Source organism: Camelina sativa, chromosome 4, assembly GCF_030686135.1.
Source record: "Camelina sativa cultivar CO46 ecotype springtype chromosome 4, ASM3068613v1".
Lineage (NCBI taxonomy): Eukaryota > Viridiplantae > Streptophyta > Magnoliopsida > Brassicales > Brassicaceae > Camelina > Camelina sativa.
Genome location: NC_141883.1, coordinates 3720223 through 3828325, shown reverse-complemented (window position 1 = coordinate 3828325; position 108103 = coordinate 3720223). Strand labels below are relative to the sequence as shown.

Below are 108103 nucleotides of genomic sequence, written 5' to 3'. Positions count from 1 at the left end.
CACAAGCTGATTGGCCTCATATCCCTCATTTGGTTGGCATTATCCTTCTTGGGAGTGAGACAGATTTGAGTATGATTCCAGTCCTGTGGAAAAACACCATCCTCAAAGAAATATTGAATCTCCTTAACGATATCATCACCCACTATTGACCAATACCGACGAAAGAAGGCACCAATCCACCCATCAGCACCCGGAGCACTATCTCCCTTGATATTAAACGCCGCTTGCTTAATCTCCTGCGCAGTCACCGGAGCCGCCAGTTGTTGGTTCATCCCATCTGATACCCTCAGTGCCATACCCTTTAAAAGTTCCTCAAAGTTACCAGGGCTAAAGGTTTTGAACAACTCAGTGAAGTACTCCACAGCAATGTTACCTTTAGAGCCCTCCTCAAAACATTCAAAACCGTGTTTGTCAACTAAGGAGTTGAGTCGATTCTTCAGTCTCTTATATTGTACGCTCCTATGAAAGAAGGTTGTATCTTTATCACCTGCCTTAAGCCAGGATTCTCGACTCTTAGACCTCCAATACGTTTCCTCCTCTCTAAAAGCAACTGTGAGTGCCCATTTAAGTTGACGCAGTCATTAGAAATTAGGGAACTGCTTAGTAGCCTCCTCTTCCAAGTCCCTGCGCAGCAACTGAATTTGCGTGGCAGAGTTAGTAGGATGAGTCCTCTTCCATCTGGACAGAGCCTTCCTACACCGAGCTAGTCCCCTTAACACAGATTTACTCTGATTCGCCCCTTCCAAAGCCCACTGCTCACGTATTATCTCAGTTGTTTCCGGCTTACTGATCCATCGCTTATCAAAGATGAACCTTCTTCTGAACTTTGTATCATCGCCAACTAGTCTTGTGATTATCGGACAGTGGTCAGATCCCATTAGTTCTAAATATTCTGTATTAGCCCTTGGGAATAGAGTGAACCAACCACTGTTTCCAAAGCTTCCATCCAGCCGACATTGAACCCACACATTATCTCTCTGTGCACCCCACGAGAGACTATTACCACAACTCGGGATTTCTATGATCCGACTACTTCTTGCCATGGTTCTGAAAGGATAGAAGGAGCTCTCTGGACGCCGTGGGCCTCCCAATTTCTCAGAATTATCCATTATCTCGTTGAAGTCGCCGGTAAGTAACCATGGATCATCTCTCTGTATACCAATTCGTGTAATGCGTTCCCATACAACCTCTCTCATTCGAACAGGATCCCCATAGACAAATGTTATATAAAAAACCGTGGAACCCTGAAAAATCCTTGTATCAATCACCTTTGAGTCAGATTGTAAGACTTCAACCAGTACATGTCTTTCCTGAAAAGAGCTAAGCCACCACTCAGCCCAACAGGGTCGACAATATGTACGTTATCATAGCCCAACCACTCTTTCACCCCCATAACATGATCACTGGAGTTTTTAGTCTCCAAGAGGAACAGAAAGTCCGGATAATGCTCACGACACATCTCCTTCAGACGTCAAACTGCCGAGGTGCTCCCCATGCCTTGGCAGTTCCAACTGATTACACTCTTTGAGAACTGGGTGGTTTCTGGAAAACACCCGAACCCGACTTATCAGCAACAAACATCACATTACCACGCATACGTGCACCCTCCACACTCGGCCTAAGTACAACATCCCTCTGCTCAGGGCTTTGTTGAAATGCCACCGGAACAGTCTTTAAAACCTTAGATGAGACTTCATCATCCTCTACGGCTTTCCTTTTGGTAGTAGGACCAAACAACTGCTCCTTAAACACCTCCTGCGAGGAACTAATGGAATTAGTGCTCGACATAGCCCCCTTTTTCTTTGATTTAAGTTTCCAAGAAGAGGTCTTTTTCTGAGTCTATTTTTTACCACCACTGAGCGTCTCTTTGATACCAGCTAAAAGCCCCATGTGGAACCCTGTAGAACCAGCCTGTTCCATCGTCATGATCTTACTACTCGCTATCACAGTTGCATCATTGTTGTTATGACCTCCCTCCATTCCAGTATCACCAGCCGTAGGAGACATATGTTGCGTAGGATCCTCCACCAGGGCCTGCGGGTATCCAAAAACCAGACCTTTCCCTTTACTAAGATCCGGAGTTAGCGTAGGAGGGGCTTCTAGACGAAGCATTGCATTCTAATCACGAGCATTTGAGGAGATAGAGTCTAAAGTTGCTCGGAGTTCTTGTTCTCTCTGATCCGCCAATGCAGGGTTCCCTGATTGCAGAAACTTCTTCATCTCAGCAAGGACTTCAAGCACCACCACATTAGACTGAAGAGGTTCAGCTGTAGCCATTGGTTGTTTCAGTAAAGGCAATATTGTATCAGCAAGTTCCTTGGGAAATCGGTTATCCCTAGTCGAACCCCTCCACGATCTCTCTATATCAGACGCCTGCCCTCTACTGTCGCGTTGCAGGAAGGGACAACGCTGCTTATCATGTGTAAGCCTGAGGCCATGAAAGCAGGACTTACGGACTCTCTCATACTCTATGTTTACCAATGAGAAACCACCTTTAGGTAACTAGACCGACTTTGTTTTGACCAAAGGATTCGCAACATCAAAAATCACCTTAACTCGGACAAAATCATTGTACTGAGATCTATCCAGATCAAAGGCTATCTCTTTCACATAGCCAATTCGCCCCGCAACCGTCTCAATAGTCTTGAGGGTAAGGTAATTGACCGGGATGTTGCTTATTCTAATCCAGATCGGGAATGTCCCTAGAAAGTTTGCCAGTGGAGATTCAACCCATCTCTCCAAGATTAGCCCCCACTCATCAAACGTCCAGAAACCGGTTCTCAAAACCCTTTCCAAATCACTCTCTAGTTGAAAGATGGACCGGAAAGTGTCGTGGGATAGAGAAATACCTCGAACTCTCTCATAGACTCCCCAAACTCGTGGCATCTTCATAATCATCTTTGCCATCTTCTGACAGTCCGGGTTGAGCAGTCTCCCCAACAGGCTCAGTTTGCACTCAACCGCCACACTGAAGTCGCCGTCCTCTGTCAGGATAATCGGAGTGTTATCTGCTATCGACATCGAACTCATCGCTAGGTTTAGATTCGCTTCCATGACCAGTAGAAATAATCCAATCTTTGTTTGTGAGAGGCCCAGAGAACACAAAGCTCTTAATATCCGCGACGGCCTGAAAGAAAACCCTAATTTTCTAAAGTGAAATCTGAGAATATTGTGAAAATATTCGTTCAATATTCATCGAAACTGAAAGATTTTGTAAATTTTTTGGTATTCCAAGAAGATCGCACCCCATAGTTGCCTTTTTCCGGCTAAGAAATAATTCCTCCGGCTGTATAACCCATCTTCTAGGGTTAGGGTTAGATGAAAGATTCTCACAGAGACCGAGGGTCGTGAGCTCAAAACCATCTTTAAAATGATTGACTTTAGAGTCTTGTAACAAATATAACCGATCCTAAAATCAGCGAAATTCCATCAGAGATGAATAAATAATTATTTCACTAGAGTATGTTAGGATTTCACATACTATGTAAAAAACGAACACAAATTTATATAACAGATTATTCTACTTGCTAACAATTAATTTTTACAGTTAAAAATTCTTAAAATTTAACAGTACGGCCATAACCATCGTTTTTTATTGTGATTTTAACAAACGAATTATATGATAGAATACACGACTCTTCAAAATTTCGATTGTTATTCTAGAGTTCAAAAAATCTCAGCTATATTATACTAGATATATGTATATAATCTTCTTTTTTTATATATGGGCAGACACATTTACAGTTACTTTGATAATTTTATGTCGAAACTTGTTTCCTTTGGCCGATAGTCTTAAATGATTTTTTTTAGAGCACTGATATATAATATTCAATGATATATTTTACAACGTTAGAGATAGCATCGTACCATATCTTATGCAATTAATAGCTACGAAGAATATTTCGTATTAAGAAATTTGGTCTAATGGTGGATTCGGTCAAGATGATAGTAGTGCTTTTAGATTAAGAGTTAAAATTTAGTGACATACCAGAGTTTTATAGATTATAGTTTATAGATTAGAAAGTTGTAAACATGTATAATGTATCCTGTTTGAGTTAACTTGTCTATAAAAACTATTTTTCTTAGTGAACAAGACAATTAATTGCAACATGTTAAGTTGTATAATGAATTATGAATATGATATGTAATTCGAAGACGTAAAATCAGTGGAGTAAGCAAGAGGTGGTGAGCTAGTTATTCCTTTTTTGGTGGAAGAGTCGCTTTGTTGGTCTACACCAGATATCGATTCTCTCCAAACGCAGAATTACTCAGCTTTATCACTTTAGCTATATGAGTATGAATCCATTGCTTATAGCCCATTTGTATATTTGGGAGGACCCTACCCGTGAGATAACCTCTACTTAAAGAGATTAGTCTCGGACCCCTCTATAGATCTGGGGATTTACTCTCTCAATTAAAAAAAAAATGAGTGGAGTAAGCATGGCGTCATGATTATCAAAGCCCTAAAAGAGCACCCACTGCCCGCGATAATGTTCACAAATCGTAACCAAACTTTTTTTCTATTTAAGAATTTATCACTTTAAAAACCTTAAAATATTAAGAAAGTGCAAACACACTCATACATGTGTGTATATAATATATATGTAAAGGGGTGACATAAGAAGGCTACAAATGGCCACAAATGTGAAAAAAGGAAACGCAAAGGGACCAGAGACAACCCATGCGTGTGACCACAAAGTGATGCTTACTTATTTCTTCTATGCTTACACATTTTTATTTATAATCCAAAAATTGCACAATAATATCACAAACACACATGGGCAAGCACTTCCATATACAAGAAGACTAATATATTATATATTTCATATTTGCTTCCATAAGACCTACCTCATCACACGTCACCGTTTCATATTTGCAATATTGCATCTTTATATTCATTTTGGAAAACAACCTTTCCAACATTTCGTGCACTAATAATGTTTGAATTGTCTACATTTCTTCGGATCATAGACCAAACACAATTATGTTCATGCCTTATTATTATGGATCATGAATGAAATATTAATATGGTGTTTAAACGCGGATACTGGTAAACATCTAATGATTAAGTTTTGGTTAAATTAACTTAGTTACGTATTACTAATTAATATTATCTTTATTTATGTCACCATGACTTATTTTCCAAAAAATCTTCAGTCATATGGTAATTATATTACTAAAGTTATTTGTAACCGTTTGGTTTTGTTTCATTTAAACATAATAATAATGATGGATGTCAGCTACCTAGCGAATGTGTAGTTAACTAGTCATACTCGTATTAATTAAACATATAAAACCAGCATAGTGGGGCATGTTATACATTAATTCATACATTTCATGATGTTCTATGCCACCACTTCACTTAGATTAGGTTTTCATACCCCAAAATGATATGAAAGTTGAGGCCTATATTCGTAAAATTTGGTCAAAAAGAAACTTTGATATAATACTACAAAACCTGCGTGTCATTGATTTTTAATGAGTAATTAACCAAGTAATGATATTCTACTAGTTACCTGATCGATATAAGAGAATTTTATAATTCTTTTTATTGTTGTAAACTAGTACTATATATAGATGCATGCATGTCGAATGTCCCAGAAATCAGTTTGTACTCCAATTTTGTTTATTAATTAAAAATTACCGCAAAAAATAATGTCACTTTGTTTTTCTCTAGTTGTGTCACTTAGCTTGTGCTCTGCTTATATTACATTAATCTTGCAAAAATTAAAAACTCTTAGCTAGAGAGATTTGTTAGGGTAGTCTTGTGGCTTCCTCTGGTACAAGAGTTCGACCTTACTTCCAATCATGGGATATAAATATTGGCCAGTAATCACACACGCACAAAATTACATGAAACCTAAAACCGGAAGAACACTTTAATTTTGTAATGAATCATGAAATATTTCACACATGCTTGAAGGTCCTTGAACCTATATAAGTATGTATGTATGTTTTTACACATACATATGTAATATTGTCAACAACAACAAAAAAAAAACATACATACATACGTAATGATGTGGTCGTGAAGACCTTTGCACAAATCTGTTGTGTGTAGTCACATATTCACGTGTAAAAGGACAACCTCTGGTTATGTACATATATATATATATATAATCGTCACACATAAATATAAATGCATATATATACATGACAACTGATAGTAACTCAACTGGTTGTTGAAAGTGTAAAGCGTCAGTAGATATTTGAATTTAGGTTCAATTGGTATGGTGCATGGTTGGCATATTGTTGACATGTAGATTAAGGTCTGATCATGGTTACAAGCTTGTAACTTAATTTCCTACTTATCAAACAAAAAAAAGTGTAGATATGTTTATGTTTTAATTTCCATGCTAACAGGTCAATATTACAAGACTAACCCCTGCTTTAGAAATCGCTAGGCGCTATTCGGACGGTCGGGATGGGCCTAGCGCATAGCAAGAAATTCAGAGATTAAACGGAGATTAATCGGGAACTAGTTTTAGGGTTATTTTATTAAATTAATAATAAAATAAATTATATAGTATTAACTAGATGTATAATTCTGTTTATGTTAAAAGAAAAAAATATTAAATAAAATATAAAACTATAATATTGTCTTTAAAATTACGATAAACACATAAAGCGTAATTAAAAAAAAAAATTATGATTTTCATTAAAAGTTTGTACATTAGTTATTCTAAAATATCATAATTTCTTAATTTAAATGTCTAAATAACAAAAAGAAAATATGTATGATTTATATTTTGCTCCAAAAATAATTGATATATACAAAATTAATCGAAAAATAATCGGATTAAACCGGTTATAATCAAATTAGACAAGTATAATTGCATAATCGATACTAGGTGGGAATTAGTCATTAATCAAGGCGGAGAGGGTGAGCCTAACTATTTTATGGGGTGTAATCGGTTCTAGACGGAAATTTTAAAAAACGGAAACTAACTAATATATATGAACCATATTTTTTTTTCAGCGGATTATATACTCTTATGGAATTGAAAATAGCAACACAACCCCAATTTTAAATTTCCATTGGTTATGACTCATTGCAATTTGTAAGTGAAGGATCATAACTCTCAAGTTTTATAATTTTTCATTTCATTTCATGATTTTTTAAAAAAGTTGTTAAAAAAAATTGCGGTAAAATTACAATATTTTCTAATATGAGTTTATATCACTTCATAATTTTTTAATACCAATTTTACTATACACTTAAGTTTCATTCAGTTTCGCTGATTTTATTTGCTAGACAATTGTTTTTAATCACACTATATAGTTATCCCTATAGTTAAAGCGTAAGTAACTAACTGGTTTTGTTTCAAATGAGCCATGCTTGTCAAGATGAAAATGATTTTAGCTTTTTCAAAGGCCTTTTGAACATGAAATACTGACTTTATTTTAAAGGTAATGATTATAGGTTTCTTCCAACAATGGTTTCCTATCATATGATTCTTCACCATAAAATTATTAACATTTTATGGACCAACAGTTACGCACATACTCGCTCAAGGGCATGGTCTCGTGACATTATAATAGTATAATAGTTGCAAAAAAATGTATTTTTGTTATATAGTATTGGGTACCGTGAAACGTTATCAGGTTATGTCCATAGTCATTAGAAACTAGTATAGTAGTATTATTACTGCTGCTTTTGATATGATGTTTATCACTTTTTTCAGTGTATAAAATATGACTTCATGATATATTTTACCTTTCGTATACTTGATTTTGATGCATTGTGTTCATTACTTCATTCTTTTCGTGTATACTAATTTAGTTAAGTCTTCTAGGTAAGTTAGTTAAATCTAGTACACTGTATAGGTAAATTGTTTATTTCGAACAGTTTGTTTGTTGTTATTTAAATGGCGCTGAACATGTTTTGGTAGCAATCCGTCTTGTATTTTAATTAATTCTCTTTGAAAAAAAATTAATCAAACCATAAATAATCAGGAAAAGAATCTTGGATAATAAAGTCCTTTCTTAGTCGAGTGAATTTCTCAAATTTAGGGTTAAATTTATTATAATACTTTAAAATATAGGTTTTGGACTGAAAATAGATGAAACTATCCAATCAATTACCAAGCTAACCTTTAGTATAATTTAAAGTAACATAATTGCACAAATTTAATCAAAATGTATATATGAGATTGTAAAATCGATTGTTAAAATGTCTTTTCATTAGGACCTATGTAAAAGTTTTCGAGAAAAGAATAATAGCGAGGTTTGTTTCAAGTTTCAACAAGAAAAAACAGAAAAGAATCATGTATAAAAATCAATCAAGTACTGATAAAATAGAAGTATTATTGGAAACAAACAAGAAGAGGAGTAAATTCAAAGACAAAATGATTTAGAATTCTTGGAGAAGGAAAAAGAAGAAGACAGCGTGGAGAAAGAGCCCAGAATGTTGAACGTCGTGTGGGCTTCACTCTGCACCACCACCCCAAAACCCTAGTTCATACCCTATCCTATTTTCTTACTAGTATAATTTATACAAAAAAAAAATTCTCATTTTCCTCTATTAATAATATTACTATCTGTTTTGGTCCGGGATTAGTTTTTGATAATACGTGTGACAGCCAAAGACTTGAACTCGAATCATAAAGAATTTTAGTATCCTATTATATACTAGTTTTTTCCACTCCTTTTCCATTTATACTATGAAATAAGTCTTTCTATTTAGTATTTGATAAACTGGCTGATGGTAAACTTGTAATAGGTTCCCACTTCCCACCCAAAAATAAAAAGAAAACTTGTAGTAGGTTGAACTATTTTTATTAACTCATTTTAGGATTTGAATAATATTTAGTATGATTATAGCAAATAATATACAACCAAAGATATATTCAGATCATAATCGGAGATATTCTTTGGATATGTATGGTAGACTAAAAAAAAGAGAGAATCTCTTCAGTGCACTTGAGACAAATCTAAAACATAGAAAATCTTTTGATTAGATTAAAAACAAGATTAAAGAAGGAACGAAAAAACAAGAAAGTGGGTTTGGCTATATAAGAAACGAGTGCGATTATTAATGATTAAAAGTAAAAGTCTTTTTGGTCTCTGGTCGGTAGACAATCCGTGTGTCCTGTGGTCAGTGTTTGTTTTTTTAAATATTCTTTTAGTTTAATTTTTCGAGTTTTTTTGTATAATTATTTTACTTTCCACTGAATAAACAAAAAACACTAAGCAGCCAAATGAAATTCTTTTAACGCGTTGTTTCAGAACCTGATGAAAAAACAATACTCATGACCTCTTTCTTCTTCCCCTTTAAATGCATGCATGTCAAATTATTTTGTTTTTACAAAACTCCTTTAATCACTGCCTTATATAGTCGTGACATAACTTGTAAATTTCCATATATTTTTTAGAGTGGAAAAGCTTTTGGTTACCATGTTTAGATGAGGTTTAACCCGAGAGAAAAAAAGATAATTAAACCCTTTATGTTGAAGAAAAAAACACCTTTTGATTTAGTAAATGTTTAATATATTTCTTGCTTATGTAATTTTTGTTTACAATTTTTAGACACCAACTCCTATTTTCACAAGTTGGCACTTGAGACAAAACAAAAAATTAAAAGATTTCTTAGACAATATTTTTGGGTCCTGATCATGCTCAAATGCCAAAAAAAAAATATAAGTAAACATGAGTGTGTCTATTTGACCATTCTAACTTCTAGAAAAATTTCAAATGAAATAATTTTGTCAACTATATGTTTGTCTATGAAGCTGACCACAATCATCTTGCTAAAATCATGATTTTCTTTCTACCAGTTTTTAGTCAATGCCTCATGACAGAATTTTCTACTATTGCATAATATTCTTGATCGCATTTCGTTAATCATACTAATTTAATTCGGAAATAACTCTATAACGCTCTTCAACTGTTAAATCGTAATTTTTATTATATACTGTAGTAGTTTGTAGTTAGCACTTAGCACTAATCAGAAAGGTTGTGTGACGTGGTATTCCTCGTTTTCAAACTGCAAAAACTTTTCTCGTAAACACGATTAAATTATATGTGGGAAAAGGAACCAAAATTCTTCAAATAACAATTAGAAAAGTGCACACATTCATTAACATTAAATCTATATAACTAAGAACACAAATAAATAATAATTGTTCATAGGAAGCGAAATCCATCAAAAAAAATCTACACGATGATGACAGCTCCCCATTTAGAAGTCGTAAAAGAAAAGCAAAGAAGATGCGCTGCCCTTACAGTTTCATTTTTTTTGGTTATATATTCATGATAGATACCCACAAAAAAAAAAAAAAATCGTGGTCCCAAAGAAACATATACTGTAATTGATAACATTTAAATAAAAAGATCCCGTAAATGAAAGAATTTGAAAATTTTCTATAACTAATACTATAAAGAGGAAGAAACTAATTTAATTACAAATCTTTGATTAGCAAAAAAAAAAACCATTAAGAGTACGTTCTGTAATAGATTGAGGTTACATAAAATGTTGCTATTAAATTTTGATTAGTTGATGTAAACGCGTATTTCTCCAATATGCATTTTTATCGAAGATAATGGCGGTCTGATTGTACAAACCGGTGAAAAGGTTTTTTTTTTAAACTGAATTAATTTATTTGGAAAGAAATAAAAAATATTAAAATAAAAAAATCATTTTTCTTTGTTTAAAATTTACGGAGGACAAATTATATAGCACTATATATAAACATGTGTATCCATTATCAAATGGGATGTTTGTGACCTTTTGTCTCTTCTTCTATAATTCTCTTTCTCTTTTCCAAAAACAAAAAAACAAAAAAGATGTATGCAATGAAAGAAGAAGATTGTCTTCAAACATTTCACAACTTACAAGACTACCAAGACCAGTTTCTTCTTCATCACCATCCTCAGATCCTCCCTTGGTCGTCATCATCTTTACCTTCTTTTGACCCGAACCATTTCCCATCTAACCCGACCCGTTATTCTGACCCGGTTCACTGCTTTAGCAGAAGAGCTTCTGCGTCTTCTTCTTCCTTTGACTATAACGACAGTTTCGTCTCTCCTCCTCCTTCCATGGAGCATCATCAGAACCATCTGAGGATTCTGTCCGAAGCTCTTGGACCCATCATGCGTCGGGGCTCGTCCTTTGGGTTCGATGGTGAGATCATGGGAAAATTGAGTGCACAAGAAGTCATGGATGCCAAGGCTTTAGCTGCTTCAAAGAGTCATAGTGAAGCTGAGAGAAGAAGACGAGAGCGAATCAACACTCATCTTGCTAAGTTGCGTAGTATTTTACCAAACACAACCAAAGTAAGTTGTAATAAATTTATACTCTTCCCCTTTCACGTCTCTTATCTTTTGAGATTTAAGTATGTTTTTCGAAAAATTTATACTAAATAATTAAATTATTTAATGGTACTTCCGAAACTTATCTCTAATCAGTTATAATTAGTTAATAGTGATTGTACAATTTTCAAAACTGATAAGTGCCTCAACACGATATATTTATATGTTTTTTTTGTGTGGTTATCGATCATATATATATACATATATGTATGTGGTAGTGTGGTACTATTGTCATTTGTTTTTTTTTCATTTTTATTTATCTTTTTCTAAAACTATGAAAAACCTTAATTAAATTGGTATGATACTTCCAAATTTATCTTTCTTCCACTATTATCGTTTACTAATTGTACTTTTCTATTTTGAAAATAACAAATGCTTCAAATCGATATTTCTGGTATGTAAGTATAGCTCATAGATGTGGTATTTTAATTTGTAGTTATTATCATTATGAAGAAGCACAAACAAATTTACTCCTACATGTTTATGATTCGTTTCTCTTTTATACAGACGGACAAAGCTTCGTTGCTAGCGGAAGTGATCCAACACATGAAGGAGCTAAAACGACAGACATCACTTATCACGGACACGTGTCAAGTCCCCACAGAGTCCGACGATCTGACCGTGGATTCGGCTTACAACGACGAAGATGGAAACTTGGTGATAAGAGCTTCCTTTTGCTGCCAAGACAGGACTGACCTCATGCATGACGTCATTAATGCCTTGAAGTCTCTTCGCCTTCGAACTCTCAAAGCTGAGATCGCAACCGTAGGTGGTCGTGTCAAGAACGTCTTGTTCTTGAGCCGAGAAGACGATGAAGAGGATCATGATTCATATCGTAGAAACTTTGATGGTGACGATATGGAAGGTTATGATGCAGAGAGGATGATGAATGATCGTGTGAGTTCGATAGAAGAAGCGTTAAAGGCGGTTATAGAGAAGTGTGTCCATAATAATGATGAAAGCAATGATAACAATAACTTGGAGAAGTCATCTTCAGGGAGTATTAAGAGACAAAGGACTAGTAAGATGGTAAATCGATGTTACAATTAGTTAATCCCTCTCCATAAAATTATTATTAATTAGATTGTCAAGTCATTATTAATTAATTAGGGTTTAGTTAATTAGACTTGCAAAATGGAATTATGGGTTGGTGGTTTTAATATTTTAGTAGTATCTTTTTGGGTGTCTTTTTTAATATTTGGTCTGGGTTTCTTCTTCTATGTTTTTTTTTAATCTATGAAGAACCCTTTGTTTAGGGTTTTATAGTAATGGGTTTGGTTTATATATTGTACTATCATTAAGACATCAATTTTCTCGTCTTGATTAATATAGGAAATGTAAAAAGTTTGGGTTTGTATTAATTAATGAAGGAGTGGAATCAAGAAGTTATTTTATGATCATATAGTATGTAGAGTTTTCACTCTCGCATATCATCCATTGTTAAAAACGAAAAACAATTATTTATGTCGAAGTCAGTTTTAAATGTGCATGGGTAAAAATCGTCTATATCGTAGTCGTATCTTTGCTAGTTCTGATACGTATAAAAAACGCTCGTAATAACTTTTTTTTTTCTCTCCATCTATATACCGTACAAATATATAGTTAATTAATGCGATATTTCCTAGAATAGATTGAGGTAGAGAATTTATTTTTTTTGCAAAACGAGGTAGAGGTAGAGAGTAGAGAATTTATGTGATGGAGGATTTGTAAGTTATGACAAGTGAAATCGATTGAGAGGAGTAGATCGAATCTTTTTCGTGGGAAGTGAGAACTTAGATCTTTGTTCTATTTATAGAAACTTAGTTTTGGGATCTCTTGCAATATTGTCTCTTTCGCCGTTACTGACCTACGTTATTTATTATTATTACAGAGACAATTGATGATAATACCACAAGCAGATTACGTCAGATATGATATCGTCGTCACTTTTGTATCTATAGTTTTTTTTTCTTCTAATTTAGTCACTATCCGAAATTCGACGTACAAGTACTACAACAAAAGAAAAACTATTTTGTAACCATGGATCTTACATGTTATTTTAACTTGGTTCAAACACTTCAAACCGAACTGAAATAACCGAGAACCGATTTTAATTTTATAAAGCTGTCGATCGGTTTATCCCTAAGAACCGAACCTAAACCGAACACCTAAAATTTCGGTTCGGCTCGGTTCGGTTTTTTGTCCCAGGGGAAAAAATGACACAAAATACAGTTACGAATTTGTTAAAGCAACCCGTTAATGAGTATTTTATAGGCCAGAGTGAACCAACTCGTAGACCCAAATTTGGCCCAACAAATGCAGTATTCAATATTTGTGTTTCGTGGTGACGTGCTTTTTATTTTGACACATGGGCTGATGTTGAAGCCCAATGTTAGAAAAAAATTTAAACAACTAAAAAGTGGCCTATACAGGGATCGAACCTGTGACCTTCGCGTTATTAGCACGACGCTCTAACCAACTGAGCTAATAGGCCAATTTGCTACATACCTTTCTTTAAACTATAAGTACTTATTAGTTTAGAAAGAAGGATTTAAAATTGTTCGACTTAGAAATAGAAGATAATAAAACTGAGGATTAAGTTTTTATAAAGAACTTCACAGAAAGTAATAAAATTGTCCGTGTGATGTCTATATATATAAGATGAGAAAACCACGTGGGATGTACAGATTAGAAGAACAAAATATGAAATGTACTTGGAGAGAAGTCCATAAGTGTGTTGAAGTACATAGAAGTGAATATATATAAGTATGTGGACCAATAATGTCGAATCTTTTTCAAACATATATAAAAAATAATATCACAAACAATGCACGAGGCCGAAGACCAAAAACACTTTAGCTAGTTGGAATTTCTGATTATTAGTTGGAGCCACCATATATAAGACGATTTGTTCATTATTCGGAAAAACTTGGTTTAAAAATACATCATGCGACAAAGATACACTGGTATGATAAAATGAATTAGCAGAATCATTAATGGAACAAAAAACTTCACTTAATCTTCTTTCAGTTATAAGTTTTTCATTAGCCTTAATTATGGCATAAAACAATTATTTATCCAAAAAATTATGGAATCAATGAATCATGAACTTTTACGATTAGTGAAATCCTACCGAATTAAGAATGAAGAATCGTTTTGGAATACTTGTGAAGCTTTTTTCATAGATAGTGCAACATGGAATAAAATGTTTCAGAATGAAGATACTGAGAGTTCTTGTAACAATTCTAAAATTGGAAAATAAAAACAATTGACAAATGTTACATAGGAATGTTTAGTTTTATTGGGTAATGTAAAATAAGCCATTAAATAGAAACTCAATGATGTGAACATCAATAAATAAAATTTGGATCCAGATGTGAGAAAGTGACATTAGAAGAGGACGACGGTTGTGGCCACGACGGCGACGGTGGTAGGACCGCCGCACGTGGTCGAGCCTATCTACTTGTCTTTTTGACCGTTCAACTTCTTTTGTATCGACCCTCTATAACTTTGTGCATCAAGATTTTCTTACTGCACATAGATATTTTTCTTACTGCACATAGATTTTTTTCTTACTGGTCATAGATTCTACAAAATTCTCCAACGACGAATAATAATAGATAGATGTACAGACTCAATATCAGATTCTAGTGACCATGGCAACTAACATGATGAAAAAAGGTAGGATTAACAAAAATAATGTATTGAGCCAGGTTTCGTAGTTATGTGATAACTGTTTCTTTTTTTTTTGTTAACTTTATTACCAAAATGTTTTATTTGCATGAGTGAGTGAAAAAAACTGGTGGTTAAACAATCAAGCATCTCAGTCCAGTACTCCAATTAATCTGGTATAAAGCTCTAGCCCATGTGGCTTCCACTCATTATTGACAATACTTTTAAAGATCTTTATAGGAGTTTTCTACCATGCAATTTCTTGATATTTAGTTGAGAAGATCTCTTAGTTTATAAATATCTGAAAACGTGTGTGGTTTAAGCTTTATGAAACTCTATCATTCATCAAAGAAGAAAAACACACACATATATATATACATGACAAAATAAGTTATAAGGTGGTAGTGTAGATGAGTACCGTAAACATATGGGCTGCATAGTTAAAGTAGGCCGACAACAGAATCGACAATGATGCAGATTCAGTTTCTTCTCATTTGACATTTTGACCCCATTTTTTCTCCTTTCTTCATCACCAATCTATAGCTAATTTTCGTGAATAATTCAATGTTTTTGGCAGCAATTCATTTAGTATTTTAATGATAATATTTTGTGGTTGAAGCTGTTGAGACGGTCCATGATTATTTACTATCTCTCATTCAAAAACCTTTGTTACTTCAAAATTCAAATCTTCACTTAACATTCTTGCTAATTTTTAGTTCGAGCGTTCGAGTCATCACAAATTTATTTGATCAATAATTAGGGGTGGGCATTTCGGTTTAAGTTCTGGTTCGGCCATAATATGCTCACAAGCTTAGTAATTTGTTGTTGTCTTTACCATATTGACGCCATTAAAAAGAATAATTCATTTTTATTTGGTTTTATTAATAGAATAATTTTGACGTGACAGCATACAATACTTGTCTTTCCAATATCATAAATAATTTTGCACCTAATGGTCACGTCAGATTTAAATCAAGAGGGACCGATCAATAATTTTGATATTGTGTCCCTTGATTTATATCTCTAGTCATTGAAACATTGATTAGTTTAATTTTATAATTCATTAGAAACTAAACACATACATACATCACCATAATACTAAAAAGTCTTGATATGAGTCCAACGAACTAAACTAATCAAATAACCAAAGAATATTTAATTAGAGTCATAATTAGAAAGTAGAGATTATCCCATACGTGGAGCACCAACATGACATATGATAACACAAGTAACCAAAGAATATTTAATTTTCAATTTTTAAGTTATCATCAAATCAATTTAGCTAATCATTTGAACTAGGAAGAGGTTAGTTGAATTGACTAAAAAAATTGGGAGTTCTGTTCATGCATTAAAAATAGTGTTATTCAAACTTATACCTCTCTCATAATAATCTTTGTATACTTAACATTTGTAATTAGGTTTTATGAACCGAGACTTATTAGTAACGGAGAAGTAAATTTTATGCATTCATGTACTTGTTTTTTTTTGACAAACAAATCTTGCTTTCATTCAATCAACAAGGCAAAGGGTTACAGAGGTTAAGAGTTTTCCGAAGCAAAGCTTGGTACAACAATAAGAAGCACAATGAAAAGATAGATAAATAACAACATATCCAAGAAATATTGGAGGCTTGGGTAATAACGCACCAAACCACAAGCTAACTCAAGGGAAGTTGATGCCATATTCAAGCACAAAGCAGGAACAAGGGAGATAGTCCTTATCAGCTGACAGTGGGACGTTGAGAGGATTTCCAAAACCGAGAGGCAAGATGGGTTGGTCTGCTCATTGGCAAGGAGGAGGGTGATTGGAGGTTGAAAGTCGGGTATAGCTTGTGTGAAGAGGTTCCGGTAACCACCACTCCATGGAGATGGGGTCATAATGCCGCTTATCTTCAGACTTTTGCAGGGGAGAACAAATTTCCTGGTTGTTTTGATGTGCGCTTGACAATGCTCGAGACACAAGGAAGATGTAGGGAGAAGGTTAGGAAGGCTTCGGTAACCTCCTCTCTTTGGAGAGGATGTCATAATGCCGAACTTCCTAGGTCTTCCGGTTTCAGGACAAAATATTAACGCTTGAGAGGGTTCAGGAAACATGGAAAACAAAGAGGATAGATCAAAGAGATTCCGGTAACCTTCGCTCCGTAGAGACGAGGCCATAATGTCGGTCCTCTTTAACCTTTCACAATCAAAGATAATGACCCTAGATAGTTCTAATGGCAGGGTTCGCAAGCATACTTTGTAACCACAGAGCAACCATGATTGATTAGGTTCAAATTGCAGTCCATGGATCATGGATCGACACAAAGGTATACTATGGGTAGACAAAGAAAGATTTGGAACAGACCTAGGTTTTTGAGGCTCAAGATTTGGGTCACGGTTCATCGTCAATCTCTTACACGATTCTGGCGTCAAAATAGAGCTTCTATCCAAACTCGGCCAAGTAAAACACTTGGTGAGGGGATCTAAATCCGAAGAGCAGAGAGGTGTTGGGGTTGACTTCGATGGGAGTCCGTGAGAGAGACGAGATACAAAAGTATCAATGAGTTCTGGGGTCTCAGATTCGGCGACGGATGGCTGGAAACTCGAGAGAAACGACTCACCGAGTAAGCCCACTGGATGAGACGGAGGGGGAAGGAGAGGATGAAGTTGAAGCGTGGCCGAAGTAGCTGAAAGGAGCTTCGATGAACCTCTGGTGGATTCATCGTAGAAACAGGTCGAGAACAATCTTAGATAGCAACAGAGAACACGAGAACGGAGAAGCAGTTTCCCAGCACCGCCGATCGGAGTCGACGCCGTCGGAAGAAGATGTCTCGAAGATTGTGCTAAAGAGAAACGAGCGGCTAGGGCGAACTAATTATAATATTTCTCTTTTTTTTCTTCTTTTCTTCTCATTGCATTCATGTAATTGTTAATGAGATAGATTACTTGCTTACTCAAGAGTCAAGACCAAAGCTGAAGCTGGTTTCTTGATTAATATATATATATATATATATATATATATATATATATATATAACTGGTTGAATAGTTGTCATTGATGTATGTGTTGCTACACCCTTCTTAAAACACAATTTGAAATTGGAAATTCTAGTGGATGTTACGAATCGTTAGCCATGCTTACCATTTTCTTATAGTTTATTATTTTTCCAGTAAATAACCTTTTATTTGGATTCATGCAGTTTCACATATTAGAAGACGAAAATATTAAATAAACCATATACAAGCTCGTAAACTAGGAAACCAATTAGTAAATTAAGCAATAAGTTAAGAAGAACTAATCTTGGTTAGATTATGTGTGAGATATATATATATATATAGTCGAATTTACACAGGGAACTATGGAACTAAGGCAAAAGCCATTACAAAATTTATCCCAAATTTTTATTCGTATATTTACAAATATACCCTCCAAAAACTAAAAACCCACCCATGTTCGTATATCGAAAGTGTTAACATTTCATCCCCTAAGATTGACTATCGGCAAGCAAAACCCAAACCGGTTTCTTCCTCTTTCATATCTTCTTGCAATCATCAGTTTGATCCGGTTAAGCTTCAAAGTATCACCACTTGAATCAACCAAGATCAATCTTGCCAACATAGGAGCATCACAACACATCTTTTGATGATGTAAAGCTTAGCTCTTTGCTCTCTAAGAACACCTCCAAGACCTCTGCTACTCGAAACTCTTCTCTTCAAAACTCCCATCTTCGGTGTAAATAGAGATTTTCTTTAAGGGTTCTTCTTTGATGGTTTTAGAGTTTTAGTTGTGAAGATAAGAGAAAGTGATTAATTGAGATGAGCAAAGAATGGTTCTTTTATAGAAGAAGAAGAGAGTTGTGTAGGGACAAACAAGTCGAAGTCGCGCGTGGAAGTGCACCCCAAGTCACCCGACACTGTCTCTCACCATCCACTTGTGTTAAATGTCACACATCACTTTCAATGTTTTAAGATAGACAGATTACAATTAAGCGTGTTTATATTGGTATTGCCGTCATTTGTGCTAGGATTTGAATTGTAAAATTGATTTACAAGAAAAAAGATTAAACCATAAATAAAAGGGTCTAAATAAAAAGACATATGTAATTTATAGTGATACATTTCTAAATGTGAGGGTTACTGGTTACATAACTTTTTGGAAGTTTACAATTTATTCCTTTATTTTCACCATACAACGACAAACGAATTAGACGCTCAATAACAAATAAATGAGAACAATTACGAATTTAGGATAAACAAATACATGTTGATCAACATGAATTGATTTTATTGAAATCTATCATCACTTCTTCACCTCATCACCAAAACCTAATGCTCCACAACTCATAAATATTTATTAGTAGAATTTAAATCTGGTAAAAATGCACGTGTGACTTGTGAATTTAAAAAAAAAAATCAATTTCAAGATATCACCTTTCTTATTGGTTGTCCACAAAATGACAATATAATAAAACATTTAACGATTATATAATTGTTTTTAAATGTTTTTATTCCTATATATATATATATATTTTTATATTTTCGATGATTCTACGGTTTTTACTACAAAAAGGTATTGTTTATTGACTTTTCAAAAAAGTTATATTTCTTACAAGTTAATTTTTATGCAATATTGTGAATCTCGAATACGTATCTACATTAGGTTTGAACATGAATCGGATAAGCCAGTTATAGTGTTCATATTTTATGCGGTCACAAGCCGCGAACATGTATGCCCCTCTTTGTTCCCTCTTTTATTTTCAACCAAATATTTTGAGACCTTTAATTATAATAGATTTGCAAGAATACAAAATATTAAAGCTCATAAATTAATTATTCATATATATATATATTAAATTTAAAATATGTGTCAAACCTTGGTTAATTATAAATTGAATTGAAATATGGAATCAAATTTGAAGTTTTAATTTAATTTGGACAAACCGGATCAAATTATTAGTAGTCAGCTAAAAATTTGATTTGTACATATTCGATTATACAAGCTTATGAAATGTAATAATATATAGTTGATTGGTTTATTTGAAAATATTATATTCAATAATTTTATCATTTTGGTACTTTGTTTGGACTTTGGACCGTATGAATTTAAAGAATATAACTTTTGAATAATAATTTGTTTTTGTGTTGGATCCACGTCAGAACAGTTAGACCTTCCATTCGAGTTGAACATATGGTGCCTTGTCGATGTGGCAATGATGATTTTGGAAGATGATGACAACATGGTTTGTAGATACTACTAGCTTAAAGCCAAAAAGTAGGTGCTATTAAATATAATGTGATGATATTTTTGGGTATATATTATCAAATTCTTCTTATTCAAAAAGAGGAGTTTCTTGAAAAAGCATTTAGGATTTGGAAACACTAATTAGAAAGCCTATGAAAGAAAAAAGTAGCAAAGCCTAACTAAACAAAAGAGAAACATCAAACGAAAGAGAAACAAAAGAGAGAGAGAAACATCGAATCTAAATGTGGCTAATGCATTGGCTTTGACTACATAAGAATTATTTAGCTTTGAAGGCCTTGAAGATGCCTTGACTTAGCTTAACACATCTGGGTCTTTCAGCCCATGAGTTGTTTATTGGGCCGCATATGGGCTGCGGTTTGTGTTATATATGTTTTACCTTGCTCGGCAAGTATTGTGTAGGGTTTCCTAGCTATTGAGTGGTGTATATAAACATTGTAACGCTGTTGATCAATAAACACATATATTCTCTTAATTCTACATGGTATCAGAGTAAAATTCTGAAACCTAAATCTTTCGTTTCTCAAATTTTTTTTTCGGATTAGTTGATCATTGTATTTTTTCTTCTTTCAAGTCTCGTGTGGAGATCTTTTTGTTTTATTATTGTTGTTTGGTGTCTCTGTTTTTTTTTAACTTCAACGTTATGGCTGCACAAGGGACACAATCTATTACGCAAACCGGAGCTCTCGCCGCCATCGATTCAACCGGCAGAGAAATCACGGTGATGGCTTCGTACTCTACGTCTTCAACGGACAACCCTGGCGCTATGATTTCAGCTGTTACGTTAACCAGTGACAACTACAATGAATGGGCTTCGTGCAAAGAAGAAGACTGGTTTTATTGACGGTTCCTTGAAGAGACCCGGAGCAGATAACTCTGATTTATAATCATGCACTTCGGTAAACTCCATGGTCGTTGGTTAGTTACGTACGTCGATCAAACCTCGTGTACGCTCCACCGTTTCGTATCTCACTAGTGCTCGTGATCTTTGGGAGAATTTGCGCAAACGCTTCTCGGTTGGGTATAAAGTTCGTGTTAATCATCTCCGTTCTCAAATAGCTCTTTGTCGCCAAGAGGGACAGTCCGTGATTGATTATTACGGTTGCAGCTTTGTGGGATGAGTTATACACATACAAACCTCTCCCGATGTGTTCTTGTGATGGTTGTACTTGTGGCGTTTACACAAGCATTGCCACCGAGAGAGAAGAGAAGAAAGTGAATCAGTTTGTCATGGGTCTTGACAAAACTCGGTTTGCGAATGTGATTCATTCGATTATTGAGGCTGATCCTTATCCAGCTTTGGATCAAGCTTATTCGCGAGTCATCTGTGAAGAACAAAGAATCTTGGCGGCTCGATCTCGTGAACAACAGCAAGATGCTGTTGGTTTTGTTGCTCGACGCGATTCTCTTTCCTCTGCCCCGATCAGTGGAGATCAACATGTGGAATCTTCAGGTCGGGAGCGTAGTTTGCTCTGTTCTCATTGTGGTCGCACTGGCCATGAAAAGGCGTTTTGTTGGCAATTGGTTGGATATCCGTAGTGGTATACTGAACGTAACGTTTGGAACAGCGGTAACATTTGGAACAACGGTCGCGGTTCTCCTGCAGGTCGAGGTCGTGGCAGAGGAGCTGGGCGTGGACGTGGTCAAGCCGTTGCTGTCTATACTACTAGTCCTAATGTCACACTCTCTGATTTTTCTCCTGAAAATTGGAAAGCTCTTTCCTTGGTTGCTCTTGAAAAGATAAAAAGCAACCCCGTTAAGCTCTCTAGTAAGATTCCTGGTGATGTGATCATTGATACAAGAGCCTCTCATCACATGACTGGAAATATTTCTCTTCTTACTGATTTGGTTGACACACCATCTTGCTCGGTTGGGTTTACTGATGGTAGTGTTACGTTTTCAAATCGTAAATGCATTATTCATCTCACGGATCTTGTGTCCTTCTTGGATGTTCTTATGTCCCCAACTTAAACTGTTCCTTAATATCGGTTTCAAAGATTCTCAAGCAAATGAATAATTGTTTTGCGTTATTTACCGATACTCTTTGTGTTTTATAGGACCGTTTAACGAGGACTCTAATTGGAACCGGTGAAGAACGTAATGGGGTCTACTATTTAACGGATGTGGCAACTACTAATGTGACTCGTGTGGCGGCTTCGGTTGATCATACTTTGTGGCATCAGCGATTAGGTCATCTGGCGTTTTTTGTTTTTTCTTCATTATCCGTTTTTCTGGTGTTTCAAATTGTACTAGTCCTAGTCCTTGTGACGTTTGTTATCGGGCTAAGCAAACTCGTGATGTTTTTTATGATAGTATCAATAAGAAAACGGAGTGTTTTGAATTAATCCGTGTTGATGTTTGGGAGTCATTTGATGGTTTATTTATAGTTATCAATTCATTATTATGTAATTTTTGTTTTTGATATAAACTATGTATGTTGTGGTATTTTTATGTTAAACTGTTATCGTATCTGTTTGTAATCAACTATCCGTTTCCGCAAACACATTTGTGCGTTGAAAACTTGAAACCAATTAAGTTATAGGGAGATTCCATATGACAAAACAAGAACGAAAACATATAAGAAAATAAAGAGTTAACATTAAAAACTTCAAATGCACTTAGTATTGGACTTTTTAAATATAAAGTTAAAACCTAGCCCATTAACACCGCCATAGCTTAGCCCATTTAGTCAGCCTTAATTTAGTTGTAGCTTTCAAATTCTTGTATGATGATGATGCTTACGCATGTCAATTAGGACTAAAGCCCGCGGGCTGGCCCGACTCGGCCCTAAAAAACAGTAGGTTTGGGCTTAAATATATATGTCCAGAAAAATTGGCCTTTCGGGCCCAGCTCGTTTGGGCAATAGGGTTTTTCGGGCTTAGCCCGACCGGGCTCGGACCAGCCCGAAAAACCCTTAAACAAAAATATTTGTACCTTTTTGTTAACATTTTTGTTTGATTATAATATTTGATTAATAATTTATTGTAAATAAAGTTGTAAACTCTAATCCTAGTTTTCATATTTACTTAATTACCATACTTAATACTTTTAAAATTTTTATCTATGATGTTTTATATGAATTATATATTGGTTTATTTGGTTAAAGTATCAAAATTTTATTTTATTTTTAAAGTTTTCTATTAAATTAAGTTGGTTGTAGTGAATATAGATGAGTTATTATTTTTTTGATTGATTTGTTTTATAGTACACCTTCAAACACTATTTTTTAAGGCTTATAAGTTTGAATTTTTGATCGGTAAGATAATCCCAAAAAAGCCCGAAAAGTCCTGTAGCCCTATTAGGACCGGGGTCGGGCTTTTAAATATAGGCTCGGAAATATTTCGGACCGGGCCGATACATATACAAACTTTACGGGTTTTGGACCGGACCGGGCCGGACCAGCCCGATTGACACCCCTAATGATGCTGGCTCGAAAGTTCCAACGCTTTACAAAAAGAGATGCATTGCTATGAATTATGATCGATGGGCACATCTAAAAATTGTAATCTCCCTAATACTCACTAAAATAACTATATAAATTGTAAACCATTTATACATTTGTTCTTTATGTAAAAATGTAAAAGAGTACTATATATGAACAAAACGGGGCTTGCAAACATGCATGTGAACCGAGGATAAGAGGCAAGAGGCTTTTATAGATATATAACATGCAATCATAGTAAAGAATCGTTGTGGTATATATGCTCGAATCGATATGTTACTTTAATGTGTTAGTCTGGACTTCAGTTTGAATAAAAGGATATGTTTTTTTATTAAAGGCTACTTCGGATATACATAGTTGATCGATGTGTGTTATTCTACAAAAGTTTAACGATTCAAGTAGAATAAAGGCTGAAAGATTCTCCACGCATTAAGACTGACGACATATACGTAATTTGGTTATAAGTATATACAGTATGTTGAGGCAGGCAGGTAAACGTTGAGAAGAGTTTACTATAGTTGTTGTTTATTTTTTTGCATGATGATCATCATAATAACTAAACCAACTTATTCTAGTTAAATGGTTAAAGAGGTTTTCCTAAAATTTGAATGATTTAGAGGTTGGGTTTCTTTAGATTCCAAGATTTAGTTTGGTTAGGTCTGTAATTTGTTCAGTTATTAAAAAGAATTGATGTGAAGATTAGTTTCCAAAGCCTAATGTAATCTTGAGTCTGAATCCTCTAAATGTATCACCATTTCTTTGATTTAGAGAAAACCCTTATAATCTGAAGTTTCATTAAACTGTCAGTTGATACCTCATGTTAGTTAATTAACCGCGATTTGTAGTAATGAAATAATGCAAACAATACGTTTAAGCTTAAAGCAAGTCAATGGCGTAACACATTTTGATGTCTTCAGAAGTTCTAAAACATGTCGGTCCATTTGTATAGTGAGCTCGTTGACTTGGTTGACCTTGAACTAGCACTTTATCATGTGGTGACGCAACTGCGTTCGTCATTACAACACAAAAAATTCCCTAAAGATATATCTACAATAAGGAAAAAGTAATTATATGCATATGCAAGTTGCTAAGTTAAATCAAATTCGTTCATGGGGTGTCATGTCGACAACGTGAATGTACTTACTACAAATACTCAAATACAGTATTAATTAATAATATTTAATACATTATTCTTATACATTATTTATTGTAGAAAACTCAGGTCCACTAACCATGGAAACACATTTATTAACAAATATACACATATTGAAAAGAATGATAAATTTTTGGCAACAATATACATCAATCTGCACAAATGAACAAACAAATTGTTAGAAAATTAAGTAAACTTTATTACTTTCTGATAACAATGTAGCTCTTTAGAGCATGATTACTGGACGTTTCTTTCTGGGTTTCTTTTGTATTTGGCCCTAAATAAATAATAAAAAAACCTATAAATGGGTTTATGAAGCCGAAAATCGTTGTTGTCGGAAGCATTTCGACCAACCTCTTAAGAAAGATACGTGGCATCTCATAAGTGGTTGGTACGTAAATATAAAACCAGGTTTTTTTTTCTCATTTCTTTTTCTCTTTCTTCCCGACTGTCTCTCTCTCTTCTCTCTCGTTTCTGAAGGCGAGAGAAGATGCGATTCTTGATGAAATCGAAGAAATTAATGGATTCACGTCGAGTCCATTGAATTTTCCGGCGTAAACTGGTTGTTTGTTGGTTACCCGGAGGCGATGGCTTCCAGATCGGCAAAACCGTTAGATCTGACAACGACGGCGGCTGTTTCTGGTGGGACAACGACGGCGGCTGTTTCTGATGGTGCCCTGAAGCTAACGGCGAGGTCCAAACCCTAACGAATCGGAGGGAGAAGGTTCGTTTCTCATGTCTGATTGATTGCATGTTTTTCTTTTAGCTTCGTGTGGTCTTTAATTTTTAGGGTTTCGGATTAATCCGATTAGAGTATCGATTAGGACGTAGCTAGAGTGTTATTGTTACTTTCTCTTCCTCTTCTAATTGTGTTGATTCGTTGTCACTGCAGGGAAACGATGATTGCTAAAAACGTAGCTACAATGTTTGATGTATGTCCAAGTCTCATTCAGCAAAAAACATAGCCATCGCAAAGTCACGAGAGAGATCCAAAACAAGTCAGAGGTATAAAACGGTAAAAATCAACCCAAACTATTTGTAAAACGTTTTTTCATACCTGATCTATGATAACCTGCATTTATCTACCTAAACTGACTAAAAATTAAAATTTTCTACCTCAACTTTATAAAATTTAGTAAATTTCAACATTTCCGTAAACAACGTTATTACGCATTTAACGGTGCTGAATCACATGCCAACGAGGCGACCACATGGCATATAAAGGATAAATAAAATAAAAACAAAATGTGGCCCGCAAGATTCGAACCTGCATAAGCCGAGTCAATCAAATTAGTTCTTAATCACTAGGACACATCGAAATAACGAAATTATACGAACAACGATGTTATATATAGTGCTTGCTTCCGTCTCTCTTTTTCTTATTCCCAAAAAAATACAGACATTAAAGGCTTCACCACAATCTCCTCATATGAATTATCAATGTTCCCAAATCAAAAGATTAAATCCTACAGATTAAATTGAATCAAAGGAAACTAAGACTAATCCCCAGAAATTAATTTTGATTCCAATATTCGTAGAGCTAATACCCTATAAAAACGCCAATTTTCAAGAAACTGATAAATATATGAATTTGAGAAACTTCTGTTGTTAATTAAGGGAATAGAGAATCACTGATAACGAAGGGCTGATTAAGAGCAGAAAAAAATGAATTACTCAAACGGAAGTGAGAAAGAGAAGAGACAGATGACTTAGACGGAGAAGAGAGAAGACCGTCGAGGCTCAGACCAGATGTGCCTATATACGAATGACAATATATTATATTGTTTTCCTTATTAACATAAAAAATCAATGTATCCGAGTGGTTAAGGTTCGAATCCCAATAGCAGCTTTATTTATTTGTTTTGATTTGAACCACTAAAACGACATCGTGTTGCTATCCCCATATGCCACGTGGTCACCTCGTTGGCGTGTGACTCATCACTGTTAAATGGCCAAATGACGTCGTTTACAGAAATGTTAAAATTTATTAAATTTTATGAAGTTGAGGTAGAAATTTTAAATTTTTAGTCGGTTCAGGTAGATAAATGGAAGGTATCATAAATCATGTATGAAAAAGTGTTCTGCAAATAGTCTGGGTTGATTTTTGCCATTTTCCCAATCGATTTTGATTTACAAGACGTTTGTTATTCTTACTTAAGGGTAGAATATTTTAGTTTTATCTTTTGTATAAGTAATTGTGTGATTAATATTGACTCTTTTGTCATGTTTTGTGCGAGATTAAATGGTAAAGAGTGGTATTCATGAAGTAGACACAATGGTTGGATTCTCTTATTTGAAAGGTATGGAATCCGATTCTTTCAAATGTTGTTGTTAGATTTTGTTTGAGTTTCTGTGTTGGGATGAGTTTGTCTGTTAGATTTTGTTTGAGTTTATATGCTTGAAGTGTTATGTTTGTCTTTGTGTTATAGTTTGTGAGCTACATATTTAGTAGTAGAGTGATGAACCATTGTTGTTGTATTTGATTGTTTGAATGTTTGATGTTTTGTATAAATAATTGTGTGAAAAGGTTTGGTCTTATTGCTTTCATAACTGATGAACCGTGTGTTGTTGTTTTATTTCCTCAAGTGTTTAAGTCTTTTTCGAGACCTGTTTGTCTTTTAAATTTCTAAAGTGTTTAAGTGTTGATTAATTGTTTGACTTTGTGTATGTGATTAAAATTTTATCTAGTGTTGATGTTTTATTTGATCTTGCGGTTGTGTTAAAAATGTTTCAAAACCTATATGCATTGTCTTTGTCTTTGTGTTAAACCCGTTTGTCTTTTATATTTCCTAAAGTGTTAAGTCTTCATCAATTGTTTGAGTCGATTCAGTCATTGATGATTGCTTTTTGTTTGTTGGTTGTATTAAATACGGTTAGTACTTGGTTAGGGAGATACTTGTCAAGTCAGTCATTGATGAATGCTTCAACATCAAACTTATTGTTTGATGTTGTAGGGTTTGTAGGTTGTTTTAATGTGATAAATGTGTGGTTGTTGTAGTGTAGGTAAAAACTTAAATTTGAAAACCTAAATCTACTTGGTTTTAAAGTAAACTTCACCTTACCAACTAACCTAAACCATTAACAATTCTCTCCAAACCCTTTCCTTTTACATCAGCTTTCACTAACACAAGCAATGGATCCTAGAAACCTTAATCGTTTTCCACAAACATGTTTTGTTGATCTTATGAATTCTCAAAAAAACAACAACGGTTCAGATAATCCGATTCTACCAAATACATCCTCTTCTCAGCCTGTCCACTTTAACTCTACCTTCTCTTCTCAGCCTGTCCACTTTAACTCTACCTTCTCTTCATTTCCTATAGACTCTTCTCATTTTTATTACCTTATCAACCGATTCTTCTTATCATCATATCTTCTTATCATCATTTCATCTTGTTAAATATTAAAACCCATTTCCATTAACACATACCTATTTCTATTACAAAAACAAATTTCCATAAACCTTGCAACAAAAAACCATCTCCAATACTATAAGCCTTCCAACAAACTCAAATTGTCAAAAATGTCTAATTGGAGTTCCGATCAAGAAGTTGATGAAATTGTAGAGGAGGTAGTTGATAGTATAGTGGAGGAGATCCAATACAACTACACTCACCCGGAAATACCACCAACTCCAATAATCCGAAGAGTGCACATTAATAGAGACCGCAAAGAAGGCCACACTCGGTTGTGGAATGATTATTTTAGTGAGAATCCGACTTACACTAACGCGATGTTCCGTCGTCGCTTTAGAATGAACAAACCATTGTTCATTCGTATTGTTAGTAGAGAATGGAGTCCCATACTTTAGACAAAGGCGAGATGCTACTGGAAGGCTCGGTCTTTCTGCACTTCAAAAATGTACATCAGCTATTCGTATGATGGCGTACGGATGTTTGGTAGATGCGGTGGATGAATATTTACGACTCGCTGAAACAACCGCCCACAAATGTCTTCTACATTTTGTTGAGGGAGTTATAAATCTGTTTGGCGACGAGTATCTCAAAAGACCTACAGCGGAAGACCTCCAACGATTACTGAATATTGGAGAACATCGCGGTTTTCCTGAAATGGTAGGGAGCATAGATTGTATGCATTGGGAGTGGAAGAATTGTCCCACTGCATGGAAAGGACAATATTCACGTGGATCTGGTAAACCGAGTATCGTACTAGAGGTTATGGCATCACAATATTTTATGGATTTGGCACGCATTTTTTGGACCACCAGGTTCGTTAAATGATATCAATGTCTTGGACCGTTCCCCGGTGTTTGATGATATCCTAGAGGGCCGAGCTCCGAGAGTTACATACGTTGTCAATGGACGGCAATACAATATGGTGTACTACCTCACTGACGGTATCTATCCCAAATGGGCAACTTTCATCCAATCCATTACACTTCCACGTGGTCGAAAAGCAAAACTCTTTGCTGAATGGCAAGAAGGATGTCGTAAAGATGTAGAGCGTGTATTTGGAGTCTTGCAAGCTCGATTTGCAATCGTGAAGAATCCCACACTTTTTTGGGATAAAAGAAAAATAGGGAAAATAATGAGAGCATCTATCATCCTGCATAACATGATAGTGGAAGACGAACGACATGACTATAATTTCTACAATCCAACGGAATTCCATCACAGAGAAGGAAGCGGAACTTCTCATGTCAATTTATCATATTCTACAGATATACCAATAAATCTACATAATATGATGGGCATTCGAAATGAGGTTCATAATATACAAATGCATGATCTTTTGGAAAAAGACTTGATTGAGCATATCTGGCAAAAATTTGGTGCAACCGCACAATAAATCTTATTCCAAATTCTGTTTATTATGTTTAATGTTTCAAATTTTATAAAATTTGTTTACTATTCCGAATTTTGTAAAATATGTTTAATATTATAAAATTTGTAAAATTTTATTATTTTCTATTTTATATAATATAATAATTTAAATAATTGTTTTGTTATTTTAGATAATTAAAATTTGATAACTAATAAACACAAATTAAAAAATTATTATTTAAATGCTTGATCAACTATTTTTAGGATTCTTTAGTAATGGGGTAATTTTGCTTAAATTCTTTTAAAGTTGTTTTACTTAATTTATTATTAATTAATTAAAATTGTTTTACATAATTTATTATTAATTATATAATTAATTAATATGAAAGTAATTATGGAGGGTTGCTCCATTAATGATGGTTTTAGAAATCAGCTTCTCAACCAATCGCAACAGATTTGTATGGGGAAATTTGGTCCCATGAGTTCGACCAATTATTATTATTATTATTTTTTTCTTTCTTTGTATTGAAACTAAGTCAACAAAAGCAACTTGGAGTGATAACACGAGGAACTAGTCACTAACTAATTGTTTAATTTATAAAGTGTAACGAGCTCTTGTAATGAATTAGTCATCAAATAATAGATTAGGTTATTCTATAATCATTTTTTTTTGATGACGTGATGACTACATCTGGTCCACAAGTGGCCCATGCTCAGATGATACTAGTTTCTATCCGCTGATATAGAATCTTGCAATATCCGTGACTTGATTGACAAGTTTAGTTATTAAATTCTAAACGTTAAGTATCACCTAATTAGCCGATGTTGTATTTAGGCTATTAGCGAAGTTGGGCTATTTTCAGGTTCAATGTTCAAGACCGTTCCTTCGCTTATTCTTTTACTGTTTGAATTTTTTCTATTTTTTTATACCCAAGATCAATGTAAATTATGCTGCGTTGCAGATGACCTTATATGCACAATTAACGCTGCCACACCTTTTATAGATAAATGTAATAATGTATGATGTCATTGGCACCGCAACATTGTAAACCATTTTCATTCCACTATTCTTTGAACCTTTTTCTATTAAATCAAAACAAAAATAAACTTCCGAAAACTCATCGTAGTTTATTAATACATCTAGTAAAGACTCAAGAGTAACATTTTTTTTCCTTTATACTGGATCGTAAAAACAAGTAAAAAAGCTAATCCGGCTTAGTTTCCAAAAAAAAAAAGAAAATGCTCATTAAATTAGACTGGACTATCTTGATAAACATGCACAACCAAGTAAGATCCATGAATAGAATCGGAGGAGCTAAATTTTCAAGAAACAAAAAAAAAACTAAATATTAAAAATAAACAAATACAAAATATATTTCCAATAATTAAGTTGCATATTTCTCGTTTTTGATTTTTATATATTGATGTCTTAATAGTTTCTTACGAAGGTTAATTATTCAATAGGAATGTAAGAAAGTAAGTTGAAGATATATTATACACGCTACATCTGTAAATAGTATTCAATCTATTTCGAAAACGTGTAGCTTATCTTCTTAGTAATCACCGTTATCTGCTTGACAAAAAAAAAAGAAAGTAATCACCGTTATCTAAACTAGCTCCAAGAAAAAAAAAGGTGTTACAGGTATATTATTTTCTTTTTAGTAGGTCTTATCCAAAATACTTCAAAGACACGACATACAAAGAACAACAATGCACGTATATACACTACGTTGATGTAACTTTGTAAGTATGTAATGAGAAATGAGATCAACCTTTGATATTCGTATTTGATCTGAGAAAAATGAGACGAATTAAGAATACGATCGATCGCCAACAACATAGATGTGTGATTTGGGAGTATATAGTACAATATTAGTATTTTTTATAATACTTAAAAATCAGATACACAATACTTCAAAAAAAAATCAGATACACAATAACACAATAAGTATTAGATTTTAGGATATTATGCGGCTGCCGACAGCAGAAACGTTGGAGGGGGGGGGGGGGGGGGGGGGGGGTATGACTTCGCGCAGTCATACAAGTGTCATTATAGTATACTTCATTGATCGTTAAGTGAGCAAGTTTTATGTCGCACCAAATAGTATAAGTACTATAAACTCGTGTTTTAGAAATCGTTAAGTACTAATCGGGCCGTTGGGATGAACCCAGCGTCTAGCGAAAAAATCAAAGATTAAACATGAATTAATCGGGAACTAATTTTAAAGTTATTTTATTAAATTAATAGTAAATTAAAAATATATAGTACTAAATATATGTATAATTCTGTTTATGTGAAAAGAAAAATATCAAATAAAATATAAAACTATAGTATTATCTTTAAAACTATGGTAATTACATAAAAACGTAATTTTAAGAAAAAAATTATGATTTTAATTTAAAGTTTGTATATTAGTTATTGTAAAACATCATAAATTCTTAATTTAAATGTTCAAATAATAAAAATATATATATTTGATCCAAAAATAATCGGTATATACAAAATTAAGCGTGAATTAATCGGATTAGACGGTATAATCGGATAATTGATGCTAGGCAGAGATTAATCATTAATCAAGGTGGAGAGGATGGGTCTAGCGATTTTACGGAGCGTAATTGATTCTAGGTGGGGATTTTTAGAACAGGGTTATAAACATATTAAGTGTTAAGTTTATGATGCCTAACACTGAAGAAGTTAAAATAATAATCTCCGGCGATATTAAACTAATTAATCCAAACAATATAAATGTGGATAACCATTTTGGTTTGTATATATATATATATATTTTGGCATCAAGCCTTTGCTTTGCTTTTTTCATCACATTCCATCGATAAATATCAGTATTCTCTTTACTTTTCTTAAACTAGTTTTTCTCTTTGTTAATTCTAACTAACAGGTTGCTTTGACGTGTATGTTGTTTGTCCTTACTCTTCAATTATACTCATTTTTCTTAGAAGATAATATAATTTTTTCTTAGTTGATGTAATGAGATTAGAGTGCATAGTTGTAGACTTGTAGAGAAAGTCACAAGTGTACGTAGGATATTATACTTAATCTTGAGAATGATTTGAATTGATTAGTCCTCTACTCCTCTCGATACATTTTTATACCAATGTTCCTGCTTACTTCTAACTGGAAGTTAAAAGGTGGTCTACAAAATTTGTTACGTTTTATTATTTACCAAAATTTAAACACTAGTAATAATATTGTGACCATTTCTGAACTTATAATTTTAGTAAATAATTAATTAATTTATAAAACAAATTCATTTAATGGAAATGATTTTTCAGTATTTTTATTGGTATACGATTCAACATATCGAATGATGCAGTATAACGCAAATCTATTATTTTCATTCTATTTTCCTGAGGTTTTAACTTGAAAGGTTCACGATATGTAAATACAAAAGTGAAGGAGATAATATAAATTAGCGTAAGGATGGCCAAATGTGTAACTTGTGATTTTAATTCTTTATACTACACTCAGAGGACATTTATAAAACGAATAGCAATTTTTTTTGAATATAACAACGGTGAGGTACTGAGGTGGTTAATGTTATTTTTCTGGTAGGAGACGGTTAATGTTATTCTTGTTTTAAAATTTTATAAATTTATGAAAATATTTTTTTTTTTATTTTCATAGTTTTGAAATTTGTTTATTAAAAGATAAGATACTTTTGTTATAATTTATATTTTTATATATTTTTCTAAATTGATAATTTTTGTTATATTAATAGGATGAATGCCAATAGTTTACTAGATTATTCAGGTGAAAATTATGAATGTTCAAATCTTCATAATTTTAGAGTTGAGAAGAAATTGTTGTTTTCGACAAAAAAAAAAAAAAAAAAAGAAATTTCTGCTAATATCTTTCATGATGATGATTAAATCGAAGAAGAAATTGCAGTACTTTTAAAATCAGATACAAGTAAAAAAGCAATTATCGCGTGTAATGAGAAATGAGAAAGATTAGAGATCAACTCCAACAAAAATGCAAATTTAAAAATAAACAAATAACAATAAAGTCATTTTGACTATTTTTTTAGGTATATATATATATATAGTTTATATTATTATTAATTTATGATATTGTTGGGATCATATTTTAACGTAGGATTTAAAAAAAAATATTATCTTACTATTTTATCATATTTTGTCTTTTTTTATACTGGTTCAACTTCAAATTAGAAAATTTAAATATTAATTTTCAAATATTAATTTATAGAGGTTTTACTGTATATGGATGTATAAATTCGGAGTCACGGGTTGGTTAAAAACATAATTAACATAAACTTACATCATTAACAGATGTGTGTGATTTGGCCATTTGGGCGTACGACTGACTAGCAATGACCGATCTAAATGGGGAAAGGCGCATGACGTAAGCATATCCTAAAAGATTTTCAAATCGATTCAAACTATTTCCCACGTATTAATGGTAAGTAAGTATTAGTTAATACTAAACCAGATATTTTGTCTTCTCCCATGCGCATAAGGATAAACATTTTATTTCTTTTTTTTTTTGTTAAAGGGTATTCTATTAAAAATATATGTCCAATAGGCTATTTCTGGATATAAGCCCATACAAAATTCTTTAAGGGCCCGACCCGTTACATTAAACCGAACTAAACTAATGAAATACAAAACCGATTGGGTTTACAAATCGAACCAAACCGAATGCTGAAAACCCTAATCTACAAACGTAGAACACGTTGTAGCCGCCGTCCAACAGAGCTGCGGATGCTTACCGGATCAGGACCTCCGGTAAGCCTGGACGTCGTTAGCCGAACGGAGATGGTGATCCAAGATCCATTTCCATCCCGCCACCGTAGAGCCGCGTTGAGGAGGAGGAAGAGAATCGAGCTCGTCGTCGTCGAGGAGAGTTCTTGCTCAGTCGTGAGGAAGAAAGACAGTAGGGAGTAGATAAAGAGACCTTCGACGGTGGCTTAGCCTCGCCGGATCGGAGTCTACCTCCCCTATCGAGACCGATCCGGCAAAACCTCCAGAATCTCCGATCCCAGATCTAACTGTCTTCCTCACCCGTTCCTCGCCGTGAATCTCCTTCTCCCACTCTGCGTCGCTATTCCGCTGATAGAGCTCTTACCAGTGGAATCTTGCAGATGCTTCTCCCTTCCACTGCCCCCTTGATCTTGTTTCCATGGTGTCGCCGAGAAGATGCGGAGTCGCGGATGAAGCGCCATGAGCCGTAGGGTCCTCATCATCACCGGAATTGATAGAGGACCCGCCGTCGGTGCAAGTGGTTGTGATCAGAAGAGAGAAGTTTTTGGGAGAGAAAAATCGTCGCGAGTGAGTATCACGCGCTCGACTTCTCTCTCGGATTTATGAATTAACTAGAGTATAATGTGCAACATTTTGTGTCTTTGTTTTGATATTTTGACATCATGGACAAAGAGTTAGTTTTCTCAAAAAAAAAAAAGACAAATTATATCAAATAATTATGATAGAGATCAAAATTCAATACTGAAATTTACAATTAATTCTAATCTTTATTAGTTATTTATTTTAAGATTTTATTTACCACCTAGTTTTTTTTGTTACCTACCCAAAATATTGCCATGGTGTCTAATGTCTCCTTTTTTTTTTCTTTTTCTTTCTCGTTCCCAGCATATCGGTATTTATTTTTTGGGGCGGATTGCAACTTTTCTTAATTACAAGTTTACAACATATGTGAAACAACACAAATTGCAGTGATAGACTGACTGATAGTAATAGTATATCATATATTTTTGCTTTTCCCCCAAAAAAAAAGCAAAAGTCATTCATATCGTTTTTTTCTTCTTTGTCAAAAGTCTATCATGTGTAGCTTAGGTTTTAAAAGCTGCCAATCGTCTTGTGCAGTCAGTTTCATCAAGTTGAGGAATTGTGGGTCTGTTGTCTCTGTTTAAGTTTTTTGAACTAATCAGGTGAAATAATTAAATAATGAATCAGCCAAAAACAATCTATATTGGAGTTGTGAGATGTGAGAGCCAATCTCGTTTTCTGCGTCCAAATTTTTGCAGTGTTCCAATTGGTCGCATTCAAAATAAAATACTGTTAGCAATGGCACAGTTAGACTTTGATAAAGTTAGATAGCAAATACAAATGATAATAATAATTGGCAATCAACTTCACTTGTTATTTCCACAAGACCACATCATATACACAACTTTTTGAAACCAACTCTTTAAAAATAAAACTACAGCAGCAAATCAAATCCTGAGATTTTCCTTATTAACTGAGAGAATCCTACACCGACTCTCGCACTAATCTCTCAAAATCCGTTAAAAAATTGTTTATTTTTATCACTTAATTAAAATGTCAATAAGTGATTAAATTGATAGAAATCACAATATACGAACTAAGACTCTGCAAAAGAAGAAAAACAAATATAGACTGAAACTTTCAAACACTTGAGCACCACCATTTAGTTGTTTGTAAGTATAAATTATGTGAAATACTAACGGTTATTACAAAAATATGTGGTAGATAAATCGAGAAACTCGAATATTTTTTTGAAAAATAAATAGTGATTTTTTTTCAGAAAGATAAAGATATAGTAGTAATTTTGCAAACTATGCACAAATTAGCTGGTTTAGAAGAAAAATCACCAAATACATGTCCTTTATTTTTAGTGAAATGTAATCAAATTTTAGGAAAATAAATTAGTATCTATATATACATTTTAGGAAACATTTATAAAATAAATCCTGAAATTGGCACTTACATATTTATAGGCATGCCATTGACATTAAATAATTAATTTAATAAACACAATTAACTTTACTTATATTTGATTTTTTTTATAGAAATAAGTGTTTTAAAAGGTAACAAACATAATTGTAAATGTATACATATTTTATGTCCTTATTTTATAGGGAGATGAGTGAATAGGTATTGTTCTTTAAAAATTTGAAAAACCGATTTGATAAAACGTTATTTTTCGCCTCACATACTATATTTTACTTTCACGGATTTCGTATGATGAGTTTTTGCGGACTAAATTTTTTTGAACATGTTGCGTGATCCGCCTAGAATGGCGGGTTTGGACTATAGAACCAACACTAAAACTATTATTTTATTTCATGTACTATAGATTTGTAGTCATAGTTTGGAAAATTAACTTATAAATTATTTAGTATATGAACTACAAAATATTACACATACTACAACACATTCTTAATATTCTAAAAAAAAAAAATTGTATACACATAAAAATATACACTAACATACCATTAGGCATATACATCTGTTTAAGTATAGCAAACAAAACTAAGTGTTTTAAAATTTTATATTCTCTCTAATAACAAATTTAATGTAATTAGGTTATAAACTGTATAAAACGTAAGAAGAAGAAAAACATTCTAAACAAAATTATAAATTAATTAGATAAAATTTAATTAATTGGAAATTTGAAAACTAAATAAACTAAATTTTTTTATTTAAAATACATTAATTTATAATTTAGTCTCGCGGGGTACCGCGGGTGAAAACCTAATATGTTTACATAAAGTAGTGGTATTTTAGGAAATAAATTGCGGAACATATTTTTGTAAAATATGCGTGTAAAATATGCGCGTATTGCTGATATTTATACAAATTTCTAAAAAAAAAAAATTATTAGTAATGGATCATCTAAATGGAGACCCAAATTCGATTATCCCCTATATATTACAAGAGAAGCATTTTGGAGAAAAAACTGATGTGTTGTCGCCAGAGACCTCCATAGCCAATATATTATTCATTCTTATTCCTTAGTATTCCATAAAATTACATAAAACTGTCACTACTATATATATATATATTTTTTTATCAACTGCCACTGGTATTCAATTTATTTATATAGAAAATATTTTGCTCCTAAAAATTCTAAAATTGGTAAATATTCTTCAAAAATTGATAAATAACCCCTACATATTTTCAAAATTAAATTAATTTTACTATGTATTGTAATATAATAATATAACTATATTATGAGATGTAATATATATATATATATATATATATATATATATATATATATATTTAAAGTCATATCTTCAGAAATATAAATAATGTTTCCTTCTAATAATTTTTAATTTTAAATTTATTCACCAGTTGAAAAACAAAAATATGTCTCCTATTGAAAACTTCCAATGACTATTCAAATAAATTTAAAATTTTATCAAAAAAACTACTACAATAATCATAATAATAAGATATTGGTTTTTAAATAATTTAACAATAATGGTGATTCAACGATCTTAACATGGTATTGAATTTTTTGAAAACTCCAGACATTTATTTTTCCCTATATTTTCACCACAACTACACTTTTTTATTATTATCTACTATTTTTAAACATTTTTCTAATGGTATTTTTAAACTTAGGATTAGTTTTTAATTGATTAGTCTTAAAACATTGTCTTATCTATTTAATGACATATAAATATAGATAATAACGTGAGATATAAAATATATGAATTTGATTTTTAATAGCACAAAAAGACAGATTACCGTAACTGATAGCATTTTATGAAAACTTTTTCCACCACATTTAAATTAGACAGATTAATGTAAGACCTTAGATCCCAAATAATAATTTTAATTATAATTTTTTGGTTTTATTCAAATTTACATTTAATTATCTTATGTAAAAATATATTTCACCCGTAAAATATGTAAAACAATTTAAATGTGGTGGAAAAAGTTTTCATAAAATGTTATCAGTTATGATAATCTGTCTTTTGGCGGGCATTATCCCAGACGGATGTCCCGGATATATGTCTACGTTTACCGTGGCTCTTATGGTCAATTTGGAAGGATAGAAATAAAAAAGTTTTTCAAGGAATTGAAGCGGAACCAATTGAGGTTATTAATCAGGCGACCAATGACAAAGTGTTATGGGAAGAGGCCAAGTCTTTCTACTCAGCTGCACTAGATCCTTTGCCTGTGGAGGTTCGTGACCCTTCTCCTTGGTGTCAGGTTGATGGTTCTTGGAAGGTCTCGGACCCTTTTGTAGGATTGGATTGGTTGTTTTGTGACAGGGAGGATATCACGGTGTTAATGGGAGCACGAAGTCAACGACGGAGCCCTTCTCCCCTACATTCGGAGCTTCAGACCTTGATTTGGGCGATGGAATCCCTGCTGGCGAGGGATGTCGATTGTCAACGTTTTGAGACGGTTTGTACAGAATTAGTGGCGATGGTACAGTCTCCTGATGAGTGGCCCGCTTTCTCCAACCTGTTGGATGATTTTTGCTTGCTCCGCTCTTCCTTTCCTTCTTTCACGCTTTCGAAGATTCCAAGGACATCTAATGTTCGGGCAGATCGTCTTGCTCGTTCCTCGAGATCTTTACCTTGTGAAATTTCTTTTGTAAACTCTTATCCTCCGGTTTGGGAAACCAACCTTGGAGTTATTTTCTAGATTAATGTTTGGTTGACAAAAAAAAAATTATTTGAATCGATAGTATCCTGCATATAGTGCGGGTTCTTATCTAGTTATAATCTTAAACCCCTAAATTCTATATATAGAGAATATTCGTTCCTAATGTTTTTTTTTTTTGGTTTTACATTCAGTATCAATAAATAGTCACAAGTCAGAACCTCTATTTTATTCAATTTAATTAATATCACGGTTAATATGCTCCCATAGTTTTATATATATTACAATCCCAAAGACACACATAGTTCCATTCTAAATTAATAATACTTATAAAATGAACAAAGATGCTATACATATACAAAAATAAAATGGAATAAATAAAGGAATAATATCTCAAGAGCATTGACCATTGCATTTGTTGTTGAAACTCGGTTTCTATGGGTGATGATGATGGATGATATGTTATGATGATGAATATAGAGATGGATGCAAGGTGTTTCAATTACCCTTATGTAGTTGTAGCATAAAGGATGCCAAACCATAATGAGTGTGATGCAAGCAATCATGATATGAATACTCATCTAAGTTAAGCCAAATATGAAGGATGTTTGTCACTAACAACCTAATGATGATTATGAAATGCAGAATGTAAACCTACTAAAACAGGATACTAAATGCAAAGTAAACAGAATGATCAAAGCAATAATGAAATGAAACAGGAACAAGAATTATAGTAAACAAACTAAGTAATGCCACAAGATTAAACAAAAACTAAATGAATGCAACAGGAAAATGCAACTAGAATGAAACAGGGAATGAAACAGGAAGATACAGAACATAAAACAGGAACTCTGGAAGGAGCTCGAGCAAGCACTCGATCGGATGCTCGATCGAGTGGATGGTCGAGTTGATGAGCGAATGCCAGAAACAGAGCAAATATTGAAACAGAGCAAGCAACAATCAATTAACAATACTTAAAAAGGAAATCAATAAACAAAGAAAGGTCTTAAGGATGGATTCATGGGATGGACTCAAGCTATGGCTATCTAAATTGGTCAACAAACCTCAATCAACAATGAGGTATCTCTAGACAATGATCTTCTAATACATGTTAATCCATTCTCATGACAATAACAATCAAGCTAAGATATTCCCAGTCTAGCTCTCACTAGCAAAGATCATATAAAAGCAGGCATTAAACAACAAATCATTAAAGTCAAAAATCAACAAAACATCTAATCTCTTAGCATGCTTCATGATAATCTCTAGCATTAGCCTTATCTAACAACTTAGACATTGGTGTGATGCTAAGAAGCTTAAGATCTATCATTACACTCTCAGCATAAGAATAACATAGTGCATATCTAATCTAGAAGAGATGTATAACAATAAAGCTTGATCAAACTAAAAAACCATAACCCTTATCCAGCCTAATCCATCCTTAAGATCCTAAACCACTACTCACAATCACAAAACATGATGAACAAAGTCATAAACCCAGAAATCAATGAAACTTGAATGTTTAGAAAGATGAGATGAAGATCTACAATATTGAAGAAGAAATCAAACTCAAATTCTAAATACTTTGAAAGTTATGAAACGAAAAAGTATCAAAGATTTCTTAGAAAATAAAAAAAAGTGGCTAAAGATCTAAGCAATAAAAAAACAAAAAGGAATAATTCCCAAAAGGATAAATACTAGGTCTAGAATTGTACTCTAAAAAGTCTCTCTTTTTGTGGCTGAAGAGTACAAGGCCTTTTATAGGAAAAGGAAGGGAAGCCCTAAAAATGCTAAAAGACAAAATAAGTGGGCGGTTCGGTCAACTCGACCAGGTGCTCGGTCGAGTGCTGGTCGAATGGCTTCTTCTTTTGCTTCTCCCATCCGGTCAAGTCATTCTCCGCACACGGCCGAGTGCTTGGTCGAGTGGGTGATCGAGTGGACTTCCGGACCTTGATTCTTCAGCTCCAAATCCCTTGTTTCCTTCTTTTGACAGCTCCAATCTGCTTCAGCATCACTTCCATGCTCCTTATGATCCAAAATCACCAAGAAACTATGCAAATGCAATGCAAATCTACTCTAATGCATAAACAGTTATAAAACTATACAATAATGGACAAATGAGATAGAAAATCATGCAAAAAATGTGAATATATTAAGGGAAAACATGAAAAATTCATGCTTGCAAAAAAAGATCCTCACGGAATAAAATTCACTTTTGATTTGGAATAAAAACATATTAATTTTCAGTGAGAAAGGAATAATATCGTAATAGTTTGATCAACCTCTCTATAGTATCTTCAAAAGAAGAATCCTCAAACCTCCTACTTTTTTTTTTCTTAATCTATTGTTTATCATTAATTTGAGAGTTTATTTTTGATTACTATGCTTGTAAATTAGCAAATCATACATCAGGGGGAATGAACTTAACTAAGAATTAATATTCTATTTCTCATGTGAATCTCTTTTATCCACCCTCCTGGTCCACTTGTCTACCCCACTTCCCCATGCAGCCCACAACATATTCATATTACTTTTTTTGGTCGTGAATATAATAATTTCATACGTAGTAAATTATCTAACAGAGCTTGGTGATGTCAAAACAATTACCAAGCACTAAAGATCAAACAAGTTTTGCTAATAATAATAACCACGTAATGACTAAAGAATTTAACTTCATGATTTCTTTTGGGTGTTTTTAGTTTTTTTTTGCTTTTCTTTCTGTTTAAAAAATCTTATATTTTATTAAGCGGCTTCAAATAGACTACTTATGTGAGCTAGTCACACCGAAACATGAATGCTTATCCGGGAAAACAATAATTTTTTGTTGATGTATGAATTTCAACAAAATATGTGTAAGTTCTTTGAGAAGGGAAAACTATTCTCGTAACTTTGAAGCTCTAAAATAGGTCGTTCTCACAAGAGAGAGAATTGAGTTTTTTGTAGTTGTACTTTAGGAAAGGCTGCCTACATATTCTTAGAAAGAGATCAAGCTATTTGTCGTTCATATTTCATTTGGTAGGCGATAAACTATTATCAAAAACTAAGTGACATGGGTGAAATACTAGATAGTAGGGTGACAATTTAAACGACCTATAGAGGTAGGCGACATGATGGACAACCTATAGAAATAGGCGACATGCTAAACGACCTGCAGAGATAAGCGACATGCTGGACGATCTGCAGAAGTAAGCGATATGCTGGACGACCTGTAGAAATAGAGCGACAAAGTGGATGACCGTATTGCGAATGACTAAGTGACAGACAGAGAATTGGGTCTATCTTTTATTTATCCTATTTTCTTGAATGTTGTAGAAAATAGCAGATTGCCAAAAGACCAAAATATCTTTTTTTTGTACTGGGCCTAGAAACTGATTATAGACCGGCCCGTCCCTAATATTTTTACGCGCGTTTTACAAATCAATCAGCGCGGATAATTCAGGCAAAGATCATTTTTATCATAGATTTAGATTTTTTTTTTTGCGCATGTAAAACTTTTCTATATAATAATTTGGTTAATTGTTAAATAAAACCCAAATATGGACATGCCAATTTAACCTTTCTTAAAAAATATTCTTCTATCTTCTGCATGAACCTTCCTGTAAATTTAAGTTGACCCACAACATTTACACACACACCCATATTATTCCCGTACACCTACCCATATATTATACTTATCTCCTTAAAAACACACTAGGACAATTTCGGAAAAAAAAAAAAACACACTAGGACAAATAATTAATTTAAAGGAAAGAAATATAGAAAAATTAATAACATACATGCACACTTGATGTTTTCTTATTTCCCTCTTGTCTCTCTATATATATACAGCATACACGCATTCATTCACACACGTTCACACATACATTCACATTATCAACATTTTCACAATCTTCTTGTGATTCCTCTCAAATCTCTTCTTTCGATTCAAAAAAAAAACATGGACACCATGAGTAGCGGAGACGAAAGCTCTACAACTACAGATTCCATTCACACTCCTATCAAAATTCCGGCGAGGAAGTCACCGTCTCCGGCGGGTTTGCTATACAGAATGGGAAGCGGAACAAGCGTGGTTCTTGACTCTGACAACGGCCTCGAAGCGGAATCAAGAAAGCTTCCTTCTTCAAGATTCAAAGGTGTCGTTCCTCAACCAAACGGGAGATGGGGAGCTCAGATATACGAGAAGCACCAGCGCGTATGGCTCGGTACTTTCAACGAAGAAGAGGAAGCAGCGCGTGCTTACGACGTCGCCGCTCACCGTTTCCGCGGCCGCGACGCCGTTACTAATTTCAAAGAGACGACGTTAGTTAACGGTAACGACGGAGGGGACGAGGATGAGGTTGACTTTCTAAACGCACATTCGAAATCAGAGATCGTTGATATGTTGAGGAAACACACTTACAAGGAAGAGCTGGAACAGAGGAAACGTAAACGTAACGGTAACGGGAACAAGACGATGGGGTTTGGTTCCGTAACCGCTGCGGTTATGACGGGGTTTAAAACGTCGAAGTTACTGTTTGAGAAAACGGTAACGCCTAGTGACGTCGGGAAACTAAACCGTTTGGTTATACCGAAACACCAAGCGGAGAAACATTTCCCGTTAGCGTTAGGTGGTGTTGATAACGATAACAACGGCTCCGTGAAAGGTATGCTGCTGAGTTTTGAGGACGTTAACGGAAAAGTGTGGAGGTTCCGTTACTCGTATTGGAATAGTAGTCAAAGTTATGTGTTGACTAAAGGGTGGAGTAGATTTGTTAAAGAGAAGAGACTTTGTGCTGGTGACCTGATCTGTTTTAGAAGATCTAACGGTCAGGATGACAAGTTGTTCATCGGGTGGAAATCGAAATCCGGATCCGAGTCCGTGTCCGGGTCGGATCGAGTTGTGAGGTTGTTTGGGGTTGATATTTGTTTTAACGACGCAGCTGTAGCGGTGAAGAAGGAAGAAAACGACATGTTTGTGTCGTTGAGGTGTAACAAGAAGAAGCAACGAGCTATGTAATAACAGCACCTTTTGCTGAGATTATTTATGTTGTAGGTTTGTTACATGTTGGGAAAAAATTTAAGGGAAAATTCTTTAAACCATTGAAACATTTATAGATTCATTTTTCGTCAACAGTCACACACACTCCGGATATGAATTTATTTTTTAGTCAACAATAACATGTGACATAATGACAAAACTGGTAGTCTACCAGTGGTAGAAACCACTATGTTTCATGTTGGTATGATAAACTCACATATACGGCATATTTTTAAAATGTTATTACATATTTCTATTTTATTAATTAAGTTAGAAAACTACATCCAGTAATGTTTTAAGAAAAAAAGTTAGTATCAAGATATATAGTTTGATTTACACCATTGCTATGTCCTACTAAAAATTATACGGACTAATATGAATCTCTAAGTAAAACTACAAAATGTAAAGAGAAAATTCCACACAGTTTTTCTTTTATTGGCATATTGCCCAAAGTTGTCTTTTTTGGTAATTCAATTTCTTAATATTTGTATATTGCTCTATAATTGCTTAATAATAGCAAAATATTGTACACTTTATAAGAAAATACAAGTATGAGAAAATGACATTTTCAATCAAATTTTGTCTCTAAAACATTATCTTTCTTATGAAGATTATCAAATTAAAAACATTATAGTACTAAATATCTAAATAAACTAGTATTTATGTTCAATAGAAGCAATCGTCTTCAACAAAACAATCTCCTCCCACAATGCACAAAGGATAGCTCCAGAGGTCGTCTTCAAAGTCATCGACCATGAGCTTCGGAATATCATCACTGCTGCCTAGAAGGCTTAGGAAACATTGGCGAAAGCTAATAATTATTTGGATTGGTTAACCCCCAAATCTTTATTAACTCTATTGTAGCCTTGTTTTTTTTTTTGTTTTTTGTTTTGCCAATATTACTTTTGTGTAGGTGTTACTCTTTTGTAAAACCTGATATTTACATCTTTAGCAAAAAAAAAAACAATGTTCAAAAGAAGCAAAATAAAAAGATTATAAAAACCTCTTACTATACAAAGTTTGCATGCGTATATATAATTATATAGATATATATGTCAACATATAACTACTTTTAATTCTTTTATATCATCAACACATAGCTACTTACAAGTTAAAGTAAAAATATATATTAAACCAACTAATAAAGATAAAAATAGCCCCATAATAACATTTTTTTTGTCGGGCATACCCGTAATTATAATGAGCTTTACAGGCCCATAAATAAAAGTGTTTCTTCCTCAAAATATCTTTGGTCCGTTGCTTTATTTTCACCGGAGGAAAAAAAAAATGTTGCAGAAGATTTCCCCGTCACGTTCTTGATTTAACGGCGATAAATTAACGCCTCCAAAACACTTCGCCGGAGCTCCGACCAACTTCACCACTTTCCCGCTCTCAGGTTTCTCTCCTTTTTCTTTGTTTGTTTATTTCGTCAAGTTCGTGTTTTAGGTTTTGGGAGAAATTGATAGTGATGAAGGGATTAGTAAAAATTTGATTGCGAATTCGAGAATTTTTTTGGAATTTGTAAGTCATAATTCGAATTATATTATGTATTGTTTTGTTGCAGGTAAGAAGAAATCATGAATGTGTGACATCATTGTTGAAGCAGTTCTAAATTTGAAGCATTTTTTTTTTTTTTTTTTTTTTTTTTTTTGTAGGATTCAAAACTCATTAGAAGATAGATTAAATCCATTTCCACCTCTAGTATGTGGAAGAGTAACGCCTCGTCTACTTGTTCCTGATCATATACCAAAGCCTACATATGTTGAGTCTACTGAAGTACCAAAGATATCAAGTGAGATTCAGATTCCTGACTCTATAGGCATTGTGAAGATGAAGAAAGCATGCGAGCTCGCTGCTCGTGTGTTAGACTATGCAGGAACTTTGGTTAGAGTAAGTGAAAAAAAGATTAGCTTTTTTATTGTGAAATCTCTAAATTTGATTGAACCCTTTTGGTTTGATGGCTTTTTTTGTTGTTGTTGTTGTGTTGCAGCCATTTGTTACTACAGATGAAATTGACAAGGCAGTGCATCAGATGGTTATTGAGTCTGGTGCTTATCCTTCACCTCTTGGTTATGGTGGGTTTCCCAAAAGTGTTTGTACCTCGGTTAATGAATGTATGTTTCACGGGATTCCTGATTCTCGTCCCCTACAGGTTTGCGGTAGTATGAAACTGCTTTTTTGTAAGTATGAGAATTCTCTTGTATGTAGTATATATCACTAAAGAATCCTTGTTTTGAGAATGGAGATATAATAAACATCGATGTCGCGGTTTACTTGGATGTAAGTCTTTCTTTATGAGCTTCTTTTGTTACTCTGCTATTGTAAGTTTTTGATGTAACACCTTCAATCAGGGATATCATGGAGATACGTCAAAGACTTTCTTATGTGGTGACGTTGATGAAAGCCTTACAAAGCTTGTGAAAGGTTAATGGATTCTCCTTTTTTTTTTTTTTTGCTTTACTTCTTAATTTTTATGAAACCATTAGAGATTGTTCTAAACAGGTCACAGAAGAATGCTTGGAGAAAGGTATATCGGTTTGTAAAGATGGAGCAAGCTTCAAACATATTGGGAAGATAATTAGGTAGTAACTAGTAGTACTAATCGGATTTAAATTAGATATACAATAGAGAAGTTAGGAGGATCAGTTTTGATTATTTTCAGTTTGCAACAGTGAGCACGCTGCAAAGTATGGCTATAATATGGAGCGTTTCATCGGTCATGGTGTAGGAACGGTATTACACTCGGAACCTCTTATATATCTTCATAGTAACTGTAAGTAACAACAACAAGGGCTTTTCTCAGCAACTCTTGGTAATGGTGTGGAACTTCTCTGAAAATCTCTCTGTTCCGTGCAGATGATTATGAACTTGAATATATGATTCAAGGTCAAACGTTTACGCTCGGTGAGTATTCTCTATATAGAATTTGATGAATGCATTTATACTCTTTTTACAAATTGATTGGTTCCTTTGTTAACAGAACCAATTCTTACCATTGGAACGACCGAGTTTGTAACATGGCCAGACAAATGGACAATTGTGACAGCAGATGGTGGTCCGGCCGCACAGTTTGAGCATACGATTCTTATCACCACAACTGGTGCAGAAATTCTAACCATATCATCATGAACTATATCACAATCTTCTAGAAATTTAATCATTAACCATTTAGAAAGTGTAAAACAAAGTAGTTTTTCACCTTCCCACCAAACCCTAGACCTTTTGAAGGTTGGGGAATCTCACAAGATTCATATATTCAAGTACGACTAGATATGTGATAACTTGAAGTATGTCAAGATATTGCTCTCCTAGACAATATGTTTTCTGCAGTCAACCAAACTGATCCTTTTATGTCCACGGCATAGGTATGTTTTTGTAACACTAGAGAAGGAAGTAGAATTTTGACAGATTAAAAACCAAGTCGAAGAGTTCTCGGACATTATACTTCACAGGGGACATATCTATGCCGTGGACATAAAAGGAGCAGTTTGGTGGATTAGTTTATCACAGTTTAGCCTTGTTCAACAGACACCTTCAACTCCGATGGACTACTTTAAATATGATAGTTGCAAAGACAAAAGGCTCGTGGAATATTGTGGAGATTTGTGCATTGTTTATAAACTTACCGTAACTGATGAAAATTATAACGAGAGGACCGTCGGTTTAAAAGACAGACGAGGAATTTGGTAAAATGGGTTGGGGTTAGTTCCATGGGAGACAACGCACTCATTGTGGCTTGGGACGGTTGTTTTACGGTCGTAGCCTGCGACTATTATGGATGTTTGAAGAATTCTACCTACTTCCCTTATCTTGATACAGTGAACGGCGAAATTGTTAAAGTGTTCAAGCTTGACGATGGTATAGTTTCATCGAGATGACTAAATACTTCTTCTCAAAGTTATTTTGACATATTCTCTCCTCCCTTCCTCTGAAAATATTAATTATCTTTCATTTGTATCTTGTTTAATTATTGCATATAATAAAAACTAATTGTGTCCACATATCTAGTTAGAACTTAGAAGTAATATTTTATTGTGGGACAAATATCTAGTTATAGAACTTAGACGTAGTATTTATTGTGGACCCAAAATCTAGTTAGAATAACGAAATCAAAGCTTCACAAGCCACACGTTTTTCATTTCTCATTTTGTAGTTTAGGAACCGGCCAATAAGTGTACTCAACTTAGACAGACCCACGCTAGGACCCAAAAACTTGGACCATGGAAAACTTCAGATAAACCACTTGCCGACCAATTAACTTAAAATAAACTTACATTTGGGAATTTACGCACGTGCTATTTTATCATTTAATCCAATGTCTGGTCTTATCTATAAATAAACAGACATTTAGTAGAATTAAAATCACTCATCTCATAAATCAAAGTCCAGTCTATTTTATAACAGCCTTCCAAAAAAAAAAACCGAAGTGTTAAACAGTCTTCTTAGATCAATGGCTTCCTCTGTTATGTCTCTCCAATCTATCTATATGACAACTCTCAACAATCTGTCCTGCAATAACAAATCTCATCTAAGCTCTCTTCTTGGTTTCTCTAGATCCTCCCAGAGTCTTGGAATCTCATCCAACGGTCTAAATTTCTTCTCTCGATCAAGTTTCACTCCCAAGAAGAACCTCACTCCTACCCGAGCTCTCTCCCAAGACTCTAGACCAAGTAAGTTGTCTAAACATGATCTCATCTCTCATTATTTACTTAAGTACCCAACTCACATATTAACTTCTTTTTATTCATTCTCCTTGTGATAATTTCAGGTAAAGTTCAAGAACTAAGCGTGTACGAGCTCAATGAACTAGATAGACACAGCCCTAAAATTCTGAAAAACGCCTTCAGCTTAATGTTTGGTCTCGGCGATCTTGTCCCATTCACAAACAAACTCTACACCGGCGATCTCAAGAAGCGTGTGGGAATCACCGCCGGTCTCTGCGTCGTGATCGAACACGTCCCCGAGAAGAACGGTGACAGATTCGAAGCTACGTACAGCTTCTACTTCGGAGACTATGGCCACTTAGCCGTACAAGGACCGTACTTGACTTACGAGGACTCGTTCTTGGCCATCACTGGTGGCTCTGGAATCTTTGAAGGTGCGTACGGACAGGTTAAGCTTCAGCAGCTTGTGTACCCGACGAAACTGTTCTACACTTTTCACCTTAAAGGGTTGGCTAATGATTTGCCTAAGGAGCTTACCGGAACGCCAGTTCCTCCGTCTAAGGATGTGAAGCCGGCGGCGGAAGCTAAGGCGTTGGAGACCAGCGGAGTTATAAGCAATTATACTAATTAGTTAAATGAATATAGACTTTTGTTTCAAATGTTGTATATTCTTGAACTTTCTTGAAAAAAAAAAACAGAGAAATTACATTCTTTATTAAAAAAAAGTTATATATTCTTATACTTGCGTAGTCACTTTTATTTTTAATGGTCAAAATCATTATGTTAATTATTAATTGAAAAGACTCAGAAACAAAGTTCGACATCTTTGATGATGAGATTCAGGGATAACAAGACCTTCTTTATCAGTAGTATCATTAGAGAGGTTTATATTGTTTTGGAGGAAAAAAACATAATTCAGAACAAAAGAAAAAAGCTAAGCAAATATACTCATCCTGAGGCGTTACGTGTTGGCCAAACAAAAATACAAAAGAGAAAAAAAAAATTAGAGAAACTCGGTTTTTCTTCTTCTTCACCTTCTCTCGAATCTCTCCGATTTTGCAATCGGAAAAGAGCTGTCTCACAATCGAACGGAAATGGGAGGAGATTGAATCAATTGGGGAAACTCGGTTTAGTTTAAAGCATCTTCCTTTATCATTCTCCAAGTTTTGATTTTGTGTGAGTGAGATCTGAATATTAAACATTTGGGTGTTTCAGGGAGCTCTTGATTACGATACTAGATGGAAGTTTGAAGCTTGAAGTCTCATTTCTCAATGCATGACTTGTAAGTTTTTATTGTTGTATCTTCCGTTTTTACATTCTTAACGACTTAAGATTTTTTCAGCTTAACGAATTGTGTATATCATCATCAGATTCCAGACAGTTTTCCTCTATTGGCTGCTGCTCAGAAAGCACTTGTCTCCAATTCACGCGATTCCTTATCAACCCGAACTCTTCATTCTGAGCTCGTTTACAATTACTCTGGATCTAAGCATGTAAGAACAATCTTTTATGGTGCTTCTTTAGCCATTCCTGTCTACTTCTTGTCTACTTCTGAGAACAGTTAGTTGAGTATTGAGACTTGAGAGTCTCTCCTTAATCAAGTTCTATTGTTTAAGCTTTAGCCTAGGACTTAATGCAGCAGGTTCTAGCTGTTGTGAGTTGGTTGGAGAATAGTTACTTGAGTATTGAGATTTGAGAGTCTCTCGTTAATCAAATTTCTCTAGTTTGGTGAATTATCATTAAGAATAGTAGTTTAGTAGTTTTCTCAACTTCGCTAACGTTGTTGTTCATTTCTTTCTTCAACTAGATTACAGAATCATTAAAACGATGTGGGATTTCTGAAACTTCTACTTACATTCTAGCTGCGCTGTTCAATGCTTCACTCATCGAGGTCATAATCTTTTCAACCATCTAAGAACTGAGTTTCCATGTCATCGCTTTTTTTTTTAGTTATGTTTATCGACCATGACATGTTTTGAGATCAAAACCAGATGGAAGAGGTAGCAAAGAGTTTCCATGTCATCGCATCAAATTCTTTCAGCATTACAAGATAACTAGCCAAGAACTTTGAGTTTTCTTAGAAGCTTCACAGGACAAGGACTGATGTTTGCTTATAGTCCCTCAGCCATCTACCTTGGTGACTTGTGAAGTCACACACACGGTTCTGATCATTTTAGTTTGCCTTCCTATATTGTTGGTTTTGGTTTTATATCCTTCAAGGAAACAAACTACTTTTAAGGTGATCCATTATATTGTTGGTTATGCTAGCACTTTGATCTCTTCTCTTATACTTCTCTACTCTCTCTTCCACAATTAGTTGATCTTTCTCCTATCAATTTGCTTATGTAGATAGTAACTCTTGAAGATGTATTTGAGTTTTTTTTTTTTTTTTTTAATATGTTTTTTGTATGTTTACAAATTAATTAAATGCAATAATTTCCCATTTTTATAAAATCTGAAATGTTTACACATTTATACTACTTTTATTCTATTTAAAAATTTTAAATTTCAAAAACAATTTTTTAAAAAATAAGAGACCCAAAATCAAAACTTACCATTGGAGGAGAAAATTTTAATTAAGAGATCATGGGTTCTTATTTACAAAACAATATACAATTAATTCATAAAAAATTCAAACAGTATATAAGTACCCCAATATATGAACCCCGATAATCTTGCTGTAAGTTGCATTGCATGTAACAATCCATACTATAAGTACGAGTAAAACTCACACATGTAAACCGGATGATAAATCAAATCGGGTTTAAAAATGTTTTTCAACAAGGTTCAAAATTAAATTGAGAGGTGACGGTTAGGATTTTGTATATTATATATATATGCGTCTCGTGGAGGTTGTCTACGTATTCTTAGAAGGAATCAAAGCCATTCATATTTTATATTACCAAATATGGTATTTAGAGAATAAGTGTTTATAGTCTTTTGTGGGAATCTTTGTGAGAGATTGCATTAGTGTCCCCATTCTTCAGAAAAGTGTTTCTCTATTTATATGAAGATGAAGTCGGTTTTAGCTAGACATGTTCTACTTCCATATTTGTAGAGGGGGGAATATGTTCTTCTTCGAAGTTGTTATATATTCTCTTAGATTCGTTCTCATCATTTCCTTTTTCTTTGATAGGTTGGTGTCGAGCTCATCAAACTTACATCTTCGGCCGAGTTCACAGACTTCCGCAGTTTATTTTGGTTTAAGCCAGATTAACCGGAGTGTGCTAAATCACTCTACTACCATATACTTAAACCATCTAGGGAAACACATTAAAAGTCCTTAAATAAAATAAATAAAGAAAATATACTATTTTTAGTGAAAATTAGGCAAAATGGACTCAAAAACTCATTCTTGGTCGTGTTCAAAAAAAAAAAAAGGATAAGATTTTATGTGATTCATTTTTAATGTCTTTTTTGAAGATGGACATTATATATAAATTCCCCTAAAAATTGTCATTATACATGCAAGGTTTTGCATTCTTGCATGGTTTCGAAAAGAAGGATAAGATTTTTTGGTGGTGTTCAAAGAAAAAAAAAATGAGCAAAACCAATTAAGTTCCATGAACATTCGAACTATTCCTCTATTTGGCAATGATAGCTTATCTTGATGCATGCGAGCATCTTCCATATCTAACTATCTGTGGTGGAAATGACCCACTACGATGTCAGTTGGCAATATACTGCCACTATCTAGTGTGCTTTCCGAATGAAGCTCGTTGTAGTGCTCCATTAATGAATGTTTATGAAAATGCAATGAATTTGTGCTAGAGAAGATAACAAGTATTCATCAACAACTTTACACTGAGATTGTAGATTTTCATCTAAAATAGTTAAGAACGACGAATTCATTCATATCAAGATTGATTAATTTTTGAAAAGCAAAATAACATATTGAATTATCATCCATTAGCGAATAAGGTTTTTGTATTGAAAGCATAGTGTATAAATCAATACTTCATCGCTCATTAATCATATAATACTTGAGGTGGATTTTAATTTATACATCTTTATATTCTCGATGTACTAGTTTTTGTTTTCGATATTATATGAATGGCTGAGTAGATGTTTATAAGCTCTATATCTTTCTCTTTTTCTATTTTTTTTTTAAAGTCCTTTCACTGATAATTAATAATTTAAACTATTTAGAAAAATATAAATCTCTTAGATATTATTGCTCAGATTATATTTGCACGTTTTTTCATTGTTCTTTTTGTAGTCTGCGGCCGGCCAAAACTATTCAACTTAAATCCAAAACCCAAATTAAGCTTAGACGACAATTCCCGACCACGGAAAGTCGGAAACCAAATCCAAATTCACTTAAAGCATCTTTCTAGTTTTAGAGACCCAGTTTTGAATAATTTACCCACGTGTTATTACTTCATCAATCATCACATTCATCAATCACCCAATATAAATATACATACATTCCATAGAACTCAACTCATTCACCACATAAAGTAAAGTCACATTTCTTCATACCAGCCTTCAAAGATTCTTCTTTAGAACTCTTTTTTTTTCCTCTCATCAATGGCTTCTTCTGCCATGTCTCTCCAATCTGTGTCTATGACAAATATTAACAATCAATTTCATCGAAGCTCTCTTCTTGGTTTCTCTAAATCCTTTCAGAGTATTGGTATCTTATCTAACGGTCTAAATTTCTCCTCTAGATCAAGTTTCACTCCCAAGAAGAACCTCACTCCTACTCAAGCTCTCTCCCAAAACGGGAATATCGAAAACTCCAGAAAAAGTAAGTTCATTGAACTTTTTTTTTTTTTTTTTTTTGTCTTCACATTTATTGTAAAGACTTATCTTTAAAAGCTCACAGAACATAATTAAATGGTTATCTAAAAATTATGTTTTAGCTAAAAACCAAAATTATCCAATTTATAACTTTGCAAACTTGATCACGTAAGCACATGATGACACCATACCTCAAAATCAAGTATCTAATTCTAAACATGAGTTTGTTTTTTTCCTTTTCCTTTTCAGGTAAAGTTCAAGAACTAAGCGTGTACGAGCTCAACGAACTAGATAGACACAGCCCTAAAATACTCAAAAACGCCTTCAGCTTAATGTTCGGTCTCGGCGATCTTGTCCCATTCACAAACAAACTCTACACCGGCGATCTCAAGAAGCGCGTGGGAATCACCGCCGGTCTCTGCGTCGTGATCGAACACGTTCCCGAGAAGAACGGTGACAGATTCGAAGCCACTTACAGCTTCTACTTCGGAGACTACGGCCACTTGTCAGTACAAGGACCGTACTTGACTTACGAGGACTCGTTCTTGGCCATCACTGGTGGCACAGGAGTCTTCGAAGGTGCGTACGGACAGGTTAAGCTTCAACAGCTTGTGTACCCGACGAAACTGTTCTACACTTTTTACCTTAAAGGGTTGGCTAATGATTTGCCTGAGGAGCTTACCGGAACGCCAGTTACGCCGTCTAAGGATGTGAAGCCGGCGTCGGAAGCTAAGGCGTTGGAGCCCAGTGGAGTTATAAGCAATTATACTGATTAGTGAAAATAATTAATAGAGACTTTTGTTTACTCATCATGTCTATGTATAATAATATATACTTTATAAAAAAAAATATTCTTATTCTTGAATAGTCAATTTTATCTTTTTTTTTTGGGTCAAAAACACTATCTTGATTATTAATTGAAAAGACTCAGAAGCCAAGTCGGAGATCTTTGATGATGAGATTCAGGGAATAACATATATAATTTAATAAGTTGCATGTAACAATCCGTAGTATACTTAAACCATATATAGGCAGACTCATTTACTCGAGTTTAATGTGATTCATTTTTAACGACTTATTTGAATATGTCAGTATACATGCAAATGCAAGGTTTTGCATTCTAGCATAGTTTGCACTCTAGCGCATTGTGCAATCTAGTGATTTCCACGTATTAGATAAGTCTTTTTGGTTATGAGCAAAACCAAGTTTCATGAACATTCAAACTAATCCTCTAGAATGTTACTTATATTGACAATTTTATCATCTAAAATTTACTTCAAATAGTTCGATTTCCATTATTTGTTTTCCATACTGTGGAGCCAATTCCTTTTGTTTTCTTTTCACGGGGACAATAAATTCTTATCTTGATGCCGGTGTGGAGCATCTTCCATATCTGTGGTGAAAATGACAACTAGTCCACTACGACGTCGGTTGCCAATATCCGTTTGCATCGTTGCAAGATGTTGTTGTGGAAAACCATTCGAGGCTCGTTGCTAGTGCTAATATAAGTACCCATCAACAATAGTTAAGAACTCAGAATTAATTTATATCAAGATTAATCAATTTTGAAAAAAAGTAAAAAAAACATATTTAATTATCCATTATTAAAGCATAGTGCACAAATTACTTCATCACTCATTAGTTATATAATTTTTTGAGGTGGATTACTTCATCACTCATATACATCGTTATATTTTTGATGTATTAATTTTTGTTTTCGAATTAATGTGAATGGCTGAAGTAAATGTTTATGAGCTCTGTAACTTTTTCACTAACATAATTAATACTTTATTCATTTTTTATGAAAATAAATATCTTAGATATTATTGGTTATATATGTCCCACGTTTTTCATTCTTTTAGTCTGCGGCCGGCCAAAAGTATTCAACTTAATTCCAAGACCCAAAGCTTAGACGACGTTCCGACCATGGAATTCAAATCCAAATTCACTCATAGCATCTTTTGGAAATTTAGGCACGTGCTATATTTCTCTAAATCCTTTCAGAATCTTGGTATCTTGTCTAATGGTCCAGATTTCTCCTCTCGATCAAGTTTCACTCTCAAGAAAAACCTCACGCCTTGTCGAGGTCTCTCCCAAAACGGGAATATAGAAAACTCCAGACCAAGTAAGTTAATTGAACCCTTTTTTTGTTTACCATAATTAAATGGTTTTCAAAATATTTTGTTTTAGTTAAAAACCAAAATTATCCAATTTAATACTTTGCAAATTTGATCACGTAAGCATATGACACCATACCTCAAATCAAGTATCTAGTTCTAAACATGAGTTTGTTTGTTTGTTTTTTTTTTCAGGTAAAGTTCAAGAACTAAGCGTGTACGAACTCAACGAATTAGATAGACACAGCCCAAAAATTCTTAAAAACGCCATGAGCCTAATGTTCGGTCTCGGAGACCTCGTCCCATTCACAAACAAACTCTACACCGGCGACCTCAAGAAGCGCGTTGGCATCACGGCCGGTCTCTGCGTGGTGGTCGAACACGTTCCCAAAAAAAACGGTGACAGATTCGACGCCACTTAGAGCTTCTACTTCGGAGACTACGGCCACTTGTCAGTACAAGGACCGTACTTGACTTACGAGGACTCGTTCTTGGCCATCACTGGTGGCACAGGAGTCTTCGAAGGTGCGTACGGACAGGTTAAACTTCAGCAGCTTGTGTATCCGACAAAACTGTTCTACACTTTTTACCTTAAAGGGTTGGCTAATGATTCGGAGGAGCTCACCGGAACGCCGGTTCCTCCGTCTAAAGACGTAAAACCGGCGGCGGAAGCTAAGGCGCTGGAGCTTAGCGGAGTTATAAGTAACTATACTAATTAATTCATGATATTAGTCCATGTTTAAATCTCCTGTATTAATCGAATCATTGGGGAAATAAATTTCTACTTGTCATATTCCTTTTTTTGTCGCCGCCAATAAAGTATATATATCGTGAAAAAAATGTCTGGTAAAATTTACATGCCAATGTTTTTTTTTTTTTTTTTTTTTCACATGCCAAAGTTCTCCATCCACAAATTTTAAAAAGTTGCTGATAAATTAAAAAAAAAAAAATGGAAGAGGACAATGATGGTAAAGCTCACATACATAATCATCTGCTTAATTTGGGAAAAAAACATGTGATAACTAAGAAGAGGAGATTGGCGTAAAAAGGGATGAAGGGAAAGAGGTCGGAAAATGAAGAATAAAAGGGCAAAACCACTTTCTAGTGTTTTGAAGCATTTGTTAATCTTATGATAAACAAATGAAATAACAAGCAAATAAACTAGGATATATTTTGGAGCTTGAAAAAAAAAAAAAACGAGGCCAAGCAAATGAGAATGCTCTAACTTTTTTTTTTTAGCAAGGTCAGAACTTTCATTAATTAAAATTAGGTTTTTAGAATAGGAGAATTTCGTAGAGCAGTTTTAGCTAAAGCATCCGCCTCTATATTTTTCTTTCTCGGTATAAATCTAAAACAAATTTCTTGAAAAGAAGCAGAGATAATCAAGATATTATGTTGACTCATGTGGAGTTCTTTCTAGTGAGTTTCCGATTCAATGGCTTCAATCAATTGAATTAAGTCTGAAGCTACAATCTTTTTTTTGAACCCTTGTGACGATGCTTATCTCAGGGCGTAAAGCAGCCATCAGTGGTGATCCGACATGAGGCACTGAAGTGGAGTCGAATATCTTGATACCCGATATATAATTTGAGAACTGACAGCCTAATCCCACTTTACGAGAGATCGCATCCCAAGCCGCATCGTTTGGAGTATCAACACATCGAATCTTGGGATGGGGATACTCTCTTTAGGGCGAATTTGTTTTGGCTCCTGGATCGTTCCTTGGGCCTCTTGCCATTCACGAGCTAGGTATAACGCAGTTGATACGGTTTCTCCCATAGAGTCGTGACGTTTGGAAAAGATCTGGTGGTTAAGCTTTGTCCAGATCTTCCAGAGAATCCAAGGGTGAATGGGGCCTTGTACAGCTCCGGAAGGTGGCAAAGCGATGGTGCCTTGGAGTATTTCAAAACCCTCTCTAATGGTAGTAGAATGATGCGGGTTCCATGGTACTTTCAGAGGAGCGAGATTCCAGACTTCTCTAGCGAATCTGCTAGAGAAGAAGAGGTGTAGAGTGGACTCAAGGTTTCCAAAAAAAGGGCAGACCGCATCTTTGTTCACATTTCATGCCCTCAAGTTTTCCTCCACCGGTAATGCTCCTCTCATCAATTTCCACATAAAGAATTTATTTTTTGGTGAAGTTTTTTGTACTCCAAATGTAAGCATTCTACTTGAAGCCTCTATTCAAATCTTGTTATAGGGTATTTTCTGGGCAGTGGAAGATGCTCTCATAGTAACCAGATTTTGTAGAGTAGATACCAAATATTGTTGGTAGCCAGGTATAAGTATCTTTTGCTCTTAGTTTACTTAACTTGATCTCCAGGATTTGGTCGACGTATCTTTGGAGGGTTCGTTGTAACTTTTATTTATCCCAGTCCTTTGTTGCAGGAGATGTCAGGTATGTGGGTTTTTGTATCTTTCGGGAGAGGGCCCATTGGTATCAATGGGGAGGTAAGAGAGATCCAGGGATCTGTCTAGATAAGGTTATCATTCCCATTACCGATTACCTTCCTAGCTGTGATTTCATGCGCTCTTTGCCAATTAGGATTCCCCTTCAACCATGAGAAGTGGAAGCAGGAGCTACACTGTCTAGGAATGGGGTAGTATGGCAGTATTTACCTAAGAGAACCTTTGCCAAGAGACAATCAGGGTTTGTCAAGAATCTCCAGCTGATTTTGACCAGGAGAGCGTCATTAAAGCTCTATAAGTCTCTTAAACCTAGCCCGCCTTCTCGTTTTGCTCTTGTTAGTTTGTTCCACGATACCCATCACATTTTATTTTTCTCCTCTCAGCCCACCAAAAACATGTTAAGATGGATTGGATACGCTTGTACATGGAATTAGGGAGCTTGAAGCAAGACATGGAGTAGGTTGGCATGGACGCTAGGACAGATTTTAGCAGTGTTGTCTTTCTACCTGCCGATAGATATCGAGATGACCAGCTGCATGCTTGTTGTCGGATTCTATCCACTATGCTGTTGAATAAGCCTTTCTTCTTTCTGCAAATAATTCAGGTAAACCAAGATATTTCCCTAAACCTCCTTCTCTTTGGAGTCCCAGTTGGGTTTTAATTCTCTCTTTGGTTTCTAGGGGAGTTTTGATCTTCTGACCTGATGCTAGCTCATATTAATGGAGGATTTGCATCAAAGTAAGTGGCTAATTTTCGGGCTTGATTTTCCAAATTTTATGCCTTTGATTTTATTTTATCTTTGTGGTTTTTGGTGGAGATCCATCAACACTTCACTACACAATATAAATAGGAAAGGGGACAAGGATCCCCCTGCTGTATACCTCTATGGGGAGTAACCAATCCTTTGGCTGCTCTATATAAGAGGTATGAGTAAACCATTGTGGTGATGCATTGTTGAGTCCAATTGATCCAAGTTGCGTGGAAACCCATTTTTTCAAGCACTTTACTAAGAAAGTACCATTCAATTATGTCTTATGATTTACTCATCTCTGTTTTCACAACCATGTAACATCATTGTTTTGTAGACGATGAGTGAAGATAATGAAGGACTCCATGTGTGATGAGCACAATATCCGAGATCGATCTTTGGGGTACAAAGACGAATTGGTTCTCTACAAAAAGTGTGTGCAAGATGGGTTGTAGCCTCTTGGTAAGGATTTTGTATATGATCTTGTAATAAGCTATGCATAGGGCTATTGGTCTGTAGCATGACATGACATCTTCTTTGGTTTTTTTTCTTTTTGGGATCAGTCTGACATGAGTATTATTGATGTTTTTCGGTAGGATTCCAGAGGTAAAGAGCTCTAATTTTTTTAGATGATTTGAGGACCTAGTGTATGCCAATTTGTTTAGAAGAAACTTACGGAGAAGCCATCTGGTCCAGGCACCTTGTCAGACTGATGGAGAACATGCTGATTTGATCTCGTCTGGCAAATGTATCGTTATGAGTTCAGCATTGGTTTTCTCTGTAATGCGGGGGCTGATGGCTTCTGCAACAGTTATAGTATTAGTGGTCTTTGATGATTTGAGGAGGTTCTAATAGTATTCAATTATGACATCCAACATTTTGTCTTCTTCATAGAAAGTTTGGCCCTCATCATCCTCTATCACTGTTGTTGATAGTTTTCCTTCCTTTTGTTATGGCATGAAAGTATCCAGTGTTTTTATCATCAATGGTAAGCCAAAGTTGTCTGCTTCGCTGTTTCCAAAACTCTTGTTCATCTTTGTATGCTTGTTTTAACTAATCATTGATTAATGATAGTTGGATTAAGTAAGAGTCTTGGCTAGACATAGCTTATTCCAGCTTTGTGACATCCTGGTTTGCAAATAGGTTTAAAAGAATTGATTTGGCCACCTATGTCACCAAAGTGCACTTATCTTTTTGATCAAGAGTCTTAAGAGAACTCCAGAGTTAAGCGTGTTTGAGCTGGAGTAGTCTCAGGATGGGTGACTTTCTGGGAAGTGACTGCCGGAACTGTGCAAGTGAAGACAAAACACAGGAAAAGATCATGTGATGATTTGTAGGGATGGTAAAAAGTCTCTAAAACCTCCCGGACATATCATACCGACCGTCGGATATGGATGGGCTCACAGGCCTAGTGAAAGGACGTGAGGCCCGTTAAGAAAGGTTGGCCCATGGACTGGGAGTGGACATGGGGTCCACTGAGAGGTGGCAGTCGGGGCGTTACAAGTAGTATCATAGCAGAACCCAGACGAGTGTGGAGTCGAGTGGGGTCACCGTTGGGGGTGACGATCTTGGTACGCAACGAAGACGTTGCGATATGTTAGTGGGGGTGAATTGTGATATCCTGGTTTGCGGAGAGGTTTAAAAGAATTGATTTGGCCACCTATTTCACCAAAGTGCATTTATGTTTTCGGTCAAGGATCCAGAAGGAACTCCAAAGTTAAGCGTGTTTGAGATGTAGTAGTTTCAGGATGGGTGACCTTCCGGAAGTGACTGTCGGAACTATGCGAGTGAGGAAAAAACACAGGCAAAGATCATTTGGTGATTTGTAGGGACGGTAACAAGTCTTTAAAACCTCCTAGACGTAGCAAACCGACTGTCGGATATGGATGGGCTCACGGGACTAGTAGAAGGCGTGAAGTCCATTAAGGAAGGTGGGGCTATGAACTTGGGGTGGACATTGGGCACATTGAGAGGTGGCAGTCGGGGCGTTACAAGCTTTTTTCGTGGTGTCTCTATTCTCATTTGGCTATCTTGTGTGGTATTTTTTTGACCAGTGAATTGGCCTTCTGACAACGATTGATTTTACTTTCTACCTCCTCGTCTTCTTCTGGCTTCCTCTGGTTGCCAAATAGTTGGGTGATTACTTTGTTCCTTCTTAGTCTACTGTCATATCTGAATAGGCCTTTTTGCCTTTTCTGGTGCAAGTCAAAGTAAGTCACCAGTGGTCTATGATACGAGCCCTCAAAGTTGAGATATTCAGTGCAACCTGAACGGTAAGAGTCTGTCCTAGAACAATTCGACATTGCTCTGCCCAGTCGACAATGAACTTAACGGTCGTATCTTTTTCCACGCTAGGACAAGAAGTTCCCTGCATGTTGAAGATCGAAAAGATCACACTCCGACATAAAGGTTTGCATATCAATGTAAGAGCCCTCAAGGCTATCAGGACCTCCTTGTTTTCCGGATGAGTCAATGATGTCATTAAAGTCCCTAGTTAGGTACCATGGTTCTTCTCTGTTTTTGTCTATTGTTGATAGTTGCTCCCTAATTGCTTTTCTCTTTGTTTTCTCAGGCTTCCCATAAACAAAGGTGATAAAGAAATCTCTACCTTGAGCTTTAATGCAAGTTTCTATGAAGGTTGAGCAATACTGAATTATCTCCACCTCCAAATGTTGTTGCCAGAGAAGTGCAAGGCCACCCCCTCTGGGGCTATGAGGTGAGACCTGTTTGTTTGCTGAGAAATTCATAATTTCAAGCTTTGTGAGAACAAAGTCATCAGAATTATTTGTTGCCATGAGGAAAACTATGTCCGGAGAGACTCATTTGTGTATCTCTCTTAGTCTGCCAATTATCATGGAATTTCCCAGACCACAACAGCTCCAGCTAGTACTGTTAAGGAAGAGGGTGTGGGAGGGGGGGGGGGGGAGGGATCTTAAAAATCCCCCCCTCTTCTTCACTATAGAAGGTATGATAGTAGTCTTTGTTGGAACTCTGCTAGTAGAATGTTTGGACATCTCATTATTTAAGATGAGCTTCTGTTTTTTTTTTTTGAGGTGGTCAATGGAATTATTCTCCTCATAGGGAGGTGCATGTATCTCAGGGGTAGTTCTTCTCTTGGGTGAGTTCTAGATAATCACCTTGTTTCGCTTACTTAACTTTGCACCCAAAGTTGTGACGGGTTCGTGCTTGTAGGTTTTGCAATCAGAGGGCGTCTTCTTTTCTCTTTTGGGGCTGCAAAGGGTGAACCAACTCGCAGTGAAGGGTGTACTGGCAGATCCTAGCTTAGCTCTTCCAGAAAACTAAGCTTTACGTTTGTGGTCGCTTCAATTATGTGCTATGCAGTTTCTACCATTAGGGCTCGGGATTCACCCTAAATAACCCTCTGTTTCCTTGCAATTTGTTCAGTAGGGTCAGCACAGCTCACATAGTGGATGGTGACATCACACAACTCCCACATAACCTCTTCTTTGGAAGGGATCATAGGAGGAGGGGGTGGAGGCGTGACTTCTGCAGTCACTTGTCTTTCCAATAGAGGGCGACGTGGTCGAGAGGTTTCTGAGAACTCTACTAGTAAGATATTTGCACTGCCTCTGGCGCTTGGTTTTTCTATCCACTGCATATTTAGAGGATAATAACCAGGAAAACGTTTTGGGATGAGTGACCAAAGGCGTTGGAGAGTCAGGTTGGTGAGCCTCCCTATCTAAGTAAAGGTGTTTTCTTTGATAAGGTCTATGTTTTCCAGTTATGGGGCTTAGACTCTTCTGCAAGTAGGAGTTGCAAACTCACTTTGTTTCCCTTTTCCTCTTAGGTGGTAGGGAATTCTTCTATCCATGGTGTAGAGACATATTGAAAGTATCCAAAACTAGGGTTCTTCACACAGAGTTGGGAGTGTTCTTGCCTAAAGAGCTGAGTTTTCTTGCCCAAGGGATGAGAGTTAAATACTTACGATAAGATGCAATAAATGCGAGTCAAGAAAAACAGTTCTTAACCTAGAGGTGAGTGGGTTCAAGTATTTAAAGGCGCAGTCTTAAATAAGAGAGAAGCTCAACGTTTCCATAATAGCAGCTTGTAATGACTGTATGATTATGGTTACAAGGGTGCTTTGTCGTCCGGGTCGAGGAGTTAGAAGGTGAGAGGGGTTTTTTTTTACTCGGTCAGTTCAACTGGGAAGTGGCGTGAGGGGCGTCTCCTACGCCGGACTCACTAGGGAGGATGCCGACCGCCTCAAGGCATCGTATAAAGCCAAAAATAGAATAAACTTTGCTAGAAAAGGAAATAAAAGTGGGTAAAATCTGCTATCTTGAACTTATTTTTCTTCTTTCAGCTAGCTCGGGAACTGTGCCTAAGAGCTTTTTTTTTAGAGACGAATAATAGTGTTGATTGAGAATTCTCTAACTAATTCTCAAAACAATCGAATGATAAGACAAAACCAATGTTCCGTGTCTCACCATCTGTATATATATGGCCACTAACTTGGTGATGATATGAAACTAGGAAGCATGCTGGCTCCCAAATGCTTGATGAGAATTGTTTAAAATCTATGTGTTCAGAGAATGTTGGAGTTGTAGATTCAGATGGAACTGGTAATACATCTGGGATCAATGCTACTGAAAAGATGCATGAACCATCTCTTATATTATTACATAACTTGCACGTAATCTATCAATTGAAAAATATTTCAGCTCGGCAAAAGCAAAGAAATTTTTTAAAAAGCAGAAGTTGTTGGAAGCACATCCATATCCTGCTCAAGTTGGGTGGACAAATGTGCGACAGTCAAGGACCGCACAAATATTCTTTTTTGTCACTTCTAAATTCTCATAAATATATCTAGGAGTTGATATTTTGATTGTCTTGGAAGAAATTCTGACATATAAGACCAATCTTAGATTTCTTTTTTCTTTTTTAAATGGACTAAAAACTAAAAAAAATGAATATAATATAAATTGGCCAATTTATATTTTTGATTCTATGGCAAGATATATCTACCGGGTCAGGCATGATCATATCATAATAAAATTGGCATTAGAAATGGCTCTGCCTCCAACGCATCGATAAATATTTTCATGAAGTTGGCAGTAAAAGGTTAGTAAATTGACGAGTTTTACGAGGTTCTAATGGTTACAACTGTTGTAATAAATATATTTATAAACCAGACCATTTTTTATTTATCATATTTGTAACCGTAAATATTAAACATAATTCACTGCATATTAATTATGGACCGCTTTTACGTAAAAATAAATTTGGTATTCGACAAATTATTATCCGCTCCAAAAAATAGAGTGTGATATAGTCCACTTTGTCCATAACATCCCTTCAAAGCCTTAGCTTAGAGAGTTGTCAAAACTTGTTTGGAAATGATACATCTACAAGCAGTCCCAACTTTAAGGGTGTGCCGACGGTGCATATGCTTAGAGACCCATCATTTTCCAACAATTTTGCTAAGTATTTTAGGGTCCAAAATTTACAAGTTTAGAAAATATATATCACAAAATTGATTTTTATATTTTAGCACCGGATCTAATTTTGTTTTTTTTTAAAATTATTTTTATTTTTTATTAATATATAATTATATTTATCCCCAAATGGATAAATACAAGATGGGCTTCAAGGCCCAAACGGTTTACAAAAAAGGAAAACTATTGGATACAACCTGCCGGAGTTGTGGCTCGGAGCCTGGTCTGACTACCGGAGACATCGATTCCCGTCCAAGAGTTCCGACGTTAGCAAAGGGCATTACTTTGTTTCTCCCTCGGCGGCTCTAGTTATTCAGCCGAAGCTAACGGATCCGGAGATCTCACCTGCAACACCCTTTCCGGACTGGACCAAATCGAAGACAACCGGTGCCCACGTAGATTGTATACTCCTCCTCTCCCTCAGATCTACTTTACTGCCGCTCAAAGGCTTTAAATTATTTAAAAAATGAATATCTCTTGAACTAATCTAATTTTGTCTACAAGACTGCAACATAGCCATTCAAGAGGGAATTAAAGAAGGACTGAAGACAGGCGAAAAATTCAAACTATTTGTAATGTGACAGTGAGTAGTAACCTCCATGTTTCATAAATGCACAAAGAACATCAAAATCAATTTGATCATAGAACTATTTGAAAATATTTTATGTGTACTCAAAAATTTGACACAACCAACCACCTTTATACACCTTCGCTAAAACATGCTGATCGACAAGACTTTGATCTTATGACTTTTTAGCGGGGGTTATTGGTTTGAGACTAGAATAGAGTTTTAAAGATTTTAAATTTTATGTAGAATCTGTTGTTATTAGATCAAGATTTTGTTAAACTCTGTCAAAGTTTAGTATTATTAGTTTGTGATTTGTAAAAGTTATTTAAAATCTTAACAATTTTGGGTTATTGGATTCAGACTTTTATAAAGTCATTAAAAGTTTTGTGTTATTCAATTAAAACAAAAGAATCTAGGATTGTTAATAAGTTCAGTTATTATGTTATTGGTTCATAATTTTAGACACTTTCTTTACAAAATAAAGTCATGGAAAGTATCATAAAAATACAGGATTATTTAGAGAAATTTACAAGATTTTAGAAAACTAATCAACAAAACTCTCTAGCAATCTTTAACAATCTTTCACTTATTCACTTTTAATGATTTGTTGAACTCTTCAAAAATCTTCATAAATTAGAATCCAATACCACCCTTAAGTGGGAGTTATTGGTTTGAGATTTGAATAGAGTTTTAAAGATTTTAAATGTTATGTAGAATCTGTTGTTATAAAATCAAGATTTTGTTAAACTCTATTAAAGTTTAGTGTTATTAGTTTGTGATTTGTTAAAAGTTATTTAAAATCTTAACAAATCTGGGTTATTGGATTCAGACTTTTATAAAGTCATTAAAAGTTTTGTGTTATTCAATTAAAATAAAAGAATCTAGGATTGTTAATGAGTTCAATTATTATGTTATTGGTTCATGATTTTCGACACTTTCTTTACAAAATAAAGTTATGGAAAGTATCATAAAAATACATGAATTGTTTGGAGCACTTTACAAGATTTTAGAAAACTAATCAACAAAACTTTCTAACAATCTTTAACAATCTTTCATTTATTCACTTTTAATAATTTTGTTGAAATCTTCATAAATTTGGGAATTTATGCACATGTTATTGCATCATTCAGTCCAATTTCTGGTCTTTATCTATAAACAAAGAGACATTTAGTAGAATTAAAATCACTCATCTCATAAACCAAAGTCCAGTCTATTTCATAACAGCCTTCCAAAAAAAAACCGAAGTGTTAAACAATCTTCTTAGATCAATGGCTTCCTTTGTTATGTCTCTCCAATCTATCTCAATGACAACTCTAATGTCATGCAATAACCAATCTCATCCTAGTTCTCTTCTTGGTTTCTCTAAATCCTTTCAGAATCTTGGAATCTCATCAACGGTCTAAATTTCTCCTCTCCATCAAGTTTAACTCCCAAGAAGAACCTCACTCCTACCCGAGCTCTCTCCCAAGACGCTAGACCAAGTAAGTTGTCTAAACATGATCTCATCTCTCATTAATTACAAAGTACCCAACTCACATATTAACTTCTTTTTTTTTCATTCTCCTTGTGATAATTTCAGGTAGAGTTCAAGAACTAAGCGTGTACGAGTTTAACGAACTAGATAGACACAGCCCTAAAAATCTCAAGAACGCCTTCAGCTCAATGTTCGGTCTCGGCGATCTTGTCCCATTCACAAACAAACTCTACACCGGCGATCTTAAGAAGCGTGTGGGAATCACCGCCGGTCTCTGCGTCGTGATTGAACACGTCCCCGAGAAGAACGGTGACAGATTCGAAGCTTCTACTTCGGAGACTACGGCCACTTGTCAGTACAAGGACCGTACTTGACTTACGAGGACTCGTTCTTGGCCATCACTGGTGGCACAGGAGTCTTCGAAGGTGCGTACGGACAGGTTAAACTTCAGCAGCTTGTGTATCCGACAAAACTGTTCTACACTTTTTACCTTAAAGGGTTGGCTAATAATTTGCCGGACGAGCTCACCGGAACGCCGGTTCCTCCGTCTAAAGACGTGAAACCGGCGACGGAAGCTAAGGCGCTGGAGCTTAGCAGAGTTATAAGTAACTATATTAATTAATTCATGATATTAGTCCTATGTTTAATCTCTTGTATTAATCGATTCATTGGGGAAATAAATTATGTACTTATCTTATTCCTTTTTTGTCACCGCCAATAAAAATATAATATCGTGAAAAGATGTCTAGTAAAATTTACATGTCAAAGTTTTTTTTTTTTTGGTAAACCATGTCAAAGTTAATGATCCACATGTCACACGCCTCTTTTAACAAATAGTTGACGGTGATTATGAGTTCTCCATCCACAAACTTTAAAAAGTTGCTGAGAAATAAATTAAAAAAAAATGGAAGAGGACCATGATGGTAAAGCTCACATGCATAATCATCTACTTAATTTGGGGACTAACATGTGATAACTAAGAACAGGAGATTGACGTAAACAAGGATGAAGGGAAGGAGGTCGGAGAATGAAGAATAAAGGGACAAAACCACTTTCTAGTGTTCTCAATTGACAACAACAGTTTTGAAGCATTTGTTAATTTTACGGTAAACAAATGAAATAAAAAGCAAATAAACTAAGATATATTTTGGGTTTTAAATAAATAAATAAAAAATTAGGCCAAGCAAATGAGAATTCTCTAACTTTTTTTTTTGGCAAAGCCATAACTTTCATTAATTAAAATTAGATCCTTATAATAGGAGAGTTTTGTAGAGCAGTGATAAGCATCTGTCTCTCTATTTTCTTCTCTCGGTACAAATCTAAAACAAATTTTTTAAAAAGAAACAGAGATAACAAGGATATAATGTTGAATCTTGTGGAGCTCTTTCTGGTGAGTCTCCGATTTAATGGCTTCAATCAATTGAGTTGAGTCTAAAACTACATAAATTTTTGTGAACCCTAGTGTCGATACTTGTCTCAGGGCGTGAAGCATCGCAAGCCTTTCAGCCATCAGTGGTGATCTGACATGAGGCGATGAAGTGGAGTCGGATATCTTTATACCCGATCTATGTTTGAGAATTGCCAGCCTAATCCCGCTTTACGAGAGATCGCATCCCAAGCCGCATTTGTTTGGAGTATCAACACATTGGATCATGGGGTGGGGATACTCTCTTTAGGGCAAATTTGTTTTGGTTCATGGATCGTTCCCTGGGCCAACTGCCATTCACGAGCTAGGTATATCGCAGTTGATACGGTTTCCCCTCGAGAATCGTAACGTTTGGAGAAGATCTGGTGGTTATGCTCCATCCAGATCTTCTAGAGAATCTAAGGGCGAATGGGGCCTGGTCCAGATCCGGAAGGTGGCAAAGTGATGGTGCCTTGGAGTGTTTCAAAACCCTCTCTAATGGTAGTAAAATGATGCGGGTTCAATGGTACTATCAGAGGAGCGAGGTTCCAGATTTCTTTGGCGAATCTGTAAGAGAAGAAGAGGTGTAGAGTGGACTTAAGGTTTCCACACAAAGGGCAGACCGCATCTTTGTTCACATTTCATGCCCTTAAGTTTTCCCCACCGATAATGCTCCTCTCATCAATTTTTACATAAAGAATTTAATCTTTGGTGAAGTTCTTGTACTCTAAATGTAAGCATTCCACTTGAAGCCTCTATTCAAATCTTGTTGTAGGGTATTTTCTGGGTAGTGGATGATGCTCTCATAGTAGCCAAATTTTGCAGAGTAGATACCAAATGTCGTTTGTAGCCGGAAGTATGTATCTTTTGCTCCTAATTTGGTCGACATATCTTGGGAGGGTTCATTGTAACTTTTCTGTATTCCAATCCTTTGTTGCAGGAGATATCAGATATGCAACAGTGTGGGCTTCTGTATCTTCCAAGGGAGGGCCCATTGGTATCAGTGGGGAGGTAAGAAAGATCCAAGGATCTGTCCAAATGAGGGTATCATTCCCATTACCGATTAGCTTCCCTAGCTGTGATTTCAGGAGAACTTTGCCAATTAGGATTCCCCTCCAATCTTCTTCTTTTTGGAAGTTACATCTCCATTAGAAGCAATAGACTCTTCTTCTTCTTTGTTATTCGCATGCATCTGACGTTTGTGCTTCTTTATTTTTCTACAACAGGCCAACCATTTGGATCCAAACGATCTTCAATGATATATTCAATCAACTTTTGTAGTCTTGGATCCCGCTTCCCATCATCATCGCTCCATTTAGGGTACATATTTTCTAATGAAATTGGAACCATATGCCTCACACGTATCTAAGACATCGATAAAATAACAAGTTTTGTGAACTTATTGAAACAACTATTTTAAAAACATTCAGAAAATCTGTAACATAATGAAAACAAATATATAGCTATTTAAAATAACTTTATGGTCAATGTAAAAAATCTATGATATAATGAAAACAAATCTGTAAAAAATTAAAATAAGTTTGTGGTCAATGTAAATAAATCTGTGACGTAAGGAAAACAAATTTGTAGCTATTTAAAATAAGTTTGTGGTCATTAGCCATAAATGTTAGTAAATATGTGACCATAACAAAAATACATATGTGGTTATTTCATACCTCTTGATGTGTAGCCTTCTCATCTGATATAAAGTCTTCAAATCTGAATCGCGTACGAGATCCTAACCAATTAAGTAGTGGTAGACCCGGTGTGATTGCCCGTCTATGGTCATACAGTTCTCCTAAACCCCATAGCACATTCCTCGCAAATTTGCGTCGAACTCAGTCGTCGCAAATCCGCTGCTCAATTGCAACGCATTTACGACAAATTCGCTGGGAAGGTCCCTTTCCTCGCAAATCCATCGCAATAGTGCGATGATTTTGCGAGAACATACTCCATAGCAAATTTGCTATGGAATTGCGAGTGATTTGCGAAAGCCATAGCAAATCAATTGCAAAGTTAGGATAATAATTTTTTATAAATATTACAAAACTTAATAGAATTATTCTGAAATACATTTGAAGGTGAATTTACTAACTTTTAACATTATTTTGATGGTTTTTACAAATTATATATTCAAGGTTTGCGACAAATTTGCGATTGATTTGCTAGAGCCATAGCAAATTCGTCGCAAATCCATCGCGAACTACGCAAAACATAGCAATTCCCTCGCAAATAGAAACTTTAAACCCTTAACCCTAAACCCTAAACCCTAAAGACTTATTACATTACTATTAATGATTAAAAAAGTTGAATCCAAAACTATTAATCAAAGATAGCAGTGCAACACAAAATTGTTAGAGAATTGGACAATTTGGCAAATATTTGTCTCAATGTAATGAACATATATGTGATATAGTGTAGAACATCATCATGTTTAGAGTAAGATGCAAAATTGGACAATTTTGGAAAGTTTGATGATAGAAAAGAGTATGATGACACCATTGGACCTTATAATATACTTGAAAGTTAATTTGACTAATTTGTTACAATTATTTTGATGGTTTTTGCAAATTAGATATTCAAGGTTTGCGACAAATTTGCGATTAATTTGCTAGAGCCATAGCAAATTCATCGCAAATTCATCGCGAACTACGCAAAACATAGCAATTCCCTCGCAAATAGAAACTTTAAACCCTTAACCCTAAACCCTAAAGACTTATTACATTACTATTAATGATTAAAAAAGATGAATCCAAAACTATTAATCAAAGATAGCAGTGCAACACAAAATTGTTAGAGAATTGGACAATTTGGCAAATATTTGTCTCAATGTAATAAACATATATGTGATATAGTGTAGAACATCATCATGTTTAGAGTAAGATGCAAAATTGGACAATTTTGGAAAGTTTGATGATAGAAAAGAGTATGATGACACCATTGGACCTTATAATATACTTGAAAGTTAATTTGACTAATTTGTTACAATTATTTTGATGGTTTTTGCAAATTAGATATTCAAGATTTGCGACATATTTGCGACTGATTTGCTAGAGCCATAGCAAATTCGTCGCAAATCCATCGCAAACAACACAAAACATAGCAATTCCCTCACAAATAGAAACTTTAAATCCTAAACCCTAAAGACTTTGCGAGGGATTTGCTACGTTCCCTCGCAATTTGCTCGCAAAACTCTAAATTATAAAAATTTAAATTAATTAATATTTGCGATGCTTTTGCGAGGGAACGTAGCAAATCCCTCGCAAATTTTGCGTTGGAATTGCGACGCCGTTAATTTCCTATATAACTAAAAAACCTAGTTTGAGCGAAGCTCAAACCCAGCCGACAAACCCTAATTTCCTTCTTCTTCTTCCGATTTCTTTCTTCTCCGGTTGTTCTCTTCTCCTCTCCCCTTCTACGGTTGTTCTCTTCTCCTCTTCTCCTCTCTCTTTTCCGGTGAAACCTTCTCCGATCCTTACTCCTCCTCTTTTCTCTTTTCCTTTGAATCACTTGTCTGGTAAGTCTCCTCCTCTCCCCTTCTACCTCTTTATAGTCAGAAAGTTTGCTTAGATTAGGGTTTTTTATTCGATTTTAGGGTTTCAAATTTGGGGTTTAGGGTTATGATTCGATTAGGTTTTTAATTCGATTTTAGGGTTTCAAAATTGAGGATTCAATTTAGGGTTTAGGGTTATGATTCGATTAGGTTTTTAATTCGATTTTAGGGTTTCAAAACTGGGGATTCAATTTGGGGTTTAGGGTTATGATTCAATTTGGGGTTTTAAATTCGATTTTAGGGTTTCGAAATTTGGGATTCAATTTTTGTGTTTCTAATCAGTTTTTTTTTCTGCTTTCAGATGTCTTCTCGAGACCAAAATGTTTCTGTAAACCAAAACGTTTACAGAAATTTCATTGCTTCTCAAGGGTTAAGTCCTCCAGTCTCTGCTCGAAGGACACATTCTTCTTCTGTTCCTCTCTGAAGGTTACCTTCTCCCGCTTCTTCTCAAGGTACATCACCGGCGATGCATGCTGATAATCCTCATGGAAGCTCTCCGGCGATGCATGATGAGAATCATGGAAGCTCTCCGGCGTTGCATGATGAGAACCCTCCTCAGCAATCAACTTCGCGTATCAACAGTATTTCTGCCTCTCAAACTTTTTTCACTTTGGAACAGTTACTTGCAAGTCCCGGGCGTGCTGGCTTACCAAAACTGGATCCTAAGCGACCTCCGGATACTCTCTGGTGAGAATGTTATGTATCTAACCTATAGTTTATCTTTATGTTTTGTATTTTCAATGATCCTCATTCCTTTTATCTTATGTTTTGTAGGTTTGACCAGGATTCTTCGGTTGCTGCTACTGTCTGGGCCATTTTTGAAAGAGATTTCAAATCAGCTCATGCCAATTGGACCCAAACACCAGGTCCGGTTGTAAACCGGTGGTTTGAAACTTTTGCGGTAAGTTACAGATTGTTGATGTGTTTAAATTACAGATTTTGTTTGTTTATCACTTGATTCATTTCTCTGTCTTTACAAGCAAACATATAACTGGGATGCGTCCATCAATGGAAGAGTTAGAGCTGAGTTTGAAAAGAAGTTGAAGAGTCGGATGAGTGATCAAGTGTCTCGGTGGAAGGGTAAGTGGAAGAAGAGAGGTAATGACGCAATGCTGCGGTGGCTTGATCCTACCGTATGGGATGGCTTGGTCCAGTTTTGGTGTGAACCAAAATCAGAAGCAAAGAGTATCAATAGCCGTAATGCTCGCTATAGTGATCCTAATGGCACCGGAATACATAAGCACCGTTCTAGTCAGACCTCTTTTAAAGCCCGAGCACGAAAGCTTGTAAGTATCTCTGTTTAACACAAGTTCATTATTCATATCATATCTACAATATAGTAATATAGTTGTTTCATTTCTCTGTTTTTAGTCTGAGAGTACTGGTGAGCCACTGCCTGATTTCCTGCGTGTACTAGAAGACACTCATAGCAAACCTGATGGGTCGTTTGTTGATGGACTGTCTGAGAAGGTGTTCAATGAAGTGTCGTCAAAGATAGCTGAAGCTGAGTCTGAGCTATTATCAGCGGATAACATGGAGAGTAGTGCTTCTGGCGGGTTATCAGTAACTGTGAAGGACCAAATCTATGCCGAGGTAAAACATGCTTTATTGTTTTTGTTAATGTTTATGTTTGTGTAAACTATGTGTGTAAATACTTATGGTGTTTATGTTTGTGTAAACGCTTATGGTGTGTATATGTTTTGTTGGCAGGTTGCTCCGAAGAAAAAGAACCGGATATATGGGGTTGGTAACATGCAAGCATAAGCATCTTCAGCTCATATTGGTCAACCGCCTCCTCCTGATGAAGATCCACTTGTTCTAGCTGCGAAGCTTGCTGCTGCCGAAGCTGTTCTTGCAACTCAGGCAACTCAGTTACAGAAGATGCATAGTTATGATGCATAGTTATGATGCATACTTTGATTATCTTGCAGAGAAAGATCCAGAGTTTGCTGCAAGTTTTCGCCGACAAGATACAGCTATTGGAGACATAAACACCGGAGAGACAACCGGCAGAGAAGCTACCAGCGGCCAAGCAACCGACGGAGAAGCTACCAGCGGCCAAGCAACCTGATGAACTCTCTTTCTCTTAATGTGTAATGTGTAATGAACAGCTTAGAACTTGATCTCCCTTGTAAACTTATTTTGTGTTTTTGAAAACTTAGTACTTCTAATTACAGCTTTAATTTGCATAAGTTATAAGGTTTAATTCTAATTACAGGTTTAATTTTAATTACAGGTTTAATTCTAATTAAGCTAACCAAAATGAAAATTTTAATTTTTTTATACCATAATTATTATTTGCGACGGAAAACATAATTGCAAAAGCATCGCAAATTTGCGAGAGAGTTACTAGATACGATATTTGCGAGAAAATTGCTTTTTAAACAAGTCCTCGCAATTTGCGATTAGTTTGCGAGGGAATTTTTTTCCTCGCAAAAGTTGCGAGGGATTTGCGACGTTGACCGATTTGCGAGAAGCGATTTGCGAGGAACGAACTTTCCTCGCAAATACCTCGCTTTTGTCGATTTGCGAGGGATTCGCTACATATTCGTCCATCGCAAAACCGTTGTTTTCTTGTAGTGATAAACACATACATGGAATGTGTAATTGTTCCCCTTGTAGGTAACAACTTTGATTGAGTCAAGTAAACTAGAAAAACCCACTCTCCCCCCACTGATATTTCTCAAAAGCCTCTACATCTAACACTCTTTTTGCAAATTTCAAAGGTACCCTCAATCCATGATTAATCCCAAATATGCCAACATGTAGGATTATTAACCTTCCTACCATCCTCCTTTTATCAACACTCCAACCCTCACTCTCCTCACTCTCTTGGCAAAGTTCTAAAGACGATTTCAACTCATCCAAAGATGGTCCATCCACTGTAGATATTTTCATTTCCTTCCAAAACTCCTTATGGTCAGCATCAAACTTGTCCAACTGATCAAATGGATCACAATTTAGACTTGTAGTTTCCTCAAATACATGCAGCGAAAATCTGAGTGGTTGTTGACCATCAATAATATACCAAAACTCATGTCTAACATTGACTGTCAACTGATTAGTGAGGAAGTAATGTACCATCTAGGCGGACCATACATACTTCTCTTCATACAGCTTAAGAAAGACCCCAAGATATGACTCCTTCAATTCAATCCACACATCTTTTCCTATTTTACTTTTCATGATTCTAAAGTTACTCAAAAAGCGGTTATGGTTCATGCTCTTTATTTGAAGAGGAGATTTCCCTTCTTCATATTGCTGAGGAGGGTAAAGTGTCATTACTAAACACAAAAATATAAGATTATTAGTCATTCCTAATCTTATATTTTTGTGACAAGGGAAAAAAATTGTAATCAAAGAAAATAAATTTCGCAAACAAATCTATGACAAGTGACCTAAAAAAACTGTAAGTAAACAACATAAATTTTAAACACAAATCTGTGACAAGGGACCAACAAAACTGCAATCAAATGAAGTAACAAATCTGTGACAAGCGACAAAAACCTGTAAAAACAATTGCAAACAAATCTGTGACCACAAAAAAAACTTGTACTCAAACAACAAGATTTGAAACAAATCGATGACAAGGGACCAAAAAACTGCAAACAAATCTGTGACAAGGGACCAAAATAACTGTACAAACAACATAACTGGCAAACAAATCTGTGACAAGTGAATAAAAACACTGCAAACAAATTTGTGACTATGAAAATAACTCTGTAATTAAAAAAATCTGCGAAGACGAAAAAAATCTGTGAAGACGAAAAGAACTCTGTAATCAGACAAATTTGTGGCAAAGGGCAAAAAACTAAACAAATCTGTGACAAAAATCAACAACACAAATATGTAATGACGACGACGAAAATTAAACAAAAACACATGTAAATGAGGACATAAAGAAACCAGAACTGGAGTTCCGGTTAAAATAGTGGTGGTTTAGAGGGAAACAAACTTTTTCGTGTGAGAAGAACCCTTCTTCAACTGAGGGAGAATTTATGTCGTCGCACAAACTTTCTTCTTCGTCGTCTAAGAAGAACCCCTCATCTCTGTTGCCTGAGAAGAACCCTTCGTCTCCATCGCCTGAGAAAAACCCTTCCTCGCCGACGCCTGCAAGGAGAATCGAGAGAGAAGTGATTATATCACCGATGAGAGAAACAAGAGAAGAGTAATCTGTCGCCTGAGAGAATCCCTTCCTCGTCGGCGCTTGAGAGAAGAATCAATAGAGAAACGAGAGAAGAGTGGGTTTGTGTCGAGAGAGAGAAATGAGGAAAACTGAAAATTTTTTAAATTAAGGATTGTTTCTAATTTAGGATTTTTGTGATTTTTTTTAGTTCTTTTGGTTTTCTTTTTATTCATAATTTAAGTGTTATAATGAAAGTTTTGTTTATAAAAATGAAAACAATGTTAGAAGGTCATTTTATAAAAGATTTGAGTCATTCTAGTTATGTCTTCCATAAGAAAGTTTTTTTTTCCCATCTTATAGCTTTATTAGCGATAAAACTCTGTATCATTGTTTACAAAGGATTGTAAGAAAAAAGGGCATGAGCGATACAAGTCATAATCATTCAGGCTGACAATTGTCTGTTTTGCTAGTTTATCAGCACATTGGTTTTGCTCTCGATGCCGAAAGATAAAATTCACAGACGAAAAAGCCTACTTTCCATTCTTCTATAGCATCCAAGTAGTGGTTCAGGTGAAGGTTTGCGCTCCTGTTGTTGACTTGTTCGACAATGCTGATATTATCATCTTCCATAAGAAAGTTATTCTAGTTATTTTCACTATAATGTGAGTCATTCTAGGTAATTTTCACAATTTATAATTCAATCTAAAGTTAATTAAAAAAAATATATTCCAAAAATCAGTTTCTAATTCCAAAAGGTACAACTTACTACACAAAAATACAAATAAAATTTGAAATTTTTTTTAAAAAAAAGGTGAAGTTAATAAAATAAAATAAAAAGGAAAATGAAAAATTTCTTTAGATTTTCCAAACTAATGCCATATCCTATAATACAAAGGAAAATTTTCTAGTAATAAAGATTACAAAACCCTAAAACTATTTGGCCACCTCCTCCTAGCAACTCCTAAGCAAATGTATCGATCGATAATGCCGAAAAAAAAAAAAGAGAAGAAGGAAAGCATTTGGACCAAGTATGAGAAAGTCACTAAATGGACTAGAAGGTTCCACACAAGGTTACACCATTTGCACGTGAGGAGCATGTGTGTGGATGGTAGTAATAAGTCTCCAACTTCAGGGGTAGAAGAGTCTTGTATTAGGCTCTGTATCTTCTTCTTCCTCTTATCTCTCTTGTTACGAGTTAGTTACAGATGAGAGAAGCGTCACAGTGACGAAGCGAGAGATGTGACGAGAGAGTTAGAGAGAGAGAGAGAGAGAGGTTGATTGGGTTGGTGAGTGAGAAAGCTTGAGAGTGGTTCCAAGTGTAATCCGGTGAGAGATTGTAACGGTCATAGCTCGAGTTTGAGCCAAGTTATAGTGGATTCCGGTGTACCAACGCCGGCGAGACGTAGGGTTCCACATCGGAACCTGAACTCGTTAAATCTTGTGTTGTTCTTTCTCGCTTTATCAGAAATTCTTTCACGGAATCGATTGGCGAGTTCTAATCGGATCAAATATAAGATTAGGTTTCAACAAGTGGTAGCAGAGCAAGGTTCGTCGATTCCATGGAAGACGGAGGCATCGCGATTTGAACGGATCGGTGGATTTGGAGTTTCGTTAACATCGCAACTTGAAGAGAAGAAATCAGAAGACGTTGCGATGTCAAGAGCGCAGGAAGAAGTCAATTGCAGTTGTTCTTGGAACAAGACGTTGTAGTTGGAGAAAGAAGATCCAAGAAGTATCGTCCAATCGCAACTATTGGTTTCTGGTTTGAAATCGATGGAGTCAGTAAGTTACTCTCTCGCTTGTCTCAAGCTCGTAAGTCTAACATCGATGTGAGTTCCGGTTTAAGAACTTCACAAGGAATGGTGTTGGAATCATGAGAAGTTAAGGTCATTTTTAGTTTGGATAAAAGTAATCTGGGATTGGAAGTAGAAGAAAGTCTTCACGGTGAATTAGTTCATCGGAGGTTGTTGGTTTCAAGATTCTGAAATCATGAAGACGTAAGTTAATGAATCCCAATTACTTCTCTCATGGTGATAAAAAGATTTGTATTAGTGGATCAAAGTTGAAGCGGATCACAAGGTCATGTAGGCGAATTCTACAAAAGGTTACAGTGATGGTTTTCAGGCTGTAAGTTTTTTGGGTAAAATCAGGTTGTGTGAGTCATCTACATTCAGTGATCAAGGTTGGTTATACGAACTAGCTATTGGATTAGGATGTTTGGTACTAAAGGAAGCTTTAGAGGTCAGGATCCTATGTGTGTTAATGGCTGGTTAGAATATCAATTAAGGTTAATGATTCGGGAATGAGGACTGCAAGAGAAGTATGGAACAAGGATCTGGTTAATGGTTTTTTGAGAAAAAGAGTTTTGGTGTTGATTCAGTCTCGGAGATAATAATCAAGTTAGAATGATCAAGATCCAAGTAAATCAATCGTCTTGTTCAGTATAGACCAAGGAAATGGTCTAAGTCTTTTATTGGTGAGTTGCAATATCAGATGGATTTGCGTAGAAAACGACAGGGATTGTTACACAGTGGTGATTGAAGTGTCTTAAAGACCAGGAAGTAGCTGAAGCAAGATCAGTGTTGAGTTTTTGGATATAATGGTCAGGAGAGGATCTGCTAAGCCATAAAGCAGGAACAATAAAGCTGATGGGGAAAATCAGTTTCATAGAAACTAAGTGAAAGGAACTAGTTTCTGGTTGGCTCAAGTCTGAGAGTATTTTTGTTTGGATATTTTCAAATACATTAAAATTATAGAACCAGTACCCCATAAAGTACCCCATAAGTAAACCCAAGAGAAGAACAACACCCCATGCATGTGTCACGTACGTGCTATTCTTCTTCTTGGTTTATGCTCATTTGGTACTCCTCTTCTTCGACTTCTTCTTCATCTTCTTCATTATTTTCTTCGATTTTCTGAAATCAACCAAAGTATTGGGATGAGAATCAAGAGAAGTCCCACCTCCAATCATCTTCACGTCTTTTCTTCTATTCCCAGCAACACTACCTAACCCCTGTTTGAGACCAGTGGCAAAGTTTAACAAGGGATCAAATTTGATATCAGTGGTTTGAAATGACCTGGCTTATAAGCAAGCAGAGAGGATGCTTACCCTGGGTGCATGTTCTTCACAAGAGAGATGTGTGGTGAAACTTTCAACGCTTTGGCAGGAAAATTTGCAGCGTTTGCAAAAAAACCAGGCAGATTCTCATCCATTGTTACGCTTGTTTCACTGCACTTCTCCAGGAGAAAGTGACTTCTTGGCTCCTGTTTATTATCAAAAAGTATATTTTCCCAGAATAACCCTGCACGAGTGTGCAGGCCTGAAGGCTGGAAATGAGGACGTGCATATACCTCGACAAAGTTGTATGCTTTATCTACTTCATCGTCTCTTGTGGCCACACACATGTTATGTAAATGATAGATAGAGGCTATGATCATTATTGTAGCTGGAGGTGGATTACTACTTTTCCACTCAAGCATGCACTGAAAAAGGCTTTTGATACCTGTTCAAGAAAACGAGACAACTCAATAGCAAATTTTTTAAAAAATGATCGAATCAATTTATGTATTATGAGAAGAAGTTGTTTCGATTAACACAAGTTGAATTTTTCATTTATCTCTGATCTAATTAGTACTCAAATTAGAGAAAAGAGATAAGAAGATTAACCCTTTGGGACGTATGTAACATTGATTCCACTGGAAAAGAGAGCTCGCAGGACGTGTTCAGGGATATTTTTTAGGTCGCCAGTGGCAGTGATGGTGACAGGACCATGATGGCCTAAATCCTCCAACATCTTTTTGATACCCGGAACGATCAGACCAGCATCATAGCCACTCGGAATCAAACAGCTGTTCAAGTCCAACCACACCGACGTTTTATCCTTGTTCCCCATAATCTCGTGTTTTAACCTAAAAAAACGAACGAATAACTTCTCCAACGATTATTATCGACGATGGAGCTATCAGCAGCCGAGGGAGAGAAAGGGATCTCTAAATATTTAGGGTATACATTAAAACTGTTGGGCTTACGACAAACATTGGAGAGGCCCACAAGTTTCGTGGTATATATATATATAGTAAGTTCACAACTGATGTTTCTAAAAAATTATAAATCTTTATCGGTTTGGTATCGGTTTTAAATTAAGCTTTAAATGATGATGAGTTTGTCGATTGCTTTAGGAGAAATTGTTGAAAGTTGGTCACACATATTTCAGAAGACTCGTAAAGGTTCAAGCTTTCTTCCTCCATATTGTTAGCCAAGTAGCCTAACCATGAAACGACCAAGGCTCTTTTTAGCGTTCACTTTTCAGGCTTGGTTTAAGCAACGAAATATAAATTTTAATTTTTAGTTTAACTCTTTTATGATATAAATATAGATGTTCAAATATAGTTTTTGTTTTTGTTTTAAATCGTTTATCAGTTTACATATATATATATATATATATATATATATATATATAATTATATTTATATTCTTGTAAATGTATCCATGCACTTGATTGTTGTTGAGTCTTTTGAATATTATGGTTTCATTGTATGATTGTATCATGATTGATTACCACATTTTTTAATATGTATAGTTTGGTTATAAAATCTTGAGTAAATCAAGTAATCAATTGATGAAAAGAAACAAAATAAAATTGTCCACTTGTATCAGCACGTATCTTAATAATGGATTAATGGGTCCAAAAAATTACACGTTTCAAATTAGATTATTAGCACTTTTAAATATGAAACTACATATTTGGGAGCTAGCTGGAGTACGAGTATTGACCACTTTATATTTGTAGAATATTTCAGAAGAAATCATATCATATGCTATACCTATAATTATGCAAACATATTAAAATCTTGTGATCTAGTGGTCCATGCGAATATCTGTCTTTGAGTCGACGACGATCAAAATCCAACGGATCATGCGTGTGCATGGTTTGACATTTTCGTCTACTACATGAAATTAGTTGCCATCTGTCACATTACGTTATAGTTTTATATACATTTCATGCAAAATTATGTGCTAACTTAACGTAAATCAATTAAACTATAAGTTCTTTGACCACATGACTTTAATCTCTTCATATAGAAGACAAACTAGTTTCTTTTCTAGTGACGAGATTCAAATCTGATACCTAATATAAGTTTATTTTGTTTTATTTCTGTGGCAAACTATGAAATATTGAAAATGAGTTTTTTTTGGGCAAAATATTAGTTGTTATAACAGAAAAATCATGTGCTGATAAAATGAAATATGATTAGTTGCATAAATCATTTGCAGATGAATGATTAACTATTTTTTTATGATGGATAAAATTGTTTGGTGACCCTAAATAACGGAGCTAATTATTAGAAGACTTGTGTATTAACTCTCATAATGATAAAAGGTTATGACTTATGATACATGCATGTGTTTCTATAAGGAGGAGAATGCAAAACCTAAATTAATTAACCTACAAAATTTACAAATATACAAAACTACATATATGAGATAACTATTAGAAAATATATTCAAAGATATTCTATATTATCCAAAAAAATATACACTAATTTCTTTTATTGTAACCATATATGTGTGGATAATTATGCTGAGTACCTTAAAACTAATTACCCAATCTTTACAGACAAACTTGAGGTAATCCAGGTTCAGTCGTACACCATCCTCCCACGTAAAGTCCAACGCGGCATTTCGAGTTTAGTAAATATTAATATACTGTATTTCGTTTTTTTTTTTTAAATTCACTATCGTATATCGTTGACCTTTAGAAATCTCAAAAACTCCATTACTTGCGCTTCACTTCTTTATTGTTTCTTTGCTTTTCTTGTTTGACCATTTTACATATACAATAATGTGCATACTTACATATATAGCTTATATCATGCACATAAGTATATAGGTCTATACGCATAGTTATACAGCTCACAACTTTAAACCTTCTTAAAATCCAAAATTTATAAAACCCTAGTAGCTAAACCTATGTCTCTTCCTTCTTCTTCTTTCTCCGAACATTGTCTTTCTCATAAAACCATGTTTATCACTCTTTATATTGTTTTCCTCTTGTGTTTTGGTTCCTACAACGCCACAGCAAGGGTCGGACCGATTAAGGTTTCTGAGACAGAAATAGTTCAAACAGGATCAAGATCATCAAGACAAGAGATCATTGGGGGTTTTGAATTCAAAGGTCGTGTGTTCCATTTATTTTCTAAAAGGGTACTTGTACCACCTTCGGGACCTTCCATGAGGCACAATTCTGTGGTGAATAATCTCAGACACTAACTGGTTTTTTCTTTCTTTTGGTTTAATTTCAATCTCTTCGAATTTTTTTGACGATCATGAAACTGTATTTAGAAGATTCTTGAAGCTGTATTTGATGGGTTTTTCTTCTTTTTAACTTTTATTTAATTTTCCTTTATATATACATATATTGAGTTCATTCACATTTGTAATTTCTTGGTTGGAAAGTTATACGTATTGTTTTTTTTTTCTGTTATGCGGAAAAAAATCAAATTGCCAAACACGGAAAACACGAGAGATTAGTATTATAATATCAATTATCATCTATCTAAATATCCAACATTGCGAAAAACAAGGAACAAGACAACTTCTATTCGTAAGCTGTGGAGTTTGCGAATTATAAAAAAACAATTAGCATTGTGTATTTGTTGCTGCTCTTCATTTTGGATGGTTTCTTTCAAACTACATCGTTTTCTATTTATAAGGGATCGCATACAAGTCCGTTAAAAATAAGATCAAGTTGCTTAAATCCCCTAATCCACTGGGATTTGCATAAGTGAATTGTATGAGCCCATTTGCAGCCGGCGTCCATTCTTGTGAGGTGGGCTTCTTTGAGTTTGGCTCAATAATAAAGCTCTTCACAACATGTTCACCATTGTGTGATTGTTTGTCGTTCTCTTTTACCTCTTTAATTTAATTTTTTTTTAAAATGAAATTTATTTAATAAATCAATTAGTATACTTGCGGAGAGGTAGAGAGAGTTTGGAGGCAGCTAAAAATAGCTTACAGGGAATAATAAACAAAGCATAACTTGCGTTTACTATATCATTAACTGGTTTACTGTCTGATTATAATTTTAAAGACACAAATCAAGCATTACAACCAGCAAACCTTATTTTGTAAGAGAGAGATAGAAAGGAGGATCAACAATCGAACTGGTTCCAATAATTGTTGATTTTTTTGTCCCTGTTGAGAGGTCCTTCTGGGAACCACAATGCAATCTCCTTGTTTGCATTGTCATCTTGTCAATACCAAAATCCCTACGGATGGTTGCAGCGTCGCAGTCTGATGGGCTTACCAGTTTTTTTCTTTTTTTTTTGTACCTCCGGTTTAATCAAACTGTCTGTCAACCGACACCCATTTTTTTGGAATGTAATTTTACACTTTATTTTAAATGCAACAATTAAAAAAAAAAAAAAAAGATTCATCCATATTACATAGCTTCTAGTTCTAGTGTTCTAGATAACAATTTCACTTTCTGATTACAAATCTTTTGGAACACCATTAAAGATAAATTCCAATATCACAAGTTGAACATCATCATTTAAACAAAAGCCCGATATCAAAAACACATTCTTAAAAATGGTCAAATATTACTTTCTTAATCATATACTACTGATCTTATCTTATACTATTTTTTTACCCCTTAAACCCTTAGAAAATACACACTAAGCTCAGGTCCACCACTTGACACATCAGGGTTCATCATGTAAAACGCCTCGGAGTCTCTCGACCCGATAACCCGCTCGAACCTGGCTCTCATATACATGAGCTCACCTTTCTCGGACCCAACCGCTCCATTCCCTTCTTCTTCCACCGCCGTCGTCGTCGCCGCCGGTAAAACTCCGGCACCCATTGTTATAGGCCCGACCGCCTTCAACACCTTCCACTCCGCTTCTCCACACTCTTTCCTCGCCGCGTAACCACATTTCTTACCGTTACAATATGTTCTCCACGTTGACTCTTCCAAAAGCTTCTTCTTCGTATCCGTCTTAAACGCCGCCGTTTCGAGAGCGATTCTCACTAGCCCCGAAGCCATCTCCTGTACGAGAACGCTTGTCGGAGTGGGTAACTGGATCAAAACAGCGGGTAAACGGGTCGGGTCATCTTGTACGGCGAAGTACACGTGTCCACGGCGGTTACCGAATAAAGTACCCACGACCCGGAAACCCAGACCCGAGTTAGAGAACCCGAGAGCGTAACGGATCTTTTCGAGAGTCTTTTTCTTTTTTTTCTTCTTCATCATCTGTTGGGTACTGAACTGATCCGGACGGGTAGGGTCAGAGGAGAAGTTGAAACGGGTCAAGATTTTTTCTTCGTTGTGGTTGTAATCGTCGTCTTCTTCTTCCTCTTCTTCGTCGTCGTCTTCTTGAACTTTCTTCTTCTTCCAGTTGAAGTAACGTTTAGAAAGAGAGAATGAAGAGTCGAGAGAAGTGTTGGCTAGGATTGACTTCATGATCTCTTTTAAATGAATATACAAAATCTTTTGTTTCTTTCTTGGAACTGAGACTTGAATTGAATGAAGTTTGGACTCTCATGTGTTCTCTTATATTGATCTTTAATGGAATTTTTTAATGTTTTTTGTGGGGACTGATTTGATTTAACTAGTTTGATTTTTAAATTACATTTTTATATAAATTTTATATTTGACCTTTTGTATTATCTCTCTTTCATTTCTACTGTTTTTCACTTTCTTATTTCTTTTTTGGACTGTTTCACGTATGATTATTTTATTGAGGTGATATATTTCACGTATGAACTTTTATTCAATAATTAACTACATTTTTTTTCAAGCTATTATTTGAAGATTTTACTGTTCTATCTCATTTCTACTGTTTTATTTTAAAATTTTAATATATCCACCAAATTCATGTATTTTAATAATATATTTTCTGTCGTAGTTTTATAATTTCACACGTTTGAGTCTTTCTTTTATTCAATGTATATTCATAATGTAACGTTATTTTTAAAACTATAAATGCTAACATGCAAGAGAATGTAAAGATATGGCACTTGACTAATTTATGTAAACCAAACTAAAGATAAAAGTAGTACCGTTTCCTTGGACTTTAAAGATTTTTAAATATTATCATAAGTTAAAATTAGAAATAATGGTCTGCAGAGCTAGAGAATTATTTTAGAGGTTGTGTTAATTAAAGAGAAAGATTGATGCGAAAGGAGATAGAAAAAAAGAAAAAGGAAGAGAAGAGGAAGGTGAGCAGCCACCACCTAACCGTAGATTAAGGACTGTCTTCATTGGGACTTATGAATAAGACACATCATACACCAAATCGACATTTACAATTTGTCTTTCCTACACACACACACCCTATATACATATATAGTTTAATTTATTATTTTGTTAAAAATACTCCCTTCTATTTTTTTTTTGTCGTTTTACAAATTAAGAAAATAAATCAATGATTTTATTATATTATTTCTTTAATATATTTTCTGATTTTTTTATTGGTCAAACTATTAAAATAATTGCGATAAAATTGATATTTTTACCAAACATATGTATTGGAAACTTAAAATGACAAGTATTAGAAAACAAAATTTTTATTCTAGAATGATAACTAAAAAAACCAGAGGAAATATAAGGTTATGAATTCTAGCTAAAGAAAAATTATGGATAAAAGAGGAAAAAAATAGGAAAAAAATTTCATTCACTCAATATAAAAGTACAAGTAACTTCTATATTTTACTCTATTTATCTTTTACTCTATTTTGTCAAAAAAATTCATCACTTCAAAGATGTTCCTTTGTTACAGCAAAAATATAAAACACGACACTAAAATATAGTTACAACAAGATAAAAAATAACTACTATTGGTAAGTCTAAAACAACTAATATACGATCATTTTTTAAAACAATTGTACACAAATATTTGTGTATATAGTCTAATTTACATCAAGTAAATAGGAGTAGTTAATAATATCTGTGTACATACACAGTTTTGAAAGAGACAGGAAGGTGTGCGATGGATCTCAATCAATGTCTCATCTATAGTGGGGCTACAGAGTTGACAAATTAGTCCACCCTTTTTCACTCAAATACACATATTAATTTGTTATAAAATCTTACCATAAACGCAATGTTTCTTGGTCGCTAACAAAAAACTTCTTATAGTATATTTGAGGTCATCGAAGGATAGAAGAAAGTAGAAACTGAAACTAGGTCGTTTATATCAGTGTGATAACGATATATTATTTTGGACGTGGAGGATGCACAATGTCAAAATCCATATGAAATTATTAGAATTGTGATTTATATAACGTTACTCTCTCTTGTTAAGACGGTTTTTTAGCTGTATATTAATTATTAATTTATGTGGTTAGACGTCTTATTTTTATTGTATAGGTTAATGTTGATGACCAAATATTCGTACTCTAGTTTCAAATTTAAATAAAAACTAACGCTTTTAATTAAGAGAGCCTACATTAAACACATCATTGTCACATCTTCGGCGTAAAAAGGATGGGACATTTACGGCAACATCGAACCAATCAAACGTTGTCTATGTGTTGTTTTTTTCACATACCTACACTACACCAACAAGCATGCTTTTCTTTATATTTATTTTCATCATATTGATATAAAATAATTACAAAATTTAACGTCAAAATCCTTGACTTTGTGAAAATAATATGATGGAATTTGGTGTACCATTTGTCTTGTTGGTGCTACTTATGACTTAACAATAAGATAACGCATGCGCGCCAGCCTATGAATATAGGAAGTAATGTTACATAAATCACAGCTAAGAGATTTTACACTATATAAAATAAAACCGAGCTCTCTAACTTTGATAGGATCACTCAATTTATATTGGAATATAAATATTATAATACATATTAAAATATATTATATTAAAACAATTCTCATAAACACCACTAAAATAGGTTTTTTCTAAAAATACCACTTTTATTTTTATTTCTAAAAATACCAAAAAATGATTTTTTTTCCAAAATACCACAATATTAAACTAAAAATTTAATATTTAAAATTAAACTCTAAATTCGAAATACTAAACCTTACCCCTAAAAACTATATTTTAAATCTAAAATTGTCTATCCAAACCTAAAAAAATTCTACATCCTTAAAAATTAAATTTTTATGTTTGTGGTATTTTTGGAAAAAAATTGTGGTATTTTTGGATTGAAAACTTAAAATATCATATTTTTGAAATAAAAAACATAAAAAAGGATATTTTGAGGAATTTTTCTATACATTATTATATTCAGTGGGAACAAAAATTCGAGTAGTTTACTTTACATTGGTTTCCCCACTCACCCGACTTGGTTATGAATATTGTGACGAACTATTGGTTTCATGTTTGTATACTATTGGCATTTGGCACAATAAAAGTAACTTATGTACATTTCTACTATTTTCATTCACTGTGTAGCGTGTTCCAATAAAAGCGAAACGTTTTATCACAAAAAAGTGAATATTTGACTTATTTCACATTTTTATTGAACATTTCAGGAAATGAATAAAACATGGTTCTCGAATTTTTATGCTTATTTAAACTATTATTTTATTAGATGGCTAAAAATCATGTAAAAGCAAAAAAAGATATGTGATTTAGACTTATTCGTATAAGAGTTATTTAACAAAATATATAATGAAAACTAAAATGAAAATTCGGATTCTAAAGTCTGTTCTAAACTGTCAAGGTATTGGGCCGTATATTCTGCTTATATTGCATATTAACATATTTGTGATAACTTGTAGAACAATAAGCAATTGTATAATTTTCTTATTTAGGTTTACTTAAGCAATAAGCTACTTTGTCTTGTATAAATAGAGAGTTGTAATCGTCTATGAGAGAAAAAGAGAGAAAGAGAGTTCTTCTCCAATAACTACTCGTTTCCAGTTTTTACATAGTATCAGAGCAAAAAGCCTGATATTTTTATATTGTTTTGTTTCATAATCTTTCTTTCGTTCATAATATATCTTTTCCCGAGTACGGACTTTGTTTGAGATCTAAACCATCATGTCGAGTGAAGATAAGAAGGCCATCGTTGCAAAGGGGTCCGATATGCCAGATGTTACTCCTTACACCTTGACCTCCGGAGACAATCCCGGATCAATGATTTCCTCTGTTCAGTTGACGGGGGAGAATTATGCAGAGTGGGCGACGGAGATGTTGAACGGCCTTAAAGCGAAGAGAAAGACATGTTTTGTGGATGGATCTATCACAAAACCGACGATGGCAGGATCTGAGATAGAATCGTGGACAAGTGTCAACTCGATGGTTGTCGGGTGGTTGAGAACGTCGATCACACCACGAGTACGTTCCACGGTGTCATTTGTTTCTGAAGCAGCTGAGTTGTGGGAGAATTTTAAAGGAGCGATTCTCTGCTGGTAACAAGGTGCGAATCCATCAGATTTTATGTCAACTAGCTTCTTGTCGACAAGAAGGCCATTCCGTAATTGATTATTACGGACTTCTTGTGGTTTTGTGGGATGAGTTGCAAGGGTATCGCCCGATCCCACTTTGTACGTGCGGAGCCGCTACACAAATCGTAAAGGAGAGAGAAGATGAGAAAGTCCATCAGTTTGTCATGGGACTTGATGAGTCTCGATTTGGAAACGTGATTTGCCAAATCATTGATGCAGAACCGGTGCCCGACTTGGCACAAGCATATGCCAAAGTCATAAGAGAAGAACAGAGACTTGCGGCGAGCAAGAGAAGAGAACAACAACATGAAGCAGTCGGTTTCACAACGAGAACCGTTCCACGAGTTGAAACATCTGTTCATTCTACTGGTCATGAAACGAATGAAGCATCAGGTTTTGCGACGAGATCTGTTCCAGCGAAATTTAATCAAACTGCTAACAGGAACAGAGACCGAAGTCTTTGCTCGCATTGTGGGCGTACAGGTCATGAGAAGGATTACTGTTGGGAATTGGTAGGATACCCAGAGTGGTGGACAGATCGTTCCGGTAGAGGAGGAGGTCGTGGATCGGGACGTGGAGGTCGGAGCTCCAGCTTTCAAGTAGCAGGCCGGGGTCGTGGTTATGCGACAGTCGCCCATGCGACCAGTCCTAATGCCTCCGCGTATCCGTCACTCACTCCTGGACAGTGGAAAGCACTATAACAATTGGCAAAGAAGAAAAGGTTCAACACGTCTGATAAACTTTCTGGTAAGATTAATGAGGATATGATTCTTGATACATGAGCTTCACACCATATGACAGGAAATATTTCATTATTAACGAATGTTGCACCTACGCCACCTTATTCGGTCGGATTCGCGGATGGAAGTACGACCATGTCACGTAGCATGGGCATGGTTTATGTGTCGGATAACATAACACTTGAGAACATGTTATATGTTCCAGCCCTTGATTGCACACTTATCTCCGTTTCTAAGTTGCTTAAACAAAGAAAATGTGTGGCGATGTTTACTGAAAGTTTTTGTGTTTTGCAGGACCGTTTTTCAAGGATGCTGATTGGAAGAGGTGAAGAGCGTGATGGGGTCTAACATCTTGAAGACAAGGATGTTGTGCGTACTAGCAAGGTTGTATTGCAACATGATTCAACTTTGTGGCATCAAAGACTTGGGCATCCGTCTTCTATAGTTATTTCTAGTTTACCTATGTTTTCTGGTTTTAAGAACTCAGCTAGCTCCACTCCATGTTATGTGTGTTTTAAAGCAAAGCAAACAAGAGAGATATTTTATGATAGTACTAGTAAAGCAATGGATTGTTTTTCGCTAATACATGTTGATGTTTGGGGTCCTTATCGCATTCCAGCTTCATGTGGAGCAGTCTATTTTTTGACAATTGTTGATGATTTCTCTAAAGCAGTATGAACATACCTCTTACTTGAAAAGTCCAAAATTCGGCAAGTTTTACACAACTTTTGCTTGTATGCAAAGAAACAGTTTGGTAAAGATGTTTGTATGGTACGAAGTGACAATGACACCGAGTTTATGTGCCTCTCTACTTATTTTCGAGAAAATGGAATTATACATCAAACTTCTTGTATTGATACTCCACAACAAAATGGATGTGTGGAAAGAAAACACCATCACATTTTAAACGTTGCCCGGTCTTTGCTCTTTCAAGCAAGATTACCAACCATTTTTTGGGGAGAAACCATTTTAACGGCTGCATATCTCATTAACCGAACTCCCACCAAAGTTCTTCATGGCAAAACTCAATACGAGTTGCTTTTTGACAAGAAACCGTCATATGATGAGTTGAAAGTTTTTGGTTCTTCCTGTTATACGCATCGAAAGTCACGTGACAAAGATAAATTTGGTCATCAAAGTCGTTCATGTATTTTTGTGGGTTATCCTTTTGGAAAGAAGGGATGGAAGGTGTATGATCTTGAAAGTAATGAGTTTTTAGTTTCTCGGGACGTTATTTTCCACGAGGATGTTTTCCCATATGCTACAAACTGTACGTTGCATGGGGAGGTCACGTTGCATGATGCAACTTGTTTTGATGATGATTGGGTTCTTACACCGGAAACCACGTCTATAGTAAGGGGGAGTCCTGATATTGATACTCCGCTTATTCGTTCCGAAGAAGAAGCTAAAGCAGTTGTAAGTGACAATACGACTTCGTCGGTTGCGGAGGAGGTTGTCGAAACGGAACCATTGGAGGAGCAGTCTCCGGTTGCAAGTTCAAACACACCACCGGTTGTTGATACCAGCAGTTCATCCACTGTAATGGCACCACAAGAAGAACTAGGCATTGGTAAACGTGTGAAGTTTCCATCAGTTCGGTTACACGATTACGTTACTTACAACGCACGTTGTTTAGACGACCCCCATCACGCTTCATCCGACTCCGATAGAGCTTCCCCGACACCGGTCCAAGGTAAAACACCGTACCCTCTTACGATTTATATTTTGGATGACCATTTCTCTTCTGCTCATCAAGTGTTTTTAGCTGCGGTCGTTGATGCTATTGAACCGACTTCTTATAAACAAGCCATTCAAGACCCACGATGGACTAATTCCATGGGTACGTAGGTCGATTCGCTCGAAGAACTCGATTCTTGGGATGTTGTTGATCTGCCTCCAGGAAAAGTGGCTATTGAGAACAAATGGGTTTATTAAATTAAGTTCCATGCAGATGGTTATATTGAACGTTATAAAGCTCATTTAGTCGCATGTGGCAATCGTCAGATTGAAGGGAAGATTATAATGAAACCTTTGCTCCGGTTGTTAAAATGTCCACTGTCTGTGGGCTTTTGCGCATTGTTGCTGCAAAGAATTGGGAAGTTCATCAAATGGATGTTCATAATGCCTTTCTCCATGGTGACCTTGAAGAAGAAGTTGCCCGTTGGTTTTCGTCATACCGATCCCAAAAAGGTATGTCGACTCAAGAAATCGTTATATGGTCTTAAGCAAGCTTCGCGCTGTTGGTTTGATAAGCTCACCTCTGCCTTGACCAAGTTTGGTTTTGTTCATTCTTACGCCGATTACACTCTGTTTACCTATTCACATGGTGATGTTGAACTTCGAGTTCTAGTATACGTTGATGATTTGCTTATTTGCGGGAATAATACACGCATGTTGGAAAGTTTTAAAGAATATTTGGGCAAATGTTTTCATATGAAAGATTTAGGTAAAGCCAAGTATTTTCTTGGTATTGAGATTGGTCGGAGTTCCGAGGGTATGTATCTTTCCCAGAGAAAATATGCTTTAGACATAATTACTGAAACTGGTCTTCTTGGATCTCAACCGGCCAGTACACCGATGGAACGAAATCACAAGTTGGGTTTAAGTAAAAGTGATTTCATGCCCAATCCCGAAGCCTATAGACGTTTAGTTGGTCGGTTTGTTTATCTTCTCACGACTCGACCGGAGCTTGCTTATTCAGTTCACATTCTTTCTCAGTTTATGAAGTCTCCGCGTATGGATCATTGGGATGCGGCTTTGCACGTTGTTCGATACTTGAAGAGTGCTCCGGGTCCTGGTATTTTGTTAAGCTCCAAGTCTGATCTGAATCTTACGGCTTATTGTGATGCAGATTTTTCGACTTGTCCCCTCACACGTCGTTCCCTTAGCGGCTATGTCATGTTTTTAGGAGGATCACCCATATCATGGAAAACCAAGAAGCAGAAAACCGTCTCGCAATCTTCTGCTGAAGCAAAATATAGATCAATGCGTAACGCATTGAATGAGCTTTTATGGCTTAAACAACTTTTGCGTGATCTCGGTTGTCCTCAATCTCATTCCATTCGTCTCTTTTGTGATAGTCAAGCCGCCATTCATATTTCTAACAATCCAGTTTTCCATGAGCGTACCAAACATATAGAACGAGATTGTCATGTTGTATGTGATGCTGTTCAAGATGGTGTATTGACGATGGTTCATATTCGTACGGATGAGCAGCCGGCTGATCTCCTTACTAAGGCATTGGGTACTGCTCCGTTTCACCGGTTATCGTCCAAGTTGGGCATTTGTGACTTGCATGCACCAACTTGAGGGGAAGTATTGGGCCGTATATTCTGCGTATATTGCATATTAACATAATTGTGACAACTTGTAGAAGAATAGGCAATTGTATAATTTTCTTATTTAGGTTTACTTGAGCAATAAGCTACTTTGTCTTGTATAAATAGAGAGTTGTAATCGGCTATGAAAGAATAAGAGAGAAAGAGAGTTCTTCTCCAATAACTACTCGTTTCCAGTTTTTACACAAAGAAACCAATTAAAAACATCATCATATATATAAAAATGTAAGGTTTTGGTCTCTCCTTATTGGTTGATTTTAATTTAATGTTTTCTTATTTTATTTTTATTTTTGGTTTCTAACTGTTTAATTGCTTTAAACAATGTTTAAGACCCAATTAAAACAATACATTTAACTCACACATTAAAATAAAATTATAACTGAAAATAAAATAAATTATGCATTAATCATATTCCACCTCTCAATTTTATTCAAATACAATAAATTATAATTATGCATTCACTTTTCTTTTGTAACTTCCATCAATCTTATCATATAAATAAGCATTCTCTCATTCTATCATATTAGCATTCTTTTACTTTCACATTTTCATATTCTCTCATTCTCTTCCATTTCTCTCATTCTCTTTCACAATACCTCAAATCATTTTTTGTTTTTTTGTTTTTTTTTTTATTTCTTATTTTTGTTGTATGGGTTACAAAAAACCAAATGAAATATCATTATAATTTTAATTTTAGAGAATGCATGATATATATTGTACATTGTTCTTATTTTTAAAGATTCATCACCATTATCTAATTTGGATTATCATCTTATAAGTAATCATTTTCTCCTTATCTCCTACCAATATCAAATGTTGTTATATCTCATATGTGTTTAAGAGTTTGATTCTATATTTTAATTTAGAAAGTATTATATATTTAACATTTTAACAAATTTTATTTTATTTATATAAAATAAAATATTTCTTTTATATTTTTTGCCTTTCTAATCTATTTATATTTATTTTTTAAATTTTCATAGTTAAATATAAATTCACAGATGTGGGTTTTAACAAAAAAAAAATCAAGTTTATTTGAGAATTAGATGTTCATATTCCTTTTAAACAATCAATGTGTAAAAATGAGTTAGTCACATAAATAATTCACTTTAATATATATATATATATATATATATAATTGACTTTTTCCATTCATTTTCATTCTCTCCTTATTGGTTGATTTTCATTTAATGTTAATTGCTTAAACAATATTTAAGACCCAATTAACACAATATATTTATAACTCACAAATTAAAATAAAATTATAACTGAAATAAATAAATTATGCATTAATCATTTTTCACCACTCAATTTTATTTAAACACAATAAATTATAATTATGCACTCACTTTTCTTTTGTAACTTCCATAACATCTTATCATATAAATAAGCATTCTCTCATATTCTCTCGTTCACTTCCACTTCTCTCATTCTCTTACACAATATATACCTCAAATCATTGTAAAATTTTCATGCTAAATTTTAATTTTAGAGATTGTATGATAGATATTTTACATTGTTCTTATTTTTAAATATTTGGGATTTTTAATTGCATTTCATATGATTTTATAGGAAAGATATTTAATTGTTACTTCAAAAATATTTTTTCAATTTAATTATTAAATGTTTTAAGTAAATTTTGAATATCATAGTAAATTTTTATAATTTGAATAAATAAAGTGTATTATTGACATTTAGGAAATTTGTTTGTTATATATGTATTTTTAATGAGAATTTCAAAAATATATTTTTTTCAATACCAACATTAGAAATACCATTTTAAAAAATGTTCTCAGAAAATTCTCATAATTTTATGATTATTAAATAAACTAAAATAAATTAACATATTTAATAAACTAAAGTAAATTTTAACTAGTAAATAAATAAAAAAGCATCACATTGTCAAAGAAACCAATTAAAAGTTGTCTCTTGTCGTAGCTTCTCTTTTCATACATTAAAATATGTTTCTTGGAACAGTGATAAAACATAATATTAATATAAAACATATATGGCAGTTAGTATCATTACTAAAGCAGAGTGTTTTTAAATTTTAATAGGTCAAAATCTAATTTTTGTTTGGTAATTCAAAAATATTATTCAACACATTTTGAAGTATAATTGCAAGAAAAGTATAATTTAACACATTTTTCTCTAATTTAGGAAGAGGTTGGTACACTGTTGATCACTGCAATATTTGGTCGGCTAGCTTTACCGTCCATTTCAATTTTGTTTTTATAAAGAATAATTAGGGTATATATAGATTACTCCAAAAATTATACATAAATAATTTCTATTATTTTTTCTTGTTACAGCTAATTCTGGAAACTGGGACCGACCAAACTTCGTAAAGCAACTAACAGTTGAACTAGTGCAAACAAAAGCTAACCAAATACGACGACTTTTATAAAAATCAATATAACCAAAGTAGTAATGTAACTTATAGGTTTACTATCCCGTTCTCTAGACGACCAAGTAGTAAACATACAACTACGAAATGTAACATTTATTAATATAAGAAAACATGATTGGAGAACCTTGGGCGTTCGTTAGATTTGGGTATAACAGACAAAGGTTTGGCTTAACGATAACATCGAATGTCGTTCACTAACAACGTGGAATGTGACACATTAACAAATCATATACTAACGCCACTTGAAAAATACATCATCCATCATTTTATCAATAAATGAGATGTGCATGTAGGAGCCTAAAGGTCCAATACACAAATGAGCCATGAAAGCCCATATTTTGTTTTCCAATTGTTTGTCTTTAAAATATTTCAAACGAAATTAGTAAATCGTACGCAACAGCTCATCATTCTGTAGATATACGCTAGCATAATTTCTAACGCATGTTAACAATATAAAACTTTCCATTGTAAACAATTTAACGATTATAGACTGAAAAGTTTCAGTAAAATTAATTAAAAAAGTTGGATGATGTCATACATTGTAGCTAGAGGCCAATTACTTAACTTAGAGACACCGAATGCATGAAAATTCCTACCTAACTAGTAAGTACTAAGAAGTAACTAGTACCACATGGCTTATCTTATGAAGAAAATCACATGATTCACGTGAGAGAAAGTAGATATTTTATTTGTGTTGGCCCAAGCCAGTATAAAGCCCAGTCTCGATTTGAGACACTTGGGGTTATACTATAAGTTATTTATTTACACCATTTGAATATTTGAATTCAGTTTTGATCGTTTTATGTTTTCTATCATTTTATGTGTTAGGTCTAGTATTATTATTTTTTTTTAATCTAATGTCATGCTATATTAAAAGAAAAATAAACGTTACACCTTTGTCTTAGCAGTTGAAAACAGAGGAAAAACCAAATTTTAAAATTCTTTCAATGTAGCCTTGTAGAAACTAGAAACCAAATTTGGATGCTTGTCCCTTCGAAAGAGACCCGTCCCCATTGGCTATTGTGCTCAGCCGATTCCTCACATTTTTTCGTCGAACAATTTGATAAGCTTCTCCTTTAGTGATGGTTGTTCCCATGACGTCGATTATTCCTCTCCCTTCAGATAGAGTGTATCGAGTTTGGAAGTGTGTATCCAACGAGAAAAGTTTTCGTTTTGTCCATGACTTTGCCATCAAGCAACCTTTGTACCTCTTTCCAAGTGTGTTAGGTCTTGTATTATCGTGTTTAGTTTTTGTCATTTGCTTAGTTTTTTTTTTTCGTCATTTGCGTAGTTTGATTATGTGTGCATTCTAATACAGTTAATATCAAAAAAAGACATGAGAAAAGATAAAGTCGATTCACCTTAAAATTAATTGGTAATTTTGGAGAATGGTATCCAAATTAATTTATAGAAGTTTCTCGTAAGAACTTTCTAGCTAAACAAATTATTTTAATAAAATTACATAAAGATATGATCTCGTAGCCTAAAGTATTACATTCGGACCAATGTGGTAGGCACCCTGTGATGCAAGTATTCAACTGGATTAGAACTTGACACTTCCGCGACAAAAATAAAGCTTATAGTCTATAATAATTGGTTCATGTTTGCTTTGCTGTCGAATGAAATAACATATATGAATATGCCTCTAAAGTTGCATTTGTATGCAATAATTGGTTCATGTTTTGTTTTTCTTTCTTCGCTTTATTTTTCGAGGTATGAAACGTGTTTTTTTCAATAGCTTAGATTATAAAGATAGAGTATTAAATGCATAATTTTCTTTCAATTATTACAGTTTTGGGGAGCCAGGGTTTTAACCATGTTGTCCGTGGTGTATATCTGTATATCTAAGTACCTGACGACACAAAGCTAAAAGGATGATCGCATTTTTTTTTTTTGATGAGTTGTGACAAGTCGGTTCATGAATGTATATTGGTAACCATTACATGTATTTATTTATTATGATGACAATCACACATTCTAGGTTCTAGCTGTTGACAAAATAAAAACACAGAAGTCTACCTCAACAGTCGATAAATTCTCTAATCTTCATGGAATATTTGTACTGTACGAGGATTTGATTTTATTCGACTTCATAAAATTTCCCGCATCTATGCGTTCTTACCTAACTCGTATATATATCACAATCAAATTTAGAAACCATATATAATATTATAAAGTAAAGATAAAAATATTATTGAAATTAAATTTTATTTGAAGACAAATTGTTGAAGAGAGAGAGAGCAAAAGAAAGGGATAAGAGTTTTTCCCTTATATTTGTTTTACAACCGAAAATCATTTATTGAGAAGAATTTCCAAAATTGATATATATCATCGGTGGTTCTTACTTTATATAAGAGAACTTGTTAGTTTTTGCAGACAATACACCGAAGAGGAAAGATATGTGAGCATCACATATTATTTGCGGTATCTTCATGAAAACTATATGTATGGTTCGTGTGTGTTGAGGACCATTGGTGATAGTGTCATAGTGGTGCGCGCCTGCGCGGAATGGTTTTGTATCACAACGGTCATCTATAATGGAAGTCCATTGGTTTGGTAAGACTACTTAAATCGATTGTTTTTTTTTTGTTATTTATTTCAGTTTGTTATTATATTGGTGGCTACTTTTTCTGTCTGAATTAGTCAATTATTTGTTGCATGAGCCTGAAAGAAAGTGACAAAGGCCCAAGTGGGCAACAGCCAAACCCTCTTTCGTATGGTCGCTAGCTACATTCTTGATCTATATCACATCATTTAATATCATGCTTTTCTTTTCTTCTTTTTTTCTTTTGATACTGCAGCCCAATTATATACATTGTTAAAAGAAAGTATCATACTTTGAATGAGCTTATCGCCGATTAACACTAGCACTGCTGAGTCTTTTTCATGGGTCAGAAATAGATATTTGATGCAACGTAGAAATACATTTTATGATCCTATTTTGATGAGGATGGTCTTTTATAGTATCTATGTTAAATTTCTTATTAACTAAGAATTTTGCGATTTTATCTTAGTTTTCCGATATTTCCAAAATCAACGTATCACTATTTTACCTTTAAAATCTTCCACTACGTCAATCTTAAATTTGAGTCATTAAGATTAACGGTCAAAATATATAAACTACTTAAGTTTCAGCCAATGATCTAATTTAAACTTACGTTTGTGTATTTTGTGTCAGCATCGTTTAAAAAATATGAATGACGTGTCACTATCTTCTGTCTCCTCTTGATATTTTGTTCTTACTCATATTCGTACGGAAAATATAGATAAAGTAATTTAACCATAGATAGTGGAAACTAAAACAAAATGTTGTCAAATGCACTATAATTCTTGAAGGAACGAGAGCAAAAACGATAAGCTGGTAAATCTTTGAAACTTTGCACCAAAAAAAGAAAGAAGTCATTATCTTTGAAAAAGAACTAGAAGTTACTTGTTTATTACTTTCACAAATATGTTTCACGGTCAGCATATATACGAAATATTTTTTTATTAATTTTAATGTAACATCGTGTCAACGTTAAAATTAAATGATATTACTTTCATATTTGCTTAGAAGACATTTCTTGAATGTAAAAAAACTTTACTGCAACTGATCGAGGAAAGCTAAGCATTCCAAAATTTCTAGAATGGTGTGTTTAAAAGAAGACTAGAAAAATGCTATATTTTTCAATATACCCTTGAGTTGTACTTATTTTCTTCTGAGTCGCCTCTTTTTCGTTACAAAATATGTAAGGAACCATTACGATGGTGTGTAGCCATTATTTCTTGGACCCTTATTACTACGTGTAAGTTTACGTGTAAACTGAGAGAAGGACAAAAAATTGCAAATCGGGGTAGTGAACCAAACTTATGGTGGGACATTTGTGCCGACCGAAGATGCTCTAGAATCTATCTACACTAGCTTTTGTCAACAATCTAACTACACTTCTTTATGCTAGTGTTGTGTGTGTGTGTGTGTCAGTGTGCGTAAATTTGTATATTCACAGTTGTCTTGAAGAAACAAATTAAAGCATTCACAGCTAATGCATGAACATTTTAGTGGATAGTTCAGAAAATTTTAATATCAGTGTTCTGCTATGTATCTAACGGATAACTAAGTTTTGATTTGCTTCGTTCATGAAACAATTAGATAATATGGATATCCGAAAAAAATTCCGAACATCTAGCCGAATGCCATAAAATTTCAATAAATCAATTTTTAATCAATATAACAAAGAACTATTTTTTGATTTTGTAATTTTGTCACTCTAATATTCGGGAATTGTCATTTGCTTCAAATAATTTAGATTTGTCATTTTTGGTCACTTAAAAAATTATGCATTTGTGATTAAATATATATATATATATAGTTAAAACACTAAACCCTGAAAAGATGTAAAAACATATAATTTGTAAAGTTGTGTTTTTAAATATTAAAAAAATGGCAAACATAAAATATTTAAGGCAAAATGTCAAAATCCACAAACGCTGCCGCTAAAGAGAGACGTTTTCCTAATTGATTCATATGATAAACTAGTAAAACATTGCGAAATCGGATAAAAAGAAAAGGTCAATTTTTTTTTGGTTGGTAAGGACATAATATATAGTTATATAATTAATAACTGTTTTTGCAAGTTTTTTAACTCTATTTTCACAAAAATTCTATGTATTTTAAAGTTACATAAAATAAAATAATTATTTAAGACAGTACGATATATATGTATATATCTAGCATAGAGTATCGAAGTGGGTGATCATGGCTGTTTAAAATAGATACTATGTATTTTGATTTGCTTTGTTTTGAATGAATACCATGCATGTTTTACTGTTTGCTTTATTTACAAAGATCCAAAAGTTTTGGAACGAAGAATACCTAAACAAGCAGATCTAATGGATATTGCCCTTACGTTGCATTGATGGCATAGCATTGTAAGCGAATGCTTCACTTTACTACAACATTTGCATATGATTATGAACATTCAATTAGTGCTTTTGTAGAAATATGTAATGTACCAGAGACCCTCGAGCTTTTTTGAATCTTTTTTTACTATCAAACAAATTATCTTTCTGCAATGTTTTTTTTTTTTGAAAAATATGTGAATTTCATTAAACCGAAAAGTTTGCAGAAGTTACAATAAGCTTGATACGAAAACGGTCTCTTGCCCAAAAAAAATAAAAACAAGAGAGCGGCTAATACTTAATACCATAATAGGTTCAGTAAGTATACTTTAACCAGATCCCCATTGAGTCCCTGAACTTCTTCCTCCTTTGTTTGGCTAGAAGAGCGTCTTTGATTAGTCGATCAAGTCCCTTAAATAAAACACGAACATCCGTGGAGATGTGGTTGTGAAACCTGCTGTTGCGCTCTTGCCATATAACATAAAGTGTTGCTTGAGCAACTAACCGGCGGCGGTTCTTTGGTGCTTTATCATCCCCCACGTCTAACCAAGCTGACAAGGCTGCCCATGTGTGGAAAGAGAAGGGTCTATATCCGATACGACTTGTCACCCCCACCCATAGTTCCTCACTGACTTCGCATCGGAGAAAAAGGTGATCTCGGGTTTCCTGCATCAGACCACATAAACAACACTTTTCCTCAATTTGATACCCCCATTGCACTAGTCTCTCTCTTGTTGGTAACCTATCCAGGTTCATGAGCCACATCATGAAGGCATGTCTAGGTATTGCTCCTTTAAACCAGACTTGTCTAGCCCAGGTGGGTGGAACTTGTGCTGGCCTTATCGCCTCCCACGTTTTGCTTGTGGAAAATTGTTGCAGCTTCTCAGACCCAATTTGCCAGTAGTAGTTATCTGGCAAGGAGGAGAGGATGGGAGGCTCGATCGTTGTTAAATATATTTGAAGCTCCTCAACTTTGGTCGACCTGGCTGGTCTAAATCTCCACCCCAAAGTAGAACAAGCTTGCCCCACTTTCCCTCGGAGAGGAATTCCTGTTTGATATGGTCCTGTAGGCCCAAGAAACTCAATCAGAGGGCCATAATGCGTCCAGTCGTCATACCAAAAACTTATTTGTGTCCCGTTACCCAATCTGGCTTTGAGGAACTTGATCGCAAACTGCTGAGATTCAGCATAGATTTCCAGGTCCATGATGTTTCTTTTTTTGCATCAATAGCCCAGAAGGATCCATCTTTGATCTTGGTATTTCTGAGCCACAACGCCCATAGAGAATCACTTGCCATGAATAGTCTTCATATAAGTTTGAGGCAAAGTGTCCGGTTCCATTGGGTAAGGCTCCGAAGTCCCAATCCTCCCTCTTCCTTTGGAAGACACAGGCTGCTCCAAGCAACTCTCGCTGTAACTTTCCAGGTAACATCTCCAGACCACAAGAATTTGATGCACATACTTTCGATCTTTTTAATGCAACCCTTAGGAAGAATAAACGCTGACATCCAGAAGTTTATTGTGCCATAGGTCACAGAAGCTAAGAGTTGCAGCCTGCCAGCATAGGATAGCGAACGAGCTGCCCAGGAGGTGAATTGTCTTGACAGATTATCAAGCAACGGCCTATACTCTGCTATCCTTAGCTTTCGATGCATAAGAGGGAGCCCAAGGTACCTAATAGAGAGTGATCCTAGGTTGAAACCAAGAGATGCCATCTGGGAGGTTTCAACTTGGCTCACTCCCGCTAGGTACATGTCTGTTTTGCTCTTGTTCATTGTGAGCCCAGAGACCTCTGCGAATTCTTGAAGTACCTTCATGATATTGGTGAGGGAGCTCAATCTGCCATCAAAGAAAATCATAATATCGTCTGCAAAGGCCAGGTGAGTTATCAGGGAGTTTTCGGCGTTTGCGTGAGCTCCAATCAGGTTGTTGGTGTAGGACTTGGTTAGCAACTGCGAGAATACTTCCATCGCCAAGACAAACAAGTAGGGGGATATTGAATCTCCTTGTCTCAGTCCCTTTGATCCCGTAAAGTAGCCACAAAGCTCACCATTGATGCATATGGAAAAGCTTGTCGTAGAGATACACTGCTCAATCAAGGTGATAAACTGATCAGGGAACTCCATTGCCTTGAGAGTGTTGAGGATAAAGTCCCATTTCACAGAGTCAAACGCCTTCTTAAGGTCCACTTTGAGCATACCCCTTTGTGAAACATTCTTGTGATTGTAACCTTGGACCAACTCAGTAGCTAATAGGACATTTTCAACAAGGAGACTGGCTGGGATAAACGCCGATTGGGAAGTAGATATCAATTATGGCAGCACCTTTTTAAGTCTGTTCGCCAGCAGCTTAGACACAATCTTATACAAGGTGTTGCAGCAGGCAATGGGGCGAAACTCAGCAACCCTCTGAGCATTTGGAGTTTTGGGAATGAGAGTTAGAATTGTCGAGTTCCATTGTTTGAGCAGCTTTCCTGACTTAAAGAACTCGAGCACAGCTGCAACTACTGCGGTACCCACTGTTTTACATTGCGCAGTGAAGAATTCAACGCAATATCCATCTGGTCCTGGTGCCTTATTCCTCGGTAGAGAGAAAACAACATTCTTAATCTCCGATGCTGTGATAGGGAAATTTAAGATTTGGATAGAAGCTTCTGAGCATCTCTGGGGAACCAAGTTTGCTATTTCCAACACTGAAGGTGAGGAGCCGGATTCATGACTTCCAAATAGGTTTTTGTAGAACTCTATCGCTAGATTCTGGATGCCCTGCCTAGTGTCCACAACCTGATCATTGTTATCCAAGAGGAATAGTATCTCATTCTGGCACTGTCTCGATAAGAGAGCCCGATGAAAGAACCTAGAGTTCTTATCTCCCTCCTCTAGCCAACATATCCTCGATCTCTGTTTTAGAAAGGATTCCTCCGCATACGCAAGTGAACACCAGAGCCTTTGCGCTTCCTTCTCCTTGATGGCACACTCAGCAGATGGTGTAGTGAGAAGTTCTTGTTGACAGTGGATAAGATTTGAATAAGCCTCTTGCACCCTCCGTTCAATTCCAGAATAGTTCTCCTTGCTGAATTCTCTGATTACGCTTTTCAGAGCTTTTAACTTCTTTAAGATCTTGAGCATATTAGAACCGTCAAAATTCAGGGCTTCCCACCAAAGTTTTATTAGGGACGCAAAGTCTGGATTCTGATTTAATAAGGTCATCTTTCTGCAATGTTACCTTTACATCGATTAATTGTTATAGATTCACAATTCATCAACGGACAAGGATAAGACATACAAAAGTAAATTGTTTTTTTTTTTAAACATGTCCTCGATGTTGATGAATTTGAAGAGCTTTGCAGATATATCCATTACCATCTCGAACTTTTGGAGTCTTTGCTTTGAGGAACATGCAAAAGTTTTTAACCTTAATAATGCATGGTCTTTAATAGAACATGCAAAAAGGAAACAACATATTGTTTTGACAACATTATAAGTTACAACTTTATGTGCTCATTTTGTTTGGTCTGATTGAAATATAAGCTTACAAAACTTTGACTGCCGAAGAAATCCCTTAAAAATTTTATAATGAATTGACACATTTGCTCCTATTGTCTAAATTAGTTCATATTAGTGACAAAAGAAGATAGACCAATTAATTTTTTCTTAATTGATAAATTCATTATTTTAATAAGCTAAAATAGTAACTTAAATCAAATTATCATCTTCAAAGCTGTTAATAAGCTATTTTAATAACCACTTAATATTAGATTTGAGGAAAGGTATATTTTTCGTCGGATATAAATCAATATAATTGTTTGAATACAATTTTTCTTTTTGTCCACACAGATGTAAAATTGTTAGCGATTCTTTGATATCATTGACAAAGAAGAAGAAAAAAGCAGAAGGGATTGGCATCTCGATTTATAGGTTCGTCCTTCATGATGAATATTTTTCTAAGTGCGTATTTCCATTTTGATCTCTTTCAACAACTGATTAATATGTACGCCAAAGATCCGACACGTAATAAAGATCATACTTTCTTATCAAAAATAAATACTTGGCCATAGGAAAATCATGTGTCCAATTTATGTTAACTGAATATAACGTACTTTTTCAATAAAGTCAATAGAATAATTTTCCGAATAAGGCGATGACTACATCTCTTTCATTACTAGAAAATAAAAAGTTCGAAGAATATAAGTTTATAAAAAAAGTAGTATACCATTTCACACATTTTGATATTACTAATATTCAAGAAAAAACATAATAATTATAATTTATATCAATATGTTTAGATATTCAGTAGTTAAACAAGTGTCGGTACTTACTTTTCTGCAATGCTCGTTACTTGATGTGCAATGCTTTTGTTTTTTGTATGTTTTGGTGATTGTCTTCAATCCTTACTAATTTTTGGGTAATATGATTGTAAAAACTCGATCATTATATTGAATTATTTAGTATATTTGGTGTTGTATCCATTATTATTATTATATTTTTTTTTGGATAAACAATGATTCTATTTATTCAGATAGAAATATAACAAGAAAAGGGATATAGTATCCCAGAGTTTAAACAATTATAAACAAAGGCTTTCTCCAAAGTTATAGGCATGAACAAGCATAAATAAGACATCGAGCAAGATTCCATTAGAGCTATGACACAAGCGCTAAAAAGCAGTTGGAGACATATGAGATCATGGTTGCAGGATTGGACATCGTCGAGGATCTCGAGAGATCACAAGTAGGTCACGGTCAAAGGACACAGTGTCGTTGGTAGCAGAATCAGATCCAAGGAACTAACTGAAGTGAGGAGCACTAACAGAGGCAAGGCCATGGAAGGGATTCGGGGGTCAATAGCCCGGAGGGTGATGGAGGTGCTGGTGAATGTTTGCTTAACAAGGTGGTACCTGAAGTATTGAGCTAGAATCGTCGAGGGGTGGTTGTTGGTAGAGAAACTTCTAAGGCCATAACCACAACCTCGACAATTTGAATTCAGGTCTAGAGTGCCATGAAACTTCAGAAACTTAGGAGCAGTAAAGTTCAGGATTTAAGCTAATACCAGGATTCGTAAAGGATAAATGTAGAACCGTAACATAACAGGTGGATCCTCTCTGCCATGAAAATGGTGATCAAGAATTCCGCACAAGGTTTGTAGTCGGTAAGACATTGGCGAATAAAAAACAGACCTGATCTTCGACAGAGAGGTTGATTGCAGGGCAATGATAACAGGAGAGTTTACCAATGAAGCTAAAAGCAGGTGCACAGAAGAAATGTAATGTTGTAGCAAAACAGGTGGGTCCTCTCTGCCATGAAAATTGTGATCAAGGATTCCACACAGAGTTTGTATTCGACAAAACACGGGGACAGAGACAAACGACCTGAGCTTCATAAGAGGGAATGAATGCAGGGAATTAAGAAATGCATGAGAATTCCATATTTGAGGACCAACAGACAATGTCGTAAGTTGAGCAATAGCCATAGTTCTAACTTACCCTTTGTACATCCAAGACACACTAGCTAGATGGATTCTCTGATGCAGTCTTCGAACATCGAGGATAGCCAAACAAACTAAGAACAGTCTATAGGATAACAAAGGGCTAGATAGAGAGAACCTGGGTTTTTGGGGGTTGGGCAAGACCATTTAGGATGCCAACAAACCGAGTTCGGGTCCACAACTCATCCGCAGAGATCCGGTGGATGTTGGGGATGGCCAGGGGAGTTGTATCATGCAGCTCTGGAAGAGGAGAAGAAATTCTGCTTCTCTGTTGGTAGTGGCCATGGGTCTGCGAAGCTCTCAAGGTGACATGTCGTTGGGGCGGGAGTCCAATATCGGGGGCAAGTCGCAGCTCTGGAAGATTCCCCGCCAAACATCAACTCCGACGCCGCCTAGGGAGGTACAGATGATGTTGCGGAAAGGGATTCTTCAAAGGCAGAGCACAATCCGGATCGAGAAATTGAGAGGTGTAGGGACTTTGAAGGCATCGACGGTAGGACTGGGCGAGAATAATTGAGGATGGGGTTCGCCATACTCCACATCCTTCGGTAAGAGAGCAAAAGCAAGCCTTCTTCGTCTGGATCTGGGGTGATGGTCGAGGGTTGGAAGGGATTCAAAAGGGAAAAATAAAAGGGGAAAAAAGATTTAAACAAGAAATCGAAGGAGCACAGGAAGCAGCAGAGTAGCGTAAAGGGTGAGAGCACCCGACGTTTTAAATATTTAAAAGCGTTTGTGTATTTAGATTTTAATGATTTTTAGGGATTCTGAAATATTTGAGAGGATAATTAAAATATAAAAATCCAAATATCATAGTTTTAGGTGGAATTTGAATTTTTTTTTACAATAAATCATATCAACTTCCCTAAAATCATCAAAATCATTTAAAATCTCATGAAAACTCAAATCACTTGGAATATTAGATATATTGAATACACCCTCAAAGAGATAGACTTATTTTTAGTGGCATCTGTATTTTTTACCCTTTCTACTTAACCATATATCTTTTAAATTTGCCATTTTTATATATTTAAAACATAATCTTACACTTCATGTTTGGGTTTATTTGGTTTCGTTTGTTTAAGGATATATCTTTTGTTATGAAGTATGTATTTTATAAAAAAAATTCTCAAATGTTCAGTTTTTAAAGTAACAAAATTAGGTAAAATAGCAAAAAATGGAAAACTTAAAAAAAAGTTAGACAAAATGGCATTTTGGAAAATAATCCCTTATACATATTAACTGGTATACCTTTTAAACCAAATAATTTTTGACAAAAGCACATATCATCATCCAAGGAAGCTGCAACATTAAAGATGGTCTCCAAATTTGGTTTGTCTAAAAATAAGAGTTAATTACTAGATAGAGACTTTTTCAATGGCATTTATAGTTTTTGTCATTTCACCTTAAAAATTTTAGATTTTCCATTTTTTAAGATTTAACACATTATGTTTAGGTTTTCTTGGTTCCATATTTTTTTAGGATTTAGTATTTGATATGAAATATGTATTTTAGCAAAAAAAAATTATAAAAACACACATTTTGAAAAATAAAAAATGGTAAATCTATAAAATTTAAGTGAGAATGGCACATTCATAATATTTGAGTGAAGAAGTGGCAAAATCCATAAGTATCCCATTATTAATGGACATCATTTGGAGATCCTCAAGCTCTAGTTCTATTTTTTTTATATATATATTCAATAGCTCTTTAAAGAATTTCGAAAGACTAATGCATATATTGTTTTTTTTTTTTTTCACTTAAAATATTTTCATTATATAATACACTGATAGAATACAGAGGTAGAATGCGGTTTTGAAATCCTAAAGCCAGCAGAAAACAGATATATCCCCGAAAAATTAAGCTCGATACACGGGAAACACGAATTAAAACAAACACAACCATAAGAAAAGCTCTCAAAATCAACGAAGAAGTCGGAAGAGAACATTAATCGTGGGACTACATCCTCAAGAGTCGATGTCAAAAGGATCTACAAGCGCAGATGGAAGAGGACCAAGGATAGAGGCTACCACGATGATTGAACCCAACTGAAAGCGGATACCTCGAACAAAGTAAGCAAAGAACGCGAATCTAATTCCTATCCACCTAATCTTTTACCGAGAATCTACATCTAGGACTTTGCATCCCCACAAGAGACATTGCTACAAGAGGTTTGCCTTACAAGAACAGACACGGAACAGACCACGGAAGAAGACTTAATTATTTTATAAACTAAAGCCGTGGTAAGAGACTTAGTTTAAAGATTCATCGAACATAGAGGAGGCAAAACGAAAGCTATCCTAAGCTAGACAAAGACCCGGCCGGAACTTCCACGAGATCAAGAGCTAAACTATGACTAAAACCTTGACAACAAAACAAAAGCCTTAACCTAGACTGCAAACAAGGAAGACAGTGGAGACGAGGGAGATACCGGAGTTAACAAAGAATTATCCTGATGTTGCACAGATTCGTCGAGGTAAGAGAAAAACGAGCCGTCGAAAAGGATCGCCAGAGCCTCCAGGGGAGGCAATGACTCGAAGAAATGAACCACCGGTCAGATCAGAATCTAGCCGTGACTCCACTTCGAGGCTAAGGAGCTGGAACAACAAACCCTAGCACACCATCGACCACCAGAACCAGCGGATCTGAACCTTGAAAACCACTTACTCACCAACGTCGACGAAAGCTTCCACACTTCCCAGGTAAAGACAGAGCTGAAAAAACTAAGCAATAAACTGACGGGGGTGACCAACGCAGTCCGCGCGCCGGTCACAAACTTGACGGCCGCTTTGTTTTTTGTTAAACGAGAGAGAATTTTAGGTCAGAGAGGTTTCTTTGATTTTCATCAACACACCAAAGTCTATCTTTGGGTTTCTTTTTAATTGACTAATGCATATATTGTAAACACAATTTTTTTGGTTAAATAAATTTAATATTTATTATAAAAAAAAACTATCATCATTAAATCTAAAATTGAATTACAAAGTCTCTTGAGTATGAAAAATTGAAAACCCTTTTCAAAAAAAAAAAAAAGGGGGATTTTCAAAGATATATATATTCTCTTGAGTAAATGATTATAGTGTATAGGATTTGATTTGGCATAAGCTATATATATAACTACAAATTGTTTTAGGAAAAAATATATTGTCACAACTCGATTTATACAGTTAATCGCTTCTCCATCTTTTGCAATGACGTCCTTTATAGTTTCTGTGTTGGACACCTAAACGAATAGACTTTGTGATTTAAGTAGGGCACGAAAACATTAACAATAGGAAAGTAAAATGGAGAAAATGGATAAAGAAATCATTATTTTTTAAAATTGGTTTTAAAGGAAAAAGACAACAATCAAAGGTTTAGAGTTTAGACCACATTATGATTTTACGAAGACTATCTTTTTCTTTAAGAAAGAGAAGACACAATCTTACCCAAAATCGCATCGAACTAGCAAGTGCCACGTTCGAAAGAGCACCTATAATTATCACACACACAACACAACAAAATTCTATTTTCCTCTCCAAAAATGTATTAAAATGTTTTGAATATTCTTCAAGGAAGAAAATCAGTATTTAAATTTAATATATAAACTCAATGGAGCCACTAATATTTCGGAGTATGTGACAT

At 34.9% G+C, this 108103-nt stretch overlaps 10 protein-coding genes, 3 long non-coding RNA genes, 1 other non-coding gene and 8 pseudogenes across 24 annotated transcripts in view; 14 read left to right on the top strand and 8 right to left on the bottom strand.

Annotated features, from left to right (window-relative positions):
- The window catches only part of LOC109132435 (uncharacterized), a 3243-nt gene extending 2047 nt beyond the window's left edge, over positions 1-1196 (bottom strand). The window contains exons 1-3 of the mRNA XM_087509195.1: positions 609-1196; positions 488-550; positions 1-383 (exon numbers count right to left, since the gene is read on the bottom strand). The exon at positions 1-383 is cut by the window's left edge and continues 408 nt beyond it. Of these exons, the coding sequence (XP_087365321.1) occupies positions 1-383; positions 488-550; positions 609-1196 (1034 nt within the window). The remainder of the gene's footprint in view (positions 384-487; positions 551-608) is intronic.
- A 922-nt stretch (positions 1197-2118) lies between these two features.
- On the bottom strand, positions 2119-3054 carry LOC147945315 (uncharacterized). The gene is made up of 2 exons (XM_087509194.1): positions 2513-3054; positions 2119-2428 (listed from the first exon to the last, which is right to left on the bottom strand). The coding sequence occupies exons 1-2, from the start codon at positions 3052-3054 to the stop codon at positions 2119-2121; spliced, it is 852 nt and encodes a 283-aa protein (XP_087365320.1).
- Positions 3055-10702: 7648 nt separating this feature from the next.
- On the top strand, positions 10703-12710 carry LOC104779765 (transcription factor AIG1). Its single transcript, XM_010504149.2, has 2 exons — positions 10703-11274; positions 11818-12710. Exons 1-2 carry the CDS (start codon positions 10786-10788, stop codon positions 12358-12360), a joined length of 1032 nt encoding a protein of 343 aa, XP_010502451.1. The 5' UTR covers positions 10703-10785; the 3' UTR covers positions 12361-12710.
- A 999-nt stretch (positions 12711-13709) lies between these two features.
- TRNAI-AAU (transfer RNA isoleucine (anticodon AAU)) lies at positions 13710-13783 on the bottom strand. The gene has a single exon. It is a non-coding gene; the product is annotated as a tRNA-Ile (tRNA).
- A 4440-nt stretch (positions 13784-18223) lies between these two features.
- Positions 18224-18765, bottom strand: LOC104779764 (small polypeptide DEVIL 6). The gene has a single exon (XM_010504147.2). The coding sequence runs from the start codon at positions 18662-18664 to the stop codon at positions 18542-18544; it is 123 nt and encodes a 40-aa protein (XP_010502449.1). The 5' UTR covers positions 18665-18765; the 3' UTR covers positions 18224-18541.
- Positions 18766-20841: 2076 nt separating this feature from the next.
- On the top strand, positions 20842-22169 carry LOC147945314 (uncharacterized; annotated as a pseudogene).
- Positions 22170-28316: 6147 nt separating this feature from the next.
- Positions 28317-29609, top strand: LOC104783513 (uncharacterized; annotated as a pseudogene).
- A 13093-nt stretch (positions 29610-42702) lies between these two features.
- Positions 42703-44016, top strand: LOC104779763 (AP2/ERF and B3 domain-containing transcription factor ARF14 pseudogene; annotated as a pseudogene). Its single transcript, XR_015596507.1, has one exon. The product of XR_015596507.1 is annotated as an AP2/ERF and B3 domain-containing transcription factor ARF14 pseudogene (transcript).
- A 1204-nt stretch (positions 44017-45220) lies between these two features.
- LOC104783512 (methionine aminopeptidase 1C, chloroplastic/mitochondrial) lies at positions 45221-47311 on the top strand. The gene is given in 9 exon segments (XM_087509193.1): positions 45221-45387; positions 45610-45844; positions 45945-46106; positions 46193-46234; positions 46306-46378; positions 46443-46536; positions 46627-46727; positions 46811-46858; positions 46935-47311. Coding segments are annotated over 9 exon segments (1050 nt in total). The 5' UTR covers positions 45221-45241; the 3' UTR covers positions 47084-47311.
- LOC147945313 (putative F-box protein At3g25750 pseudogene) lies at positions 47087-47957 on the top strand (annotated as a pseudogene).
- A 357-nt stretch (positions 47958-48314) lies between these two features.
- LOC104779762 (allene oxide cyclase 2, chloroplastic-like) lies at positions 48315-49412 on the top strand. Its single transcript, XM_010504145.3, has 2 exons — positions 48315-48624; positions 48723-49412. The coding sequence occupies exons 1-2, from the start codon at positions 48405-48407 to the stop codon at positions 49247-49249; spliced, it is 747 nt and encodes a 248-aa protein (XP_010502447.1). The 5' UTR covers positions 48315-48404; the 3' UTR covers positions 49250-49412.
- A 3234-nt stretch (positions 49413-52646) lies between these two features.
- On the top strand, positions 52647-54226 carry LOC104779760 (allene oxide cyclase 2, chloroplastic). Its single transcript, XM_010504144.3, has 2 exons — positions 52647-53368; positions 53611-54226. The coding sequence occupies exons 1-2, from the start codon at positions 53149-53151 to the stop codon at positions 54135-54137; spliced, it is 747 nt and encodes a 248-aa protein (XP_010502446.1). The 5' UTR covers positions 52647-53148; the 3' UTR covers positions 54138-54226.
- A 1027-nt stretch (positions 54227-55253) lies between these two features.
- LOC104783510 (allene oxide cyclase 2, chloroplastic-like) lies at positions 55254-56271 on the top strand (annotated as a pseudogene). Its single transcript, XR_015596508.1, has 2 exons — positions 55254-55486; positions 55674-56271. The product of XR_015596508.1 is annotated as an allene oxide cyclase 2, chloroplastic-like (transcript).
- A 1155-nt stretch (positions 56272-57426) lies between these two features.
- LOC104779759 (uncharacterized) lies at positions 57427-59638 on the top strand. 4 transcript variants are annotated; one of them, XR_015596509.1, is made up of 9 exons: positions 57427-57565; positions 57676-57754; positions 57851-57926; positions 58021-58182; positions 58268-58488; positions 58565-58622; positions 58735-58808; positions 58970-59094; positions 59229-59638. It is a non-coding gene; the product is annotated as an uncharacterized LOC104779759 (long non-coding RNA). The 4 variants fall into 4 exon arrangements; XR_015596512.1 differs by having other exon boundaries at positions 59237-59266; XR_015596510.1 differs by lacking the exons at positions 57427-57565; positions 57676-57754; positions 57851-57926; positions 58021-58182 and having other exon boundaries at positions 58322-58488; positions 58702-58808; positions 59229-59502.
- Positions 59639-61470: 1832 nt separating this feature from the next.
- Positions 61471-63115, top strand: LOC104779758 (uncharacterized). 3 transcript variants are annotated; one of them, XR_015596515.1, is made up of 6 exons: positions 61471-61597; positions 61686-61750; positions 61825-61942; positions 62038-62318; positions 62441-62627; positions 62729-63115. It is a non-coding gene; the product is annotated as an uncharacterized LOC104779758 (long non-coding RNA). The 3 variants fall into 3 exon arrangements; XR_015596513.1 differs by having other exon boundaries at positions 61825-61949; positions 62038-62314; positions 62729-63079; XR_015596514.1 differs by having other exon boundaries at positions 61478-61597; positions 62038-62314; positions 62729-63079.
- Positions 63116-64156: 1041 nt separating this feature from the next.
- On the bottom strand, positions 64157-64971 carry LOC147945312 (uncharacterized). Its single transcript, XR_015596112.1, has 2 exons — positions 64786-64971; positions 64157-64536 (listed from the first exon to the last, which is right to left on the bottom strand). It is a non-coding gene; the product is annotated as an uncharacterized LOC147945312 (long non-coding RNA).
- An 811-nt stretch (positions 64972-65782) lies between these two features.
- Positions 65783-66827, top strand: LOC104779772 (allene oxide cyclase 2, chloroplastic-like; annotated as a pseudogene). The gene is made up of 2 exons (XR_015596506.1): positions 65783-66137; positions 66236-66827. The product of XR_015596506.1 is annotated as an allene oxide cyclase 2, chloroplastic-like (transcript).
- Positions 66828-77712: 10885 nt separating this feature from the next.
- Positions 77713-79233, bottom strand: LOC104779755 (uncharacterized). The gene is made up of 3 exons (XM_010504142.3): positions 78882-79233; positions 78324-78717; positions 77713-78227 (listed from the first exon to the last, which is right to left on the bottom strand). The coding sequence occupies exons 1-3, from the start codon at positions 79105-79107 to the stop codon at positions 78221-78223; spliced, it is 627 nt and encodes a 208-aa protein (XP_010502444.1). The 5' UTR covers positions 79108-79233; the 3' UTR covers positions 77713-78220.
- A 1885-nt stretch (positions 79234-81118) lies between these two features.
- On the top strand, positions 81119-81699 carry LOC109132609 (protein IDA-LIKE 1). Its single transcript, XM_019244367.2, has one exon. The coding sequence runs from the start codon at positions 81186-81188 to the stop codon at positions 81483-81485; it is 300 nt and encodes a 99-aa protein (XP_019099912.1). The 5' UTR covers positions 81119-81185; the 3' UTR covers positions 81486-81699.
- An 884-nt stretch (positions 81700-82583) lies between these two features.
- Positions 82584-83814, bottom strand: LOC104779753 (protein MIZU-KUSSEI 1 pseudogene; annotated as a pseudogene). The gene has a single exon (XR_015596505.1). The product of XR_015596505.1 is annotated as a protein MIZU-KUSSEI 1 pseudogene (transcript).
- A 3263-nt stretch (positions 83815-87077) lies between these two features.
- Positions 87078-88938, top strand: LOC147945311 (uncharacterized; annotated as a pseudogene). Its single transcript, XR_015596111.1, has 2 exons — positions 87078-88380; positions 88668-88938. The product of XR_015596111.1 is annotated as an uncharacterized LOC147945311 (transcript).
- Positions 88939-99314: 10376 nt separating this feature from the next.
- On the bottom strand, positions 99315-100205 carry LOC109132434 (uncharacterized). The gene has a single exon (XM_019244042.2). The coding sequence runs from the start codon at positions 100203-100205 to the stop codon at positions 99315-99317; it is 891 nt and encodes a 296-aa protein (XP_019099587.2).
- Between the last annotated feature and the right edge of the window lie 7898 nt (positions 100206-108103).

Excerpts from the sequence above, each read along its gene's own strand:
- LOC104779765 (XM_010504149.2), top strand. The coding sequence starts at position 10,786 with ATGTATGCAATGAAAGAAGAAGATTGTCTTCAAACATTTCACAACTTA. Across the intron at positions 11,275-11,817 it reads TTTTACCAAACACAACCAAA|ACGGACAAAGCTTCGTTGCT; the intron begins GTAAGTTGTAAT and ends TCTTTTATACAG.
- LOC147945315 (XM_087509194.1), bottom strand. The coding sequence starts at position 3,054 with ATGGAAGCGAATCTAAACCTAGCGATGAGTTCGATGTCGATAGCAGAT. Across the intron at positions 2,429-2,512 it reads AATCCTTTGGTCAAAACAAA|GCTTACACATGATAAGCAGC; the intron begins GTCGGTCTAGTT and ends TCATGGCCTCAG.
- LOC109132609 (XM_019244367.2), top strand. The coding sequence starts at position 81,186 with ATGTCTCTTCCTTCTTCTTCTTTCTCCGAACATTGTCTTTCTCATAAA.
- LOC104779755 (XM_010504142.3), bottom strand. The coding sequence starts at position 79,107 with ATGGGGAACAAGGATAAAACGTCGGTGTGGTTGGACTTGAACAGCTGT. Across the intron at positions 78,718-78,881 it reads TGTTACATACGTCCCAAAGG|GTATCAAAAGCCTTTTTCAG; the intron begins GTTAATCTTCTT and ends TTTCTTGAACAG.
- LOC104779760 (XM_010504144.3), top strand. The coding sequence starts at position 53,149 with ATGGCTTCTTCTGCCATGTCTCTCCAATCTGTGTCTATGACAAATATT. Across the intron at positions 53,369-53,610 it reads TATCGAAAACTCCAGAAAAA|GTAAAGTTCAAGAACTAAGC; the intron begins GTAAGTTCATTG and ends TTTCCTTTTCAG.
- LOC109132434 (XM_019244042.2), bottom strand. The coding sequence starts at position 100,205 with ATGGACCTGGAAATCTATGCTGAATCTCAGCAGTTTGCGATCAAGTTC.
- LOC104779762 (XM_010504145.3), top strand. The coding sequence starts at position 48,405 with ATGGCTTCCTCTGTTATGTCTCTCCAATCTATCTATATGACAACTCTC. Across the intron at positions 48,625-48,722 it reads CTCCCAAGACTCTAGACCAA|GTAAAGTTCAAGAACTAAGC; the intron begins GTAAGTTGTCTA and ends TGATAATTTCAG.
- LOC104779764 (XM_010504147.2), bottom strand. The coding sequence starts at position 18,664 with ATGGGAGTTTTGAAGAGAAGAGTTTCGAGTAGCAGAGGTCTTGGAGGT.